This window comes from Coptis chinensis, chromosome 7, assembly GCF_015680905.1.
Source record: "Coptis chinensis isolate HL-2020 chromosome 7, ASM1568090v1, whole genome shotgun sequence".
Lineage (NCBI taxonomy): Eukaryota > Viridiplantae > Streptophyta > Magnoliopsida > Ranunculales > Ranunculaceae > Coptis > Coptis chinensis.
The window spans coordinates 73,734,006-73,872,549 of record NC_141462.1 but is presented as its reverse complement, the minus strand read 5'-3'; the positions used below and the strand labels follow the sequence as shown (position 1 = coordinate 73,872,549).

General features: G+C 35.9%; 11 protein-coding genes, 4 long non-coding RNA genes, 1 other non-coding gene and 3 pseudogenes across 53 annotated transcripts; 13 read left to right on the top strand and 6 right to left on the bottom strand.

Annotated features, from left to right (window-relative positions):
* Positions 1 to 9,688: 9,688 nt before the first annotated feature.
* On the bottom strand, positions 9,689 to 10,578 carry LOC147488815 (uncharacterized). Its single transcript, XR_015202177.1, has 2 exons — positions 10,463 to 10,578; positions 9,689 to 10,240 (listed from the first exon to the last, which is right to left on the bottom strand). It is a non-coding gene; the product is annotated as an uncharacterized LOC147488815 (long non-coding RNA).
* Positions 10,579 to 18,911: 8,333 nt separating this feature from the next.
* On the top strand, positions 18,912 to 30,166 carry LOC147488814 (uncharacterized). Of its 2 annotated transcripts, none has more exons than XM_086570817.1 (6): positions 18,912 to 19,399; positions 20,119 to 20,270; positions 21,209 to 21,304; positions 22,259 to 22,515; positions 28,929 to 29,149; positions 29,253 to 30,166. In XM_086570817.1, exons 1-6 carry the CDS (start codon positions 19,088 to 19,090, stop codon positions 29,622 to 29,624), a joined length of 1,410 nt encoding a protein of 469 aa, XP_086426943.1. In that variant the 5' UTR covers positions 18,912 to 19,087; the 3' UTR covers positions 29,625 to 30,166. The 2 variants fall into 2 exon arrangements, with proteins under 2 accessions (XP_086426943.1, XP_086426942.1); XM_086570816.1 differs by having other exon boundaries at positions 18,958 to 19,399; positions 20,119 to 20,279.
* Positions 30,167 to 38,657: 8,491 nt separating this feature from the next.
* LOC147488813 (uncharacterized) lies at positions 38,658 to 47,165 on the top strand. Its single transcript, XM_086572968.1, has 5 exons — positions 38,658 to 39,033; positions 41,674 to 41,890; positions 44,875 to 45,208; positions 45,319 to 46,440; positions 46,708 to 47,165. The coding sequence occupies exons 1-5, from the start codon at positions 38,939 to 38,941 to the stop codon at positions 46,830 to 46,832; spliced, it is 1,893 nt and encodes a 630-aa protein (XP_086429094.1). The 5' UTR covers positions 38,658 to 38,938; the 3' UTR covers positions 46,833 to 47,165.
* A 2,032-nt stretch (positions 47,166 to 49,197) lies between these two features.
* LOC147488812 (uncharacterized) lies at positions 49,198 to 53,360 on the top strand. Its single transcript, XM_086570090.1, has 3 exons — positions 49,198 to 49,855; positions 51,168 to 51,335; positions 51,517 to 53,360. Exons 1-3 carry the CDS (start codon positions 49,328 to 49,330, stop codon positions 53,248 to 53,250), a joined length of 2,430 nt encoding a protein of 809 aa, XP_086426216.1. The 5' UTR covers positions 49,198 to 49,327; the 3' UTR covers positions 53,251 to 53,360.
* Positions 53,361 to 53,493: 133 nt separating this feature from the next.
* Positions 53,494 to 53,739, bottom strand: LOC147488811 (dolichyl-diphosphooligosaccharide--protein glycosyltransferase subunit 4A pseudogene; annotated as a pseudogene).
* Positions 53,733 to 61,105, top strand: LOC147488810 (mediator-associated protein 2-like). The gene is made up of 4 exons (XM_086570097.1): positions 53,733 to 54,180; positions 54,248 to 54,326; positions 54,393 to 54,476; positions 60,359 to 61,105. Exons 1-4 carry the CDS (start codon positions 54,064 to 54,066, stop codon positions 60,739 to 60,741), a joined length of 663 nt encoding a protein of 220 aa, XP_086426223.1. The 5' UTR covers positions 53,733 to 54,063; the 3' UTR covers positions 60,742 to 61,105.
* Positions 61,106 to 61,794: 689 nt separating this feature from the next.
* LOC147488808 (uncharacterized) lies at positions 61,795 to 62,409 on the bottom strand. Its single transcript, XR_015200821.1, has 2 exons — positions 62,201 to 62,409; positions 61,795 to 62,091 (listed from the first exon to the last, which is right to left on the bottom strand). It is a non-coding gene; the product is annotated as an uncharacterized LOC147488808 (long non-coding RNA).
* Positions 61,939 to 62,011, bottom strand: TRNAR-CCG (transfer RNA arginine (anticodon CCG)). Its single transcript has one exon. It is a non-coding gene; the product is annotated as a tRNA-Arg (tRNA).
* Positions 62,410 to 62,566: 157 nt separating the features above from the next.
* LOC147488807 (uncharacterized) lies at positions 62,567 to 64,791 on the top strand. Of its 6 annotated transcripts, none has more exons than XM_086570096.1 (5): positions 62,567 to 63,045; positions 63,532 to 63,607; positions 63,776 to 63,996; positions 64,098 to 64,274; positions 64,381 to 64,791. In XM_086570096.1, the coding sequence occupies exons 1-5, from the start codon at positions 62,875 to 62,877 to the stop codon at positions 64,465 to 64,467; spliced, it is 732 nt and encodes a 243-aa protein (XP_086426222.1). In that variant the 5' UTR covers positions 62,567 to 62,874; the 3' UTR covers positions 64,468 to 64,791. The 6 variants fall into 6 exon arrangements, with proteins under 6 accessions (XP_086426222.1, XP_086426220.1, XP_086426219.1 ...); XM_086570094.1 differs by having other exon boundaries at positions 63,532 to 63,679; XM_086570093.1 differs by having other exon boundaries at positions 63,532 to 63,679; positions 64,095 to 64,274.
* Positions 64,792 to 74,036: 9,245 nt separating this feature from the next.
* LOC147488806 (uncharacterized) lies at positions 74,037 to 75,423 on the top strand. The gene is made up of 4 exons (XR_015202203.1): positions 74,037 to 74,188; positions 74,277 to 74,443; positions 74,538 to 74,958; positions 75,048 to 75,423. It is a non-coding gene; the product is annotated as an uncharacterized LOC147488806 (long non-coding RNA).
* An 8,218-nt stretch (positions 75,424 to 83,641) lies between these two features.
* On the top strand, positions 83,642 to 84,597 carry LOC147488805 (uncharacterized). Of its 2 annotated transcripts, none has more exons than XM_086575230.1 (3): positions 83,642 to 83,792; positions 83,891 to 84,064; positions 84,171 to 84,597. In XM_086575230.1, the coding sequence occupies exons 1-3, from the start codon at positions 83,709 to 83,711 to the stop codon at positions 84,255 to 84,257; spliced, it is 345 nt and encodes a 114-aa protein (XP_086431356.1). In that variant the 5' UTR covers positions 83,642 to 83,708; the 3' UTR covers positions 84,258 to 84,597. The 2 variants fall into 2 exon arrangements, with proteins under 2 accessions (XP_086431356.1, XP_086431357.1); XM_086575231.1 differs by having other exon boundaries at positions 83,657 to 83,792; positions 83,894 to 84,064.
* A 350-nt stretch (positions 84,598 to 84,947) lies between these two features.
* On the top strand, positions 84,948 to 88,032 carry LOC147488804 (FHA domain-containing protein PS1-like). 9 transcript variants are annotated; one of them, XR_015201930.1, is made up of 8 exons: positions 84,950 to 85,468; positions 85,554 to 85,689; positions 85,754 to 86,013; positions 86,109 to 86,348; positions 86,455 to 86,751; positions 86,923 to 87,066; positions 87,144 to 87,304; positions 87,495 to 88,032. XR_015201930.1 is itself a non-coding variant. In XM_086572371.1 (7 exons), the coding sequence occupies exons 1-3, from the start codon at positions 85,367 to 85,369 to the stop codon at positions 85,777 to 85,779; spliced, it is 264 nt and encodes an 87-aa protein (XP_086428497.1). In that variant the 5' UTR covers positions 84,960 to 85,366; the 3' UTR covers positions 85,780 to 86,348; positions 86,455 to 86,751; positions 86,923 to 87,066; positions 87,144 to 87,304; positions 87,495 to 88,032. The 9 variants fall into 9 exon arrangements, 2 of the variants coding, with proteins under 2 accessions (XP_086428496.1, XP_086428497.1); XR_015201932.1 differs by having other exon boundaries at positions 85,754 to 86,348; positions 86,455 to 86,551; positions 86,635 to 86,751; XR_015201934.1 differs by having other exon boundaries at positions 85,754 to 86,348; positions 86,455 to 86,610; positions 86,702 to 86,751.
* Positions 88,033 to 88,266: 234 nt separating this feature from the next.
* Positions 88,267 to 92,115, top strand: LOC147488803 (uncharacterized). 2 transcript variants are annotated; one of them, XR_015201937.1, is made up of 5 exons: positions 88,267 to 88,409; positions 88,586 to 88,695; positions 91,376 to 91,464; positions 91,574 to 91,657; positions 91,961 to 92,115. It is a non-coding gene; the product is annotated as an uncharacterized LOC147488803 (long non-coding RNA). The 2 variants fall into 2 exon arrangements; XR_015201936.1 differs by lacking the exons at positions 88,267 to 88,409; positions 88,586 to 88,695 and having other exon boundaries at positions 91,325 to 91,464.
* Positions 88,892 to 98,034, bottom strand: LOC147488801 (uncharacterized). Of its 6 annotated transcripts, XR_015201928.1 has the most exons (6): positions 97,219 to 98,034; positions 96,995 to 97,122; positions 93,109 to 93,253; positions 90,553 to 90,697; positions 90,284 to 90,442; positions 88,892 to 89,413 (listed from the first exon to the last, which is right to left on the bottom strand). XR_015201928.1 is itself a non-coding variant. In XM_086572367.1 (5 exons), the coding sequence occupies exons 4-5, from the start codon at positions 90,680 to 90,682 to the stop codon at positions 89,105 to 89,107; spliced, it is 708 nt and encodes a 235-aa protein (XP_086428493.1). In that variant the 5' UTR covers positions 90,683 to 90,697; positions 93,109 to 93,253; positions 96,995 to 97,122; positions 97,219 to 97,983; the 3' UTR covers positions 88,892 to 89,104. The 6 variants fall into 6 exon arrangements, 5 of the variants coding, with proteins under 5 accessions (XP_086428493.1, XP_086428494.1, XP_086428492.1 ...); XM_086572367.1 differs by having other exon boundaries at positions 90,284 to 90,697; positions 97,219 to 97,983; XM_086572368.1 differs by lacking the exon at positions 93,109 to 93,253 and having other exon boundaries at positions 90,284 to 90,697; positions 97,219 to 97,984.
* Positions 92,954 to 96,138, top strand: LOC147488802 (uncharacterized; annotated as a pseudogene).
* Positions 98,035 to 98,295: 261 nt separating the features above from the next.
* LOC147488800 (replication protein A 70 kDa DNA-binding subunit B-like) lies at positions 98,296 to 100,983 on the top strand. Of its 2 annotated transcripts, XM_086572433.1 has the most exons (12): positions 98,296 to 98,434; positions 98,606 to 98,761; positions 99,045 to 99,117; positions 99,192 to 99,291; positions 99,383 to 99,507; positions 99,582 to 99,660; positions 99,741 to 99,858; positions 99,946 to 100,106; positions 100,221 to 100,341; positions 100,422 to 100,571; positions 100,666 to 100,788; positions 100,886 to 100,983. In XM_086572433.1, the coding sequence occupies exons 2-12, from the start codon at positions 98,615 to 98,617 to the stop codon at positions 100,901 to 100,903; spliced, it is 1,215 nt and encodes a 404-aa protein (XP_086428559.1). In that variant the 5' UTR covers positions 98,296 to 98,434; positions 98,606 to 98,614; the 3' UTR covers positions 100,904 to 100,983. The 2 variants fall into 2 exon arrangements, with proteins under 2 accessions (XP_086428559.1, XP_086428560.1); XM_086572434.1 differs by lacking the exons at positions 98,296 to 98,434; positions 99,045 to 99,117 and having other exon boundaries at positions 98,621 to 98,761.
* Positions 100,984 to 104,855: 3,872 nt separating this feature from the next.
* LOC147488798 (subtilisin-like protease SBT4.8) lies at positions 104,856 to 123,178 on the top strand. Of its 14 annotated transcripts, none has more exons than XM_086575219.1 (23): positions 104,856 to 105,533; positions 105,624 to 105,659; positions 113,041 to 113,157; positions 113,239 to 113,653; positions 115,502 to 115,786; positions 115,879 to 116,073; positions 116,159 to 116,230; positions 116,316 to 116,529; positions 116,612 to 116,882; positions 117,481 to 117,626; positions 117,906 to 117,997; positions 118,092 to 118,326; positions 118,522 to 119,041; positions 119,154 to 119,203; positions 119,285 to 119,575; positions 120,619 to 120,726; positions 121,115 to 121,233; positions 121,346 to 121,462; positions 121,558 to 121,647; positions 121,782 to 121,848; positions 121,934 to 122,011; positions 122,546 to 122,689; positions 122,791 to 123,178. In XM_086575219.1, the coding sequence occupies exons 12-15, from the start codon at positions 118,271 to 118,273 to the stop codon at positions 119,484 to 119,486; spliced, it is 828 nt and encodes a 275-aa protein (XP_086431345.1). In that variant the 5' UTR covers positions 104,856 to 105,533; positions 105,624 to 105,659; positions 113,041 to 113,157; positions 113,239 to 113,653; positions 115,502 to 115,786; positions 115,879 to 116,073; positions 116,159 to 116,230; positions 116,316 to 116,529; positions 116,612 to 116,882; positions 117,481 to 117,626; positions 117,906 to 117,997; positions 118,092 to 118,270; the 3' UTR covers positions 119,487 to 119,575; positions 120,619 to 120,726; positions 121,115 to 121,233; positions 121,346 to 121,462; positions 121,558 to 121,647; positions 121,782 to 121,848; positions 121,934 to 122,011; positions 122,546 to 122,689; positions 122,791 to 123,178. The 14 variants fall into 14 exon arrangements, with proteins under 14 accessions (XP_086431345.1, XP_086431346.1, XP_086431344.1 ...); XM_086575220.1 differs by having other exon boundaries at positions 115,502 to 115,795; XM_086575218.1 differs by adding an exon at positions 120,059 to 120,180 and having other exon boundaries at positions 115,502 to 116,073.
* On the bottom strand, positions 105,826 to 113,029 carry LOC147488799 (uncharacterized; annotated as a pseudogene). Its single transcript, XR_015203274.1, has one exon. The product of XR_015203274.1 is annotated as an uncharacterized LOC147488799 (transcript).
* A 9,321-nt stretch (positions 123,179 to 132,499) lies between the features above and the next one.
* Positions 132,500 to 137,468, top strand: LOC147488797 (uncharacterized). 2 transcript variants are annotated; one of them, XM_086572347.1, is made up of 8 exons: positions 132,500 to 132,756; positions 132,826 to 132,914; positions 132,981 to 133,119; positions 133,200 to 133,589; positions 133,712 to 133,800; positions 134,585 to 134,729; positions 135,328 to 135,517; positions 137,236 to 137,468. In XM_086572347.1, exons 1-7 carry the CDS (start codon positions 132,718 to 132,720, stop codon positions 135,481 to 135,483), a joined length of 1,047 nt encoding a protein of 348 aa, XP_086428473.1. In that variant the 5' UTR covers positions 132,500 to 132,717; the 3' UTR covers positions 135,484 to 135,517; positions 137,236 to 137,468. The 2 variants fall into 2 exon arrangements, with proteins under 2 accessions (XP_086428473.1, XP_086428474.1); XM_086572348.1 differs by having other exon boundaries at positions 132,502 to 132,756; positions 133,236 to 133,589.
* Positions 137,469 to 138,544: the final 1,076 nt, after the last annotated feature.

Here is a 138,544-nt window from a genome sequence, read left to right as displayed (position 1 = left end):
TACTTTTTACAATTTAGAAACAGAAACTCTATACTCAAAATATGTTAATTAGATAAAATTAATAAAAAAAAATAGAAAAACATAAAAATGTAAATTAAAGTGGATTACAATGGTAAGCTAATGAAAAACTTGCAACCTTTTCCTTTCTATAACAGCTTCAGTGCGGCAGTTCTACACTCAGAGAAATTACCCTTGGCATGAAGGGATGGAAGATGTCTACCAGGTGAGAGACTCAAAGACCGCATGTCATGGGCATATCCTGAAGGAGTACAAGGGTCTACAACTACTCCATCTCCACCAGATATTGCAACTGCATAATTAAAATAGGTTCAGAATATTGGGATTAACCAACATGGTATAAAAGATTTCTGGAAGCATCATTTTTTTTTTGGTCGATAAAACAATATTGTATTAGAATATCAGTGTGAGAGGTTCAAAGTACCCTTATAATAGTTACATCAAAGTTGCACTATAGATTCTCTTGAAACAAGTAATTCGTGCAATGACTCATAAGCAACATTCTGCAAAAGATATAATAGTTAACCTTTATACATATACTTAAGTGCCACCATGATACACCCATCATAAATAAAATAAATAAATAAAACTAAGAAATCTAAGATTTTTATCCAGCTGAAAAAGTTTCGCCAAACGTCCTATAAAAAACACTACATATAGACGAGCTACAAAATGAACTTCAAAAGAACAGTAAGCCTGTAGAACTCTTAAAAGACACCCAGAGTACCACAAGTAAAAATAAAAACAACTTCCAAAAAAGTAGTAAAATGGACAAAGGATGAGCAGAAAACATGCTACATCCACCACAAGTGTATATCAGGACAAGACAGAAGATGACAATCTAAAAGCCCGGAGTTGATGGTTTGCATATATGACACCTCTCAAAAGTCAAAACCCCCCTAATCCTAGATTCCATCTCCAAAAAAATTTGTATCAAACTTTTACAATCAATGGATTCTTTCAATAGATACACCTCTCAAAACTACGCACAATCAGCACCCACGTTACCCAACAATTACGGACAAGAACCACTTTCTCCTCCAACCCACCAACCCTCTTCTTCTCCTTACAAGTCTCACATTGAGCACACAAACAGAATATATCAGGTCCACTGTTTGAGATTGAAAGTCTTCAACCTATGGATTATAAAGTATAAACCAGCACAAGTTTCTGGGTTTACTAATTAAAACCTATAAATAAATAAAACAATGCTTACAGTCCTCATGAAGATAAGCAATTCCACGAGCTGAACAAGCAGCAACTTTAGATGTGGTTCCCCATTCCATAATAGGCCTCCCATAGCCTGAAAAATTTGAATGACAAAATTAAGAGAAAAGCTAAAGATACAATTCTTGAGAACACATCCACATAATCAGATACATATCGAACCATGAAGATTTGAGCAATTTAGTGTGAAAGGAAGCTGCATGGGAAAAAGAGGTAGCAATTCAAATTTGAATTGGATTTGAGATACAATACCCGCAATTTGTTCGGCCCAGGCCCAACAGTAATAGTATACTTATGGGTTTCTAAACCCAATAGCTTATACCTAATTAAAAAAATATATATATATATATATATATATATATATATATATATATATATATATATATATATATATATATATATACGGGTTTTGGCTAGGATGACATTCTTATCGTTACATCCTTATCGTGACATCCCCTTTTCACATCCTTAAATCCACCCACGATCTCAACAAAACACAAAATAGAAATTACGAAGGGTTTCTTCTCTCTCCTCCTCCTATTTCTCTCTCCAAAGACGAAATCAAATTCTCCAAAATCGAATTCTCCATTGCAGCTCCTCCAAAATCGAAAAGCTATGTCTCGCTTATAGCTTCGTTGCCAAACCGTAATCCCCGAGACCTGGGGGCTCCTGAATTTTACCGTGTCAAGTGACAGCCATTTCTATTTACATGATAGTGTCGCTGAATGGGCATGTGAATTTATTGTGTGTTAAGTAGTCTAAATTACTATGTTGTTCAATAAAACTGTTAATACTTGCGCCATACAAGAAAAGAAAGAAAAAATTATACTCAATAAATTCTACAATATAATTGATATGGAAGAATTTAAGAATAACAGAGAAGAAGGGCGGGGCAGTGGTGGAATGGGCATCAAAGAATACTAATTTGAACTTCAGTGGTTTAGCCATTAGGCGATAGCGGAATGTGTTGATTATCAAGAAACAGCTTGTTGTTTCTCAATCGTGCATATAAAAATTATCAATTAGTAGTGAGCATTGTTTATTGTATCAAGCTTATTATTATAACAGTATGAAAAGTGTCAAAATGAGATTTTTCTGATTATTAGTAGTGGGCTACTATGACTTGATAGTTATGCTGCCATGAACTATCTTATATTTTTCTATACGGGCCGTTTTCTATATACAATATACTTTTCTATGTTATCCCATTGTTCTTTTTACCCTATAGCCTTGTCCACATCCTGTATATATACACTATTAACACTCATTTTGTTTGTTTGTCAAGATGGAAATGAAGCAAAGACTATAATGTCAATTTTGTCGTTTTCAGATTACGTGGTTTTTAACTTCAAGATTGCCGTGTCTAATATTTGAAGAAGCTATTTCGTGGTGATTCTGGTTCCTTTTTGTATAATGAGTTGTGATTAAAACTAAGTTACATTGACACGGATAGGTGCGTCCAGATTCAACACGGATATGAAGTGTCCGACATGGCTTAAATTCCAAAAATTGAGTTATATCACATACAATATGACATGTAAATACGATCCGCACGGATTATTTTTGAAATATGGTGTGTCCATGTTATATAGGATTAAAATAGTGAGTTACTTTCATACAGCCATTCAAATAACAAAATTTAGAAAAGATTAACAGTTTTATAGGAGACCACTGTGGCTCACCCGTTGTTTTTCTTATTTCGCTTATTTGGTACAAGTCTTTGATTTGTGAGAGCTTCCTTACTTCCTACTAATATATTTCTATATCTTATATTGCTTGTCTAAGTCAAACGTATGGAAAGAAAGAAGAAGGATACCATGTCCACATTGTGTGATCTCGTGGAGGTAGCGGAGAGTGGACTGCCGATCTTGTCCAAGGCAAAGGTTAACTCTATTTTTTTTTCCCCGCACAATCACAAGGCTCGCAGCCATTCAGCCAGATTCGGCGACTTTGAAGATTTTAGTTTTGAAGATTGCAATTCCGACTGATTGCAGCTTTGAAGATTGTAGTTTGAGACTTTGAGTTATTTGTTTCGGTGTTGATGTCACCTCAGTGCTGCAAGAGCTTTTGTACACTAAAATAGATGGTACTAGATTTTGAACCCGGGCATACGCCCGGGATCTATTAAATATTTTGTGTGCTGAAAAGGCTTTATAAAATGTCTCACACAAATTTTCAAATCAAAATATATTTTTATTGAAAATAAACTAAAATACATTAATGAGCAGCGATTATGGTGCATAAGTACTTGGGAACTAATAAGGGATCAAATTGATATAGCTTATTCACTTTGTGGTTTAAGATATTAATCCATAATTTTCAAATAGAATTATCTTAAAATCGATCTAGCTTGTATAATAGTTTTCTTAGATTTATGGTGATTTAGCTGCAAATTTTCGAATCAGAATATATTTTTATTGAAAATAAACCGAAATACATTAATGAGTAGCGATTATGGTGCATAAATACTTTGAAACTAAATAATCAAATTAAAATAGCCTATTCATTTTGTGGTTTAGGATATTAATTCGTAATTTTCAAATATAATTATCTTAAACTCAATCTAGCTTATATAATAGTTTTCTTATATTTATTGTGATTTAGCGACAAATTTTCAAATCAGAATATACTTTTATTGATTTTATTGAAAATAAACCGAAATACGTTAATGAGCAGCGATTATGGTGCATAAGTACTTGGAAACTAAGGGATCAAATTGAGACAGTCTCTTCATTTTGTGGTTTAGGATATTAATCCGTAATTTTCAAATAGAGTTATCTTAAACTCGATCTAGTTTGTATAATAGTTTTATTAGATTTATAGTGATTTAGCGGTAAATCATCACCGTTCGGCTTACGTACTAATGTGTACAAATCACTAAAACAGATTAATTGTTTCCATATCCTCAAAGAATACACTACTCCCACTTGAAAAGATTTATCACATGAACGTGTCCTACGAACGGGTACCGTTATATTAAATTATTCTAAAAAATATTAGCAACTATGCATAGCTATGAGATATGAAAATTATATTAATTATTCATTTAAATTTCTTGCACCACTCTCTATAAAAATGAAGCATCAAACCTTGATAAAACTCATCGACTTCTTTTTATTGTTAGGTTTAACAATAAAAGTTTGATTGGAGTTTTGTGAGAATACCCAATGTGGCGAAGATAATATTGAAATTACTTGAATAGCAAGACATTCTCAATCACAGTAAATGAATTATGACTAATACTACTTAAAATGCAAAACTATATTTGTTGAGATATTTATTCCCTCTACATATAATACAAATATATTTTAGGGTTATTAGTTCAATGCATTTACATCAAGTTTCTGATTTTCCATTAATTATTTTTTGAGGTTAGTTTAATATAGTACGTTGCATCCAGTTTCCAATTTCTCATTAATTATTCTTTGAGGTTAGTTCAATGCAGTTGCATCAAGTTTCCGATTTCATGTTAATTATTATTTGATGTTAGTTCAGTGCAATTACATCAACTTTATGATTTTCCGTTAGGTACTCATTAAGGTTAATTCAGTACAGTTGCATCCGGCTAGTTTTCGATGTTTCGTTAATTAATATTTGAGATTAGTTCATTGCATTTGCATCTAGGTTCCAATCTCCCGTTAATTACTCTTTGAGGTTAGTTCAATATATCTGTATCCAGTTTATGATTTCCCGTTAATTGTTTTTCTAGGTTAGTTCAATAGTTTACAATTTATATACAGTTTGCATACATGTAAGAGTTTGTTTTTATAAACTCACTTTCGTTTTGGGTTCCTAATTACTCGTAATTACTCATGTGAGAAGGCTAAAAAAGTGGACATTTATGCTTTGAGATCAGTGCGATGCAGTTACATCCGACTTCCAATTTCCAGTTAACTATTTTTTGAGGTTATTTCAATGTATTTGCATCCAATTTCTGATTTCCCGTTAGTTAATATCTGATTTTAGTTTAATGCAGTTGCATCCAGTTTTTGGTTTTCCGTTAATTATTCTTTGAGGTTAGTTCAATGCAGTTGCATCCAATTTCGGATTTTATATTAATTGTTCTTTGAGGTTAGTTCAATGCATTTGCATCAAGTTTTCGATTTCCCATTAATTATTTTTTTAGGTTAGTTCAATACAGTTACATCAAATTTATAATTTCCCGTTAATTATTCATTTAGGTTAGTTCAGTGCAGTTTCATCCATTTTTCAATGTTTCGTTAATTAGTCTTTGAGATTAGTTCATTGCATTTGGATCCAGTTTCTGATTTCCCGTGAATAACTCTTTAAGGTTAGTTCAATACATATGCATATAGTTTCTGATTATTTATGCTTTGAGGTTAGTTCGATGCAATTATATCTGGTTTCTGATTTCCCCTTTAACTATTCTTTGAGATTATTTCAATGCATTTGCATTTAGTTTCCGATTTCCCACCAATTATTCTATAAGGTTAGTTTAATGTAGTTGCATTTGGTTTTTGATTTTCTGTTAATTATTTTTTGAGTTTAGTTCAATGTATTTGCATCCAGTTTCTGGTTTCTCATTAATTATTATCTGAGGTTTGTTTGATGTATTTGCATACTGTTTCCGATTTCCCATTAGATATTTTTTAAGGATTTGCATCCAATTTCTAATTTCCCATTAGTTATTATCTGACGTTAGTTTAATGCAATCGCATCCAATTTCCAATTTCTAGTTAATTACCTTTTTAGTTTAGTTTATTACATTTACATAAAGTTTCTGATTTATCGTTAACTACTCTTTGAGCTCAGTTATATATTTAAATCCAGTTTCCGATTTCCTTTTAATTATCCAATGTGGTGTGTAATACTAACTTCTACTAATCCATTTGTAGTGTCCTTGCAAATATGACATAAAAAGTAAATTATGCTTGATTTACTATGTGGGATCATCGAAGATTATCCAGTTCTCGATTTTCCATTAATTATTCTTTAAATTATGCATGACTCACTATGTGAAATCTTCAAAGATTATCTACGAACGGGTGCTGTTATATTAATTATTCTATTTTTTTTTTACAAATATGCAGAACTATTATATATTAATATTATATTGATCATTCAACCAAATTTCTTATAACGTGAAAACCTCGCTTTCCATTAAAAAAAAAAGAACTCACATTTGATAAAACCCTTCAACTTCATTTTGTTGTTTAATAAAAGAAGTTTGATTGAAGTTTTGTGAGATTGCCTAATAAGGTGAAGTTCATATATATTGAAGCTATTTGAATAGCAAAGAGTTTCCAATCATACGGAAAGAGATAAGATAAACACCATTTTAAATACAAAACTATACTTATTGAGACATTCCCACAACATATAACCTAACTATGTTTTGAGATTAGTTCAATGCATTTGCATCCAGTTTATGATTTTCTGTTATATTTTGAGGTTAGTTCAATGTAGTTGCATCAGATTTCCTGTTCCCGTTATTTATTTTTTGAGATCAATTTAATGCAGTTGCATCCAGTTTCTGATTTCTCATTAGTTATTCTTTTCGGTTAGTTCAATACATTTGCATCCAATTTCCAATTTTCTATTAATTGTTCTTTGAGGTCAATTCAATGCATTTGCATCCAGTTTTTGATTTCCCGTTAATTATTTTGTGAGATTAGTTTAATGCATTTGCATCCAGTTTTCGATTTCTCGTTTATTATTTGATAAAGTGTTTTTTTTTTGCTAAAAGGTAATTGATTAAAAGAATAAATTGAAAAGATACAAAGAAAAGAATAAGAAGAGAAAAGTTGTCTAGTGAGAGTAACATCATATGTGTACCCACCTATTACAGCCCAAAATCAATAAGAGAAGCGAAAATAGGTAGTGAAATGGTTCTCCAAGTTTCTCATGAAAGGAGGCCTTGTGTCCCACCATTTACTTTCCCCTTTGTAGTGCAGCTCCATGTCTCGAACAACCTGTCCGGCTCCTAAGTTAGTTTTCGCCATGTTGCAGTTACATTTATCCATGTGGCTTTCTCTTTCAACTGCCTCCATTTAGTTCTAACTTTCCAATGTACTGTGTCCTCTTGAAAGGCTTTAACCACTGAGGAAGAATCTGATTCAACCCATATATGTTTCCAGTCCAAGTCCAAAGCTCTCTGAATTCCTTCAATAACAGCAACAGTTTTTGCCATATAGTTAGTAGCAATACCTAAACCCCCTGCTAATTATTGTTAGTAGCAATAACAGCAACTTTGATAAAGTTGCATTTGCATCTAGTTTCCGATTTCCAGTTAATTATTGTTTGAGGCTAGTTCAATGAATTTGTATCCATTTTTCGATTTCCCGTTAATTATTTATTGAGGTTAGTCCAATGCATTTGCATCCAGTTTATTTTTTGATATTAGTTCAGTGCAGTTGCATCTGGTTTCCGATTTCCCATTAATTATTTTTTAAGATTAGTTCCACGCATTTGCATCATGTTTCCAATTTATAATTAATTTTTCCTTTGAGGTTAGTTCAATGCAGTTGCATCTAGTTTCCGATTTTCCGTTAATTTAATATTTGAGGGTTAGCTCAATGCATTTGCATCCAGTTTCCGATTTTCCGACAATTATTTTTTTATGTTAGTTTGATGTATTTGCATCCAAGTTTTGATTTTTCGTTAATTATTCTTTGAGGCTAGTTTAATGCAGTTGTATCCATATTCTAATTTTTTATTAATTACTTTTTAAGATTAGTTTAATGCTTGCATTTGCATCCAGTTTTCGATTTCCAGTTAAATAATATTTGAAGTTAGTTCGATGCATTTGCATCAAGTTTTCGATTCCTCATTAATTGTTTTTTTATGTTAGTTTCATTCAGTATTATATATTTTTTTAAATATTTGTCATTATTGTTTTGCCGTTATTTTTTTTTTATTTTCTATTATATATTTTGTGATGTTATTTTTTGTATAATTGTTTTTAATTATGTTTGGAGGCCGTGTTAAGGATATCTTCGAAATAAGTCGGTGTTTTATCATATATACTAAAATTGTATGAGTTGTAATAGGGAATTAGTTTCTACAAATCTCCAATTTTTTAGCAATTTTTTTTATTTGGTCAAATATATAAAAATTGGAACACTAAAAGTGTTTGACTCGTAATAGGAAATTACCTTTTACAAATCACATATTTTTTAGTAATTTTTTTATTTGATCAAATATATAAGAATTGAAAATACACTCAAACTCTCCAAATATAAGAATTAGAAATACACTCAAACTCTCCAAAGAGGTTTCATGTATGTGGAATTGTAGCCTATTAGAAAATACTATATTTCATATTATAATGCCACATAGGTGAGAGAAAAAACTAACTCTCATATTAGAGTGCCACATAGGAGAGAGAAAATCCTCCATGAGAGGTCTCTGCTTTAGTATATAGATAGTAGATAATATCAGCTCTTCTCGAATGTTATAGAGGCTTTTCCTTTTTGCCTTTTTTTGTGACAATAATTATGTAACGAAACTCAATGACATGTTTCTCTTGTAGACTTAAACAACAATGAGCTGGTAGTGTATGAGATTTTGATCAATTTTGTGGTTAGGATGTTATTTTAAAGTTCTTTTTTTCAAGTTATTGAAAAAAACCATATCTACTTGGTAGAGGACGTTATGCAAATATTATTGTTGTGTATGTTGTCTTGGTATTTGATTTTGGTTTTGACCGTTGCGGAAATTTCTTGTGGTTTTGTGTCTTGTTTTTCTACCTAAGAGTCTATGGCTCTATCTTTTTTCCTTCTTTTTGTTAAATACTACTCTTGACTTATGATAGGGGAAGCAGGGGTTTTCGTTAAGTCGATCAGAAAGAGATATTGTGAAGAAGAGAACTTTTTTGGACACATTAAGAAAGAAAAAGGAAAAAGGCATTTTATGATAGGCGCTAAAAGCTTTAAGAGGAATGTGCGGATGGAGTGTTTCTGGAAAACATGGGGTTTGATGGTGCTAATTTGACAAAGCTTGAGTTGCTGGAATTTGCTGTGTTGGATGGTATTGGATGACGGAGGATTGCATATAATGAAAACTCTCGAGACTTTGTGTAAACATAGTTGACGAGGAGATTCAATAAAACTCTCGGTTAGGATCGAAGCTAAAAGTAACGCATGCTTGATGAGAGGGCTCCGGCCTCGGTGATCCACGTGCATGAACCATAAGATCAATAGAATGACATCATTTTGTCTCCTTTTCTTGATCTTCTGCAGCACTTTTCTGTTTTATCCTAGAATTACATTTTCTCCTATAAAATATAATTAAGTTTTACTTATTATTATGTATGCGTAGTGATGGCCAAGGATAATCTCGGACGCCACTTAAGAAGACTGACTTGTCAAAGAAATATATTCATTAAATCACGAAGTCCGGTTCATCCATCCCATTCTTCTTGACAAGTTCATTCAAAGTTGTTTTGGGTCATCACAAAATAATACATAAACTTTCAGAGACATGCTGAAATTGCAAAAACTATATTCCTTCAGTGATTACAGTCCAGTATCAAATATGCAGGCCTAGAGGTAACAAACTTTCCCCATAAATCTGAGTATATTACATTAGTCCAAAACCCTATTTGATAACTGGATTTCATCCAACTTTTTAAGCTACGAAGATGCAGACTTAATAGTATACCACACCTCCTAGAACTCAGGTTAGAACCCAACCATCGACCATATGTCTTCACCTGTGAGTCATAAATATGAAAACTATTGTGTGCTTCAGACTTGTGACGCCAAAATAGATCCCATGGTCACGAACACTAGACACAATCCCGAAGTGGAAGATGCTTTTGTTTCAGTCCAGTGAGATATGATATCAAACTAGACGAGCTCTTGACACAATCTGCAGACTTGATGATTCACTCAGATTGTCACAGGTTCCAAGTTTCACAATGATAGTAACTGTGCAACCTTTGTCGAGACCATCACTTTCAATCCAAATATGACTTTCAATCCAAAACAAGCTAGCAGAGTCTGTGCTATCGTTCATAGGACAGCTCAAGCGCCTACATTTCTCATTCCATTAGAATCTTGTAGTAAAAACATATGCCACCAGATCAGCCGGACATCGGTGGCTCGAATTAAACCGACAAGTGACCACAATGAAGTTTGACTGGAAATATGAAGTTATCAGTTTTCTTTGTTCCTACTCATGAGTCAGGACTATAATAACCAGATTGTTTATTTGTACCTCTTACAAAGAGCAAGTCCAAGTTATTTATTTGTACCTCTTACAAAGAGCAAGTCCAAGTCCTGCACCATCATTAATCCGATTTGGTCCACTACCAGATTGTGCAAATTTAGTAAAAAGATGTGGAATATCCCGTGGACTGATTCGCGAGCCGAGAATCTTTAACACGGAAATAAAAACATGTGACAATGTAAATTAACGCGTGCAACATAAAAAAAAACTAAACGCGTCCCAAAGCAATTGCCGTTTCACCATGTTTATGAACATTAACTCCTCTGAACATGTCTATCGAAACACTTCATAGTATATTTGAAGTTCAAATTAGTATTCTTTGATGCCCATTCCACCACTGCCCGCTTCTTCTTCTTCATACTCTTAAATTCTTCCATATCAATTATATTGTAGAATTTATTGAGTATAATTTTTTCTTTCTTTTCTTGTATGGCGCAAGTATTAACAGTTTTATTGAACAACATAGTAATTTAGACTACTTAACACACAATAAATTCACATGCGCCATTCACTGACCTGTATACGTAAATAGAAATGGCTGTCACTTGACACGGTAAAATTCAGGAGCCCCCCAGTCTCTCAGGGATTCTGGTTTGGCAACAGAAGCTATAACTGAGACATAGCCTTCGATTTTGGAGGAGCTGCAATGGAGAATTCGATTTTGGAGAATTTGATTTCGGTGCTGGAGAGAGAAATAGGAGAGGAGGAGAGAGAAGAAACCCTTCGTAATTTCTATTTTGTGTTTTGTTGAGATCGTGGGCCGGGTTTAAGGACGTGAACAGTAGGATGTCACGATAAGGATGTAACGATAAGAATGTCATCCTAGCCAAACCGATATATATATATATATATATATATATATATATATAATTTAAAATAAGGTGATTTAGCTTTAGGTCGTCCCAATAATATGGGTATTTGCATTGGACCCAAAGTTTTACGTTTCTTAGCTTTAGGTAACCCTATCGTTAGTTAACGATTTATTTACCAAGTTTGACCGTCTATTGTGGTGTGTGTGGTGTTATACCCTTTCAAAATGCAACAACTACCCCTTACACGTTTTGCACGTGCCCACACCATAAAACTCAAAAACCAAATTTCAAAATACCCGACATGTGTCATAATCCATGCTCCTAATAGAGTGGAGGCTGCAAAAAAGGAGAACCTCGCTGTTTCAAAATATCAAAATTTAAGAAATATACAAAACTAAAAACCTACGAAAAGTGAACTTCTAATCACTTAGTAAAACATAATCTATTAACTTAAAAAAAACAATTTAACTACACATATCGAAAAACCAGGTAGCCTATTTTCTTCCTCTTCTTTATTATTTACAATTATTTATTGACTTCATTTTATTATGTATATTGCAGATAATGGCGTATGAAAATTACAGCTTATGTAAAAAAAAATGCTAAAGGAAATTCTAGAAGCGGACTTAACATTCAACAAGATCCAGGTCTACAAACACGTAATTAGAGAGATGGGACGATTCAAAAGCACTATAACATTAAAGGTACCAAAAGACTTATTCTTTAACGGTGAAGACCTCATAGTTAAAGAAATTGATGGAAGCCCAAACATATTATGTTGCAAAAGCAGAGGATTCAATTTGACTTTTCACATAATCTGAGTTTATAAAGGATGAACGTGATATGGAAATTGAAGACTTCAATTTCAAAGAACTTATGAAGAAAAGAATAGAAGTTGAAGAGAAACATAATCAACTCGATATCCTCAAAAATATTATGCTAGATTGTTTGGTTGATAATAAACACAACAAAGAAAAAATATATTATCTCGAAGAAAAAATTAAAGGAATGAAGGGCATGTAAAGTTCCATAATAAAGAAAAGAAAACCATGAGGATTAGTACTTTAATACCAAAACTTTATTATGTTGGTCACATAGTATTTTTTTAATGGCCGAGGTTTAACGCTTCTTATTTATGAAAGTTTGTAACTATTGAGTCTGTTAATTTTTAGTTTAAATTTATAATATTAGCACACTCGCTTTTCAAATTCGACTACTTCAAGTTATATTGTGTTCGATATCGAAAAAAATATAAGTCATTTGTCACCTTTGGAGTAGGTATTCGTATCATAACATTGTTTCGTCTGACCTTCTAAAAGAAGTGAGTAATTGTAAATAAGTGGATGCCCTGAACATTTAACAATGTAAATACTGGACAGTGTCTTCCAAATATTAATGAGATAGTGAGTTCCTCCTTCAGTATTCTAATGTCAAATACCAGATGATCTTTAAAAAAAAACACACCATTGGTAGTGCGAAAGAATTAGGCAGTTAACAACATTCTTAGATGTCTAGATTTTTTTAGTATTATCGAGGCAGTTTTGCAACTCCATTATATAAACTCTCCTAAATCACCACAAATTACCACAAGAGCACAATCGATTATGAAAATGGTGAAACCTCATGTTATCCCTCAACAATCTCTCTCCTCATAACACATCACAGTGTGGAAATCCTCACACTCTGAGTTTCTTTACAATCCTAATGGGGATTCCAGCAGTCATAGTAAATAGTCAAAATGATGTCTGTAAAAGATCCTCCAGTGCTTCCTTGATCTCTTTTGACTTTGGGTGCGTAATGTCACAAGCAAATAACTCATGTATAATCCCATCATCTGCTTCCATCAAGCTGCAGCCGAGGTTCTTTCTAACTCCTTTTTCTCTAATCAAGATTTCCATGGATCCGACAAGCACCAAAGAGTGCTCCACACACGCCTCAATAGGCATTGTTGCTGCAAGGTTTAAGGCTTCTTCCAAGTGTCCAGCACGACCAAGAAGATCTACCATTACTACGTCAAAAAAAAACACCAAGAAAATTAATATCTAGATTTTGGGCATATTCAGATTTTGGGCACTGCCTAGCCACATGACTCATTCGGACAGTCACGACCCAAGTGGCCAGTCTTCCTGCAATTGTTGTATGCCTTATCATTTGTGCAGTAAACACATATATGGCCAGTCTTATAGCAGTTGTTGCAAACCCTGAGGTCACCAAGTGGTAGAGAAGGCGCTGCGAAATCTTTGGCAATGTGACCAACCTTACCGAAAGTATGGCATATCACCTCATTTTGGAAGTCACTGCCCATGTGTGGCCAGGCTCACGACAATTTCAGCACAATGACTTGGTGGAATACTCAGCTGCAATGTGCCTGATAACAATGCCAAGGAAAGATAACATATCCATATTAAATTTTTTGGATGTAGATGGAGGAGGAAAACACAGGGTAGGAAATCAAAATTATATTTTGTGGGATTAAGGTTTGTTCTGATATTTTACATGAGTACAGAATAACATGTAGCTTTAGATATATAATTTCAATATCAAAACAATGTTTATTTTCCGGATAAGCTAGAAAGCATCCTTATTACAATAGCTCTGACCAAAACTGAAAGATACTTAATAAACTTAGATCGGGGTTTTGACACACTTAAGTCAGGATGAGTCGCTGCGTTCAGTACTCTCGAGTAATCATCAAAAATGTCTACCTGCAGGCATTAGGGCTCATATTTGCTAATAACATGTGGCAGAGACAGTTTTGCTTTAGATCTGCATAATGATGTGGTGAATATCTTTAATCTGCCCTTTCAACATGATCGTTGGTTAAATAGCCATTCTTGCTCTTTATACTCCCTCTAGATTGCCCAAAATCCATTTCCACAACCTTGACATTGTCTTCAATGTGTCTGTCCATCTACATGCCGAAAAATCATATTGCAGATTAAAGGGTAAAGAATTTGTATTGCTTTCATTTATAAGAGAGATTCTCCCATCATAATAGTGGATATGCTCTTAAGTAGTGCAAACTATTTTCAGTAGGATGCATGTGGTAATTTTATTTATATAGAAATAATTTCATATCTGTGTTATAATTTCATATCTGAGAAACGGCAAAAATAAGTTCATATTTGTGTTATAATTACAAAGCAAATACAAGAGCTTCACATTCGTTTCCAGCAGCACAGTCCATATCCACATCTGTATTTAATTTAAGAGATTTAGACGTGAAATCAAGTGGTATGTTGAAATAACCAACCTCAAACATGAAAAAGAAAATAAAATCCTCAAGTCTATACGTGAAAAATATAATGGGCTTAAGCCCAAGTTAAAGACACCAAACTATATTTGCGACATTAGCCGACTAGTACAATTATAGATATACATGAAGTTAGAATAATAAACAAACTAAACTTCTTATCAAATAGGTAACCCTAATCAATTTAAACCTATAAATACACCACAACAATGCCTCAAGTAAAATAATTTTAAGAAAACTTATCATCATAAACAAGGATTCAGAGCTGCTACAAAAAAAAGGTACACATTCCAATATATATTTTTTTTCAATCTTATTAGATTTTTTAATAATATTAGTTAACATGTGTTATTTTAATCCATGAATTAAGCATAAATATTCGAACAGATAGTTGTATGAATAGGTTGAACCAATTGAACCATCGATATTATATTCTATCCGTAGGTAAAAACACAATGGCAGGAATACCAGTGACAGCGCAATAAGCAGAAAATAAAACAATCATACCCAAATTTCATTAATCCCACAATATTTAACCAATAAATCATTCATACCCAATGTTTCGTTGTCATACCTTTCAGCCCAAAACAAATTAGAATTAGCTTCAAAGGCACTAACAATATGGTCACCCATTCATTTTTACTACAAATGCCACATCCATAAGGCAGAGTAGTTTTACTAATACATGAATCAAATAAAGTTTTCCAATATTGTCTATCAAATTTTTATAATTCTGCCATATCATGTCTAATAAGTTGATATATTGTTCTAAATATGGATCTACAAGAAACATAAAAGGTACAATTTTTTAAAACAAGTATCTTTTTTTTTTTTTTTTTTTTGAATGTGTATTGCTACATTTAATTATTTCGATTAAAAAAATAATCTTCTACTTACTATAATGTGAACATAACATTTTTTTTTGGCTATCTTATACAAAAACACATAAAAGGATCACTATGGAGATGAGAACAGAGCAATATTCAGGAGGGATTGAAGTGTCATTCAAACCTATGCTGGAATAAATAATTAAAAAGCTAAATCTGGATCAACCTGTTTACGAAAGTTCAATACATAACAGAATGTACAATGCAAGCGTCAGGGTGAGAAATGATGTAGTTGGTGTGGAAGGTGCGTCTGAAATCATAAGTTTTAAAGGATAACCATCAAAATTCATTGAAGAGACTGAAAACAATGCAGCAAGACGGGCAATTGAATTTACACAAAAAGTTAATGAATTTGAAGTTGTTGACTACAACTTCAAGGAGTTGAAAATCAAGCGAAAATTCTTCAAAGAACAACAATAAAGAATATAATTCCTCGAGAAATCAATGAATATCAAACAACGAACAGAGTCAAGTTTTTTTTATTTAATATGATTTTTCATATGTTATATATCACTAACTTTTTAAAGTTTAGGTTGGAAGAATTGAAGCACCGCGTCGCTGAATATCAGTCTGAGATATTAGAAGTATTATTTTAGACAATACCAAACTCATAATCAAGGAGAATAAAGAACGGTACTCGAGTCTCAACAAATTCAATAAAAAGGTAAACATATTTAACATTCATATTTTTTTGGTTAATTGTAATTTTAAAGTGTTTTACTAACAATAAATTGATCTATAAATTTCAAATTTCAAAAACTTATCCCTCTAAAATTCAAAGATATGCTGATGCACTACACCAAAATATTAAAGACAGACGACCCAGAAGATTCAGAAAATTCAGCATCGAAGAAAGCAATTGATTTTCTGCGCAATGACATAGGTTTTGAAGTAATAGACTATAACTATGAAGAAATAGAAGAAATTTGCAACAAACTTGAGATTGCAGAAAAGAACGACATGCTTAGAAATCAGTGCATACAAATTCAGGAAGAAGAAATTCAGAGTTTGAAAAAAGATATTAATTATCTAAAGGCAATTATAAATAGGGAATGGTAGAGTTATGATTCTCTCTACGTAATTATCTGTTCAATTTTGGAGATGAGATGACTTATCAGACATTTTTACATATATGGAATCATATTTTTAGTAATAAATGTAATCATTTTTTAGCCAATGTTTTGTGTACAAATGGAGTTTAAGAACTATCCCCAATCATCAAACCACAAGGAAAGAATAACAGGTATCTTTAAATAGATAAATTGCTCTAATCATATATATTACAAAAATAAAATCAAAGATTAACTAATGGGTTTTATCAATGTATGTTGCTTCCATTTTAATTTGAATGAGTGATTAAAAAAAAATCAAATCTCATAGCTATGTATAGTTGCTAATATTTTTTAAAATAATTTAATATAACGGCACCCGTTCGTAAGACGGGTTCGAAAACTAGTAATAAATAAAAATAGAGGCCAAATTAAGTTTAAAAAAAAGTGGAGTCACCAAATTGAAAAAACCTGTAACGTACACGGACAAAATTGATAGTTAAACCTTAGGGGGTGTTTGGATCCTATTTATTTATTGCCAAAAAGTGTTTATTAGTGAAAAAACATTTTTTTGAAAAAATAAATGTGTTTGGTTTCTATTTTAAAAAAAATAGTTTTTCATCCAAAAAACACTTTTTGGTCCCAAAAACTTGTTTTATGATAATTAGGTAAAACTTGTTTTTTAAGTTAAAAAATTATTTTTTTTTTGAAGGAAACACTTTTGGTGCTAAAGGCAAATGAACTCCCCGGATGTTTTAGACTTTAGTGATTTATGCCACGATATGCCAAAATATATCGAGAAACATAGTGTGATTTTAAGAAAAGTCACAACCAAACATGTTTATTGAAAAACTGTTTTTAGAATAAATACTTTTTCATAAAAGTGTTTTTTAAGAAAAAATAATTTTTTGAAAAAATGAGAACCAAACACCCACTTAGATTAGAAATTTCGAGTTTAGAAACCGGAAACTTGATCAGAATCTGTTTCTCAGATTTGGGCTTATCATTTATGAGGTTTGCATTTGGGCTATCATGAAATCGCCCAAAATATTTCCTTTTAATATAAACCGTTGATTGTCTAGTAGTGATGTAATCTAGATTCTAGACAGCGTCAGCAATAGGCAATAAGTTAAACAAGAAATTGGGCTAGAGAGTCTCATTTAAAAAAAAAAACAACTCTAAAGCCCTATCCATAATTTTTTTGGGTTTTAATACCCCTACATTGTTTTTATTCGCCATAAGTGTTTTTTATAGAAAATCTTTAGAATCTAAGCTTTTGACTCGAGACTAGGTGCCACTGTTATTTTTTAATATAAATTATTCTCTTTTTTCACCCTTCCAAAATAACTACTTGTAGATAAGATAACTAGGAATAAAGATTGAATAAGATAACTACTTTTTAGATAAGATAACTACTAGAACAAAAAGAGTAGATTTTGGGTTTGAATAGAATTTAGCAAAAAATACGTGTATTGCTCCAAAAGTTAAATTTGACACTACCCTGTTTTCATCCGAATGTGGACGTTATAAACTTATACATTTTAAAATGCAGATGCACCATGTTATAAACTTATATATTTTAAAATGCAGATGCACCACGTTATAAACTTATATATTTTAAAATGCAGATGCACCACGTTATAAACCTATATATTTTAAAATGCATACACACCACGATTTTAAAATACGATACAAAATGCATTTGATTATTTATTTTGTGGGTTTGATTAACTACTATTAAATGAAACGGGTTGGTTTAGAGTTTATTGTTTATAAATTTAGAATATAGGGATTAGGGTTTAGTGTCTTAAGGTTTAGGGTTTAGGCTTAGGGTCTAGTTTATAGGGGTTAGGGTTTAGTGTCTTAGGGTTTAGGGTTTAGGCTTAGGGTCTAGTTTATAAAGATTTTGGGTTTAATGTCTAGTGGTTTGGAGTTTAGACTTAACGACTAGTGTCAAATGCCTCCACAAAATATTGGAGACATAATATTTTTAGTTTTTTCATTTGCAAAAAGCTAGTCAAGGGGTGTACTTTCAACATTATAGCATATGGGCCACTCATATAGGCACAAGTAATCTTGGTGTATTAGAAAGAAGTATTGTCCAAGGGCTCTCATTCTGCAAGACTCTCATACTCTCGATGCACTACTAGATGCCTCTTTTCATTATATGCATTTTTAAATGTGAAGGCGGAGTAGTTATAAGTGAATTTTTTGTGTGAAATTTAATTTTTTATTTTGTATCCCACTATATTACTCGGTAGATAGTCGGTTATGTTTGTTTCCAAGTGAGGATATTTTCGTCTATTCTTGGTAAAGTTGGATAACAGGTGGTTAGTTTCATATTCTGGTCAAATTGGGGTATTAAATTCTAAACAAATTTAAGAGGAGTCTTAGGACTACTAAATATTTATAACTAAGTCCTCTAGACTAATTTTCTGATAAGTTAAACCTCTGAGTGCAACGCGTGGCAGTTGAATCTAATAATAAGGCTTGTACGGTTCAAGTTTTTTTAACGATCACATCCAAGTCTTATAATAATAAAAACCCTACTTTCTCTCTTTGGCCTTTAAAAGATTTTCGGTAAAACAATTGATATATATGAATGGAAGATTAGATGTTAGATAATTTGAGAGTTTGAATCTGGAAGCAATGGGTGATTATTCGTTTTCAAGTAAAAAGCTGGAAATTCCGAGTAGGAAAAGATCGAAAATATCAGCAATTACTGCTATTCCAAAGACTATTAATAAGCGTATGGATTCTATGTATCAGAATAGGCCTGGACTTGAATGTATAGCAGTCTTTTTGTTCAAGGCTGCTGCTCTTGAGATGGTACGGAGAATCTCAAAGGCTAAATGCCCTGTTTTTTGGACTGCTCTTCAGGGACTGCAACTCCTATGCTACCCACCGTTCAAGTGGATACAGAGATGGGCACCCTTGAGGGTTCTGGTTATGGGCATCCAGGTTGTTATCCACACACTAAACAAATTTCAGTGCACGTCTGCCTGTAGTATAACATGTGTGTCCCTGCTCCACTTTTCAAGTATCTTTTTGTGACTTGGTTCTTGGGGAAAAAAAATTTAAGTATTATCTTTGTTTTCCTTGTCTAGATCAACATTTTTTGTATGTTTAAGTTAGCCAGCTGTGCAATATTCTTAGTTCTCATTTAGTTTGTATTGAAAACCTATCGGCTACTTTTTGGACAAGTATAAAAATATTATATTTTTTCATTTACTTTCTACATTCATTTATAATTAATAAAGAAAGATGCAGATGCTGTGGTGTACAAGGGTAAAACAGATCAAAGTGCATGTGCGCACATACTGATAACCATACTGAGTCGCCTATGTAGAGTAATATGGTGTGAACGTGCTGGTACAACCTTCCTTTGTGCACACGCTACACTAACTGAAAATCAAACTGAACCCGGTGGCTCTATTGGTGGTAGGCCTCGATGAATTTAGTAATCTTTATTTGCAAACAGAATCTGTCTTATCCAAAGGAAACTGCATTTCCTTGTGGTTGCTGTTTAATTTTTCTAATACAAGGTTGAAGGGTTTTGACTGTTAGTTGCACCTTTTTCCCCATGCATATAGATTTTAATTTGCATTGTTTTGATGTTAACTTCGACGTTTCCCTTAGTTTAATGTAAATTTGTTTTTATTCTTTTCTATATTTTATAGCATTTGTCAAGACCACTATTGTTCCTCTCGGTAGCAACAGCTTTTTCTGATCAATCAGAATCTGACAGAGAGAACTCGGATGCTAGCGGTGATTCTCAGCCAAATTCGGAACCATTCTCAGAGCCAGTCTTACAGCAAACTCAAGATATAAGGTCTGAAAGGTGAAGGCTTTTAAGCTATATTTGGTTTTCAATAATACTGAATGAAGAAGTCGGAACAGGGTGCTTCTATAGTAGGTAGTAGGCAAATATATTTAAAGATAACAGTTTCCCAAAGAAGTATTGTCCTGTTGAGTTGACATGTTCTTAACAATCTTAAATATATATATGTAGACATGTAGTGGAAGTTTGTAACATGGTACGTATGTATGTATCATAACGGGTTCTTTTCTTTTTGAATACAATCAATTCATAAAGCAGGTTATGAGAATTTCCCTTTTTTTTTGCTATGCCTTACTCTTCAGACATTGTCCCGTTGTCTAAGCCACATACAACATGGTTGGTAAGTATGGGGACACCATACACCTCTAAGTTTTACTCTGTTTGATGTTTAGAAGACGAGATAACAGATGAATCCAGCGTGGGTAGGCATATATTTTTTTTGCCAATGCTGACTAATCGTGCTTCTTTTTGGCCAATGTTGACTAATCCTCCCCACCTATGGAAGTAGTCACTTGTTCATTTAAACAAATGGTTAAAACTTAACATTATTACGATTGAGATGAATTCCAGCGATAGAGGATGGGCAATCCAGTGCTTGAGAACAAACAATGGCTACGATACAGACATTGAGAGCGAAAAAAGAGTAAGGAGAGGGGGGGTTGGCTGCATCTTTATTTTTGTACATGTTATTGGTTGTTCGGTTAACTGCAATCAGTTTTTCATTTATGATATATTTATATTTTGTTTAGTTACGGTTAAGGCTCTGTGGTTCAGGACCATCATTCCTTATTCTTTCTCTTTGAATGATGTATTGATTCTTCATTTTTAACCTTATGGTGAAAAGTGTAATTTTATCCATAAATCAAATTCAAATTCTAATTTCTTAACTCGAACTATTCTGATTAATTATATTCACTTATATTTGTCAGTGTTTGTGATGAATCACCTCAAAGTTTAGCACCTGAAAATTGGCTAATACAACTGTACAAGGAGCTGGAAAAGCAGAATCTAACTTTACCTGAAAGGTGACTTACTTATACAGTTCCTGCATGCCAAGAAATGTTTTTCTTTACATACTGAATAGTCTTATATTGTATACTACTGTCTAATGCTTAAGATGCTATTAGTCATCTATGCCTTTAGGCTTTGTGGGTTCTTAAGCTATTAAGAAGAGTGGAAGAAGAGTTATGGAAAAATGAATATACATTGTATTTGTCTGCATGTTAAATGTATGTAGAAGTTGGATACTGATGCAGATATGCAAGTTATATCCAGAGTAAGCCAAGTAATTGAACAAAGTGAACTACGAGTCGACATAGATAAGGTGGAGTGAAGGTTGATAATAGTCTGTGGAAAACAACAGTAGTTTGCGAAGTTTCACAAAGTGATACATTACAAGTAAAGTTTACATATATACTTTGCAAGGTTAAAGAGATGCAAGCATGCATGTCTCAGAATATAAACATGCTATGGATGCATAGATCTGTCTTTCTTGTTAAGCACTGAGTTTAACTCTTTGGGTCTTTTTGGTGCAACCTTCCAAGCGACACCCAGACCCAGATCCTGCGTATTTTGGCACTTTTTCACCATAAAGAACCCTTTACTTATGAGGAAGGTGTTCTGTCCTTTATGGTTTATTTGGTTCAACAATTGCAGTACCAGATTATGGTGGTCAAATATCTAGAACAGGTTAAAAGAAATCTCATAAGGCATCCTCCTGTGTTACCTGAATTGGTGAGATTCAAATTTAAGTTTACTCGATCCCCATGCGTAGTAATTAAATGACCCGAAAAAAGTCTAGCTGTCCAATTATGGTAATCTTATTAAGGACACGGCTCAAAAGGATAGTCAGTGCATATGGTATGTGCCTAAAACAACAGCACACACAGATACCGACAGTGAGAGATACCTGTACAGACCAAATTTGTTATAAAGACTGCTGTGTTAATTATATGTTTGACTTATTAAAAACCTTGCAGAATTAACGAGGATGAGCTTCGTAGATTCTTTGCTGCCGCAAATGGCGTCTATGCGTGCTTCTTTTCCTCAGTCAAGAAGACCATTCGATGGAGGGAGACTTATAATATACTTTCCGTACACGAGCTTCAGTCATGGTCGCATTTGGTGTTCTGGCATGGATATGATGTGAAGCTCAGACCTTGCCTTTTTGTCCGCTTGGGACTTGCTTGTACCAGCTTGCCATTTCATGAAAGGCCTCGGTTTACTCAAGCAATTGGTACGACCCTTTTATTTTATAGGGTTGCAAAATCCTATTTTTTTCCATTGATTAAGAGAACATAATCTGAATTTTTAAAATCTGATATACTCAACTTTCCAATACACATAAATTTGGGAGCATGAAGAAGAAAATTGTCGTTGTTGGCTTTTGTATAACTAAAAGAAGTGCTTTCTGTCCTATGTTTCTTGATTCCTTTTTACATTTTAGTCCTTCGGCTGTTGGACATGTCATTTACGTACGACGGTGTGAGTAAAATTTTATGATGAATTATACGATATTGTTACGTAAGTTGTTGTTCTCACGTTATAAATGGATATAAATGGAGACTTCCCCAGGTCGGAAAACAAAAAAAGGCTAGATAAACTAGAAACATATGTATTGGTTTGGAGGAAAAGATTTTGTTGGCATCCCCCCGCCAACACAGACAAACACCCCAAAAATAAAAGTTGAGAAAGTTTGGTGTTATTGTTAGATAGAAGGATGAGATCTCCAGTGGTGCTAGTATATGACATTTGAAAGTGAGGAATCAAAGTTGTGGCACTTGGAACTTCAACAATGAAAATTGTTTATTAGGTAGGGGGCATGTAACATGAGCAAAGGTTTGAATCTTTGTTCTTTTGTATTGCAAACCCTGGAAAGAGGGAGGAAATCTTGGTTTTATGGAGAAACTATCGACCATGGCTTATCCTTCCCAAAACGACATTTGGTCATACCAGATTCCACAAAATAAGCTTTTATGATGCATGGGCATGGAATACTTAGTACTTGGTTTATTTAGTTAGTTTCTATTTTTATTTATTATGTTAGTAGTAGTTTCCTATTAGGACTCTAAATAGAATTAGGAACAAGGTTTATTATATAAAGGTATCTAGGCCTTCATTGTTAGGTTGGTTGTTTTTGGATTGTTTAATCAAGAGATTGAATTAAGGAAATTCGTTTTCTCTTTGAAACCCTAGTTTTTGGGTGTTTATCAATTTTATTCATTGGTGTTATTGATTCGAAGTTGTTTCTGCCTTCGTATACATCAAATTGATATCAGATTTTTAGGTTTTTTCCTGGTTTGCTTGTCATGGACACTCAGCAAAGAGGACGCGGACGACCACCAGCAGTAAATACACGACTAAACTGTGTAGAAGAAGAACTACAAGGTAGCAAGATGGAATTGCAAGAGATTAAGGAGATGTTGTCGAAACTCGTACCTAATTATCGACGTACCGCAACTGTTGAAGAGCAACTCGTGCCAAGGGATGAAGACGATGCCCCTAGTGATCACAGTTTGCATAGTTCCAATTCCGATGTCGATGTACGCGACCTTCCAGCACCTCGCCAACGTAGCCACGTACCTTTTAGACCACATTCACCCACAGTTTCTAGCGATATGGAATATCGTATTGCTCAATGGGTGGCTGCTGCAGACCCCCACAATCGCAGCATATCAAACCCACCATCTCCAATTCGTGGAATTCAAACTCCCTACCACACCCACGGAGTTAGAGAGAGAAATCACAGCACTTACAGCAACAAAAATCTTGATTTTGAAGGAGAAGATCTAAGAACTCGCCACCGCCAAGTTCCGAATTTGGTTCCTCCAAATCAAGTTGGCAACAACCACCACCATCAATAATCAAGGAGGTCGCCAAGAAAAATCAGCAAGCTTACCTCCACGGATCAAGCTTTTGCTCCCCCTGGCAGATCATCTTCTCTGACCCGGTTCGTCGGGGAAGAAGACCTCTTCCTTCTATGTCTGTTCGTGAGATTGAAACCCCAAATTGGGCTTCTACTGACCAAGCCCAATATGCTACTAGCACTGGACCAGGTTCTAATTTTGCACCTAATTTCCAACTCTAGGCTTATCCAGACCAGGCCCAAGGCCGAGCACAACATGTTTTCAGGCCCAATCCTAATGGTCACGCCACCCAGAATTTTAGACGCCACCATGGTGCTACCATAGCCATGGTCGACGAGCTTCACCACCAAGTTCTCCACGACGAAATCGACGACAGCCCCACCGCATTGCTCCTGATTTTGATCCACTTGATCCTTTAGACTTCTCATCTAGTCCATCACCACCTCGTTGCAATGGGAGAAATCCAAGGCATCGAAATTTTCAGCACCCCCCAGGTAATTTTGATATTAATCGTTTATTGCGTATTTTAGAGAAGAATCAGATGGGTTATATTAAATTGGATGTGCCTGAATTTGATGGAAAATTACAGCTTGATACTTTTGTTGACTGGTTAAATAAGATTGAAAAGGTTTTTTATTATAAAAATTTGGAGGATCCTAAGTATGTTAAATTAGTTGCGACTAAATTAACGGGCTATGCACTTGTTTGGTGGGATGAACTTCAATTGACTCGTGCTAAATTGGGTTACAATAAAATTACCACTTGGGATAAGATGCGCCGAGAGCTGAAAAGAGAATTTATTCCTCATGATTATGAGAGGGATTTATTTATGCGCCTCCAAAATTTAAAACAAAAGCTTATGAGTGTGATTGAGTATACCGAGGTGTTTCTTTTATTGGCCACCAGGGCTGATTTATCTGAGACTATGGCACAGAAGGTAGGAAGATATTTGAATGGTTTGAACCAATCAATACAGAAAGATTTGGCATTTAAAGATATTTTTGATATGTCTGACGCTATCAAATATGCTCTTAAAGCTGAAGAATTGCATAAATCTTCTGTTTCTATTGCTACACCACATTCAGCTTCTGTTCCTAAAAGCACTTTTGAGGCTACATGTTTTGAGTGCGGCAAAATTGGACATAAGAAAAGTGATTGTCCACAGTTAAAGAGAGTGGCGTTAGTCCACGATGATCATAGTGAGATGAGTGCTACACAATTGCCACATAGTATGACTCAGTCTGTGGTTGTTACACCTCCTGATTCTGGTGTTCCTGCTTTGATGATCCGTCGATCCTTGGTTACATCTTCTACTGATAAACCTTCATGGCGTTGTTTTGCCATTTTTGAAACTCGTTGTATTGCTGGAAGCAAACTTTGCAATGTAATTATTGATAGTGGTTCTAGTGATAATCTTGTCTCACAAGAAATGGTTGATAAACTCCAATTGAAGACTGAACCGCTTCCAGAACCATACAAAATACAAGGTTTGAGCAAGGGTAGTGCAATTGAGGTTACTCGTCGTTGCTTGGTTCCTTTCTCCATTGGCTCCCTTTACAAAGATGAAGTTTAGTGCATTGTGATTCCTATGACTACTGTTTGCCATCTATTATTGGGGCGACCATGGCAATATGACAGAGATATAACTTATTATGGCGCTGCTAGCACCTATTCTTTCATTTTTCAGGGCCAACAGGTTGTATTGTCTCCACTTCCTCCTACATCTATTGTTCAAAGTCTGCCACAACGTTCTCTTTTTTCTTCTTCTTAAACTCGAGGACGAGTTTGCTTTTAAGCCGGGGAGTCTAATGCATGGGCATGGAATACTTAGTACTTAGTTTATTTAGTTAGTTTCTATTTTTATTTATTATGTTAGTAGTAGTTTCCTATTATGACTCTAAATAGAATTAGGAACAAGGTTTATTATATAAAGGCATCTAGGCCTTCATTGTTAGGTTGGTTGTTTTTGGATTGTTTAATCAAGAGATTGAATTAAGGAAATTTGTTTTCCCTTTGAAACTCTAGTTTTTGGGTGTTTATCAATTTTATTAATTGGTGTTATTGATTCGAAGTTGCTTCCGCCTTCGTATACATCATTTTATCATAGTGGTAAATAGGGCACATTATCAGCTTTAGTACTCTTTTTGTTTATCCCAGGTTTGTACTTGTCATTATACTTATATATTCCCCAAATTAGGAACAAGGTTTATTATATAAAGGCATCTAGGCCTTCATTGTTAGGTTGGTTGTTTTTGGATTGTTTAATCAAGAGATTGAATTAAGGAAATTTGTTTTCCCCTTGAAACTCTAGTTTTTGGGTGTTTATCAATTTTATTAATTGGTGTTATTGATTGAAGTTGCTTCCTACCGTCAGTATACATCATTTTATCATAGTGGTAAATAGGGCACATTATCGACTTTAGTACTCTTTTTGTTTATCGAGGTTTGTACTTGTCATTATACTTATATATTCCCCAAATTAGGAACAAGGTTTATTATATAAAGGCATCTAGGCCTTCATTGTTAGGTTGGTTGTTTTTGGATTGTTTAATCAAGAGATTGAATTAAGGAAATTTGTTTTCCCCTTGAAACTCTAGTTTTTGGGTGTTTATCAATTTTATTAATTGGTGTTATTGATTCGAAGTTGCTTCCGCCTTCGTATACATCATTTTATCATAGTGGTAAATAGGGCACATTATCAGCTTTAGTACTCTTTTTGTTTATCCCAGGTTTGTACTTGTCATTATACTTATATATTCCAAAAAAAAAAGACTCACAGCAAAATCAAGTCAACAAAGTGTGACCGTGATCTTGCTGTTTGAGTCATGTGAAATGTCCTAAATACCTTTTCGGACCTAAACTTACCTAAATACCCAATTGACTTCTCAAGACCAAAGGGGGACCTAGTGCCACGTGTCCTCATCCTATCAACTCATTCCAACGGCTTAAACAAAGGGGGTGTTAGTGACATGTGTCTTTATTCTATCAACTCAATACAATGTTAAACAAAGAGGGAGTTAGGACACTTGTCCCCATCCTATCAACTCAATCCAACGGCTTAAACCATATCCCCTTGAAGTTACCATCACCAATACTTGTGATTTTTTTTGAGTTGGGGGGTACTACTAATATGTTTAAATATAGTGGGGGTAGAATACTAATAAAATTTCTCCGTGTTTTATTGAAAGTTAACTACCCAAATGTTCCATACTCAATTTGTTTCGTTACATTTCCACACTAATACACTAATATAATTTCTTTTGTATTAAAATGTTATAGGACTTATATCTCCTTGTTATATCACCGATGATGGTATAGAATTTTTGATGGACTTTTTCTAATTTGTCATGTGAGGAGGAAGACAATGAGTTAGCCATAGGATCAATTTGAATGGACGGTCAAGATTAAAAACTAAGTAGTTGGTTTGATTAAATCACATTCTTTGGATTAACTTTGTTGACCATCAAGATGACGGCACGTGTACACTGTACACCACACTTTCATGGGGTGGACCATTTATTTAATGACAATTTTGTAAATCTAATGCTTGTCAAATATTCATAGCCATTCGATAATGTGTTGGTCTTCATAGAGTTGAGGGGTATTTTATTAATTTTACGTGGGGAAGGGTAAAGATGACATTGCACATGCACTAACTAGACGGAAGGCATGGCTGACTTGGTAATGCTGTGAGGGGGTGTTCTAAGATTCTGTTTCATTTTCTTCCATTGGTTCAAAGACTGTACTTATCCTTTTGTGGAGTATTTTCACATCAAATGTCATATTACGTAAAATAATTATTATCTACATAAGTTTTAATCAAGTATCATGTAATAACAGGAGTATTTGCTCTCGTAATAAGGGTAGTTTGGGAAGGAAAACAAATCTAGGACGCGTAGTTTAGGTCTTGTTATGAAATTAAACTCTACATAAAAAAAAAAAAAGAAAAAATCTCCTAGTTAATCGACTTGGTATTTTAAGCTAGGAAAACCGAAAACGTTAGGTGAGACACATGAAATGTCAGAACCAAAATCAGCTGCCTCATTTCAGCCTGAGTTTTGGCTAGTGATTTGAAATTTTCATGATCATCTCGGTGCACAGTTCCTCCGTTTTAGTCTTATTTCTTTCTAAAATCTTGAGTCAATGTAGTGGGTGCTGTTAATGCTGTCATAATGCAATGTAAGACAAACAACAGGCCTAGATACTAACAAGAACATTAACTTGGGGTTTTAGAAAAGTAGTGGAAGTACAACCGGTATTTTGATGTTTTCACTGAATTTATTCCCTGTCGTAAATTTACCCATGCCTACATGAGTCTTCATGAAATGATCCCAGCAAACTAACTACCTGAGAAATAAGAAGAGAAAAACTTACCGTTTTAAATTTTAACCTAGTTTTTGTATTACATTTGAGGATGAAAAAAATCCTTGAAGTACTACCCTACGTATAGTATTGGCTGTTAGAGCGTTCTATATTTGAATATCTGAGTTTTAGTTTTTGGAGTCGGGTTCGGTCATTTGCTACTACGGAGACATGGTCTGGAGTTTTTGTTGCTATGCCTAGGCTTGTGAAGAGAAGTTCGCCTGACCCACATTGCATTCTTGATTGCCTAGTATCAAGGAAAATAGTACTGGAGCGTTCGCTTAGAAACTTGGGATATGTAACTACAGAATTTACACTAGTAAAAGTTGGAGAATTTTACAAATTGATTTTACTCTTTCCCCTTGAATTTTTCAAAAGCCTTAGGAAAGAGTTGATGGTATGAATTTTTATTCTTTCGCAGTATCGCAGATTGAACAGGGAGTCTTGCACTTGGTCAATTCAGAAGTTCCTCAAGTTACAGTTTTAATGGATTGTGAAGGTTTGACACCCTTCAATTTTCCAATGCAAATACTGAGATCTTGCTCTTCCCTTGTTCAAGATCACTATCCAAATCGTCTTGGTTGTTTGTTTATCATACGGCTTGCTCCAGTTGTTAGAGTGGTTGCTCAGACCTTTATTCAAGTAAGCTCCATTATTGCATCATCATCTTTGAGCGCTTTTTATCTTTGGTTTCGTCATTTTCTGAAACATGTACTTATAGCTACATATCTGAGATTCTTATCAGGTTCTGAAACCCGTCACTCGACAAAAGTTGCGGATTGAAGGAGTAATGTACAAGAAGGTGCTCTCTGAGTATCTTCAGACCGTACCTTCATTTCTTGGGGGTGATTGTGTTTGTCCCAAGTGTTCAACTCCTCCCTTTGGTGATTCTGAGACTCGTTGGAGCAGTGAGAGCAGCATGACTCAACCTAGTGGAAAGTTCCCAGATGGCAAGGACTTGTCCTCCTCCGCAGATTCTTATATAGCCGACCTTCAACTCAGTAATGATTATGACAGGGTCTTGAAGACAGCCATACTGGGTATCATCATGCTGCTGATTTTTGTTGGCTTTATTGCAGGAATGTATGGTTCCGAAAGTCCTCTCTTGCCCTTGTGAAGAAGTGATAGTGACCCCTTAGTTTCCTTTGAATTCATTCCCTGTTTTAGGCATTAGGATCACATCTATCTGAGGTAAATAGCTAGTCAGCTACCATCAGTTACATATCATATCTGGTTGTTAGGACATCAACTGGAAGAGCACTTGTCAAATTTTTGTACAGCCGAAAGTTTTTCCTTTTGGTACTGATGTTCAGTTTCTCAATATGTGTGACGCTTAGTAAAGCCACAAATATATGTTTATTGCTTGCAGAGGTACATGGAAACTTGTGAATTAAAGAAACGCCCTATGGAACAAGTTGTCTAGTCAGCTTATGGAATAAATCATTTTTTGATCGGATAGGCAACATTGATGGCTTACAGGAAGCCATGGTGTATAATTTACCATACAGCTAAGAATCTTATTGATTGGAGATCGCTTGTATTTTCGGTGGTGGAGATGCACCTTTGGACGGATATTGGTTAAGTATGAGAGAATAATTTTTTAGTTGTTGAGAGAGTTGTTATGTCTGTTATCATTGTATGAAAGAACAGTCTCCTATTTATCTGCGACTGTGCAAGCAATTAGGTGTTTCCACTACTAAGGAAATACGTAAGGGATTGTGATGTTATATCAAAGTTGTATCATCACTATGTAGAAAAGGACTATAAACGCCTGGCCAATTATTTTCTGTCAAGCCATTGTACGTTATATGGCTCAAATGCACATTAACTAAGCACAGCAGTTGCATAAGAAAGTTAGGGAATAATAACCGAAACTGCAATCTTATATCTTACGCCCCTAGTTTGAGAGGGAATTAGAGACGGTTTGATGGTTGTCTAAGTATGTCTAAGCGAAACAAAATTTCTAGAGACTAAAAGTAAAATATGCAAAAATTACGTAGTAGTAAGTAGTATGGACTGCTGATACGGCGTCGTAGTAGTACGCATCCATCACAGTAGGACTTCGTGTAGCATGGATTTCTGATACGGGGTTGGTGCATAACTGTGAGTTGTATGCTTACGTAATTAGGTTGCCTACGGGCAAACAACATTTGGCTCTCTTCTGTAAGTCAACGCAATAGGTCGCATCCGCTCACGGATTAGGGTGTGCTTTCCATCTTACTATGCGTGCTTTCGTGCTCTGAAATCCCAACAAGTAAAACTACTGTAAAAGAACATGTCATATTAAATTGCCGTACATAGTAGATTAGTAGTGCCTCCTTTTGTCTGGTATTAAGAACGAGCGGTTTCTCACTTGTTATATTTTCTATCCTATGTGTTCGAAAAAACGAAAAACATTCGTACTATTTTCACTGAAGCATTGGTATATTGTTGTTAATTAAGATCACACGTGGGAGAAAAAAATTGTTACTTCTGTTTATCCAGTACGGTTATAGGAAATGCATGATGAGCATTATATGCCTTCATCCAATTATGTGATACTTAGGTACTTAGGGTAGTGACGGTGGTAGGTTTATTTTATAAGTTTAAGGGTTATGGCTGACCCTAACCTGCATTAAAATGAAACCTTTCATACACATAACCTAATCTATCCTGCTCCACTATAACAGATAGCCGAAGGCTTAGTGGAGGGTATTACAGCACATATATTCACTTTCTGCAGATCTTGATTTAGCTAGGTATTATGCAGCTTGATTACATTCTCTAAATACATGTCTAACCTCAACTTCCTCATACAACTTTAGGAAATGCCTAATAGAAGCAGTAGAGTTTAAACAGTACCAACTATTAGCTTGAGTGATATTCACTGCCCTCAGCAAATCAGATTCAACAAGGATCTTTTTCACCCCTGTAGTCCAATTTCAATTCCTTTCATTTCTTGTATTATAACAGATTGAGTTCCAGCATTCCCATTAAAGGTGGGAACCACCTGACTTAGGTGATCTCTAATTAAACCTCCTAGTACCTCCAGTTGACAATGAACCATCAGCATTTAGCTCCATGTATCCTATTGGTGGCTTGCTCCACCCATGAAATTCAGACACCCTCTGCTTGTAATTGGAAGAAATCCCCAACCTTTCTAGTAGAATTCGTGTTTTTGGAGAATCTCTCACTTCTTTTAAAATTTGTTGAAAATAAAGCTTCATTTTCTTCAATATATCATTTGCTACAATTAAAGCGGCATGATTTTAAAACTTCCTTAAATTTCTTGTGGTGTATGTTTTATACCTTCTTTGTCTTGTATGCTCCATATGAAGCTTTTATTCCTTTTTTCAGCATTACATCTATCCCCGAAGACATGCCAATTACAGTCTACCCTTTGCTTAAGATCCACTTCTTCCATTTCAATCAACTTGCTTAGTTTGACCCTAGATTCGTTTTCTTGAATTGAAAGTGAAACATCTAAATGATAGGATTGTAATTGTATTTGTATATATCCTTCAACTCTCCTCTTGCTGCTTCAATTCTGTGACTCAGCTCAGACAAGTACTTTATAGCCCATAACTTTAACTTGGATTTGAGGATCTTCAGTTTTTGGCATAAGATGTACATTGGAGTGCCATACAATTGTGTATCCCATACTTGTTTTACCTCTTGTTCATAATCATCATGCAAAGCCCATAAATTGCATAATCGAAAAGGGAGATGTCTTTTCTCAGTGTCAATCAAGTGTAAAAGTATCGAGGAGTGATCTGCAGATTTAAGATCAGAGAGTCCATAATTATTAAGGCAATCTAAGAACGGTAGTCTCCCTCGGGTGTACAACTTCTCCTCCAACTATTTCATGTGAGAACAAGACATTGTTAAAATCTCCTAACAAACACCATGGCCCTTCCACAGTGACTTGCAGACAAATGAAATCCCTCTATAGGCCTAACCTATCACTTCTATTGTTACTAGTGTACACTAAAGTGACTAAGAAAGCTTGAGAATTCTGATGACAAAAAAACTCATCAGTGTAAAAATTGAGCCGATTCTTGCAACTTTGTAATTCTCATCCCAAAGTAACCATAGATATCCTACCATTAGAATCACAACTATAGTTACTCATGAATTTCCAGCTAGGTGCACATAAACTGCTAATATAAGCACTCTTTACTTCTTGCACTTTCGTTAAAAGCAGACCCAAAACACAAATCTTATTTGAAAGCCGGCCTAAACTTATTCACTTCTTTTGCTTTCTTATGGTCATTATTAAGCCCCGTATGTTCCATACACAAAACTTTGTCATTTCCATAAAGATGATGATTGGGATTTGTTGTTCTTACTCGAGCCTTTTGGCCTACCCCTAGATCTCTTCTTTGGATGAGAGATGTCATTTCCTTATGCATGTAGTAGGGATAGCCTCATCCATAGCTCTCCTTTGAGCTCAATCTAGTCTTTGCTTTGAATACCGCCTCTCTGTTTTTTGGTGCCCCAGGTGCATCTTTTTCAATATGTTCATTAAAATATTCGCTAGTCTCCTCCTCTGATATGTCATCTTCCAATTCTTCTTCGCTGTCTGCGAGAACCTGAAAGGAAAGCCTTTCAAAGTTGAAAAAAGATGAGCTTTGTTGCTTTCCTTCCCCTACAGAACCTGATGATTGAAATCCCGAGACACTGTGCTCATTCCTATAGTCCCTCAACGATAAAGACCCAACTCTCTGAGAGCTTGTAGAGTCATCACTCTGTGTGATTTGCCTTCCATTCTCAGTTCTTTTGGAAGTAGAACCACTGTCTGAGACTTGCTGCTTATTTCTGTCATATGTACGTTCTCCCGAGCTTCCAGAAGCAAAACGTTTTTGTCCTGAACTCGTTCTCCCATTCATACTGGTTGGGCTAGTTTGAGAAGGGGGTCTAGCATTTACAGGGCCGGGTTTCTTTTACGAGACACTTTTTGCCGTTATTCTGTGTCTTGTGGCCTCCTTCCTATAGGAATATATAGAAGTTTCACCAATCCTATTAGCAATAGGAGTTGCTGTCGAAGGAACATATAGGGCTAAGTGGCTAACTGAAGTCCCATGGCAGGATCAGCACCATCATCATGATCACCCTCATTTAGTTCATCAACAAACATAGGCGGAATAATATTTTCTCTTGCTGGTTCATTAGTTTCCGTTGTTCCGAATTCCTAAGCACTGCACCATTGCTTTGACCCACCTCAACTGTTTTTTATTGCATGTTATCTAGTTACCCATGCTATGGTGCAATTGTTCATACATTTATTGGCCACATGCCCAAACCTCGAACATTTAGAACAAGCCAAAGGCTTCCATGTATATTCAACTCCACGTACATGAATCTCTCTCCTTTTCATTTTTATGTCGACAGAACTTGGATAGTCAAAAGTGAAAAGTGTTAGGGATTTCAATGCAAAGTCTTGCATATGACAACCTCTGTTTCTTTGTTGTAGCCTTATCCATACACATGCATAGGTCGTGCAAGAAGACTAGCTAAATAAGATAGACAATTAAGAGTCCATAATTCCTTTGAATTGGTCCATTTGACAACTTAACCCAAATAGGAACTCTAGAAATCTTATTTTTCTGAGCTTCAATCTCCTCAATCCATGGTCTGATTATAAAGATTCTGCCTGCTATGAATACATGTCCATCATCTAAAACCTTTTGTCTATCCTCAGCCATTGAGAAGGTTATGTAAAAAAGATTTTTGTCTGAGGTAATCTCCATACTACCTTTCAACTTCCAAGTTCTTTCTAGAACATTCTTGACAAAAGGAAAAGATAGTCTTTTGTCCAAGAAGAACCCAACAATAACATCTTTCCATGCTTCTACACCTTCTTGGCTGAGTTCAAGATGGATCTCAGCGAATCCAAGAGTATGCTCAAGCGTGACCACTTTTAGAGGTATTCTTTATAGCATTTGGATTGGAGAAGAGAGCACTCCAAGATATGGAAATTCCATCTCTTGGAACATGAGGAGATGAAGTAGACCCTTCCATCAACTCTAGAATAATAAAAAACAGAGATGGACGTACATACCTTTCTTTGTTGGTCTGTAACGAGATCAAGGGAGTAATCAAGTGAGCGGAGCAAACATCTACGCTGGGGAGGGTGTGGCCCAAAATTCTATTTGGTAGGTTTCTGTCTGTCCTCATTCTCTCTTCTCATCTTCTTCACAACTTCACTCTCTCTCTCTCCCCAGCAAACCCCTTTCCCACCACTACTCCCCCGTTCATACACACCCCTCTTCACTTGCTCTCTCTCTCTGACTCTCCTTGGCCCATAACCCTCCTCAACCAAACCCAACTCTTTCTCTTTCTCTTCCACAACTCTCCCTCTCTTTCTTCTCCACCCTCCGCTCACGCCCCATTGTATCGCAGTTATTCTAGTATATAGTTAGGTGATACCCAGTCCCCTTAAATCACCTCACTTGGACCTCCCATTGCTCTTTAAACTATATTTTATAATTTGATGCATTTGTTTCAACGGTGGTTAGTTGTGCCTTCATTGTTTTTCATATTGAAATTGTCTAGCTTGCCTATATAAGTTGAGTCAGGGCCGACACTCGGGCAAAAAAAATCTCCTTTCGGCTTCAATAAGGCTATCAATCTCCTGGACACTCCACTCACCTTTAATTGGGGGTGTGATCCAGCGCGTGGTGGATATTATTTTTCTATGGAATCAGTTGAACGTCACAATAACGTTACTTGAAACTCGACGAACTTCCTTTGAATCAATTGAAATTCACAAAGAACTTATTTAAAAATTGAAAAGCATCCAAGACTTGTTGATTCCACTAATAAAATACCAAGATATGGGAGATAAACAAGAGAAAACACTTCTCTAAATAATTCTCATTAATCAATAAGCTAATTTTCGTGTTACAACTCTAAGCCACATATATAGGCTTCAAAAATCTCCAAAACATAAATATAAACATCCAGAAAACCCCTAAATTGATACTAATACTACTACCTTAATGGACTTAAAACTACGTAAAACACTTCAAAAACAACTTTGAAAACTTCTAAAAACACCTTCGAATCCTAAATAACGAAAATACATAAAATAATTAATTTCTAAAATCACATATGGGCTAAAATTTTGAAATTCCATCAATCTTATAGATTTTGACTTGCATCATTCCCCCGACAGATATACTGTGGTCTTCCTCAAATTTTTCCATTATACTTTCTAACATCCATATATAGCTTGTCGAAAGTAACTATTTTCATAACTTGCACGATAAAAATTATCGCTAAAACAAAGCAATGATTCTTTGACATAATTGTGTCTTCAAAGCCCTCTAGGAATGGATCTTGAAATCGTCAAACAATACTCTTCTATCACATAAAAACAACTGCGCAAAACTTTCACAAGTAGATTTATCCTCCATAGACAAATTCAGATCCACAAAACTTAAAGCAAGAATTTCTTCATTATCAGGATATTTGTCATAAACTGTTGTGGTAAATCCTAATTGACAAAAACCTCTTCTTCTTCTCCAATAAAATAAATTGGATCTTTGTTACCCATTTTTTTTTTCTTAGAAAAATTTATAAACAAATAACTAGCAACACAAACTCACCAGAAAATGACCGCAAGCTCTTGATTAGGGCAGGGATCGGGTCAAATATGGTTATATTCGAATCTGAATAGTTTCATACTATCCGAACATGAATCCAAACCCGATTATATCCGAAATTTAATATCCAAATCCGACCGAACCAAACTAACCCGATCGGATAACACTAAAAATTCAAAAAAAAACCCAAAAAATATATCCGAACCCGAACCCGAATCCAACAGACCCGACCCAATTCCCTGCCCTACTCTTGATACCAACCGATGCAGCGCGTGGTGGATAAACTATTGTTTTTCTATCGAATCAGTTGAACATTACAATAACGTTACCTTAAACTCGACGAATTTCCTTCGAATCAATTGAAATTCACAAAGAACTTATTTGAAAATTGAAAGGCATCTAAAACTTGTTGATTCCACTAATAAAATACCAATATAGGAGATAAACAAAAGAAAACACTTATCTAAACAATTCTCATTAATCGATAAGCTAATTTTCGTGTATTTAAAACACTTTAAAACCAACTTTGGAAACTTCTAAAAACACCATAAAATCCTAAATAACAAAAATACATAAAATAAATAATTTCTAAAATCTCATATAGGCTAAAACTTTGGAATTCCATCACTATTATTGATTTTGACTTGCATCAGGGTGTCACACTGTCACCCATAAATTTCAATGGATAGTTTTTTATTCTTGGTAGATGCTTGGCATGCAGTTATGCACAACACCCAAACGTCTTGATCATTCCATGGATAGTATATAGGTTCAATCCTAAGCTAATAGGATGTTTTAGCTTGGGTGTGCGCATATGCAATATGCACGTAATAATTTATAATCCAATAAACTGCAGTTGACTAGAAAAAAAAAAAAAAAAAAAAAAAAAAAAAAATCTAATGTATTTCTTATAATTAACTAGCCACTATGCATGTGGCACGGCACGTTTTTTTCCAACAAAACCAATTAAGTGGGCTTGATAGAAAACGAAATAAAACAATTTTGGTGCGTCAGTAAGTGATTTCCCCTGTGACAGACGCTATTTAAAGAAGTGCCAGCGTGACAGAAACCGAATCACTATTGCAGAGGCCCCAGATTTTTTATACTGGTTAGATGAAGCATAGAATTAATCAACATCCAATCCACACAAAGAAAACTAGCTCCCGCTATATATATATAGTTCTGTGAAATTTAAAAGGCTTAACGATATATATCGCCGAAAAGGAAAAACAGCCAAAACAACTTTATAGTTCATGCCTTCAGCGAGCTAACAGTAGCAATGACACTTTCCATGCCATCCCCAGTTGTACTTGCAAACTCCACCTTTTGCACATCCACTCGTACAAAGGTTACTGCAACGTTGGGTATCGTGATGACTATTACAATGATCTAAATGTATGGTCTCGCAACACTTGTGAACTTCCTGTGATAAGACGACTTCCATCTCTGCAAGGAACAAAACCATATATATGCAACCATACACGTACATTAGTAAACCAAGTATGCATGCATATAAGATAGTACAAAAAAACATAAATCTTCCTTAATTAAGAGTTTCTTCATGCAACACTATTTGCTAGCTTATTATAAGTACCAGCAGCGAGCACCACAAGGAACAGGATACAAAAAGCAGCAACAGCAACAGCAACTCTAGCCATATCCCACGTACACAAGAAAATTGGGTAGAAAATTTTATTACTGAAACCTATATATGTGATTGATTGTGCTTTACTCATGCTATGCTTTCATTATATAGGCCTAGGGACAGTCCGTTGGTAAACATACCATTTCTACCATTTCTAATATTTCTATTTTCGTTTTGGGAAGATTACCCTTATTAGTTTTTTTTTTTTGTTTCTTTGTTTTGGTTGTTGTTTTTTTTTGGGTCACCACGACTTCATTCCATGAACAACTTGTACGTTGATAGCTTAGTCAAATTAACCCAAAAATATAGGAGAAAAAAGACCGTACCATTCATATTAAGATGCTGGATGTAGCCTAATTAAGCTAATTGCGATCTTATGTTAGGATTATTTGGAAACTTCGTGAGAAATGGAAATATTAGGATTTAGAAACAAAAAAATTTAGAAAGCAGAATAATGTTCATGGCAGGTTTGCGCCTAACACTGGCATGTACCGCCTAAATAAACGAAATGGGGGAACCTTCTTTTTGTTTTTGGTAACTGATATGGGAACCTTCTACTTAACTTGGGGACTTCTATTTTAATTATTACATGGACGACTTGATATATTCGCATGGTGATTTATCGAAAAAAAACTATATAAACATCTAACTTCTTCAAAGAAAACGAGGGCTTCAACAGTGAATTTCATCACGTCATTAATTTTTTTCCCAATTTTGTGAATATTACAACTCATGCCATTTTTTGTTTTATTTTTTATTTTGTCTTTTAGGTAAAATGGTTTTCATGTCCATAAATTAATGAAAAATATAATAAAATCAGAGATGGTTAACGTGGCGGAGACACGTACAAAGAGGCTAGTTATTTTAAAAACTATATGAAGTAGTGTGATCATACTTTAGGTGGTTTTTTTTTGAAGTCACCACGACCACACCACCAACAGATCAATGGGGTTGGGGTGTGTGTGTGAATTGTGATCAATCATCAATCTAATCAAACCTTCATGGACCCAAGCCCAGCAAATGAGCAAAGCCCATATAAGTATGATCCATCAATTTTCATGTTGGGCCTAGAAACATCAACGATGAATATTCTTTTCACGAATCTCGAGGCTGCTCACTGTACAGAAGTTACTTGACAGTGTCTCCATTATTTCAACTTGGGGTTTTGAGGGTGAGCTTGTTTTCTAACTTGGGGAAGCAATGAGCACAGTATCATCAGAAGCAGATGATGGTGTTGAACTTGAAGCCATGAGGAAAGAAGACTCTTCTTGGCACCCATGCCGAGTCTCTTTAAGGTGCTTTTTTTAACCAATGTTGCATTTCTTTGTTCAAATTATTGATGGCTTTTCAACTTTTCACTGAAATGCAAAATGCATATGTGGGTTGGTTGATTGCATGTCTTTGAGTAATGGTTTGTACAGAATATGTCTATGCATTATACTGACATTCATTCCATGTGCTACATAGCTAAAAAAACTGAGAATTTAGAAAATAATGTAGGAAGTATAAGAAGAAAAAAAAACTTATCGTGGTTTGCACAATGAGGTATTAGGGATTTAGGGCTCCCTTAAACGTCCTGAGCTATATATATTATATATTCCTGGACCCTGGTACAATGAGATATTCAAAAAGTATTGTGAAAAAGATGGTGCAATCATTTTCAAATATTTGAAGCACGTGGAAAAGTTGTTCAGACATTTCCTTTTGGGTAGCAAGGGTGACAAGTCAATGATTCACTTTGTCAAATCGGATAGGGTGTGCGTTCATAAAGAAAATGGTTGTTTTGGTTGTAAGCATGTGTTGCTCATGAATCTCACTTTGTTGGGAAGTGGCTTTGGAGGTATGCCAAAGAAGAAGAGCATTTATGTAGAAGGGCGGTGGAGGAGAAGTATGGGGAAAGAAAGATGAAGTAATTGATTAAGGAACCTTTTTTGGAGGATTTTTTTTGTGGGTGGGAGACTTTTGCTTAAGGAATTTATTTTCTTCTCAGTAACAGATAAACCATCTCCTTTAGGGAAGACAATTGGGCTGGGGGATACCTTGGTTACTGAACAATTTGGTGGAAATGTGGAATCTACTTACTTGCTTCTAACAGATACTCTCGTTTCGGATTATATGAAAAGGGGTGCTAATGGCGTAAAATGAAATGTGACACTTAGGAGGAGACTTATTGTTTGGGAGATTGGGAAATATGAGATCTCTTATATGCAATATATCAAGTGGATAGTAACTTTGAGAGGTGGATAAAAGAGTATAGGTGTAACTTTCAGAGGTGGATAAAAGAGTATAGGTGTGGGTTAGTATTCTCACGAAATTTTTATCAAGTTTATGGCCAAGGAATTTGCTTCGGTGTGCTAGAGGAAAATGAGAGGATCACTAATGATCCATATAAGCATTTTTGGAAGAATTCCATCTCGTTTAGAGTTGTTGTTGTCGTTTATTAATTTTTTTTTTTTTGGGACCCTATATTTGGATAGGAGGTAGGATCCAAACTATTGATAACTTGAATCGGAGGGGCATGAATTTTGATAATGTGTACTCATGTTACGAAGTGGTGGAAGAAAATGTGGATCACCTTCTTCCACTTGTCACATCGTTGGAATTTGGAAAACATTCTACACATCTTGCAATATTGCTTTGGTGTCACCATCACATATCAAGGATGCTTTAGGGAAGAATATCGTTTTGGGTCCAGTCTCTAACAATGGAAATTGGCTTGTGATCATCTCCTAAACGCTATTGTGTGGATACTATGGAAGGAAGAAAAGCTCGAGGGTCTTTGAACACAAATAAATGGACAAGCACAGTTGATAGGGGAGGTAATAGAGTGTCTCTTCAACTGGGCATGTGCTAGCCCTTTGTTTAGAGGTGCAAACGTTTTAAATTTTATGTGCCATCAGGATGGGCTTATAAGATGAGTGAACTATTGTAACTTGGGGTCTTGGGGAAACTTGACTGCTTGAGTGAGGTCAAGTAGCTTCTTGATACTTGAACGCTTGATGAATTGTTATTCTTGTAATCTTTATTATTTCATTAATAGAATTTTACCGAAAAAAAAAAAAAAAAAAAAAAAAGAAATTCTATACTGAATTGGAAAAGAGCTTTAGTTATCAAGTATCATATAGTGGGGAGCCTATTCTTCAAAGGTTAGCTGTTTCTGAGTATGGTACCCTTGGCTATCATGTGGGGTACTTGCCTGAAAGGAACTAGAGGCACTTTGTAGGAGCGCTTTGCTAATATTCACAAGATGATGTAATTATTACATCGGTTAAATTTTATGTGTGAAGGGAATGGTTTCTAACGATATCTGGGTACAAAAAGCTCTTGAAAGAGGCACAAAAAGTAGCATTACAATTTTGAAGAGGCAACTCATTCTGAACTAACAGAAATACTTCAGAAAGGTGGGCTGAGAAAACTCAGACTTTTTCCCTCTGAAATTAAGAGTTGATGTGTTATAGAAACTAGAATGGGCAAACTTATAAATAAAAGTAGAAATAGTTGAAAGTAGATTAATATTGGTTAAGGAGCGTCCTCGCAATGGGCAATGGAAAGTCTTTTTTCCCCTCGACATTAGTTGGCAGTCGGAACCAGAAACAGCCACTTAATTATGGCTTGTGATTTCTGTGATTTATGGTTCAGATAAAATCCGAACTACAATGTTTGTAAAATATATAACATAAATGAATTCGAGGCCGATTTGCTTCCATATACGCTCACGGATACCACTCCCCATGTATAGTAATTATAATATAGGAAATGACTAATAAAGCACCTGCACAGCTGCACTATAGTATTATAGTTTCGGCCATTGCTTCATAAGCTACTGTGAAGCCAACTGAAGTATTGCTAGTAAATTCTATCTGTTTGGATTGTTCATAGTTATAGCACTGTTGCTGGGCTCCAAATGAGTGATAACTTCTATTGTGTTTCCACAGTTCTGATACCTCTACCAACTTTGGTCTCCTTGTGGACTTCGGAGGCCAGGTCTGTGAAGAGGTTATTTTCACCGAGGAAGAAGCCCAGGGACGTATTCGTCTCCGCTCGACTCCTCTTCAGGGTGATGAGTGTCTGCATATAAAAGTAGGAGAGCATGTTCTTGCTAGTCAAGAAACACAGTTTGGAATCCTTTTCTATGATGCCAAGGTCGAGAAGGTACGTTTCTTAGATTGAACATTAAACAGGTATTGATTATTTTTAGTAACAGCTGAAACTTTACTTGCAACAAAAAAGAATCAAAGCATGAAAAAACAATATAAACAAAGATAACTCAAAATGTCTCCTCAGTAAATTAATGATGATTTCAGCAGGACTGTTTGTTGAACTATCATGACAGTTGTGGACGCATACATCAAAACAGTATTTGACGATGAATATCCACTGTTGTATTTTATTTTACTTTTGCTTCCTCTTCCTCTTACTCTTGTACTTGTAATGTAGGATATCGCTTCCTACCTATTTACTTTGTTCACTTTCTTTGATAATGTATAGAAATTATTTTACTAATCAAAAGAAAAGAGACTATCCATTAATCAATCTGATGACAGCTCAAGGTCTGGATGTTCTTAATGCATAAACCTTCTTCTGGAGTAGCCTTGGATTCTGTTGCTTTGAGAATATAGGGTTTGTTTTCAGGAGTAATTGATGAGTAGCTGATAACCCTCTCTGCTATATTTTTTCCCATGTTCTCCATAGACCTATTAGAGAATTTATGATCAATGGTAACATTATTTAGGTTGGATTTTGAATTTTTAATAACCAGAACTCATGAGATTGTTTATCTTGAATCCTTGTTTGTAAATATCAGAAGGAAATCATTACCCCTGCCTCCTAAATATTTCTTGCTTCTTTCTTTCTTCTTATAGCTTATCTTGGGTCACACCAAATAGGGAGAGACTCATTTCATAATCTTAGTACTTGAACACATTGTATTCTTCGGGCAATCAAATTCAGAGTTTTCCTCTTCGTAAGATTAACAATTTGCCATTTTATTCTCATATCATGCACGAATTTTACAAATCATTTCTGAAATGTATTTATAACTTAATGTTGACCCGCTACAAAAGAAAACTTTACTTAATAAAATGTCAATTACAATGTTGTTTTCCTCTTACAGATTCATCTCATTCGTATTAGCCGCATGTTAATGGTTGCAATGACCATTTTCTTGGGATAAAAAATTTATGCTCCTTTTTATAATATTTACTTTTCCTTATTTTTGTATGATTTATTTAGTGACATCTGAGCCATACTTGAATTTTCACTAGACCAAATTCATCTGTATATGAATTGCTATACATTACCATGTGGAGGTACTCTTTTGGGAGATGATGGGGATAAAACTTACTAGATATTATTTTCGTAGTCTTTTGTCTTTGCGATCTGCAGGTCTTGAGGAGCTTTCAAGTCTTTCTTTTCATTATTTGATGTTTTAAGTGGGTTCCTATGGGAATTGCAATTTTTTTTCTAGAGAATCAAGTGAGGTTCTTACAAATTTTTGTATCATTGCATATGTCATCTCAACTACACTTTTTCTTGATTGTTTTTTTTTTATGATTTTTACCTATAAAATAAAAAATCTTATGTAAGAAGGGCTGTGGTTTAGCACTTTAGCTCATTGAGTACACCCTGGAACTTCTCTCTGGTTGAGGATCACAAAGAAATCGCCTTTATAAGTGAGTCTCCTTTGACTTTGAAGGCTTACGCCTTGTATGAGGGACATGGGGAAAGGTCATGCCCTATGAAACCCGGATACCTTGCCTAGGCCATCGTACCCGTGTCAGATTCAATACGACAGCAATACCTGTCAGATAACAGTTGGTCACTTGTTCTTCAATCTACAGAAAAAAAAACAAAAGGAAATTAGAAAGATAGGAAGTAGAGAAAAAAATTTGGTGCTTTAAGGTCTGCCACGAAATAAATTAATCCTGCTCAATGTGAAAACTCTCATCGGGCAATCAGTAAAAAGATAAATATATACTTGTTTTATGGAAAAAAAAATTAGCAATATAGAGAAGATACCAGTACCCGTATCCCAAATATTTCTAAAAATTCCGTGTCATATTATGTACCCATGTCACCATGTCAGTATCCATGTCCTTATCTGCGTGACCACGCATTACTCATACCTTGCATGCTATATAAGTGTGTATTGGGCATAATATGGATTAACAGAATAAGTTTGTGGACAGGCAACTGTTTGCTGTCCACAAGACCTCAGCTTCTGGTTGGTGGAGTGGCTGCCCAAAAAAATTGTGTTACTGCCCAAAAAACTGTTAAACTGACTGAAAATTGGTTTAACCAATAGAAATGTGCTGTTTGTGGACAAGTCTGTCCACAAATTCGGACTCTATGGGTTAAATGTGCTCCAAATACACATCATTTTTTATGTACTTTTTAGCTTGTGAAAATTTTCGAGATAGATCCAAAATTCCAAATATAAAGTTGTGTCAGATATGGTCTCAAGGATATCTTAAATTGAAAAACTTGATCAGTGTGCATCCATCCTCCACGCAAAATCCAAATGAATCTGGAAATTCTGATCTCTAATAAATATGTGATTCTATGTAAAAGCTTAAAATATGTAATTCTATGTAAAAGCTTAAAATATGTAGGGCTTATAAGCGTGACGTTTTGGAGTTTGAAGGTATGGACGTGGTTCAGTTTCACATTTCTATTTTCGTGGATTTGGATGTTGATTTTGGAATGTAGAATAGTGAGTTGTCTTAGTCTCTTGTCCTTAAAAATATTTCTTTTCTCTTATCGAGAAGAATGTCTTGTGTGTTTTTTTCTGCGTGTTCATATAATGATATGAATGCTTCCTTTTGAGGCTTATGCTTCCACAAACTGTTACGTTGTTAGTGAGAAATAAAACAGTTTTTGTGTCGGTTTTTTCTGGGAGATTTGGTGTTCATAACTTCATAAAAGGGTTGTCACCATTTTCATTATTCAAGAATCTCAATTAACATTTCTGGATTATATGGAGGCCAAAGGTGTTGCTTATGATTTCTTTTGTCCTAGTTAGTACCCTAGTAGGCATCTACAGTTGTTGGTTCTTGATCAACTTCATTGTTTGTCTTTATCAAGCATCAGATTGTGTGTCATGCTAACAAAAGTAACAATCTTGATCCTGTTTGTAGGTGCATAGGGTAAGACACTCAAAAAGGAACCAGTGTAGATGTACTTTCGAGATTAAGTGGCTCTATCTTCACCTTAAAGAAGGGACTGCAACTGTCCCAGCTAGCTCAGTCATGAGGTTGGCTACTAATGCCGTTGACAGCCATCCAATAGTTAGTGAGTTTTTGAAGTCTGTGAAAACCGTTAACGCCTTAGGTGTATCAGCCTTTGTCTCCCTTCTCGAGGATACAGTTTCTAAAACTGACCCCCTGGAAAAGCAGATAGAGAAGATCACCAAATCAGCTGATATGTCCAGGATAGGATGCTCAGAAGCTTATCCACTTGAACTCAAAGAAGGTATACAATCCGATTCTTATGAACAACCTAAACGTGTTGGTGGAAGTTAGAATTTTAGTTATATTTAGTAACTATTCACAAGAAACTGAACCATTTTGTTTTAAACACAGTGGATCTTACAGGACAAGTTGGGCATAGAAAAATTGCAACAGAAATGAGCTTTCTACATGGTCAGGCGCCTCATGGCCAGAATAACTCCAGGAGGACCACCAGGAGTCAGAGGAAAGTACAACTAGAGACTAAAAACATTCCACCTCCTCAGTCTGTTAACGAGGAGCTCGGTAGGCCTCATCTGAGCCCTCTAGGTGCTCGTGCAGCCCTGGCTTCCTTACTTCAAAGAGAGGGTTTCACCAGTGCTTTTCAGAGCACCCCCGTGAAGCATGCTACTATTATGTCGTTGGATGTGACTAGCTTGTCTGGCCAGGAGAAGGCATCCATGAAGGATGGCCTTACCTTGAGTCTAGAAGCTTGTATGGCTCCAGTCATTTTGACAAATGCAGAAGTACTTACTTCCGATAGAAGGGATGCTTCAAACAACTGTTTGCAGAATGCAGTGATGCAGAACAGGTTAGAGGAACCAGCCTCGATTGCTAATCACACAGTGAAAAGAAGTTTAGCTTGTTCACTGTCAGAGATAGAATTGAAAACCCCTTTGAAGACTACCAGGTTGGCTCGTTCGGCAATTCAGAAAGGAATCGAACTTTCAAATGATAAAGTTGACCTGAAATCCTCCTCTACAGAAATGAAGTTATGTAGTCCTACCCATACACCCAGAGTAACACGTTCAACAATACAAAGAGAAACAAGAGAAGGGACAGTGGAAGTTAGCAACAGATTGCAAGAAAGTAAATCGGCTCAAGACCCAGGTTCAGATTCCAGCCTGAGTCGTAAAGAAATTGAACATTCAAAGGATAAGATTGAAAAGAAATCCTCCGCTGAAGTAATGAAGGTACAGGGTCCTGCCTACACATCAAGGTTAACTCGTTCGGCAACACAGAAAGAAGCAAGAAGTGTGATAATAGAAGTCAACAAGGGACTGGAAGAAAGAACATTAGCTGAAGACACAAGTACGGTTTCCACCAGAGAAAATCATGTCATGCTGCAGACTAAAGAACCAAGAAGGAAGAGACCACTCTCTTCAGCTTCAGATGATGACGTTAACATATCCTTAGCTCAAGAAAGCAAGAAAAAACAAAGAATGTCCAACGACACTAGGATCCCTAAAAGTGAAGGTGATTGCGAAATTTCTGAAATCTTGATATATAAAATTAATAATGACTACATACGATTCTATAAGTACCATCATTGATGATCCTTGGCTGTTGTGCATTTGCATGGGCCTTGTGATTCATAATCCTAGAACTTGGTTCTGGCCAGTCATAAGCACAACAGAGATTGGGATGCCTCTATTGAATTCCTTTAAACAATACTAGTCTTCGTGTAAAGAAGGTTTTAACAAAGCCTTTTATAAGAATTATAATTGGTTAATACTGTGGCAGGTGAGATGTCAGAGGCTGATGGATGTTCCCAAAGTGAGAAGAAATCTGTTTTGTCAAAGACAAAGCCCAAAATGCGATTCTCCCCCCGGCTTAGGTTTCTGCCTCGCACCCGTTCTCAGAAGTAAACATTTCTCCTAATGGGCAATGTGGTATGGATCTATACCGTTATGCACAAACATGTTGGATAGATAGAAGGACCATAACTGCAATCAGGTGCCTCCTAGGCTTGATAGAGTTCATTCATTGTGATATCCGTGCTTTTGAAATGTAAATCTCGGGTTCGAGGGGTCTGTAAGCAATATATCTCCATAGATAACTTGCATATGTTGTCATAATATTATAAGATCCCGAACTTGTTCTCAGATGCATTGTGTAAGTGCATCTTGATACTATTGTTGGACTGTGAAATTTTGTGGTATGCACCACTGGAAAGGCGATAGTTGGCCCAATTTTGTACATGCTTAAGCTGTCATTGGTCAGCTTTTGTTCGAGTCTGCTTCCACAATTAGAGCACGTACTGCTGCTCTTCACATTGTCATATATGCTTCTTCTTCTTCTTCTTTTAAGTACCAAGCAAAGTAATCATATTGTTGTTCCGTATAAACTATATTGTTACTTTGTTAGAGATCTCTTTCTGCAGCAGATCGAGTAGTTGGGTTTACCATTTTGTCAAGTTTCAAGTGCTCATCGACAGCTAAAAGTAGGGTCTTTGTAATTTATATAAATTGTTTCTTTGTTTGCCTACAGTTGGAACTTGGAAGTACAGGAGTCTTTGAAAGGTTGCGTTAGTTTGAATACAGTCAAAACACAGATCCTTTGGGCGGATTGTGTTAAAAAGAATTTCACGTTCTTTCACTTTTGGGTCTAAGGTGTTTTAAATTGAGCCCAGATCGAGGTGCTTACTGCTTAGGAGTTGGGACACTCTTTGTCAAAAAGGTTACCGATCTTCACTTATGCACCTTAAGTTTTCATATTATCTTCCAGTAGCAAATGTAGCATGCCTATGAATTACTATTTTACGTGGCCATCGTTACGTCCTAGTGTCGTACTGATGCTGACGCTTCTTACCTAATTATTCTCTTTAAATTTCTACTCAGAAGTTTGTCGACAAGAAAATTTGTCTCTACAAAATCTATGGTACTAAATCCTATGAATTGACCAATATGAGCATAACGACGTATTAGGACAATCTCCCTAATCCATTGCCTTTTGGTTACAGAAGCTATTGCTACCTTATATTTAATCAAATCTATCTTGCTAAAAGACATTCCCTGTCTCAGACCGCACCATACGTGGTGAATTTTATGTGGACTATATTGATGATGACTTAATTGGGAAGTTAAGACCTAATTTTCGAGTGTTTTTCAGCATCAATTAGCATTTTCCATAGTGGGGTGTGTGTGTTGAATCCATAAACACTTGGTCTCATGGGCCTGTATGGCCGTATGTGTATGTGGAGTTGTGGACGACTCCTCAAATTCAAAAAGTTCAGCACAGGATTCATATGGTGCTACTTGTCTTTACCTAACTTCTCTACTATTCAATTCGGCGGGGGTGCCGTTTTCTGTTGCTATTGACCCTTCTATCTGCTCAAGGATCACAATCATCGCATACAAAGTAACTCTGCAAAACTGTAGTGGAGATGCCACAAACTTAATAAAATTTTCTTAGTTACTTCTTTTTTATTAAGGTCTGCTGTCCATCAATTTGGAATTTTGGACCACTGTAAGGGTTTTTGACTTACTGTCCATATACGCATGGAAATTATAATGAAAATAGTGGTTTCAGGACATTTAATTTTCTCCATTTGATGGAATTGTAGAACAAGAAACTTTTCATGTTGAAAGGTACATGTTTTTCTGGAGAAAAATTAAAATCTGTTTATTTCAAGTATGGTTTTTTGGTTTGTACATTATATCAACTTTAACCATGTAACTTTCAAGTTAGACAGGTTGATATAAATTCTTTTGTGGATTAAAACCATCATTTGTGTTCCAAAAATTGTCATCGATTCAGGTTCCATATATCATACTTTTTTTTGTATTTTTTTTTTTGTATTTTTAATTTTAAATGATATCTACAATAATCCATGTTAGAATTTCCAAAAGACTATCAATTCCGGAATGATTATTTGATTTATAAATTATGGTGCAAGATGTCCAACAACTAATAACAAGCTATAAGTTCATATCCATAATTGAGCAACTGGAAAAATGTAATGTGTTTTTAATACAAGCAACAATTTGAGAATTGAATTTTTTTGAGTTTTATCATCTAGAGGCTAGGCCTTTCCATTCTTTCACAGTTTTTTTTGTTCTTTATGGTTTTTTGACAAAGTGCATGGCCTATATAGTATATACTTATATAGTTTTTATGTATATATTACATCATCTTCAATACAGCCACATTTATCTTTATAAAATCACAACCACAATCCCGCTAGAGAAATTATGATAATGATAATAATATTATGGATCCCACACCAAAGACCATAGAAAGGAAAGAAGTAGGACCACCCCTCCCCTCTTACAGTCTTACTACAAAGGCACAGACCCATGCTTCCATTACTGAAACTTCCTTCAGTAGAAGCCTCGAAACCAGTCTCAGGACTAGCCACACAATGCCAGCAATAACCATGAGTGATCGAACTCGATCCATACTGAGGTCACACCTTGGCTCGGCATTTCGAACTGGACTAGCGTGCACCGTAGTAGGCTGCATTACCCTATTTGGTCCACTCACTCTCCAGCACATGTTAGCATTCCCAGCTCTATCATATGTGACTGTAATCCTTATTGTATCCGAAGCAACTCTTGGTGACGCTTTGCGTGGTAGTTGGAATGCCGTCTACGGTACTGTCCAAGGGGTGCTTCCTGCTATGTTCAGTCTGTGGGTGCTTGGACCTGCAAGGTTCTCCGTTACTACTATTGTCATTGCAGTGACATTGAGCACGTTTGTTATCGTACTGCCTGAGTCCACACACGCTATAGCTAAGCGGATTGCACTGGCTCAGATAGTTATTCTATACGGTGTGACTTCTGCTGAAGGTGTACTTCATCCAGTACACGTAGCAGCCAGTACGGTCATTGGGGCCTTTGCTTCTGTGATGGCATTGCTGCTTCCCTTCCCTCGCCTCGCATGCTACGAGGTACTTATTAGTTCATTTCTACAACTTAATCTCCTGTGCTATTTCTAAGCCTCCGACACTTCTCGACTCTTTTTGAGTAGAGAGTAAATCTGTTGTGACTTTGGAAATAATTTGTTCTTTTTTTTTATTGGTAGATGACCATAATATTCATTGTCAATGCTATCCCACTAGAAGTCTAGAACTACGAATGCAAATTAGGACAGTTGCGCATATGAGAGTTAGGGATGGTAGCTGCTGACAAAATCATGTAACCATATCACATGGGATAGGGATCGGGAATCGGAAGTGTGCTCCAATGGTTGAAGCTTTAAATTAACGGAAATGTTATACTATAAAGAGAATGTCGCGCGGTATATTTTTATGTTGTGCTACACTGGTGACCACACGAATGTAGATTGTATAGCAAAACAGTATTTAGCATGACATTTCCAGTGCCTCGCTGCATTCTATTTACCGCCTGATGTGATAGTGATTTTACAGTCTTCTGGATACCTATCACCTTTATTACGAACAAAATACCTGATAGAGAACTTGCAGGGTAGGGAAATATAGAAAACCATTACTCCATTAGAGCACAGTTTTATCACCTGGCTAACTAAAGATTAGAAAGGGAGACAGAAGCTCATATGTGAAGAATGGTTGGAGATGCGTGGCTCAGCCAAAAGTTGGATTTGCGGTTAGTTAGCTATCTTCCATATCATTCCTTTGCTGACCTTTTTTCATTGTTCTCAGAATTTGTTCTTGTCTTAATTCTGTCAAGTTTCATCAAATCTTTGAGTGACAAATCCAATTTAATACTCAATGTGATCGAGTAACAACAACAATAATAATAAGCAGGAAAGGCACAATTGTGGGAAATGAGTAATCAAAGTATTAAATATGCATGCTAAATCAAATACAAGGAAAAAGGTTCTTTCCCCTCTGAAATGCAGATCCATCGTTCTACAACTGTTTTGAAAATATCAAAGTTGAAGAGGAAATTAACTTACTAATTTTGACGAGTTCAAATCATCAATCTGCTAGTGGAAATTTTAGCGGAAGTTGGATCCGAATTACCAATTTCTATAGAGGCCAGCTTGTAACTTTACAGGCTTTCTTTGAGAAACTAATGATGAATTCGGTAGACTGAATGAGTTCCTAGTGTTTTGAACCATCCTAGATCATGACTTCATACATCATGAAAACCAACTTGAGGACCTTTCCAAAATACACAATTATACAGACGTAGCAACTAAAGATCATATTACATATGTGAGTTACAGTATTCAATGACCATATAGCACTGTTAATGAAATTTCTAATGTCGTCGCAGGTAGAAGAGAACTGCAAGCTATTCAGTGAAAACGCTTCACAGAGGCTTAACCTTTATGTTAAGGCCTTTTGTGCTGAAAACAACGCAATGGCCTTTCTTTCTCTTACTCAGGCAAAGTCCTTGAGCCAAACAGGAAGCTCTCTTCTCCAAACCATCAAGCACGAGCACGTAAGCTACTTAATTATTTTCAGAGGTTTGACTCAGTTAGTAGCTTAGTGCTCAGTAGTTTGGTGCTAACAAGAGCATATGACTCACACTTGATCAGTCACAAACATCACTTCTTTAATCCCCGTAAAATTAAACTTTGCTTGTGCTGTCTGGTCATTTTATTGAATTCTTTTATGAATAGGCATGCGTGCAATGGGAGAGACCTCGATGGAGATTATTACGGTCCAATGGCAAGATCCAGATAAATAGACTACAAGCTATAGATACATTCTTAAGAGGAATGGAGATGGCTCTGACAACCACCCCTTCATTTCCTGTTAGAGTGGCAGATCATGAGCTCAGCAATATCCTCCTTAGCCTAAAAGAATACACAAGCGTAATATTAAAACACCCCAAGTGCTCTATGTACAGTGATTCATCAAAGGTCTTTGAAACCAAGAGTATAACTTATGACAAGTTAATTCTACCAATCTTCTCAACCCAAGATGATCTGCAATCTTTGTTCTTTCTGTTCAACTTGAAACTCATTCACAGTGAACTAAGAAAAGATCAGCCAATAAGGAATGGTGCTATAAACAAACAGGTAACCAACCTTGAGGAATCAGTGATCACACAAAAACAAGAAGCGTGCATCAGAAGCAAGTTCTTGAACTATTGGTGTGTGAGAGTGAGTAATGAAAAGCTCATGTCAGCACTCAAATGTTCAGTTTCTTTAGGCCTTGCGGTGTTATTCGGAATGATATTTAGCAAAGAGAATGGACACTGGTCAGGACTAACTGTGGCTGTTGGCATGGCGTTTGAGAGAGAAGCAACCTTCAAGGTTGCAAACCTTAAAGCACAGGGTACAGTTTTAGGGTCCATATATGGAGTCCTGAGCTGTTTTCTCTTCCAAAGATTCCTTGAAATCAAGTTTTTATCCCTTCTCCCTTGGATCATATTCACCAGTTTCCTAAGGAGTAGTAGGATGTATGGCCAGGTGGGTGCTACATCAGCAGTCATCGGGGCATTAATAATCTTAGGTAGGAAAAATTATGGTCCTCCAGCTGAGTTTGCCATTGTGAGAATCGCAGAGGCATTCATTGGGCTCACTTGTTCTGTCATGGTAGAGCTCCTCTTACAACCAACAAGAGCATCTGGTCTATCCAAAATTCAACTATCCCAAAGCTTTATGGCACTTAATGAGTGTGTTCAATCAATGTCATTTTGTGTCAACAGTACAAGCAGGCAGCAGACAAAGGAGAAACAAAAGATGCTGAAGATTCAAGTTAATGCACTTGGTAAGCTCAAGGGAGCAGCTGAGGTCGAACCTAACTTTTGGTTCATACCTTTTCATAGCTCTAGCTATGCAAAACTTCTCGAATCCTTATCAAAGATGTTAGAGCTCGTATTTTTTGCAACTCATGCAATGGAATTCCTTGTACAAGTACCAAACAATTTGGGTGTTGGTTGGAAGGAGCACCAAGAAAGCATGGATGGAGATTTAGACCTTTTCAGGAAGCTAATTGGCACTTCAATAAATAGTCTAAAGGAGATTACTTCCCTAAAGTCACTGGCAGCACTAGACAAAGAGATTAAAAGAAGGGATATCAATTGTGACCTCGAGTTAGGAAAATCGGCAAATACAAATGAGAACAGGGGTTTGCATGTACATGAAGATGAGATGGAGAGGATTACAATTTCTTTTCTTCAACATTCTAGAGAACTGATTGACAAAATTCAAGCTTCTGAACTGGAGGAAGACCTGAAAATCCAAATCGTTCTCAGTTCGAGTGGCCTAGGATTCTGCATGTGTGGTTTGATGAAAGAGACGAGGGAGATAGAGAAGAGTGTCAGAGACCTTATTCAATGGGAAAACCCTTCAATGCACGTAAACTTGTATGAAATTCGTGGCAAGATAAACACTTTACATACATAACAAAGTTACAGAGGTTTGTAAATATGAACAGAAACAGGATGAATCCAATAAGGAATTAGAGCATATTCTGTGAATGTCAAAACTATAATAGATTGAAAGGAACGATCAAATGTCCTGTATGCCATAACAGTTTAGGATGCACTAATATATATTTTGTATACAATAAAGTAACTTGATCTAATAAATAGTTTAGAACATCTATTAGTTTTAGAGAAGAAATAAAAACATAAAAGGGTAAAGATAGATAGAAGCACACACATTCAATATTATGCAATAATACTAGTGTTGAACCAAATGGACACAAAATATTAAGATTAGATCTCTTAAACTCAAGTGTAAATAATTTTACGAGTCATTTTGAGAGAAAACAATCGTCTAGCTGCCCTCATATTTTGGGTCAGCCACCACGTAATGGTAAGCAATTACCAGACCAAATATAACGATGCCAAGAAAATTGGCAAAGAATCCCAGGTCTCGGTCATCAATCATCTGCAGAAACAAGAAACCACTGAGAACACTGACACAAGTCAAACCCAATTAACATTATTATCATATAAATGGTTGATCTAGAAACCCTAGATTCAAAAGTGGTTATTTAAACAAAATTTATTAGATTGAAAAAATAACTTACATTGACACGCGAACAAATTCAATCAATCTTTTCTCTTGTCGTAAATCACGCTCAAAATTCTCACGCAGGGTCACTTATATATGCTTGCTGGACCGGACCCTTTCGTGGGCTATATCAAACCGGCCTTCCATCTTTGAAACCATTCTTTCAAAATTCAAACATCTGTTCAATACTTGAATCAAATGGCAAAAAAACCGGATGCACCCAAATTTGAAGTGAATCATAAGGAGCCACTCTTAGATATATCTTCAATGGGTTCTAATAAGGACCTTTGGCTTATTCAATGGCCAGTTAATCAAGTAATTTCCTCTTCCCACTTATTAATTCTCCCTTTTCTTTTCTAACTAATTCGTATGCTTTTTTCAGACTCCTGATTTTGACGGGCAAGAGATAACACTTAAGTTGCAAAGGAATGGAAGTTTTGCTAGCTTTGAGAGTTTATCGGGTAAGATTATATTATATTTTTTGCTTGAATTTGAATTTGTGGGTTTTAATTTGAGAATAATGGCAGGGAAGTCTTACGAGTTGGTCAGCTTTGCTTCTCAAGTACCGGATGCTACGGTGTTTCAATCTTCAGCGTCGGACACAAAAGTTGGTATGCTACTGTTTTCCCCCTCTGCATCTACACCTCATATGGTAATATATAATATGAAACATCTGCATCTAGCATCTAGCAATGGAACTAAAACTCGCAAAACATCATTACAATGCATCTGAGGGGTGCAGAAATTTAGTGGCAAGTGGATTAATAGAAACACGTAAGACTTCTGGATAGAAACAGATCCACATAGAGTTAAAACAAAGGCACCATTGATTAATTAAATAGATGGACATGAGATTCTGCATTAATATTGCAACTGTAATAAAAGTATGTAAAAGGACAACTATAATAAAGTTAAAGGACAACATGCAAATCGAAGCTAGTATAGTGGATATGGCTACAAGATTTTACCTAATACTTGATTGTGAACTGCTATTATCATAGATGTGTTTGATTGTGAGAAGATTGAATTCTTCAATTCCTTTGGATAATGTATTGGATTAGGTAACGTACGTAGTGTTTAAAACCCATTGAACACTAATTGATCACCATTATGTTGTTATTTACCTAATACTTGACCGTGAATTGAATTCCATTAACTAACGAAAGAGAGTAAAAAATCATTATTCTTCTGTCTATCTAGTCTCCTAAATTCGAAAATATTGCTAAAAATTTGGCTAAGAATTTATGTTTTATAAGAAAGTCACAGATCTCAAGAAAATCGAGACCAACATTTAAGCCTTGTCAACTTACAATAAAAAACTGAGCTATTTTGTATAATAGAAGATGGGTGTTTGTCTATCTGCAGTCAAAGGCAGCGCCAAGGCCAAAATGTGGTAATATTTAGTGAAAGTAGTTCTAGGCTGTTGTATAATGTGCGTGCCTAAGGTATCGTTGTATAATACCTCTTCTCTTTTTGAGGTATCGTTTCAGACAATAAATAAGCAATACTTTAGAGTAAACATAATGTCATGTATCATCATTCTTATAGGAAATTCGAAAAAATTGAGTGCCTCGACCATAATCACCAATCCAACCACATGACAGGCCCTTCTTCTGAGGTCAATTATTTTTATAGACCTTTTATAACCCTTCTTGCTTTGTTATTTTTTCATGATTCATGACAAAGACAATGTTATAGATTTTTTATATTATTTTTTTTTATCAAGTAAAACACAGTGTTACAGTTATTGGTATGCATCAATGCATATGTAGAACTCTACAGTAGGACATGTGTTAGAACGTAGTTTGACCTCTTAATTTAGGACTGTTCATTGAATTGGCAAGACAAAGTTTAGTACCTTTATGAAATTTAAGGATACGCTACCTGCATGGAACTGCACAGTTTTTTTTTTTTTTTTTTTATTGGTAAGCCTGTTTTAAATGAGATCAGTAACTCTTTGATGCTGGCGGGGTTCGAGCCCCAGACCTCTAGTATCATCACCTAAAGGTTTTACCGACTTTGCTAGTCGGCACCTGCACCTGCAACTGCACAGTTATATCATCAGAAGTCGCTTGTTATTGGCTATTGGGCCCTAACGCGGTGGTAGAAAGAGAAACGAGCCTCGCACTTAAAGCATAATTTCAAGGAAAACCGTACTGAGGTTACTGGTTGAGAATTGAAAATCCATACGGAGGTTTGGTTATTGTATTCTTTCGGATCTTGGTGAAGAGGAATTCTTGGTTATATTTATATGTGCAGTTTAGATGGATAGGTTCTCTATATATATGTGTGCAGTTTAGATGGATAGTTTTAGATAGTTGCTAGTGAAGTTTCAGAAGAGAAGGAATCATTGTGACTTCAGGGGGCTTTACTTTTCAGAATAGTGTTGATTGATTCTCTTCTGCCTTTTTGAAAGTATTCTTCTCTTGATTTCTCAACTGCAATCGTTGTGGATTCAGTGAGTTTTCTCGAGAATTACTCATTTCCATCCGGTAGAGTGCTCTCTCAGAAGTTTCTCACGCCAAGGAATAGAAGTCCATAGGCTATTGTCATATAAAGAGGATGATGATCTTTATTGAGTGGAAGAGATTTGAGGTAGGGTGGACTGGTATAAGTGGAAGAAGCTCGATTGGAATTACTGAGAGGAGAGCATGTTACAGGACCAAAGGGATTCTAACAAAGGAGACAGCTTTGTGGGTTGCTAACAGCTTTCAGTCCTCTGCTGCAAATGAGAATACAAATGATGTTTGCACTAACAGGAAAAGGGATGGTCAATTTGTAGAGAACGTGGGAATAAGAACCAACAATAATGGTAGGTATGTGCAGATTTCTATCAGCCCATGTTCCAACAACGGTCATACCATCTTTCTCTGTGTGCCGGAAGGAAATAATGGTGAAAGATGGAAAAAAATTGCAACATTCCTTTGAAGAATTTGCTGAAGGTTCTACAGTGGCCTTACATCACAGTCAAGGGTCTGAAAATGTGAATCCAGCAAGGAAAGAAGGTCTAAAGCTGTGAAACAATGGAGAACAGGAAATACCAAGGAGGACTGGTTCATAGCTTCACACTTTGCTCGACGGGGTGGTGGTGAATAAGTTCTTGAGAGAGAGAATAGTAGATTGGAGGGTGAGGGTGAGGTGGGAGAAGATTAGACAAAGGGAGGAGTAAGAGAAACAACCAGAAGGGTGGGGAAGATGAAGAACCGATCATAGCTGAAGTGCAAGTGAGGGTGGTTAGCGACTATCTAGGTTGGGAGAGTGTGATAGAGAAAATCAAATTCTGCAAGGAGATGATGTTGAAAGAGAAAGGAAGAGGGTCTGATTGGGGAAAAAAGGTGATGTTCGATGAATATAGGGTTTGGGTGTCGACAAGATAGAGGAAATATTGCGTTGTTGGTCTTGATGGTCAGTCAGTGGATACGGAAAACATACCAGAAGCTATAATAGTTAGGGAAGAAGTAAGACAACATAATCTGATGAAAGAGGGGAGGTTGGTGGTGATGACAGGGCTTTAGAATCTTCTTCCAGCAGTAGTAGAAGTCCAGTGGGTACTGCTGCAGTGGCGGCCGGAGAGTTTTATTTGGCAGAGGAGACTCAATCACGTGTAGACACTTAAATTTGAATTTACCAACAGCTGTAAGTCCAGCACGTGAAGCATTCACGGGAATACTTAATATCTGTGAAGGTAGGCCTGATATGCAAGATGGACCAAATCGCTTGGTGGATCATATATGTGCTAGAACATAGTTTGACCTCTTAATTTAGGGCTGTTCATTGAATTTGCGAGACAAAGTTCAGTACCTTTAAGAAATTTAAGGCTACGCTACCCCGCATGGAACTGCACAGTTATATCATCAGACGAAGTGATGTGAAGCTGTGAAGAGAGAGGAATAGATTTTGACTACTTTTCCTTCAATTTAGGCTTTTTTAGTGCGAGACTCGTTCTTCTATTTCTTCCGCCACGCCACGACCCAATATCCAATAACAAGTAACTGCAGATGGTACTACTGTGTTGGGCCATGTTGTGTAGATACACCCTAAATTTGAATGATAATCTCTCCCCTCCCCCCTTTCCGCCACGTAACGACCTAATATCCAATGACAAGCAACTGCGGATGGTACTACTGTGTTGGGCCATGCGGTGTAGATACACCCTAAATTTGAATGAAATTAGACTATTAATCTCCTAGACTAGACTGTGTTAGGTACTACTATGTTTTGGCAGCATATGTCTGTATAATATTATAATGGATATTGACAAAATGCTTTTTTTTTTTGCAAGGTAAGCTAAAAATGTATTAGAAATTGGGAAAAAATGTACAGGGTACAATGAGCCACTAGGAAAGCTGCCTATGAGCTTCCCTTACAAAAACGTGGCTATGCTTCAAATCTAAAATAGGTCACCATAGGATCCTCCCATTTATATATGAATGGGGGTTTTCCTTCATACAACCATACCTCAGTTATTCACTAAAGTAACCCCATACTTGGCCATGGCGCCGGCTGCAAAATTAGTTTCCCACCAAGTAGTGGTCATCTAGGAAGCACGGATACCAATACGCGACACGGATACGACACGACATGGATACGCGGACACGGCATTTTTCAAAAATATAGGACACGGATACGTCATGGACACGTTTGAATAATATATATATAAATATTATATAATTGAGTATTTTTCACCAAATTCAAATTAAAATAGCAATTCTACTTCATAAAATGACCAATTCAAACACATTAAGCAGCAACTTACATGTATAACTTGGATTCACTTCATCTTTCTTCTCTTGCATCTCTTAACTTGTATTTTATTTCACTTGTTTTTTTTTTGTTGAAGTTCCAAATTTTTTTTTGTATGTATAAGATTACTGTCCTCCGCGTATCCCCCTGCGTGTCGGAAATTAAAAAATTAATTATAAAATCGGATACTCCAAATTGTGTATCCGACACGTATCGTGTCGGACTCGTATTGGGGCGTATCCGTGTCGGACACGGATACTTCACCCTTAGGGACGTATCGGTGCTTCATAGGTGGTCATGGCTATGTTACCTATCTTTTCCTTGCAGAAGTTACATATTGACTGAAGCTGCCACGGTAAGGAATTAGCTTTGAAAGCACAAATAGCAGAGGTTGAGTCTGACTCAATCCACAGTTGATTCCAGCTCCTTTCCACTGCTATTTCCACACCCTCCACAATTGCCTTGCATTCAGCCATATAGCTTGTTTCTACTCCAATGTTTCTGCTAAACACCAACACTACTTTGTTTGCTGAATTTCTGAAAACACCTCCAATGGCCTGGTCCTGGGTTTCCGAGAGAAGAGCCGTCCGTGTTCAGCTTGAGAATGCTTGGGGGGGGGGGACCCCTTCTTAGTCTTGTAGCAACCTGCCAAGTTGTTAAGATGTCACTCTCCTGTGCATTAGAGTATATGTATCCCTTTGAAAGTACTGAAGTGTGATGCACCTCTGCTCTTGCAATCTGTTTGCAGAAAACAATTGAAGATATGACATCCTCAAACAGCACCTTGTTTCAATTTTACCATAATGCCATCATGCCACCTATTAAAGCAGTTATCCATAAGTTTCTGATCAAAGGGCTGCAACCCTTCATCATTTCAGCATCGTCTGAGAGATAGTTGAAATTTCTGCTGCAGAAAAAACGCCCTCGAATCCACTTCCATAGTTCCTGCACCAGTGGGCAATCCCATAGCAGATGGTTCAAGTCTTCAGTTGTGTTGTGGCATATGTAACATCTTGAAACTAATTTGACTCCTTTCTTTTGTACCACATCATCAGTTGCAGCACACTTATGAAGAAGTTTCCACACATTTCCAGCAACTCTAGGGTGGATATAGGAATTCCATAGGTATCGGTACCAGCCAACCTTCTGTGTCTTCAGTCTAATCACCTCATGAGCAGACTTGACCTTAAAGTTACCTTCAAGATTGGGCATCCACACTCTCCTATGATAAGAAGTGATCTACTATAATTCTCCTTGACGCCTTGATTTTATACCTTGTTTCTTTTCTGATTTAGTTTATCAATCTCAATTTTTCTCTCTTGGCCTTTATACGAAGATGAAAATTTTCTGCAACCTTGCTTGTAATATTTAGAATATTGCCCTTTCCTCCTTGATAAGATTTTTATTCAGACGAAGTATTTCATATTTTCATTTACTAGTGAGTAGTGGCAAATTCCCTCATTTGCAACCCAAGAGACCTGAAAGTTTTTGCCCCTGATTGTTAATATTGTATAAAGATTCAAGCAAGGAAAATATCAGAAATGCCTGAAGAGTAAAGAAGTTTAATCACACTTGAATGTATAAAATTGTAAGAGAATTGTCCTTCAAAATGGAAAGTTTTACCATGGAAATATTATGCTCTTTGCCATCGTCAACAGTATTGTGTATATGGTCAAAATAGTTCTTTCATATGATTATATTCCTTCATACTGATAAAAGAAAAAAATGATTATATTCTTTCTTCGTGCAGTTGGAAAAATTTCACGCCGGGTCAGTTTGGTCCATTATGCGGAACCTAGTGAGCTGGACAAAACTAGTACCAACCATTCTGGTCGATTTTATCAAAGATCTATGGGGAGTTCTTCCATGGACATTTCCCGCCGATCTGGGTCTTTGACACAAGGTAGCAGGCAAAGAAATTCAAGTGGATTATCCCAGTTTACAGCGAGTCCTTCACGTAGTAGCAAGCAAAGGAGTACATTGCTTGAAACTTGGGAATCATCCAGGCATATCAAGAAAAAGCATGGAAGACAACTGATAGGGTCCATGAATGGTACTCAGGATTCAGTAGAACAACTTCGAAGTAATGTGCCTTCTGCAGGATCTTCTGGGAATATTAAGGATGAGGAGTAAGGTATTTTGTGTTTTAAATGTGAGGCTCAATCACCAAACAGGATCCTGTTTATCCCTTTTTCCAACCCTCTTCCGGTAACACAAAGAGGGGTTTTGGAAGCTGATAGAAGCATTACAGCAAGAATCTCTTTCATTTTTCTTGTTCAAATTTATGTTTCCTGGTCCTTAATTGGTTAGTCCTTTTAATGCGAAGTCGAGTTAGTTAAGAACTAAAACTGAAAAGGATGTGGAAGGATTTTCCCACTACTTTCATATTCCTGAACTTTGTTTGGTTTGCTATCAGAAAACTGTATTACTAGGTATCCTATTTAACTTGTGGACAGGATGCATTGTAAAAATGGAATACAACAACATGATTTGTGTAGCTGGGAAACATATTTTAAGGCCTGGATTAAGTGCTGAAACTTTCTCTACTCAAGTTGGTGTTTAGTTCATTGTGATGATTTAATTACGGCGTCTGTATGGATTCAAGCGGTCAAGCCTTCGTTAATATTCTTGTTGGAGCATGACATATGCAAAATACTGTGAACCATTACAATGTCCAGGTTTTAGAAAAGCAAAATGGATGGCTTCCATCATACTTTGCTACTGGGGAACCATGTAGCTAGCTTGGTCAACATTACCATCTTGACATATTGGATCCATGGTTTTCAGAAGTTTGTTGTAATTTAGACATCTGCAAGCAGACAGTGAACTATGTGCATGGTGATTAGTGAGGCTCTTACAGAAACAGGCAAAGGAATGTGTAACTTGTATCTTCTATGCCCAACCATTTATTCTTTTTATATACTTTAGTGAGTCTCAAAAATTTGGGATCTCTCTGCTACTCAGGAAAATTAATGGCGAGGAAAACAATGTCTGGTATTAAAAATATCATGCCCATTGACGGGTACAATGAAACAAGGGGCCCCTCTTATCTGTACTCTTTTGCAGGCATAGAGATGGCATGACTATTTAACGAAAGTTGTGTGCAATTCTTCACTCCAATAACGCGTTTATATTTTGCTTCCGAAGTTATTGTACTGGGGGACTGCATTTGATGCAGGCATTTAGTTTCTCTTAAAATTTGGCGGGAACATCCCTCACCCTTTTTTTAAATAGAAAAATGTAATGAATAACAGTATGAGTTATTGCTACATGGTGATGATATCTAACTGAGCACCATGGAACTGGACCGGACCTAAAAAACCAAGAAGATGATCGCAGTGGGAATCGAACCCACGACCTTTAGATTCGGAGTCTAACGCGATATCCACTCCGCTATGCGACCTTTTTCTATGAATCTTGCAATCACAGTATGTGTTTCAAACTTCATTTTGTTCGTCGTTTTCTTTGGTTTGTCTTCTTCACCTGATATATTAGATCAAACGGCAGAAAGTTTCTTTTCAAATCCAACGCATTAAAAAGCCCAAACCGAAAAAAAGAGAGGATCGAACGAGAGAAGAAAGATTTAACGTACCAGTTAGCGGAAGTTGTGGAATTAGAATTGAAAATGCAATGAAGGGATTGTAATATGCAAGGATCCGATCACGGTGAGGACTTGGGAGAAACTTGAGCAGCTATACAACTTGGATCAATTTTTCTCTCTCGGCTTGCTTTGATACAACGACTTTTGGGCATGGTTCGATGACTGGGAATGATTGTTTTTTAATCTTTACCATGTTTGGCATTTGGCATTATGTTAATATTGCAATTGTATCAAAAACTCAGTGTGTGAATGTGTTCCATATGGATTTTTATGCCAATTTCGTGTATTCCGGAATATCCAAGGACTAGAAATTGGAAACGGTCCTTATCAGAAAGAAAAAATAAAATTACCAAGGTTGGGTTTGGTAATGATGTCTTTGAGGTAGGACAGTAAAAGTGGAGAAACATACTGTTTGCTTTTGTTAGAAATTGATTGGGAAAAAAACCTCTTTCCCGCACACTACTCTCATCTAGTCCGTTTATCTAAAACCTCTTTCCAAATCTACGTTCCATAATCACCAAGTACCAAAACAACAAAACCAAAAACCTCTCTTCATTCTTCTCCATGTGGAAAAAAACAATTAAAAAAAAATTTAATATCAAGACTCAAATATAATAATAATAATTTCTTCATCGTTAATTCGTAGAGATTAATATTCGGTGGCGATGTCTGCCGGAGTTTGCGGTAAGCGTGTGGGATTCGAATCATCACCAACATCAGGATCAGCTAATAAGAGATTCAGACGTTCGATTAGATCTTCTGAATTTGGATTTTGGGGATCTGAAGATAATAAACTCTCTCATTTAATGAACATGTTTCCTTCCATGAATCGAGAGGTACTCCATTTTTACTATTTTGATCCCAAACATTTTAATAATAAATGTGAAAACTAGAAATCCTTTTTTTGTACGGTTATTCATTTATAACTTGATAGATAACTTGAGGTTTATTCCGCATTTCCGCTGTTACAATTTTAGCCTCACTTGTATTGTTATTTGGGTCTATCTTAGGAGAATGTGTGAAAAATTTGATGCTGATATGTTTTGGTATGGCATGGGGTCGTAGGTGGAGGGCGTGTAAGGCCTAGTTAACTCGAGATGTTGGATATTTGGGTCTCTCTTGGGAGATCATTCTTAGTGTTCGAATCTGAAAATTGATAGCATTATGGATGGGCAGTTAGTGCTTGTCATGGTTTCTATTTTCTGAAATCATTTGTCAGTTATCGTTTCTATTGGTAGTTATGAACTTGTGATTTTTAGTTGTATAGTTATGCTTGATTCTTTCTATAACATTCCGATTGATTTATTTGCCTCTACTTGTAGTTGGTGGAATCTGTGCTTAATAACCACAATCAGAAGGTTGAGGATGCAGTTGAAAGTCTGCAGAAACTTTTACTTGGTGAGGCTCGTATGCCGAATGAATCATCAAATTCTGATTCTATGGTGTCGGCAAACAACTCTGATGTTCAAGGTCCAAGCATAACGGGTTTAATGTTTAACTCATTTATGGGAATGTGAAAAACTTATCTAGGATATTTCCTTGTTCTAATTTTGTGCTAATATCCAGGTGCTGAGAGTAGTCAATTGCCTGACCAGAAGGTTGAAGAGCTACAGGAAAATGATAAAACCTCTGAACGGATAGACACTGCAAATTGGTCCTCATGGGTAGATATGTTTGTGCAAGAAATGATGACTGCATCAGATATGGACGATGCACGACTTCGTGCTACAAGGATGTTAGAGGCCTTTGAAAGAAGCATTGTTGCGCATTTAACAGATTCAGATCGGGTAATAAGACACATCTACTCATTCCTCTGTGGTTAAGACATGTCTTCGCCTGATATTATAACTCACTGTCGCTTTCACCGTCTTTTTTTGTTCTGTAGCAGCTGGAGCTTGCGTCTCTGAAGGAGCATCTACAGGGTTTATTAAAAGACAATCAAATTCTAAAAAGAGCCGTTGCTATCCAGCATGTACGCAATTCAGAGCAAGAGGAGAAATTGAAAGAAGTGGAACACTTGAAGCATGTGATAAACCAATACCAAGATCAACTTCGGACATTGGAGGTACTAGTTCTCCTCATCGTGGGAACACTAGTTCTTTATTGTTTCCCATGTACTTGAATTAAACTAAAGGGGAAGTTTGACATGGCCCTAAACTGTTTATATGCAGATCAACAATTACACGTTAAAGCTTCATCTGCAGAGGGCCCAAGAGAGTAGCCCCATTCCTGGGAATTTTCACCCTGATATATTCTAAGTCTTATCCTTTATATGTTTCTTTTTTTGTTGTTGTTGATTACTTTTTGCGCATCTGTTAATAATAAAAAGAAGGTATGAACCACCATGAAGTTCAAGGTTCATGCTCAGCTTAATCAGTCTTAATATACGTCTTAGAGATAGGTGGAATGGATTTGCAATCAAGTTGTTGATTGTTTGGTAAACTAACATAAGGATCATGATGTCGAAATAGTCTCTTATTCGAGGTTTTGTTTGAAGTGATCGCTTGAGTTAGAATAACAGCTCGTTTGACATACTATTGATGTAAAATTATGGTTGCTCAGAGGAACATGATTGACCTATACGAGTCTGTGCGTTTGTCCTTCTATAACATGAAACTTAGAAATATGTTAGCTGTTTCATGCCTTGTACAGTTGTACTCGAACTGCTTCATTTTGTATTTTGAGAGAGGTTATGCAGGAGTGCTGTGTTTTTGGCTAAACATTCTTCTTTCTTTCATTTAATACCAATAATAGGCCCATGACATGAACTGAGGCAAACTGGTAAAAGCTCCCCCAACTGATGTGAAGCCCAGTGGGCTAGTTGGTTAGATAGACATACTAAAATGAAATTCCTAAAACTGGAGAGGTTGCAGCTGTAGTCCGAGTCCTGGTTCTGCTAAGGCATTCATAACAGTCTCCCGATGAGTTAAGATGCAGGAGTCTTGTTGGCCTTTACTAAAGATGTTTGCTATAATCTTATCTAACTACAGTTTAGTCAATTTGGAAAAGAATGTGGACAGGTGTGGAATTCTATTGTAAAATAGAACGGTAAAAATTAGCAGAGGCCTTTCTATGAGAATCTACAATCTAATGCCTCTCTTGGTAAGGTATATTATCACTTGGGGAAGCAACAAAAGTCAGTCACATAACTTAAGATAAGGCCGAAAATCTTGCCGATATGTATTGAAAAATGAAAATAAAATTATTTTACCAAAATTTACAGTTGATTGATTGGGTGAATAGAGAGGACATGGAGACAGAGAGGGAGTCGTTAATATATATATATCCGATATCTCTGACAGTTTGACTTTTTGACCGATATTTTGAATAGTGCAAGTAAAATATTTTTTTGAGTGGGAAATGTGCACGTGACTTTTATCTGTTTGCTAAGAAAGTGGTGCACGTGTGATAGAAAAGATGTGAGGTGACGGCCTGACTGGTGAGTTGCAGACTTAAATCTAAACCACACAAAAGTTACTAAATATTCCATTCATGTCAATCAATCCGACTAGAGGACAACCCCATTGCACTCTTATGTTAAAGCTACTAGTGAGTTGTGAGGTACTAATAAGATTTGGAATTGTTAGGGGCTCTTATACGTACCAGATGGGATAGGATCTCTCTGCATCTTCAAACCGAGTGTTAGCGATCCCGCACAAGTGAGCTTTCACACTCAAAACACAAGCTCACATGGTAGTAAGGGTTTTGATTGGGGTTCGAGATCTCTGTAACCGGTTACAGAGATCATCTCTGTAACCGTGTTATCTCACCGTTCATTTGAAGTCGAGATGTGTGTGTGTGCCTCGATAGGGGTGTGTGTGTACCAGATGGGATGTGTGTGGATCGTCGAGATACGAGACGTGTGTGTGTGTGGTACAGAGATCAATCTCTGTACCCGGTTATAGGGGAACCGGACTCTTTTGATTGGATCAAAATTTTGTGAAGGGAATTGTTCCCATCTATCTAATAAGATAGGGTTTTTTTTTAACACTAAAAGACAAAATTATAATAAAGGATGGTCGGGATCATTTTGAGCAAGATCTAACGGCATGGGTTCGAACCCAAAAACATTAGTTTCGGTTTTTTTACCAAAAAAACATCTTCTCACCTCATCATTGCTAGGGTTTATACCATTTCTCTCGCTTGGGTTTTATTTCATTTCTCTCCTCATCGTTGGGCACTCGAACTCCCTTTATTCTAAAATCCCCAAATCCCAAAAAGTGAATCATCATGTCTTCTTGATTGAGTAGCCATTGAAAAGGGAACAGCAGCTACAACTGAAGAAGCAGATCGAGGTTGTTCTCATTTCTCTTCCGACTTGAACAATATCGACTTCCAAGTCCTGAACTCAAGTGAAGGTGACCTGCTTAACTTAGTGTATGTGAAAATAACTTAGTGTATGTGATACTTGAGAGTCCGATGGTTGAGGGAGTATATTAGGATATTAGTCATTCTATTGGAGTAAGTAGGCATAATAGAGTAGGCAATTTGACCTATGTTTTTCTTCCCCTTAATGTCATGTGGGGAATTAGGAATCCGTTTGTTCCAAATGAGTTGCGTCTGTTAGTTAACATATTATTTCGTATCTTACAGTGTATCTTATGCACTGATGCATGTTTCTTTTCACACTTTAGGTTTATCACTTTTTTTAATTTTGTGCATCTTATGCACTGATGCAGGTTTTCTCAATTTTTATTTGTTTTTGCGTTAGTATCTTTTTATGTTTAATGTTTTCTACATCCACCGGTCGATCTATTTCATCATAGTTTAAGACACGGGGCATATCATGTGGTGAGGATGATGATACGATTGATAATGTAGACTTGAGTTAAGTGAATGGTGGGAAGTTATGTATGTGATTCCTATAGAATGAATAGCCCTAATATAAAATAAACAACCCTAATAATAAGCTTGCGCTATACTGCCAAGTGTCAACTATCTCAATTTTTTTTCATTCATGTCCTTAGCAACAACAAAAAAATCCTTCCTCAACTTGCTTGCAAGACTTGCAAGCACAAGTTCCATTCAGTGGTTCTCAACTTCTCACAAATCAACGTGTCCCCTGTGCCAAAGTCCATTTTAGTAGAACCACGGTACAAGTTCCATTCAAACTTGCCTCATAGTGGATTTCAACTTTTCACAAACAGCGTGCCCCCTATGTTAGAGGCCTTTTTTATCATTTAGTAGCAGTGAATCCCATATCGGGGTTGAAGTATCTTTCTCCCAATTACATTGGGTGCAAATTCTAAAAATGTTGTATCATGTAACTTTGAATATAAATGTATCATAAAATTGATTCCGCCGTGAAAAATCGGTTCATTGTTAAAATGTTGTTTGAATGGTATTTTATGATACAAGCATTCATTGTTAAAATCTACATTAGTTAAAGCAACAACGAAACAATATTGTTAGAGTTTCGTGTTGTATCATGGGCTATGAATGAACATGGGTCATGGGGAGCAATTTGGACTGCTTTCGAGTTTTTATGTCTTTCTTAACTTCTTCATACCATTCTATTTACGTCGAATTTAATCTTTCGAATAATTTGTATTTAATTATATAACTGTATCTCGATGCTTTTTAATTAGGTATCCAACAATTTACTATTTTGACTCTTCGTCGTGCTCTTTGATTAGATCTCCGTTTTGATTATTTAACTTTGCATGTTTCCAAATATTTGCGAATTGATACTTCCTAGGCAATCATGGTTAAAGAGCGTATGGAAGAGAGAGAAAGAGATTCGTTAGTTCACCCAGTCAATTCCATAGCACGTCATCTTATTGAACCTCCCAATCTGGTATATGTGCCTCCACATCGAAGAAATGTTGTGCCTCCTAATTTATATGTGCATCCTAATCGAAGATTAACTGCGACTCTCAATATTTTATTTGTTGTGCCTCCTAATTGAATATCTAATGCGGCTCCTAATAGGTTATCTATTGAATATCTAATGCGGCTCATTATGATATGTATTGAATTAATAAATGTGTAAGGGTATGTGTAATGAGTTGGTTTGTGAGAAATAAAATGCATAGAATTGCAATAATTAAGCTCACTTGAGTATGAGAATGAAATAATTATAAAGTATAAAACTGTTGAAAATTGTTATATCATCGATTCTATGCTACCATAGAGATAGTCCCTTGGGGTGTTGTTCAAAAGCAATGCGTCTAGAGTGCCGACTGGCACGGGCATTCACTAGTATCAGATACGTCAAGCTGCTTCTTCAGGTTTTGTACATCTTCTCAGTAGGATTACCTATTTTATGGTGATTCAATATGTATGTTATTAATTATTGAACCGTTATTTTTTATTGTAGGAACAGTCCAGTTATAATGATCTCTCCTCTCAGCCGGTAATTGTTGATCTTTAACTCTTTTTAAAGTTTTATCTAGAAGCTTTAATTTAAATAATTTTGTTTTTGTTAAATATCATAGTAACACGCATAACGTTTAACCTAGTGGAAATACTAAAAAAGAATGCAATCCATGTAATATACAACTCGTGTAGTCACGAAAGACTTGATTATCTCATAAAAAGTCCATGAATAACTGATCTATAATTGTGTACCATAACCCATACCATCATTAATAAATATGTACTCCGCCGTGTCATGCAGTTGCGGGCTTGGATGGTTTTTAGACTTAATTTCTTAAGGGGTCCTGTATTGGGCGCCACTGCAATTAGATTGGGCAGCCTCCAGCCCAAACCCAAACAACAAAGCCCAAACAAAAGCCCAGTACACTCCTCTACTAAATTGCGAAACCAGGAAAACCTATTCTAACCGGTCATTTCTCTCGTGCAAATCCTTCGAAATCCTAACGAAAAAACCCCAAATTCGAGTTTCAATTCGAGTGCAAACCTTCGAGTGCCGATTGAATTATCACAAATCTCCAACAATTCGAGTTTCTCACCGTTAAAAAACCCCAAATTTGAGTGCAAACCTTCGAGTGCCCGATTGAATTACCACAAATCAAAAATCTAATTAAAACCATTCGAGTTTGTCCAACAATTCGAGTTTCTCACCGTTTTAATTCCTGTTTGGACAAACCAATCACTACATTCGAACTTTAAGCAAAATTGAAAGTTGGGATAGCGGTGAAAGCTTGAAATTTCGCCATTGAAGTAAAAAATACAATTCAATATCTTGCATTCATTTCCAATTTGAAGGTAAGAATTTTTGCTTGCTTTGTCCTTTTTGATTTTTGTATCTATTTATTTGTTGAATTTCATTGAGCTTGGTGTTTATTTGTTGCATTTCGTTGCTATTCAATTTGTTATTGTTAAATTTCGTTGTTCAAAAGAGTTAGGGAGGAGTTTTTTAGTGGAGGTGGGGAGATGGAGTTTGTTTGTTTAGGTGGGTTTAGGAATGTTAGAGGTGTGTATGACTGGAATGGGTTGAAGTTGGAGTTGGACGAGATGCAATATGATTGCAGTATTAGTTATGAGATTAAATGTGAGAGTGATGATCCAGAAAATGTTAAGATGGTACTTGAGAAGTTTTTGAATGAAAATGGCGTGGAGTATTCGTATTCTAAGGTTTCGAAGTTTGCTGTTTGTCGATCCTAAGCACCTTGCTGTGGTTTTAATGCAAAAATACCTAGTACAATGTTCAGAAAGAGATTGCACACTCTTTTGTGGATTTTGTATACTTGATTATCGTTAAAGATTAGGCTTCATGGACACATTAGAAAGCATCATCGCCTGTTTAGTTGTTTGTGAATTAATAAAGTATAGTTCACCATGATATTACTTGAAGGAAACAAGGGAACACAATTTAGTATTAACAGCAGGGAGCATGTCCTAAACTCCTAGGTGTTAGCCTAGGCTCTAAGCTCAAACCTGGCCCTTATCCGTCGCATAGGCTTATGACTGTAAGGTTTCCACCGGCTCCCATACTCATATCGAGATCGCCACAAGCCCACAACCAATTCCCTAACTGACTTTAACAAATCAAACTCGTCTGTTTCACCTAGAGTGGAAATCATATTGTATTTATTTATTTATTTTGGCAAGCCTGTTTTTAACGATGATTCATTCCTTAACTATTCTTGATTCCGATTAGTGAAAAAAATATTTTCTAATAACAAGGACACAACATTTGCAAATATCTTATACTAACTTACATATAGATATATATGGCCTATGAAGAAACAATAAAAATGGAATGATACAATCTTACCCGACTTGCCCTATAAACACTCTTAAGTTAGGAGCTTGTGTTGATGTTCTTGGAGGATTGATTCACATTGGTTTAGGGGATCCAATTGAGAACGTTTGCCATCCAATTCTTGGAGGATTGTTAGAACTTGAAGCAGCTGTCTGTCTTTGCACCACACTAAGGCTTAAGCTTTTCAACCTTAATATCATTCCCTTTGCTCTTCAAGCTCTTATTACTTGTGGGAAGACCCCTCCACCTGGTTTCATTTGTCCTCCTCTTACATGATTGTTTAAAGAACAACAAAAGAGCTTGTTTGTTAGTCTTTTTATTCATGTGTGTTGGTAACTAGCAGTACGTAGTTTTCCTTTTCTTTTGTAAGTGTTAGTTTTTGAAGTGTATCATGACTATTGTGTCCTTAATACTGTGTTATGTGACATGTGAAGTTGAGTATAATTTGAAAAAAGAAACTTGGTCGGGTTGTTGTTATCACATATTGTTAAGTAGACTTTTCAAGTACCCCTATGTTTCCAATTCTCTTTTCATGTAAATAAGTTCTAAATAAAATGTCTGCACTCTGCACCCCTTGATTGAGCTAAATGCTTTACTAAGAAATCGAATCCACAATCTCAGTTTACATACACTGTCAGTTTACTTGTAAAGTCCTGAATTTTTATTAAGGGTAAATTAGTAAATGACCCGTGAAACCTAGAGACAATTACGTACGTGGCCAGTCGGAAAACCTAGGGTAAATTAATATGATTGCTAGAAATGGCATGTAGCATCCTAGCACTTTAGAGTGGCCTGTAGCAGCTGGTAACAGTAGTTATATGAAAAGTTACCGAAGCCATAGAAACCTTGGGAATTCATTACACATGCTGTAGCAATCGAAAACACAAATTCTTAGCATCGAGATTTCTTCTCGGCTTATATTAGAAAAGAATTATATTAGTTTTTTTTTTAAAGAATTACTTGTATATATATATATATATTTTATATATAATATATATATATATATATATATATATATATATATATGATGTTTATAGGAGTTGATTCGGTTAATTGGGACTTAAGGAAAAACGGAGCGTGCTAAGGTAAGAACTTACATACCAATATATAGCATGCTTATTTTCATGCATGATTTGATTAGTTTAAATTGGTAAAAGATAGTTTGCTTATCAACTATGCATGTATATGTGATATTCATATTTTGCATTTGTATTTTTTCTCGATATAAACTAAATATATTGATAGCTTTTGTGTGAAAATGAGTTTTGTGAAATCTGGTTTAAATAGGTAGACTATTTATTGGTTATGTGCGATTCTACTGGGCATAGTTGTTTTGCTCATCCTACATTAACATTTTTCAGACGAACCAATATTGGTGGAGACCATCACGACCACTAGTGATGATGGTTATGGGGATTTGGATGGTTTCCCCTATGCTTGACGAGGGACAGAGTCAAGTTCATTTTGTTGTAGAGAGAGTCCAGTTATTTTGTTGTAATATTTGATGTACATAAATGACGGTTCATACAGTAACAATCTTGTATATATATACATTTTCACTGTCGTGTAAAAGTTAGGTTATATATACATATGGTTGTTGGAACATTTTCACTGTCGTGTAAAAGTTAGGTTATATGTACATATGGTTGTTGGAAGGATGTCCTTATTGATTTTCAGGTTATGACAGGTTTAAGTATGTGAAACGTTAACCAAACAAAAGAAACTCTGTCTAAAATTCAATAGAATTTGGATAGCGTAACGCCTCGAGATTCGTGTTCACGTCATCGGGATGTGTGTTGGGTCCTAGGGCTTTACAAGTATAATGTTGCTTTCGGTTTAGTATATGTTTTATGGAGGAAAATCTTACAATAAAAGAGCTCGTTTGTTAGTCTTTTTATTCATGTGTGTTGGTAACTAGCAGTACGTAGTTTTCCTTTTCTTTTGTAAGTGTTAGTTTTCTGAAGTGTATCATGACTGTTGTGTTCTCAATAATAAGTGTCGTTGTGACGTGAAGTTAAGTATAATTTGAAAAAAGAAAATTGGTCGGGTTGTTGTTGTCACATATTGTTAAGTAGACTTTTCAAGTACCCCTATGTTTCCAATTATCTTTTCATGTAAATAAGTTCTAAATAGATTGTCTGCACTCTGCAGCCCTTGATTGACCTAAATGCTTTACTAAGAAATTGAATCCACAATCTCAGTTTACATACACTGTCAGTTTACTTTAAGTTGAGTTATTCATTGTCTTTCTATGTCTAAATTTATATGTGGAGTTGAGATTGCTATGCTGCTATATCTAAGTAGTGTTTCTAATCAATGGTACATTCATATATACTTGGAGTTATCATAGCAAGTTTATAAGTATATTAGTTTTATGACTGAGATGATCTCCCTTTTCTAGTATTTTTCTTTGTATATTATTTCTTTAAATATGGTTTACTAATACTTGTTTTATTTTTCTTTGTAGCGATGGGTCTTCGATTAAAGAATATGAAGAATGTAGCGAAAACTACATTCAAGGGTGTGAAAAAATTGTCTGGTGGCGGTTCCTTTAGTGGTGACGCAGTTGGAAGAAAGAGACAAAGGGCAGAGGGCTTAACGGCATCCGCGGGTAGTAGCGCGTAGAAGGGACCATTTGGAAAAAGAGGTTCTTGAGGTTCCTGAGGTTGATTCATCGAGTGAAGATAATGTAGATAGTGATACCAATGTAGGTTTAGATGTAAATATGGACAAGGGAAAGAGTATAGTAGAATAGGAGAGTGATGAAGAAGGTGAGGAGGAGGATGAGCAGGATGATGATGTGGAAGAATGTGGTAGAAGACGTACCACCAGTGGAAGAAGCACCTCCGGTATTAGATTTCGTAAGAAAATCCAATAATGATTTAGAGTTTCAAAGAGGTGTGTATGGGGGAGGCCCGTATGAGTCAGAGTTGTTGTATGACTATGCGGTGCATGTCGCTCACGATATTTGGGAGAGAAGGGTAATATTTTGTTTTTCTTGGGTACTTTGATTTTCTTTTACAAAATCTTTTGTTTCTGTTCATATATATCTAATGCGTGCTCGGTTGTTTCAGGAGGATCGCGGAGCGTTGAAGTGTGTTTCACACTTAGCGAAGTTATTCCAATGGGATTTCAAGAATGAATGTGAAAAGTCTCCGAGATTTGCCCAACAGTTGAGAATGATTGGGTTGTTTGATCTCGTGGAAGGTTATCACGAGCATATGGATCCACCATTGATCTCTGCGTTTGTGGAGAGATGGCATTCGGAGACTAACACCTTCCATATGCCAGTTGGGGAGATGAGTGTGACTTTGGACGATGTTGTCCAAATCTGTGGAGTCACAGTTAGAGGAAGAGCGGTGCAAGGGGACATTGAGTTGAACTTACAACAATCGGTAAATCTCCTGCATATTGCTATGGGGCTCCCTATTGATTTGATTAGGGTGGAGATGGAATCTAGCAGGTTCGCTTCAAAAGTAAGGCTAGAATTCATCTGGAAGCATTTTGCGAACAAGGTTCATGATAGCCCCATATGTGACGCTGCTGGGAAGGTGGTGGAGAAGGCCTCGAGTTTCCAGAAGTCCAACAGTCATCGAGCTTTTATCCTATTTTTCTTTGGATGTGCGTTTTTTTTATCGACAAGTCCGGGACCTGAAGTGCCTATATGTTATCTGAGGCCGTTGTTGAAATTCAGTGAGATAGAAGAATATGCATGGGGTGCAGCAATTTTGGCATTTTTGTATAGAGATCTTGGGGCTGCCATATGTGCGAAGGTGAAAGAGATTACAGGCTATATGACTTTTCTGCAGGTAAAATTTGAGTATTCTAGGGTTTATTTTTTTTAATGTTAATTTAATTACTCTATTTATAATATGTTAACTATTTGTGTATATCTAGGTGTGGATCTATGAGTATTTTCCGTTACTCAAAGCAATCCCAAACTTCAACTATACCTCGTCTCAACCGCGTGCTCATAGACACACCCCTATCGCTCCACACTATTACGATACAACACATGCATTATAGTATTATCGGCGATAATTGATGATTTGAATTATTTCAATGTAAGTATTTAAGTTTAAGTATTCAAGTTTGTTTATATTTTTTTTTAGTAATTGATAATTAGAGTTGTTAATGACACATTTGATTTTGTTTCAGGTTGATTGACATCCCTACAAAAATGGTCAGGGATACAAACCCGATTGATGACATTGTATTTTTTGAGGGATTGTTATGTTTTTTCAATATTGTCGAGCTTTACGCTGTCGCAAGGGTGCTGGGTCAGTTGGGTCACGTGCAGCATGTACCTATAGATCATCTAATACCAAATTGGAGAACAAGAACTATGGCAGGACGCGGGTATGAGGTGAACTGGACCAATATTGGGCCACTTTACTGGGAGTCATGGAAGAATCACGTGATATAATCCTGCAATCGAGGACCTATCTCGTCTTATCCATGGGAGTGTCATCAAAACTACATGACTTGGTATGCGAGGAATTCTCATGTAGTTTTGGTGAACCCTGAGCGTCTTTTTATTCATCCATCCCTGGAGACACTGTCTAACTGTTCACCGATTGTAAGTATTGTGATTTTTAATTCAGTTTCTATAACTGTGATTTTTTGCATTCGATTGGTAACTTATCTTGATTTTCTTTTTTTCAATAGAATGACGTTATCGATGAAACTAGTCATTTGCTAGAGAGAGGTCTGCAATTGGCTGGGAATTATATGTCAGAGGAAGCAAGGTCCTTCTTCGAACGGGCGTACAACTTGACTAGGTGGAAATACATTGGTGGGCGTTATAGTTCGTGATTTGTTTCAGTTTAGGGTTTGTAACTTTGTAATTTGTTTGATGGATGGATTATTTGAAACTTTGTTAACTTTGTTTTAGTTTTAGTTTGATGGATGTAATTTGTTTCAGTTTAGGGTTTGTAACTTTGTTAATTTCGAATAGATCGATTATTTGATTTGGAACGAATGTTTGAATGGATGTTTGATGTTTAAATGGATATTTGAATGGATGAATGAGTGTTTGAATGGATGTTTGATGTTTGAATGGATGAATATGATGTTTGAATGATGATTAAGTGGAATTTGATGAATATGAAAGTATTGTAAAAACAAAATGAATTTTCAAATTTTTTTTGTCCAAACGACCCAGCCGCATCATTTGGTATAAAGACCAAACGACCTCGTCAGATCGTTTGGCCTTTATACCAAACGACTTTCGGCAGATCGTTTGACTTTAATCCCAAACGACCTAGCCACATCGTTTGGTATAAAGGCCAAACAACTTTGGCAGATCGTTTGCCTTTAAGCCCAAACGACCCAACCACATCGTTTGGTATAAAAGCCAAACGATTTGGCCATGTTGTTTCGGTCATTATTGACAATATACGAACATTATTTCAAATCACTCGATTGTCGTCCGAATCAACTAGTCGATCACTCGATTGCCATCCGAATCAACTTAGTCGATCTCTCGATTTCCAAATCACTCGATTGCCGTCCGAATAAACTTAGTCGATCGCTCGATTTCCAAATCACTCGATTGCCATCCGAATCAACTTAGTCGATCACTCGATTTCCAAATCAAATCAAATAAAAGTCCTAACATTATTTCCAAATAACATAAAAATCAAATCAAATTACATTTGTTCTAAATTACATCAAAATATCACTTAGTCGATCGCTCGATTTCCAAATCACTCGATTGCCGTCCAAATCAACTTAGTCGATCACTCGATTTTCAAATCAAATCAAATAAAAGCCCTAACATTATTTCCAAATAACATAAAAATCAAATCAAATTACACTTGTTCCAAATTACATCAAAATATCATATCGACAACATACAAACAACTTAGTCGCTAACATGTACTGTTGGGTCTTCAACGGGCTTGTTTTCCCATATTAAATTGGGAATGTTCAGTGCCATAAATTACAATTGCCTTACTATCAAGGCCAAATTACAACTTTTAACAATATCATATGTAGCTCTAAGCCATTGGCGCATTACTGGAGGAACCGGACAATCTTCAACAAGTTCAACATTGACAAAATGATTTCCACCAACATGTGCGCTACCCAACACTTGGGTCACTCTTTCAGGATTTGGTTGGGTTCTCAGCGGCATGATAAGGAAGCACTGACGAGCTCCTAAATGCAGGAGGACAACATTAAATCTTGAAGCAAATAGATATCCAGCAAAGGGCATGCTCATCCACTTATTTAAGGGTGCGTAACCTTCTTCATGTAAGATTTCCTTCATCGCATAAACAACCTCACTTTGATTGTACAAAGTACAATAAAAGGGGAGGTTGTCAATAAGCTCTTGGTACAAGTCCTTTCTCATCTGCGGCCAATCTTCTTGACTTCTTCCAAATGCAATGCAGAAAGCTCTATAACCGCAGTTGCCATCGCCAACAGGGTCATGGACTCTAACAATATATTTATGCATTTCTTTAGGAATATCCAACCCGTAATCCTTAGGACCCCTCGTCTTTCCAAAGTCTAACCCATCTCTCACATTTCATGGTGTGGCTGTTTTTGGAGAATGCTTATTTTGTGGTGTGGTTGTTTTTGGTGTTTTTGGAGAAAGCTTATTTCTTGGTGTAGTTGTTCTTGGAGAAAGCTTATTTCTTGGTGTGGTGTGGGTATTTTGGGTTGGTATTTTTGGAGAAAGCTTCTTTCTTGGTGTGGTGTGGGTGTTTTGGGTTGGCGTAGTATTTAGTTGTGACAAGACCCACTCCTCATGATCACGTTGAGAATGTTCAAAATGAGATGGATCTCGCTTTGAAAATTTCTCATCCTCAGTTGGAAGCTTTCTGCTGTAGTTACCTTTCGGCCAACCTTTGGTTTTTGCTTTCTCACGAGGCGGTACTAGCCATGTACTTTCTGGTACGACAATCTCCATAAGCTTCCTAATCATAACCGTTTGCTCTTCTTCAGAAACCATTGCAAACCTATTCATGAATAAGTCCATCGAAGGTGTAACATCGGGACCAACACCCACTGACACATTGGGAGAAGCAGACAATGTTTTCCAAAATGGGTCGATACCAGTCAAAGGGATGGACCGCTCTTGCTCTTCAAACTCAATTAATTCATGAGCACATGGCAGTCCATGGCTCGTGCGTAAATAACACCAACACCTGATCTCTCCATCTTTAGCACGTTTTACGCGGGTATCTATTTCTTCAAATAGCAAGTCCAAACACTTGTGTGAGACAAGGCCTCTGAGTTCACGAAACAAAGGAATCCGGTGGTGGTGCTGAGTTACAATCATACTTTTCTCGAAGGTAGCTCTAATCTCGAACATTTGGATCTCTAGAATCGGGTGGATTAAGCTAAACATACTCAAAAAATCGTGACAGTTTGCATTTCCTAGTACACTCTTCACCTGAGCATGAGACCCTTCAACTCTATTGGTCATTGTCCTCCCAAAGTGAATGTGTTGGTCAGTCCAACAACATACGAATCGATCCCTATAATGAAACCAAGTCTCTCGCAAATAACTAACAAAATTGGAGTACTCAACCCTGTAATATTTTTTGCAAAGCATCCCATCTACGCTGGAAAATAACCTCTGTCTTTGATTTGACTACAGTGTTCCACGAGAATTGGGCCTTCTCTACAAGTTCTGTAGTTGGAAAAATATCGTAACATTTTGAAAGGACGCACGTAGCGATATACCATCTACATAGATGCTTGTGTGCGTTAGAGAAAACTTTGTCAGTGGCACTCATCAGGGCCAAGTCCCTGTCAGACACGATCACGGATGGGCTTATGTCACCAAGCAAGCCACTAAAATGATGTAGGGCCCACTCATAGTCGATTGTTATTTCAAACTGAAGCAGCACCTGACACACGGTAAAAGACTTCCACGTTAAACTCACCCCCAACAAACTATATGAAAGGCCATTGATACCTGTTAGTTTTGTAGGTAGCGTCTAACATGAAAACTGTTGGAAAAGTCCGAGCCAACTTAACACCTTCTGGATGGGCCTATAACAACCCCGTTATCTCCTTGGTATTCTCATCCTATCTCAACTCCTCAAAATAATGTTCTTTTGCTAACAACTCACGTAATCTCTGCAATTGTGTGAGACCGTTCATATCCAATTTCCTCACCTTCTACCTTGCAGTGTAGACTTGGGATATATTAGATATGTTATCATGATACATATTCTTGATGGAATCCAAAATTTTTAGGCTTTATTCCACACTTACTCATCTCTGACAAGTACTCGAACTTTAGAACGGTCAGATGAGTAGCAAATACATGTCCTTCAAGGGTCTTCGCCAATACATGGTTGTGAATACCATTTCTAACTTCTATTTTCCAACTATTGACAGTGCCGTGTTGGAAAACACCTTTTAACTTAAATGGACATCCCGATTTCTTGGTTCCCGACCTTCTCTTATTAGCCCTCCCTTCGCCTTCCTTCTTGTGTGACCCGATACACACCGAAAGCACTCATGAAACCAAATTCAATCTTGCTACTCAGTTTCCCTTGGCACACTCCGACTTTTCAATGACCACAACAACATTAACTTGTCTTCCTCTAGCGGTGGCCCAACCGATTGCGACGCTACGTGTATGAAAAACCTAAACACATAAAAAATAACAACTATTATTATTAATACACTAATAAAATTACATTTAGAAAATTTTAAAAAAAAAATGAAATCAATGCCTACTCAATCATACCTCTTCCGTAGTAAAAATTTCTATTGTATCACTTAAAATCGGTTGACAATCCACATCATTTGAGTTTGCAGAGGATCGGTTCCCGGATAGCGGCAAAGAATTCTACATATAGAATAATAAAACAAGAGTCTCAAATAATTTGCATTTAGTTTCAAAGTCATAAAAAAAATGAACTTTTAACTAAATTTAGTCCAAACGACCCAACCATGTAGTTTCATAGAGGGTCCAAATGACCAAGCCATGTAGTTCTATAGTGTCTCAAAACGACCGGCCATGTAGTTCTATAGTGTCTCCAAACGACTCGGCCATGTAGTTCTGTAGAATGTCCTCAAACGACGCGGCCATGTAGTTCTATAGTGTCCCTAAACGACCCAGCCATGTCGTTCTATAGTGTTCCCAAACGACCCAGCCATGTCGTTTGGGCTCGGGTTTGCATTCATTCAAGTGTTTTGCATCCATTCATTCATTCAATCAATCAAGTGTTTTGTATTCATTTTAATCAAGAGTTGTTACCTCATTATTTAGGTTTGCACTTTGTCGTCGACGATTTCTTGGTATCTCATTTGCTCAACTAGTCGCATCTTCAAATTCTTCACCTTGACCTTCAACATTTTGTTCCACTTCTTCACTTTCAACATATCTTCGATTTTCTCCTTCTCTAATTTGTTGTTACACCTCAAACATTACCTCAAATGCTTCTTTTTCATCTTCATATTCCATTTAGAGAAACTTGAGTATTCTAATATGTAGAGAAACTTGAGTATTATATGTAAAGAGTAAAAATTTTGATGAAAAAATGAGCAAAGAGGAGTAATGAGTATTCTATATATATTTGAAATTTTGATATATTTCGAATAATTGAGTGAAATATGTTTGTAAACCCTAAACTCTAAACCACCCCCTCCAAACTAGTTTATTATTCACAATTGAATAAAAAAAAAATGGAAAATAACAAGTTTAGATATAAAACAAATTATTATTGTAGATTTTGATAATTGAGTGAAATATGTTTGAAATTAAAAATTTGTTATGTCGGTACGAAATTTGTAAACCTTGAACCCTAAACCCTAAACCCAAACCCCAAACCCCCAAACTAGTTTATGATTCAAAATTTGAAAAATAAAATAAAAAATAATAAGTTTAGATATAAAACAAATTATTATTTCAAATAATTAAGTGAAATATGTTGGTACGAAATTTCTAAACCCTGAACCCTGAACTCCAAACCCCAAACTAGTTTATGATTCACAATTGAAAAAAATAATAAATAACAAGTTTAGATATAAAATAAATTATTATTTTAGATTTTAGCATGTTTGATTACATGTTTTAACTTGGTTATAAAGATAGGTGACTATATCATAACAGATAAAGAGTGTAGAGTGCATGTTATGTTGGTGCAATTGTGTTGTTTCTAATCCAATTTTTTAAATCGGATTTCAATTTTCCTAATTCAATTGGAATGTGTTGATAATTGATCATTACTAATTCAATTTTGCACATAATTGTTTAAATAAATTATTATACACTTATGATCGATTAATTATTTGAATTATAAGAAAAATGTTAGTGTTTATGTATAAGAAAAGTGTAATTGGTGTTTATGTCCAAACGACTTCACCATATCGCCCCATATAAGTCCTAAACGACCCACTTGCATGTGATACCAAATGATTAGCCAAATCTAAAATGCACACACAAACGATATGGCAACGTCGTTTGAGTGTATACTCAAACGATATGGCCAAGTCGTTTGAGTGTATACCAAAACGACGCGTGGCCATATCGTTTGAGTGTTACACAAACTAACACTCAAACGACTTGGCCATATCATTTGAGTATCGTTTGAGTATACACTCAAACGATTTGGCTACGTCGTTTTGGTATACACTCAAACGACTTGGCCATATCGTTTGAGTCCATATATCGTTTGAGTATACACTCAAACGATATGGTTACGTAGTTTGAGTGTTAGTGTGAGTAACACTCAAACGACTTGTTCATATCGTTTGAGTATACACTTAAACGACTTGCCCATGTAGTTTGAGTGTTACTCAAACTAACACTCAAACGACGTGACCATATCTTTGAGTGTATACTCAAACAACTTGGCCAAGTCGTTTGAGTGAACTTGGCCAAGTCGTTTGAGTGACCATATCATTTGAGTGTATACTCAAACGATATGGTCACGTTGTTTGAGTATACACTCAAACGATATGGTTACGTCGTTTGAGTGTAAACAGAAATGGCCCGGAGGGTTCATTTTGGCGATACCGGTTGAATTGGTTGCTGAGCTTGGGCTTTGATGGCAAACTTGTAATATGACAAACTTGTAAAATTTCTTTTTTTTAGGGCTGAGTGCCCAATCCAATTTGATGAGTGCCCGATGGAATCACCTTTCTTAAGTGTTAGGACATTGTGAAAGAGAATAATGTCCGTGAGTTTTGAGATCTGTGTGGAGACTGGACTGCTGGAGAACAATGGTTTGGTCCTAGGCGGTGCCAACCTATTTGGGACTTGGGATGCCATAGGACCATATTGATGCTATCCTTTGACCTCTAATTTACACTTATTATACTAATAATAAGTTTTATCAATCATAACCAATAAAAAAACGGAAAATTAAATAACTGGACGTTGACTATTTATTATTGCCAAAACCACCAGTTGACCAGGGTCAGAAGATTTTAATCACTTTTAGGACGTGTACAATGTCAAAGTGGTTTTCGCTGACTTTTACTATTCCAGTGCAAATACTAAACTGTCTTTTCTCTCAGTTTATATCTATTGAATGCACTAAAATAGGAATAAATTTGGTCCTGGATGATGAAGAAAATGTGGTGATTTTATGTGTTATTGAATGTATGCTATTATTTGCACTACAAAAATGTAAGATGAATTAAATTTTTCCTTGGATTCAGCCCTTGCAGGAATTAGTGGAACATCGTGCGAAAAGAAGAAAATGTTATGTAGAAGATCGACAACCATTGGTAATTAATTATGCACTCTTGTACTCCAACCCATTTCTTAAATGTTTTTTTGGAAGCTGATATAGTTTCTTGGTAAATTTATATTTACTTTCATATTTGTAGTTAATTAAAAAAAGCGGGCCTTGTGCTAAAAGAAGAGGTGATGATGAGAAGAGTAGTGATAATGATTTTGTTGAGCCTCCAAAGAGGAAGGCAATAGCACTATGTGAAAATAAATCAACTAAAAGCGGAAAACAGACAATACCACCAACCAAAAACCACAACAAACCTTCAACTAAGAACAGTCCCAAAGAAAAGTCTATTCCAAAAAGCAAGTTGCGGGAGAGCCAATATTGTAGCAAGCGGATTGGGGGAATAGTCGTGAACCGCTAGGGCTTTCTTACTTGTTGGAAAAGACTCCTGAAAAATCTGACGCGATAGTGGCAGAGGCATAATTCACGGTTATGCAAACAGTGAATGAAATTAATAGTACATCCGATCCTCTGCTATAGCATTTTGATGATCTATCTCAACAAAATGTGGAGGAAAATGCTTGTGTAAATGCAGTTGAAGTTGTAAATGTATGTGACTCTTTTAGTCGAAGTTTAGATAGATGCAACCTTTTATTTAGCATTCACAATATGAAGGATATATTATTAACAATTTATGTATCATTTATGTATTGCAACAGGATGAAAGGAGTAAAGTGGATATCGTTTTAGAACCGAATGACCCTTCAAGGGAGTCAAATAAGGTGTTTACCATGTTTGTGATTATGGTTATGTACAACATACGATTTACGTGACTCACACTTATTATTAGTTTATAATCTTAGGTTGTTGTTCAGATGGATATGGGGGACTTTGTTCACCGACCAATTGCACTAGGATTGGCGGTTTAGAATTGGGTACCAAAGGAATCCAAATAAATATTAGAATTGTCAATTTCAGGAACTAAGGCCATAATAGACAACCCGGATGGCGGTTCTCAACAGGAGGGTCTTGTAAGTGGTTATCTGTCTATTTCGCAACGAGAACGTTGCCATTTGGGCCACTTGCAGCCTAAGATGTACCCTGAATTACTGGACTCTTTGACAAATGAAAATTTTCAGAAAGAATTACGCACTCATTACGATCAGCGGGTGTTTGCAAATGATGGGATAGCCAACACTCCCGCACTTGCTGAGTACCATGTGGAACTTCAAGATGTAGTTGACAATACAGTGGAACATGACATCAGGATGTGGTTGACAATACAGTGGAACATGACATCATGACATTGGCAGATGGCGTGACTATGCTATTACAATATCCGGACGATATTGTACACCCACCAGAAGATACACCAAGTTTTGACCCTGAACTATTGGATTCTTTGAGAAATGAAAATTTTGAGAAAAGTTATGTAGTCATTATGATCAGCGGGTGTTTGCAAATGATAGGACAGCTAACACTCCTGTACTTGATGAGTACTATGGGGAATTTTAAGATGTGGTTCATGACATTGGCAGATGGCGTGAATATACTATTACAGAATCTGTACGATATTGTACACCCACCCGACCACCCGAGATACAGCAAGTTTTGACAAAAGTCCTCAACAATTTGTAGGGACCACCAGTGTTGACTGCATTAGATATTAGATATGGACGATGCACGACTACGTGCTACAAGGATGTTAGAGGCCTTTGAAAGAAGCATTGTTGCGCATTTTACAGAGTCAGATCGGGTAATAAGACACATCTAGTCATTCCTCTGTGGTTAAGACATGTCTTCGCCTGATATTATAAGTCGTTGTCGCTTTCACTGTCTTTTTTTGTTCTGTAGCAGCTGGAGCTTGCGTCTCTAAAGGAGCATGGTTTATTAAAAGACAATCAAATTCTAAAAAGAGCTGTTGCTATCCAGCATGTACGCAATTCAGAGCAAGAGGAGAAATTGAAAGAAGTGGAACACTTGAAGCATGTGATAAACCAATACCAAGATCAACTTCGGAAATTGGAGGTACTAGTTCTCCTCTTCTTGGGAATACTAGTTCTTTATTGTTTCCCATGTACTTGCATTAAACTAAATGGAAAGTTTGACATGGCCCTAAACTGTTTATATGCAGATCAACAATTACACGTTAAAGCTTCATTTGCAGAGGGCCCAAGAGAGTAGCTCCATTCCTGGGAATTTTCACCCTGATATATTTTAAGTCTTACCCTTTATATTTTTCTTTTTTTGTTGTTGTTGATTACTTTTTGCGCATCTGTTGGCAAGAAGGTATGAACGACCATGAAGTTCAAGGTTCATGCTCAGCTTAATCAGTCTTAATATACGTCTTAGAGATAGGTGGAATGGATTTGCAATCAAGTTGTTGATTGCTTGGTAAACTAACATAAGGATCATGATGTCGAAATAGTCTCTTATTCGAGGTTTTGTTTGAAGTGATCGCTTGAGTTAGAATAACAGCTCGTTTGACGTACTATTGATGTAAAATTATGGTTGTTCAGAGGAACTTGATTGACTTATACGAGTCTCTGCATTTGTCCTTCTATTTCATGAAACTTGGAAATACGTTAGCTGTTTCATGCCTTGTACAGTTGTACTTGTACTGCTTCATTTTGTATCTAAAACCATTATTGTACAGTGGGCGAAAATGCTCATCTGCGATTTCAGGAGGCCACGTCAGCACAATTTTTAAGTAGGTACTCAAAATTAATTAAAATTCAAGGCAGCATTTTGATTTTTTGTGAGTCAGTCCCTACTAAAAAGTACACCAGACGTTAGATTTGCTCAAGATTGGTTATATATTTTCGAGATCCATAAAATAATAAGAAAACAATTACACGCCAATCAAAATTATGATTCGTGATATATCTACGGACCATTAAAAGTTTAAAACACAAAGAATGATTCGAAAAACAAGAAACCCCTCGCCTCAAACTACGAATCCTCAAAAAACACACAAAGAGAATTTCACTTCAATGAAGAGGGAGAAGAGAGAAGATACTGAGCTTCAGAAGTCTTATGGATCATTATCTTCTAATGGAGATTTCACCCCATATAAGGAGAATTTCACACCTAAATGAGGACTTGGATCGAAATTAGTGAAGAAGGGGAGGAGAGTAGGCATTGAGGTTCAGAAATCATGTGGATCATTATCTTCAAATGGAAATCAAGAAGAGAACGGCATGTCTAGTCCTGAGTGATTCTAGATTGAAGAAACCACTATCTGGAAGTCGATTATGACAGGAAACAGATGTAATTTTGAGCAAAAGAAGAGCAAGAAGGGTACCATTTCAACCTCTGTTTGTCAACACCATGAGCAGTAGCATATCAGAAGCTTCAGGTCTTAAGGCTACTAGAAGCAGCATCTCAGTCAGTAATGACCAAACAGTTGAGATCACTGCTCCATATACTGCTGTAAGTCAATTTCCATACATGAGTTGGTATGTCTTTATGTTTATTATGCTATATACAGCTTGAATTGTTTGCTTACGTTATGCAGAACCAGTCATTTAGAGAGAGAAATAGGATGTGGTACATGGTGGTGGACACAAATTGTCTTTTGAACAAAGAGTCCAGAAGGTCTCTGCGGCTACTACAAGGCCTAAAGGGCACCCAGCTTATTGTTCCTAGGATGGGTAAGTGAATGAGTTATTTATTATCTGTTATATGATGCATTTAATGCATTGGCCTATTGAGTAGCTGTAACACGTGTTGTCGCTCTATAATATTGTTGGCAGTAATAAGGGAGTTGGATTGTCTCAAAAGGCATGATAGCTTATTTAGAAGGACGACAGAGGTTTCTTTGGTGTTAAGCTGGATAGAGAAGTGCATGGTGGAAGACAAGTAGTGGTGGATTCATGTTCAGAACTCAATAGAAGGGAGTACGCCAATAGCCCCAACACCTCCTGCTTCTCCACGGTCGTCATCATGGTTAAGTGAAGTTGGCAACAGCCTTTGTGGTAAGAAACAATGGATTTTCAATATGATTCTTCTCCAACTTCATCTTCTTCATCTACAACCGAACAATATGTCTCACAAACGATTCACGTTCCAGCAATTCAAAGTCACAAGAAAAGAGCAGGGCGAAAGAAGTTTAAAGAAACACGACACCCTATTTACAGAGGAGTGAGGCAGAGAAATGGATCTAAATGGGTGTGTGAAGTTCGCGAGCCGAATAAGAAGTCTAGAATTTGGCTTGGGACATTTATTACACCTGAAGAGAAAAAAGAAAGACGATGGATAGTTTGTTCTTCTCAGTAATGATATTGCCCTGAAGATTAAAACCATGGCAGAAGTAATATTCCACTTAAGTTTTACTTCGCTTTTAGCTACTTTAGTAGTAGATATAAAAAATTTAAAGAATAGTAACTCATACCAATCTTTGTTTTGGCTTCCTGCAGGGGTTATTATGTGAGACTGCTGATAGAAAACCGTTCGTCGAAACCCCAAAACTTTTTCTTATAATTCTTAAGTTTTGTTCCCAATCGCGTCAAAATGGTTGAGACTTTGAAATCCGCTGGTATTCTTTAGTTGTATGTGTACTTGAGACTGGAAAGGTAAATATTCGTCTTATATGGCAGATGGATGAGGTCTCACTTCTTGCAAACGCTGTTTCTCAACTTGATAATCCATTTTTGCTGGTTATAGTGGTAATTGTTTGTTGAACTTCAGCAAACTCCAGTCCACAGTACACATTGGTATTAGCTTGAAATCTCCAATAGTTACCTTTGTAAATTACCGTTACATTGATTGCTAGAAGTCATTTATTTCCATGTACTCCTTTTTTTCTTTCTTTCTAACTTTCTTTCGTGATTTTCTTATAATCATTTGATTGGTTTGATTAATTTTGTTTGTTTGTTGGGTTGCAGATTTGAGGAGTAATCATCATGTCGAGAAAGATAACTCGGTGGCTGCTGATGCAGAAGAACGTATATGATTATGATTTGTTTGTTATTGGTGCTGGTAGTGGTGGTGTTCGTGCTTCTAGAACTTCTACTGCACTTGGAGCTAAGGTAATCTTTATTAAGGCTGTTAGTTGTGTTGTTTGATTGTGTTGTTGTTTTAAATCAACCCTTATATGTGTTGCAAGGGCAAGTTGGATGGAGAACGAGAGATAGTTGTAAAGAGGCTCTCAAGGAATTCTATACAAGGTGTCAGCGAGTTTAAGAACGAGGTGTTATTAATGGCTGCTCTATAGGAATTATCTCGGCTGCGCAAACCTGTCCAGAGAACACTAAGAAGAAACCACAGGTATGAGTTTTTGTGGTCTGATGGCAACAATAGAGTTTTTGTGCAGGTTTTTCTATATTGGTGTAAGTTTGGTGGCGATTTCTCTTTAATTTGATGATACTACTTCATTGTTTTGAGTTTTAAGATACCCATATTTGAATTGGCTTCAACAATTGTTTGCAAGAAACTCAATTGTCACAGGGGTCTGCAGGCCGGGTGATTGAGATGGAGAACATGAGATATACCTAAAGAGGCAGAATAGTTTCGGTTATGAGAATAAGTCCAGACGAGGTCCGAAAGGGAGTGATGAAGTAGGTGATTCAGCTCATCATACTGTAGGAGGAAGACCACTGAATGAGTGGTCTACACGCATTCAAGATAGCGGACCGGATGATCGGTATAAGCATAAACCCTGCTGGAGCTGAGAGAGGAACATCTGCATTTCCCTTTGAGAGGAATGGAGTTTTTCATCACAGTGGACAGTTTAGATGTGTGGCCGGTGGTTTGCACAATGTTAAACAATATCACAGTAGTAAAGACTCTTTCTTGAATCTACATCCCGAAGTCTCGATGCTTAGAGGAAGCGAGGTGAATGACAGTATTACTGGTAACAGAAGAAGGGTGTCACTTTGTTTCTTCTGGTTTTCAGATAGCGATGGCTGATTCTATGTATGTGTACACTCAAGGACTCAACTGTATACTATCATTTTGAATCCATAGTATAATATCATTAATATTTTTAGGTCCCATTTTATGTTTGGCATTGTCAGTTAAAGTGTTGAAGTGTTGTTATTTTAGGTCCCAAACTTTGAAGTCAACTTGACCAAAGCATCAATTTTCGTTGGAATCAAATTCATATTAATCAGATTGGAATCATTATCCATCACTCATGGATACATTATCCATCACTCAAAAATCACTATCAATAGCACACGCCATATTAATCAGATTGGAATCATTATCAATAAAGAACCACACTAAAACAAAAACTTTACACCGTATAAAACACTCAAAGTAGTAGGATTCTAAATAAACAAAAGAGTTTAACTTATAAATACTAGACAATCAATCAATAACACGTTCAAACAACCTGCAGAGACTTCCATCTCCCATCTTCAACACCTAGGTAAACTACTACACTTTCAAAATTACATAAAAATTTATTGTTCTATGAATTCTTGATTATTGCTCTGTTATAAATTTATTGTTATATTTAGTACATAATATGTCATGACCAATTTTTTTGATGAATCTATTTAGGTTTGTCTATAATTAAATTGTTTTTTTTTTTATATTTGTCAGCTTAGATTTGGAACGGTGGATTTAATGGAGCAGACTTGAAGAAGATTATGGCAAATGATAAGCTACTTGAGAGTTGAGATTGCACTAGCTGACCCAAAACGCTCCTAAAGGTGAGTATATTTTTTTTAACTTTTATGTTCTTAGAGTAGTTTTTGCTACTATTGTAAGAATTACATTCATTCCGTGATATCCTTAGTTGGAAAAAATCCATATATTGAACCTGAAAACTTGGAGTTTTGGGAAGTCCTACTGATAAAATAAAGTACTCTAAACTACTTAATTTTGTAACTCCAGTGATTACCAAACTCCAGTGAAAAACAATACCTCCATAAAAGTGTCATTAAACTCTACATGCTACTAAAGAAGATCTATTACGTACGGTACTATATGAAAAAGAAGAAATGCCCGTTAACCATATATATGATTCAACTTCATTTAGATAACAAATTCAACAGTAGTAAGACCAACGAAGAGACGGCATTATTTATGTAGCTTCAGCAACTGTTACATGCACCTCAGCTAACGATGTCCTGAGGAAGCTACTACCAAACTTGGTCTGATTATAATCACCATAAAGCAATCTTGCGGAGCTTGGATACGACAATACCGCTTGCTGCTGTTGCTCCCTTGTGAAGATTTCCCTTTGTGTCTGTGTTTGCTATCTTTTTTGTTTCTGGAGCGTTGTGAGCTGTGGCTCTTCACCATGTGGGAGATAGAGTTACAAGGTGGATCATACACATCTGGCGCCCAGGTCACACTTAACTTCTTTAGCGGTATCCCCACCTTCTCACGGCTTCCTTTCATGGCGGATACAGGTTTTGTGAAAGTCTGACAGATGACATGGCAAAACAAGGAAAAAGATAATTTATCAGTGCAAGGTTGAGCATCATATGTAGTTAATCATGAGTTTGGCCATATTAACTTTCAAACACAGCCTTAAAACATCCAATTGAAGGAATCTAAGTTTGGGACAAGTGAAGAGCACCAGAACACTCTTCTGTTCTATCTAGGGCCCCTCGATAGACCACCTCATTAGCTCTAAGCCTCTAAGAATCCAGCTACCCAACAACTCAACAACCAACAAAACATAAGTTTCAAAAAAATTCATGAGACAACACAAATACACTCATATATACAACAATGTCTTTGGTAAGAAGTAAAAACTGATGGAAAGATTTTCTAGGAAACAGCCTGACATCTCCAAGACTCATCAAAACAAAAATCCATTTATTTACTTAAATATAAGTGAGCCCATCAGTCCACTCTTCCATTTAAAGAAAACTCTATAACAATGTTTGATATTACTTTTTCCACCAGTCTTTTGCATAACATGATTACATGAAACTTGAAGACATGAGTTGTTCCAACACCTAATATAGGAGTTTCAAAGAAGTGCCCCAAAAAGAAGTCATGTGACATGCTGATTATTGCTAAAACTTCAATGGTATCGTCAATAAGAATCCATCAAAGCGTCAGACATTATTATAACAAAAAAAAACCAAAAAAACATCTTTATGTTGTTTGTTTCACTTAAACATATATCCGGAATAAACATAAGAGATGTTGACAGGGAGGGTGTCATGTGTAAAAAGAAGGGAATAACTGTAGAAGCAGGTACAAATTGTTATGATAACTCATGCACACTTAAATAGTACATACTAGAGCGTTATGGGAAATACTAAAGAACAGATAACTTACAGGAAGAGATATTGGACATTCCGCGCTTAGGTTTTCAGATTCCGTATGGCTTTTCATGTGCAATGAAATGTCAGGAACCTCATCTTTTTCATCCAAAGAGACAAGATTAGAGACCTTCTCCTCAGAGCAGGATGATGGCCCATAATAGTTGGATTTTTCCTGAGTTGTTGTTACATTCAAACGTTTAGAATGTTGTATATTGAAACCTTCAGATGATGTAGCCAGTAAGTGGACATCTTGAACACGTAGGATTCCACTAAGCGCATTACCAAGTTTGAACATCACACTGTCATCAACGGTAGCATTAGCATCCAATCGATTACAGCCTAGCTTCCGACTTTCACAAGAATGCTTCAGGTCATAAGGGGTATCAAAGGAAATAGGAATTCGGACATCCATTAATGCAAGCAGTTCCTGAATAAAAGCACTCATTTTAGGAACTCACATGGAAACGAAAGCCAAAATCTATAATGCAAAAGATCTTACATTGACGCTGCTAACTAGATAATGCACGCATGTAATATGAAAGAAACCAATTACCATCATTCATTCACTCATTATTCAATAACAAAATCATACCTTACTCGATGCAGCAGATAACGACCAACCGGGTTTTTTCAAGTGACAATAATAATAATAATAAAGAGAGAAAGAGAGAGAAATATTGAGCTGCTCAATACAGAGTAAGAAAGGGCTACTCAATAATTCAGGCCCCTAGCCAGCCATCAGTACCTGTCAGCACTTACATTTATGAGCTGTTCAATGATGACAGTCGGCCAGGCCCCGTATCCAAGAAGAACTGGGACATGTTGTATACGAATGGAACTGCAGTGTACCCTTTTCATTTGAATTATTCAGATATAATTTCTGGGAACTCATCAAAGGGTGTGTTCTGCACTGCGAAAGAAGAGGCCTGGGAAAGCTAATTGTGATGCCATCCAAGAGGGGCGTCCTTTCTATGAGCATGACAATTCCTAATCATGCTTCTTTTGCTTACAATGATTATTACCATAAAATGCAAACAATGTAAATACTTTTTTATTATCTTGAAACCTATTTCTCACCAACATATACTATTTTTTGTGATGGTAGCACAATGTATGGTCAGCGAGGGACTGATACAACCGACAGACATAGCGATGACATTCTACAAAAGCTAATAAAAAATATTTATTGTGGAGGTAAGATCAAATTTTAACTTTCTATGGTTTTTTCTTTCAACATTTTTTGTTCCACATATCTAACGACAATTTATTTTTTCACATATCTGACGTATTTTTTTCTATACAGTCCCTGGAGAGAATAATAAGATAGAAAATGCTAGGATTGCTCGCTATAACAGATGGAGAATTTTGGCACGAAAAAGAAATAACGGTAGATTTTTTTTACGTAACCATTATTGTTAAATTATTATGTGTTTCCAATAAAAACTAATCCAAATCATTTTCTATTAGTTGATTTAATGCGTCATAAAAGGATCTCTACATCTAAAAGTAGAACGCCACGGCGTAGACAAAGAAGATACGAAAAGCATAGAAACATTGATAAAGAGCTAAATGCACATATCGATAGTAGAGATAACAATATTATAAGCTAATTGTGAAACCTTTTCTATATTGGTATATATCTGTTAAACTTTTAATACTAAATATTTTAAAGTTTGCTATTTGTTTTTAGGTATGCATAACTTTGGACCACCTACTAGAGAGTGTTCTTACTGTGGAGCAATTCTGTGGGAGGGTGAAAGAAACAATAAGGGAAAATCAGCTTTTCCAACATTTTCCATTTGTTGTCGGAATGGAAAAGTTCAGCCTACCACTTTTGGAGACGATGCCTACATTTTTTAAAGCCTTTTATGGACTTACAAGGAGGAAGAAGATCTTCACATTTTCGAAGGTGTATCTGAACATACAACTGCATGTTCCAATTTATTCGCAGGGTGGAGAAATAGATAAAACATTAAACAATGGTGGGGGGCCTTATGCCTTCAGAATTAGCGGCCAGAATCATCATAAAATTGGTTCACTTCTACCAATTGAAAACCACCCACCTAAGTTTGCTCAATTATATATCTATGACACTGAGAATGAAAGATGCAATAGAATGAAAGCTATACCTCCAGACGAAGAAAGTGCAGATCCAACAATTGTTGACGGGTTGATACAAATGTTTGATAAATACAATAAAGTTGTACAGTCATTTAGAATGGCAAGAGACAGATTTAAAGAGGATGATATGGTACCAGTTCGTCTAAGACTTATTAATAATCGACAAAGTGATGGCAGGCAATATAATTTGCCTACTTCAATTGAAGTAGCGGCTTTGATTATGGGAGATGGATTTGATGTTACTGATTATAGAGATATAATTGTTGAAACACAAGGTGGTGAACTTGAAAGAATAAATGAGTTACATCCCAAATTTATGGTCTTGCAGTATCATATATTATTCCCACGTGGTGAAGATGGTTATAGACCTGGGATCCTATATAGGAGTAAAAGTCAGAGTGAAACTGAAAGGAATACAAGGAATACGGATACGAAAACAAGGAATATGGTTACCATGAGGGAATATTATGCATTCAGACTGCAAAAAAGAATTAAAGAAGGTCCTACATTGTGGATTGGTGGGCGTCTTCGTCTATCTTTCATCGTAGACGGTTATACAAGTATGGAAGATCAGCGTCTACATTGGTACCGTATAAACCAAGCAACAATCAGATCTGAATTGTCTGAAGAATTTGATGGATGCGAATGAAGGCCAGGTATTATAGTAAGAACAAATAAATAGCATTTACCTTAATTTAAAACATTATAAAATTTTACCTAACTTCACTTTGAATTGCAGGTGATACGTCGGCAGCATCAATTGGGAAGCGTTTGATCCTTCCATCATCGTTTATAGGAGGTCCCAGATACATGGTGCAGACATATCAGGATGCCATTGCCATTTGTAGATGGGCTGGGCCACCTGATCTTTTTATAACAGTCACTTGCAATCCAAATTGGGATGAAATTAAAAAGCTTTCTAGAACTAAACCCCGCCTAAACCGCATGACGTTCGCACGTTGGTTGTAGAGCATTCAAGTTAAAATTGGAGTGTATAATGAAAAAATTGCAAGCAAAGGAGAACATTTTTGGCAAGAGTAATTGCGGGTATGTAATCAAACAATGTAAACATAGTAATGTCTAAGAAAGTGTACTGTTTAGATCATTTCATATTACTTGGATAGATTTCAGATAACTTATTTTGAAAGTCGGTGTAGTCCCGAACAAAAAAGTAATCATGAATGATATGTTTATAAAAAAAATTCTATGTTTATTACTATAGAACTTATAAATATTGCATAACAAATTCCATGTTTTTGTTTTTGCTACATAACCATTGTTTACTAACAAATTCTATGTTTTATTCTTTTGTTAGTATTGTATGTCATAGAATTTCAAAAAGAGAGGATTGCCACATGCCCACATTTTGCTTTTTTCTACATCCGGGGATGACAAGCCAAAAACGGAATGGATATAGACAAACTAATATCGTTGAGAATTGCGGACAAAGCGGACCCACTTGCTATATGAAACTATAGTCCGCACAATGATTCATGGACCGTGTGGAAACAAGAAAAAGGGTTCTTCGTGCATGAATGATAAGAAAAAATGTTCAAGACATTATCCAAAGGGGTTTTGCGTTGAAACAACATTTGATGAAAAAGGTTTTCTTTGTGTATCAAAGGAGAAACAACAAAGCTTAACCGCCATGGTAGGTGATAAAACCCGGTTGAAATCGACAATGGATGGGTTGTTCCTTACAACCCAACCTTAGCAAAGAATTTGATTGCCACATCAACGTTGAATATTGCAACCGCGCAGACACCTAATGGTTAAATATCCATTTTAAGTATATAGCAAAAGGACAAGATAGAATTTCTGAGGCATCATTGAAGAAAATTTGAAATATGATGAGGATAAAAGAAAAACTATCCATGAAGTTGATGAAATCAAGCACTATCTAGATCACGCGTTATGTGTCCGGGTTCGGAAGAATTTTGGAGAATCTTCGAATTTGACATTCAATTCCGATATCCATCTGTTGAAAGGATGAGTTTCCATCTTGAGAATGATCAAAATATTATATTTCATGATAATGAAGATACCTTTGAAATTATTGAAAAAGACAAATCAAAGAGGACTATGTTCACAGAGTGGATGCGCACTAATCAAGTTATTGAGAAAGGAAGACATTTGACGTATGTTGACTTTACATTATTATTTGTGTAGCACAAAGATGATAAGGTTTGTACAAAACTGTTTTTTAGCTTCTAAAATAGTTTTTTTATATTTGAACTATATTTTAAGCCTGATTTATTACAACTGCATTTACTTTCTACAGTGCCGACATAAAGAGAAGAGGAAGGGGACTAAAGATTGGTAGAATATACTATGCACATCCAACACAAGGTGAAAGATTTTACATCGTATGCTTCTAAATATAGTCAAAGGTGCCAAAAGTTTTGAAGACATTAGAAGCGATTGAATGGCACAACTCATCCAGACAAATCAGCATGTAGTGCACTAGGCCTACTACAAGATGGCGATGAATGGCATAAAGCAATTCAAGATGCGGAAAAGTGGTCTAATAGTAACTCATTTGCGACAATTGTTTGTCACGCTTCTATTATTCCTGTGAGGTATCGATTGGTTGAATTGTGGAATAAAAAATTGGGAGCTACTTTCGAGGGCGATATACTTGGATTACAGCAAGTAAAGCAAGGTAATGATAACCTAACCTTATCTCAAGAAGAGCTGAAATTTTTTACACTTCGTGAAGTTGAGATTCTAATGAATGAAAACGGTCGAACTCTAAAAGAATTTAGTTTTGATATTCCAAAACCAAATGCACTTGATAACAGACTGATACAAGAGGAGTTAAATTATGATTGTGCTACTCTCTCCACACAATTTGAGCAGCTTCATCTTGGATTGAATGTTGAACAGAGAGAAGTTTTTAATGTTGTCATGAATGCAGTTCAGGAAAATACTGGAGGTCTTTACTTCGTATATGGAAGTGGTGGTACAGGAAAGACTTATCTATAGAATACACTAATTGCAAGGCTGCGGTCACAGAGGAAGATAGTACTTGCTGTGGCTTTATCAGGTGTAGCAGCACTTCTTTTACCAGGTGGACGGACTGCTCACTCAAGGTTTAAAATTCCAATTGAACAAGATCACTTTAGCACTTGCAATATTAGTAGAAACACCCACTTGGCATATTTGATTCACAAAACTGATCTAATCATATGGGATGAAGCACCAATGAGTAAAAAAAATGACTTTGAAGCTGTTGATGCCACTTTCAGAGACATAATGTCAGAGACTGATTTAAGATTAAAGGACAAACCATTTGGAGGGAAAACAATGGTTTTTGGAGGTGACTTCAGACAAACATTGCCTGTTGTAGAGAAAGGATCAAGAGAAACAATTGTGTCTACTTCAATTAACAGGTCGTATTTATGGCGCCACTTCACGATTTTTCGACTTACCATAAATATGCGTTTGCGTAACAAAGACTCTAGCAAATCAGATGCTGAATTCAACAAATGGATACTAGATATTGGTGATGGGAAACTTCCAAGTCGATCATTGTGTGAAGGAGAAGAACCTAGCTGGGTGAAAATCCCAAAAGACCTTATAATTCATTCAACAGGAGACGGTATAAATGAAATTGTGGAAACTATCTACACAGATTTTTCCAAAAAATATTCTGAAGCTTGGTACTTGAGAGATAGGTGCATTCTAACTCCTACAAATGAATCAGCTGACGAAATAAATTCATATGTTCTCTCTCGCGTTCGGTGAAAACACATGAGTTCTTAAGTCGCAACCGTTATGTGTAGCGATCTTTGGGATTGGAAATCAACACATTTTGTATCCGACTGAATTCCTAAACACTTTACAGCTGGCAGGTATGGCCAATCATTCTTTACAACTAAAAGAAGGTGCTCCTATAATGCTTCTCAGAAACATAAACCAAAGCAAGGGACTATGCAACGGAACAAGACTTATTATCACTACATTGTCAGATATTGTGCTTGAAGCTATGATCATTACTGGAACTAACATAGGAGATCGACACACCATCCCTCGAATTGTGATGAAGTCTGATAAAAAAAAATGGCCCTTTGTATTGCGACGTGTACAGTACCCAATAAAGCTTTGTTATTGCATGACAATTAACAAAAGCCAGGGACAGACGCTGACAAGTGTTGGAGTTTACCTAAAAAATCAGGTATTCTCACACGGACAACTATATGTGGCTGTTTCGCGTGTAACTTCACGTGAAGGACTGAAGATATTATTGGACAATAGAGACGGTGATTTGTACGAACATACAAAAAACATAGTCTATCCAGAAGTATTCAACAATCTCCCATAACAAAGAGAAACAGGTAAACAGTACAAACATAAAAGTTTTTTACAGTATATTTACAACTACGTACATGGATATAAATGACAAAAAATTTCTACATGCAGGTGCCTTCATGGATTTCAGGACGAAGATGTTACCTATAGCATGCGGTCGTCAAGAATATATGAAGCACAGTTCTTATTTTATTTGTTTTTAAATTAAACACAAGCATATCACCTATATTTTTCTTTTCTATATTCTTTCATTCTTTTTGCAATGTATATTTGACATGTATATAAAACTTACATTTACTATAGGAAAGAAAATAGTCCTGCTGCTCCCAAGTGCGAAATTATGCCCTGTTGGCAAATGACAATGAGTGATGCGAACTTCTTTGCTCACAACTAATTGTTAACCGCAACAGCCATACCAGACTGTACACAAGAATTAATCTTCTTAAGCACATAAGCAAGCAGAGAGATAGGTTACCTATACAATGATGAAATTCATTAGCTACAAGACTTAATTACCATAATCAAGAAAGCAAGGCCTTGAAGTTCAAGAGTAGCCATGGATGCACCAGCAAACTCTGAATCTCCAATATGTCCAACAAAAACTAAGCATCATATTCAGTATAGAGAAAATGATATAAGCTCTACAAACTCAATTCCCAACCAACAAGTAGTGCCCACCATTCACAAGGTATATTCTCTTGATCAAGAAACTCCTCCGATGCCCATGCTGATTTTGTTAGAACCATAGTAGTGATGCTTACTTAGCTCAGGGAAACTCGATCAGCTCTCTCTATATTTTCAGTCAGCAATCAGCAGTTTGAAGAATTCCACAACAACATCCAAATTCTTCTTACAACCATCTAAATGAAGTTTTAATTCATCCTATATCTTACTAATTGGAAATCAAAAAGCAAATGAATCCATTTAATTGTATTAAAACTTCTTTCTCTTCACTGCATGCCTTTGTAATGTAGTTAAATGCTTGGAAGATGTTGACGAGTGGTTTGATCCGCCCTCTCTTCCTTTCTTAATGAACTCTGAGAAGGATGGGATTGGAGTAAGCACTATGTCCTGGAAAGTAGATTCTGTTCCTTGGTCAATTTGACGAGCCTCTGAGCAAACAATGCTATGGGTATCTTCTATGTGACCTTGATCTTTATCAACGAGGTCTGAGTGTCTGACGAAGATAAATAAGACTTCATTGGAAGAGAACGGACCGATTCATACCTCACTAAATAGGTGAGAAGAAGAAAAAAAGGAAAGAAAAGTAACCAAAGCTTCTTGACTGAAAATGTAGTCAACAACGTTCTCTATCCTTTGGACGAAGGCCTAAAGCCCAAATTCATAAAGGACCTTAACTCTAATATAATTCATTTACCAAACTCATCCTCATGGATAAACAATCCCAGCTATGGGCCTGGCTAATTAATCAAAGAGTTTACCTAAGACTATACACCGTATAAAACACTAAAGAGTCCCAGCCACCTAAATTTATTATTATTTGGATAAACTAAAAAAAAGATCAACATCAATAATCCACGCCAAAAAATTAATAAACACAGACTTATGATTAGGATCCAATCTTATAACCAATAAAGAATCACACTAAAACAATAACTTTACACCGTATAAAACACTCAAAATAGTAGTTATAAATATATCTATCAATCTTCATAATCAAGCAAAGAAAACAAAAATCTCAACTCAATACAACATCTCGGCCTCCATCAAGGTAATATTCAATTCATATATATTATATATTTTTTAGACAAAAAAATTTATTGATTCAACTACATATGCAATGGTTATGTAAATGTGTATAGAATAATTTATTTATACCTTCACTATAACTGTTTACGTGTTTCCAATATTCTAATCTTCTATATATACAATTTGTGACAAGGTTACAAACATGGCAATTCAGTACCATATGTTGAACACCATCAACCGTTCAAAAACTGATTGGAAATTAAAAGTTAGGGTCGTGCGAAAGTGGGATGATCTTTATTCTAAAAACCTATCTATCAAACACAGAGAAGTCCTTCTTATTGACGAACAGGTTTGTGCTTAATTAGTACTAGATTTACTGTTTATTGTTTAATTGTTGTTTATAAAAAAAAAATTATATTGTATGTATTATACAGGGCAACCAAATTCAAGCTAAATATGGGGTGAAATTAACAAAGAAGTTTGAAAAGCATATACAACCAGATGCACTATTACTTATTGAAAATTTTGACATTGGTGACAATTAACCTAAATACCGTGTTGCACCGCATGATTACAAACTCGAGTTGAATGACATTACTATAATCAAAGTTGTCACCAATCACGATGTGCAGATTCCTCAAAACCTATTTTCATTCACTTCTTTAAATGATATTGACTCAAACAAGGACAACATAGTCCTTACAGGTAATACGTTACATTAATCCTATATTTTTTTTTTAACCAAAACAACTACGACAATAACTTTGTATACAATGCAGATGTCGTAGGACTACTACTGAAGGTTAAGGCAGTTGAAACATCAACCATAAGAGGAGGCAGTACAAGGAAAAGACGAGATATAATCATGGCAGACACAACGTATAACAAATATATTATATATATTATGTTTCACAAGTTCAATTTTATTTTTATTTACACAGATGCTTACTTTTCATACTATTTAATGCAGAAACACTGTACTTAGAATCACATTGTGGGGTAGTGCAATGGATCAGATTCCAACTGACTTCATTCATTCACCGGACAAAAATTATGTGTTAATAGTAACATCAACTTCAGTACAGAATTGGAAAGGTAATCATCTTCTTCTTTGTTTTCAAAATACTATTTCTTTGCATTCATCATAGTTAACTTTACCAAAATCACAGGATATTTTCTCCAATCAACATTTGGAACAAAAATATATACAAACTTGCAAATACCTGAAGTTGAATCAATCATGGAAAGGTAACAAAATTTCATATTAATTGTATTCAATTTATTTGATTTTCTTTTTCTAAAAGTAATAACAATTTCCAAACATGCAGAGCGCAGCAAATAAAAGAAGAAGCACAGGAAGAAGAAAAAAACGATTTAGAACAAATAAAAACAGGGGACAAGATACAGAGCTTAACTGACATCATAAATCAAGATAACCCTGTAAAGGTAACAACAACTACTTATCATCCTTCGTTAAACAATTTATATCATATAATATTGTTAATGTAATTTATTTTGATTTTTCATAAACAGGAAAAGTCGTTCCTGTGCAGAGCAAAGATTTCTAAGATTTTAAATGACGACATATTACCATGGTATTATAAAGCTTGCGAAAATTGCGTCACTAAGCTTGAAGAAATCAACTCCAAGCTTTGGTGTAATAGATGTGAAAAATATCCAAAACATTCCAGAAGGTATGACTATGTAGGAAAACTATAAAACATGTCTATTCTAATCAATTAGGTGCTATTTATTATTATTATTATTATTATTATTATTTTTTCTGATTTTTCACTTTTGAAAAATAGGTACAAATTAAAACTCGAGATCACAGATGATGAAAGTTACACAACCACAATTGCATTTGGAAATATAGGAAAAGTCATGATCAAACATTCAGAGGATGAACTCTATAAAATTGAAAAACAGGTAAAAACATCTTTAATTAAAACAATATATTACAATTCTTGAAACAAACCACTCATAATTTATTTTTTGAATTATTTTAGAAAGATGGAAAAGAAATGGCTGAGAAGATATTGAAAAGCATTGTTGGAAAAAAATTCGATTTTCGCATGAAAGAATCCAATAACAGCAACAATTATAACACGAAATCGTTTGTTCTTTTGTACGCATGTCCTGTGAGCAATGATGAAGAGGTATGTATATACATTAAATGTCGTTTCAGAATTTATACATATGATTATTACATATGATTATATACACAGTTGGAACATTTCTCTATTAATACAGGAAACAAACTCAGAGATAGCTGCTGTTGAAAAATCATCAATGGAAAACCGAAAAAAATCTATGACAGAACCTCCAGAAGAAACCCCCTTATCCAAAAAAGTCTGCAAGACTTTAGATCTCAAGGTAACCATTTATATATATTAAATGTCTTAGTAAATTTAATATTTCAAAATAAAACAAATGGAAATCTAATTACTTTTTATGTATTATTTTTCAACAGGACAATCACTTGGAATGAAGATAGTTTCTACTCAAAGGAGTATAATTCAATAGCTGAGTGGACATTAAGAATTAGTTATCATTGGATCATGAATTAGTTACTACAATTTATTATTGTGTTTGTGTAAGAATTCATTTTGAATGGATAATAAGTTTTTAGTAGCTCATATCTTAACATTATGTCATTATACAGTTTACTAAGAGTGATAACAAAAAGTGTTATTGCTTTCTTAGTGTCCCTTCTTTTGTGCATATACATGCTAGTACTTACAGAAACTTAATTTAAATTAGGTTGATAATAATTACAACTCTTATTGTTTTTGAGTGTGTAAATCCTCTCGGCAGTAGAGACGGGACGCAGAAAGATAACTATGGCTGTGATGTTATCTTTTTTTGCCCACGCTCAAAGAACTTCGTAACCATCCTCTTGGAGCATATTCGGGTTCTTTACTTGTTGTCTCGATAATGGATACAACGTCTTCATTGCTAACCACATCCCAAAGTCCATCACTAGCCATTACCCTGTTATTTATCACAAGCACGAAAACAATTAGTTATGTATTTCTTGATTTACAATCGCTAGCGGATAGTATACTAGGCTCAATACTTCACGGCTTAACTAAAAAGATGAAAAAATAAATTTAAACAACATTTGAGCTTGAACATTCCTAGGGAGTTGGATAAATGAAGCTCCCCAAGTGTTTTGAAGTAAACAATCTCAAGGAGACATTAAAACCGTCTGAGGAAGATAGTAGATTTATAGGCTGTGCTAGCTGCCACATACTACTCTGTCGGGGCTTCGAACATGCATCCGTCTTGACATTTCCAAGGATTAAAATTATCATTCCAAATTAGTTTGATGGGCAGATAGAGTGCTTACCAAAAATTCATCTTCATAAGTTAAAGTTGTCTCGAGTTACTTCAGGCTCATTTGTGAGTGTCAGATTGTTGTTGCCGATTTCCTATACCTTTATTGAAAAGTTTATAGTTATACAATAAGTGATTAACATAGACTCCAAAGAGCCGCAAAACATCATCGATGCTTTTAAACCACATTTTAACATGAAAACAGAGTTACAAATAGCACGGATTCTTGATTCCAAAGATTGGACACTCAACATGAATACGTCCAAGTTCTTCAAATTATTACGGAGACTTGGAAGTCGGCTCGACGCCGGGGATTACTAGATTAGAGTTACTATGATGCTTTACATACATGAACTATTGAAAGCCTCATGAAATTCCAAAACTTCACGTAACAACAACACAAAATGCAATATTTACGTCTCTTTACCTTCCCTCAACATCTTCTATATAAAGCAAAAGCTTCCCCACTCATTTCACTCACATAAATCTAATTAAACAAGTCAATGGCATTCTCTTCCAAGCAAGTGAATTTCTTCTTTGCAGCAATGTTACTAACATGGCTCTTGTAGTGTCCATGATTGTGCAAGCACGACCATTGGCCTCCGGTTCAACTCTACCTTTCGACTAGAACTCGAGGAACAAAACCAGTGTTGGAAATCTTTAATGGAGCTTTCGAGCCTTTGGTGAGAGGTAGTTACATCTAGCTCCTCTCCAAGCCAATCTAATTAAACAAGTCAATGGCATTCTCTTCCAAGCAAGTGAATTTCTTCTTTTGTGATGCTACTAACATGGACTATTGTAGTGTCCATGATATTGCAAGCACGACCATTGGCCTCGGTTCAACTCTAGTCTGCTTGACTAGAACTCGAGGAACAAAACCCGGTGTTGGAAATCTTTAATGTGAGGTAGTTCGATTTCTTTCGAATGGTTAAACATACTTAGGACCAAGTTCTTTGTCGAGCCATTCTCGTCATTGAGCACAAATCTTTGGGTTCACGAGACAAGGAAAGTTACTGTACTCCAAGACTATTATGACTCCATATGGATAAACCAAAAAAAAAAAAAAAAAATCACCGTCAATAACCCACTCCCAAAAGTTCAAGCCACCTAAATTTATTATTTGGATAAACCATAACCAATAAAGAATCACACTAAAACAATAACTTTACACCGTATAAAACACTCAAAGTAATATTATTCTAAATAAACAAAAGAGTTTAACTTATAAATACTAGAGAATCAATCAATAACACATTCAAACAACCTGCAGACTTCCATCTCCCATCTTCAATACCTAGGTAAACTACTAAACTTTCAAATTTACATATAAATTTATTTTTCTATGAATTCTTGATTACTGCTCTGTTATAAATTTATTGTTATATTTAGTACATATATCACTTATCTGAATTGAACTACACCACTATCACATAGATTGGTATCAATTATCATATGTGAGCATGATTTAACATCTTAACACATTAGCTACATTGAAATTTGTAACTTATTCATAAGATAACATACTAATTTTTTTAAAATTTATATGCAGCAATATGGATCATAATACAATCTTTTCTATTTCAAGGAAAGCAATATTGAATCAAATCCTAATGGAAATCAATATTTATAAACCACCGGTTTACACAACAAAAGTGAAGGGTGACAAATTTGGATCAACCGTAACAATAGATGTTCCTATTCTGAAAGGAATATTTAAAGAAAGATCAGAATCTAATGAATATGATGAAGATGAAGATTCAACCCTGCAAACATCCTATGGAACTCTTGAAGAAACACAGAATAAAACCGAGAATGAAGCTGCACAAGCCGCTCTCACATCACTATGTCAATGGTACAAATTCGAAGTCAAAGATTTCAACTTCACAGAACTTAAAGAAGCAAGGCGAAATCAATCATCTACGTCAAATTCATGAAGAAGCTACAAAGGAAATCAAACATCTTCAAGAAGCCAATGAACAATTTCATGAAATAAATCAAGGCCTACATGTTGATATCATGCACATTGGACAAGAAAATAGAGAATTGCGAACAACACTTGCTAATGTTGAAACAGAAAACAGAGAATTGCCTTGATCAACATTAGTGATGCTGAATAGAATAGAGTTACATGGAATTATCAATTATATTATGCCAAGTTTTATTAGGAATGTTCATGCATTTTAATTTGTTTAGAAGTTTTAGAACCTTCGATTTTGCCTTGATTTTGAATGATAACTACAGTTTATTTTACTACCTTTGTCACATTAAAAAAAAAAGCTCATTATTACCTTTCTAAGGAAGTGCATCAGCAAGTATTACCTCCACTATCCAATTAACAGCGGGATATCCAGTGAGACACATCAAAACGGCATACAAAGCTAAAATTGAAGGCATGGTTCTCCTCGCTTCGCCAAATATATGTACCAACGCTTCTTCCGATGTCTTTGCACTAGGATCCGAAACAAGAGAAGGAAGTCCAAGAGAATGAACAGGAAACTTCTCCAATTCATGTAAAACTGCAGGCCCAACATGGTCCTGATAAACTAAATCAGTAAGTAAACTTAGTTTTGTTTACTCAATAACACGAAGATCTCTAATTATCAAAAGGAAGATAATTACCAGGCTAACGCTATCATCACCACAAATCAGAAGTCGATGCCTATATACAAGAGGAACTGCATAACCATAGGATAACATGGAAAACTTGCTCACATCTGAAGACTCTGCAAGGATAGGAAAAACTTCAGATATGTCAACCATGACTGCCCGGAGATGTCTTTGCAGAAATGGTGCAACAACTGAAACTAGTGGCCTCGATTGCACAACTGAGCCTCTATCAGCAGCTCACTAGAGTAAACTTGAGGATATCTCTCACGGAAAGCACGAATGGCAGCTTCAGTGTGTTTCTATTCTATTCTATTTCAGATAATCTTTTTGGACACGTTAGATAATCATAACACTTGGTAATATAACCCTCCAAGGCCTAAAGTCCAAATTCATAAAAGACCACAACATGGACCTTAACTCTAATACAATTCATTTAGCAAGCCCATCCTATTGGCTGAAACAATCCCGGCTATGGCCGGGCGAAATGCTAGTTTTCAGAGAGGTTATGCAGGAGTGTTGTGTTTTCGGCTAAACATCCTTCTTTCTTTCATTTAATACCAATAATAGGTCCATTAGATGAACTGAGACAAACTGGCAAAGGCTCCCCCAACTGATGTGAAGCCCAGTGGGCTAGTTGGTGAGCTACAGAGTTTTGGGATCACTCGAGAGGTTTGCTATAATCTTATCTAACTACAGTTTAGTCAATTTGGAAAAGAATGTGGACAGGTGTGGAATTCTATTGTAAAATAGAACGGTAAAAATTAGCAGAGGCCTTTCCATGAGAATCTACAATCCAGTGCATCTCTTGGGTAGGGTATAATATCACTTGGGGAAGCCCCAACAAAAGTCATTCACATAACTAATAGCTACATACTTGAGATCAAGGCCGAAAATGTTGCCGATATATATTGGAAAAATGAAAATAAAATTATTTTGCCAAAAATTGCAGTTGCTTGGTTTAGGTTGAAATCCAGAAAAAAAATTGGTGAATAGAGAGAGGGAGGGAGATAAGATTGAGTGTTTAAGGGAAAGGGGAGAGATCGAGTGAGATTTCGAGAGCGAGATATAATGGAAGTAGAGATCGAGAGCTGGAACAAACCTTTCAAACTTTCAGATTCGTCAGATTCTGTGAAGGGAATTGTTCCCATATCAGATACGTCAAGCTGCTTCTTCAGGTTTGTACATCTTATTATGATTAACTATTTTATAATGATTCAATATGTATGTTATTAATTATTGAACTTTTTTTTTTTTTTTTTTTTTAGGAACAGCCCCGTTATGATGATCTCTCCTCTCAACCGGTAATTTTTGCTCTTTATTTATTTTTAAAGTTTTATCTCTAACCTTTAATTTAAATAATTTTGTTTTTGTTAAATTTCATAGTGAACATGCATAACGTTTAACCTAGTGGAAATACCAGTGTAGTCAAGGCTTGACTTTAAGGCGCAACACCTTCTTCGTGACTTAGTCGCAAGGGGTAGGGCACCGCGCGCCTGATTGAAGTGAGGCGCACAATAAAAAAAAAAAATAGAAAAACACTAAAAAAAGGGTCGCGGTATTGACACCCCCATAAATGGAATTAGCACCCTTTTAACCAATTCATGGTACTAGCACCCCTCTATTAAACACACAAAAAATATTAACGGCAAGCAACTACCGCGGGATCGCACAATCTGCGGCATTGGGTTGCCGTGAGATCCCATATCCCACGGAAAGTGGTTGCCGTGGGTCATTTTTTCTTTTAAATTTTTTTTAAAAGCCACCGTAAAAAAATTTAGTTGCCGCAAAATGATTTTGTTTATTAAAATGGAGTCTTTGTTTGTGTTAATTATCAAAACTCCTCTTCATTAATTTGATCACAAAATTTTCTTATAACATATGAAAATATTTACCACGAGATAGCAAGATTATAGATTGATCATACATTTTTTTTGTTATGGTTTTGGTGTTGTTCTTGGAGTGTATAAAGAAATTTTTTTAAAAAAAAATGAAATATCCCATATGTGTGTGTGTGTTTGAAATAAAAAAAATTTTGAAAAAAAAACAAAAACACAAAAATATGGGATCTCGCAGGAACCCAATGTCGTGGATTGTGAGATCCGTGGATTGTGCGATCTCGTGGCAACTGCCTGCCGTAGAACTATAAACATGTGGGATGTAAAAGAACATATAAATAATAACCATTATTGTTTTACTTTTTGTCAAAGGGGTGCTAGTCCCATTTATGGGGTGCCAATACCGCGCCCCTAAAAAAAAGCTCTTGGCCTGTATCATTATCAGATTTTCTATTGTTAAATAAGGAAATCAAACTATAAATAACATCAACTAATAGGGTTCATAAAATATTCTATCCAAAGCAACTTTCAACACTAGCATGAGAAGTTACAACACTTGTTCAAAGTTACAAAAATCCAAAATCTGATTATCATACTAGTTACAGGCTTACAGCACCTGTTCAAAGTTCCAAAATCTCAAACACTAAACAAACAAAAGAGTTTCAAGTGCCATGGTCTTAAATTTCAACCGATAGCCTAACTAAAAAACATAACTAATATTCATCATCAAATTGAATATCATCTTCCAGCACATTCATCTCCCCGTCTTCTTGGTCCGATTCTTTATCACTTTCAATTAAGTCAACTTCTTCCGTCGTTGCTTCTTCTTCTTCTTCGTCTTCTTCATCTCTAAGAGTGAACGCAAAAGAATTTGGTGCAGACCTTGTGGTACATTTGGCTCTGCCTTCACTAGTTGATGCCAATGCTTGTGGTACATTTGGCGTAGAATTAGATGCCTCAAATAGGCCACTAGCCACTTCCACATCTCCCGGCAGTGAGTCAGCACCATCATGCACTTTATCTTTGGGATCAACATATAGTTCTCCAGTGATCTACTCATTAGACTCTTCAATCAACTCTGTAAGTGAAATAGGATCAACGATATCCCTAATATTGTAACGGTCCACCAAGCTTTGGTTGTACTTAACATACACCAAATCATTCAACTTTGCTTGTTCCAACTTATTCCTTTTCTTGGAGTGAATCTATTAATTCCCAAAAGAAATACAAGTCAATACGCCACACCATAAATTTGATGTATTCATTTAAAAACCAATTTAATTAATTAAAAAGCCATGAACCGTGACACTTAACCACTTTGATTTGATAGTGATAAACAAACTATATGTCATATGATAGGAATAACATTGAAACAACAAACATTTGATTGATCACATTAGTAATAACTAATATTAGTATGCTACTTACATGTTTAAATATGCTCCTAGTGTTCTAAAAAATGCTAGGTGGTAGTCGGGTGGTCGGAGAGCGCCTAGCACTTAAGCCTTCTAGGCAGTGCCTAGACGGGCTAGGCGCTAGGCGGTTTTTTTTCCTAATATATATAGTAATACACACCTATATTACAAGAAATAAAGAAAATCATTTACCATAACTCAAAAAATAAACACAAATAAATATACTTATTACAAAAATGTTTAATAGTTGAAGAATATCGACTTCATATAAAAACATACTTTTTGTTATAATGACATATAATTTACATTAGACTTTAGTTTTTTAAACTCATTCAAATCTTAAGCCTACACGGGCTTTTAATTTTCGACATTTAATCATTAAAAAAAAAAAAAAAAAAAAAAAGGACCGCCTAGAAGCCGCCTAGTCGGTCCACCGATTTTTTAAACCACTTGGGCCTAGGTGAGTCGGTTGGGCACCGCCTAGCGCTTAGAGACCGCCTAGGCGGCTACCTAGACCGATTTTTAGAACAGTGTATGCTCCAATTACGTTCGCAACCGCAAGCACTAGTTGTTAAGCTAAGTATGCGTATTGTAAGTCTTCGCAGTTCTTTAGTACTTTGCCCGTATGCTCTCTACCATTCAGCTATATTTAAAAGTGAAATAAAATAAAATAAAATAAAGGGTATAAAACAATTTAGTAATTATATGTAAGTCATTTGATTCTTTAAGCTTGTACAATAACATGATCTAACTTATTGAACTCATTATAACATACAAAATATTAAGAAATAGCATACTTGGTGCTACTTTCGTTTGATTTATAACTGCTAAGTTACTCCCAAATAAGCCTGCAGCTCTCTTGTACATTGGTAATTGACCGTTCGTAATCAAAACCTGCTCACTTATGGAAGACACTAGCTTTTCAATGCAAGTAAGAATGCCTTTAGCGATTACTGCATCTTCCTCAATTTTATCGGGATTTTTGTAAAAGAACTCCGGGTTTAGCAAGTGGGCAGCAGCATGCAATGGCTTATATAGTTGGCAATTCCATCTCTTATCTATGATTTCAAAAACAACATCATACTTGTCATTATCGTTATTGAATGATACCTTGATTACATCCTTAGCCATTTCCATCGCCCTATACATGTACCCCATGGAGGGTTTCTTCTCGCTGTCTGCCATTCAGAGGACTTTAACTAGTGGAGAAGTTGACTTGAGAGCATAAACAATGTCATTCCAATAGTACTCTGACAAAACAATCTGTTCCACTTTTTTTTACTTTTTTTTTTCATTTTTGTTCAATGCCGCCATATATAAATCCCATTTTTTTGAAGTGTTCCTTAAATTCGCCTTTTGCTTGTGTATGCTTCCGAGGGTCAAAAATGAAGTTGCAAATCTTGTTTTGGCAGGCCCAAGCAGCTCCCTTTCTTGTGTAAAGAACCTCATCATGTCTAGTGCTTTGAGGTGGTTGTAGAAGTACCCACTCAACTTAATTGACTTCTTTATGATGTTCAACACATCTGGCATTTTTCCAATATCTTCCCAAGTAAAATCAAGGCAATGTGCTGCACACGGAGTCCAAAACAAATGAGGGAAATGGGCTTCCAAATGTTTTCCTACCATAATTTACAAATAAGTAAAAAAAGAAATACAAACATGCATGTAGAAATAGTATATTTAAAAGCAAAATGTCAATAATATGTATTAAATAACTAAACTAGTTAACATACTAGCTAATACATAGCTTGAGGCGTTGTCAGTCACGGTTTGTATCACATTCTTTGGTCCAATCCTCTTAGTCACACTGCTCACCATCTCAAACACTTTAAAGCCAGTCTTTGAAAATGAAGAAGTATCAATTGACTTTAAGAACACCGTTCCCTTAGGGCTATTCACCAAGAAATTGACCAATGATCTATTCCTTCGATCAGTCCATCCATCACACATAAGTGAACAACTTGTCGTTTCCCACTCCTTTTTATGTGCTTCCAACAGTTTACCCGTGTTCTCCACCTCTTTTCATCAAAGGAACTCTCAAGTCATGGTAACTTGGAGGTTTCATTCCAGGGCATTGCCCAGCAGCGTCAATCATGACTTTGAAGCTCTCAAACCTGGCGGCATTAAAGGCGATACCCATTTGGTAAACCACCTAGCTATGCATTGAATATCATATTCAACCTTTCCCGGATCCAGTGCCTCATCAATAGTAGTCTGTCTTACTTTCGCTTTCTTTCGATTACTATCCACTTTTCGAATAACAAAAGCATCCATTGTACCTTTTCTTTTTTTTGAACTACTGCCAGAAACACCATCCCCCAAATTAACCACTTCATATGCTCCATCTAAATCGATATCGTCCCTTAACACATCACGATCAAAAGAATCAAACGCACTTGAAGGAGACGAGTATGATTTAACCGTTTTCTTTTTATCCATAAATTCCTAAATTTCTTTCCTCACGGCTGCTGGCACTTCTTTACATCCAGTCACTTGGCGTGCACCTCCTCCAACAAGATGTAGTTTGTGATGGTGAATTCCACCCTTACTAGTTTTGTTGCCGAATACGCATGCCACATTGTTCGAATTGTTCTTATCTTTTAAAAAGCCATACTTCCATCCCATATCAGTTTTTTTACTGTTATTCTCCCCTCCATTACCACTACCATCCCCCACATTACTAGCATTGTGGCCATTTCCATCGGCACTCATGTTTAGTTAATCACCTGAAAAAAATATCAGTTGGTACTTGATGTCGGATGGTGAGATGGGGATGCATGAAAAGTTAGTCTCAAATGGTTTATCTTTGATACGCAACTTTAAGTTTAGTGTGGATCGCGTATTAAAACAGTTTTCAGTTCTGCAGTGATATTTGAAACTTCATATCAAAGTGGAGTCTTGGTCTTTCTGATTGAATCAAATTCTGGATGATAGTTTAGTGAGTCGTCTATCCAATGCAGCAAGACTCGTTCAATTTGGATGTGGGTGGAAAAAGATATGCACTCCAAAATACTGCGCATTGAAAATTTTGCTAGTCAGAAAAACTGTTTCTACACAATATTAGACCTCAGTTTTGATATGGCTAGAAGTAGAGATAGGGTTTTGATAAAACATGAAAAAGTAAGACCCGTGAGTCTACTTTCTAACCCAATTGGCCTCAATGCGTTCGAGGTCCGTGGAGATAAATCATTCTCATTAATGGTTCACCAGTTGGCTTTTTTAAGAGTTCTAGAAGGATTAGGCAAGGCTATCCCCTCTCCTTTTTCTCATGCTTGTATAGGTTTTTGGTAAGATGATTGAGAGAACTAATCGGTTTGGGGCATTACATGGTTTCAAAGTAGGTCAAAACTAGGTTTTGATATCCCACCTTCAATTTGTTGATGATACAGTAGTTTTTGTGGGGTATGATGTAGAGCAATTAAGATATCTTAGAGGTATTATTTGTTGTTTCAAGGCGATGTCGGGTCTTAAAGGTAATATGGGTAAGAGCACCATCTTCGAGGTGAGTGCTGAGGAGGATCTTGATAGTTTGGCCTCCTCAGTTGGGTGTGCTTCTGGCAATCTCCCGTCGAGATACCTTGGTCTCCCTTTGGGGGCGTCTCATCAATCGATATCCATTTGGGATCCCGTTGTTGAGTGTTTTAGCCATAGATTGGCTGGGTGGAAGGGTTGGTTCTTCTCCATGGGTGATAGAGTTATTCTTATTAAATCCATTTTTTCTAGCCTTCCTATCTACTACATGTCCCCATTTCTATATGCCCATTAGTGTCGCTGATAGATTGGAATCGATTATTTAGGATTTTCTTTGGGACGATAGGGAAGATAGACATAGGTTTCATCTAGTTGGGAGAGGGTGTGTGTGTCGTGGCGTGAGGGTGGTTTGGGTATTAGGACCTTGCACGAGTTTAATCTTGCGTTGTTTGGTAAATAGCTTTGGAGGTTTGGGGAGAAAAATGATAGCCTTTTGGAGGAAGGTTATAGTGCCTAGGTTTGGCGAGCGGGGTTTGGGTTGGGAGAGCGATCCGTTACCATTCCTTATGGGTGTGGTGTTTGGAAAGGCATTCAAAAACCAGAAGAGTTGTTTCACAAGAATATTGGATATGTTTTAGGCAATGGCGATAGTATTAGTTTTTGGGAGGATGTTTGGTTGGATGAGAGGCCCTTGTTACAGGCGTTCCCTAGATTATTTGCCTTATCTAACTTAAAAATAAGCCTGTTTGTTGGTTCATGAGGGAAGATAATGGTTATATTGCTTGGGACTTGGGGATTTATAATCTTCTCTCTGACAGGGATATAGTGATTGTGGCTGCACTCACAATGAAGCTAGATTCTATTCCTTCTATGAGGCCGGACAAAGATAAGAGATTTTGGTTAATTGACAAAAAAAGGATGTTTTCTACTAGGTCTTTTTACTTTAAGCTCCACTCTCTTATTCCTCGTCATGGTCTTAAAGTCCTTCATAATTTTCCGAGTTAGACTATTTGGTGTTCCAAAGTTCCTTTGAAAGTTGTTTTCTTTGTTTGGTGTGCCTCCTTAGGCAAAATCTTGACAATAGATAATCTTGGAAAAAGATGTATCAAAGAGATGATCGTCAACTTTAGTCTTTTGTGCTTAAGGGATGGGGAATCGGTGAATCGTCTTTTGTTGTTGTGCCCTTTTTCTTGGAGCTTATTTCTAGAATCTGGGGTTTCTTGGGTTTGTCCTAGGTCAATGAAGAAACTTTTAGCCTTATGGAACTTGAATATCCATTCTCCGAAGGGACATTGTCTTTGAAGTATGTTCTCTTTTGCGATTTTGTGGGGTATATGGTTAAGAGACGAATAACAGACATTTTGAAGACACGCCTTTGTCTATGGAGAAAGTGATTTGGCCATCAAAGGGCCTGTGTTTGTTTGGTCAAAAGTACATGATCAGTTTCATCACATTCATTTTGAGACTTTTGTTTACAGATGGGAGACTATAATGAGCTGATGGGAGATATATTGTTTTGTCTTATGTCTTGTGTTTTTTATTTCCTTTGTAACTTGTACTATAGGATATCTCATCCTATTTCTTTATGTTTTGGATATATATATATAAAACCATACTTTACCGATAAAAAAAATAAAAAAAATGGGAAAAGGACTTTAGGGTTGGACTTTAGCTTCTCTTATTTATTATTAGTTTCCTATATCAAGAGTGGGGTTACACGTGGGGCTTTGTAGATCTATTTGAAATTTTGAACCAACTGAAATTACGTACATGTGTATACTATTATTCTATAATACACTACATAGTGGGTCGGGTCGGACTCCGATTTGGATTGTAAATGGATAACCGACCCATATGAAATGCGATTCGGTTAGGGTGCACACCCCTACTAGAAATATATAAATAGGCGTCATTCATCTGGAAATACATAAATGTTCATCTAAGTTATGTTTTGTATGTAGGTGTATTCAAGTCCGTACGAGACGGTGTACGATTTCCACTCATTTAAAAAAGTTTTGGCATACCAACTGGTATGTGCTTCTATAGGTACAACTCATGGATTTTATAGACATTTAAAAGTAAGTGACTAATTCAACATCTTTCAGTTTCATTATATATTGTAACCATGAGGAGAGTCCTGATTTTTTTTTTCATTGTAGGGTGAAAAAATTGAAAATCCATATAAATCAGAATACTTGTTTAGAGGTTCTAAGAAGTACAATCCAGATCATGGTATAAATCTAGTTGGCTTTGGGAGAACTTCTGAAAAGATTGAATATTGGAAATGTTTAAACAGTTGGGGTTCTAAGTGGGGTGCCAATGGCACATTCATTGTCCCCCACAATGTCAATGGGATTGAGATGAATTTTGTTTATCCTGTAATTGATTTGGGAATCCCAGATCTGACTGACCTACAAGACCCTGAGGGCCTTGTATGGTTTTAATTTGGAAGGTGTACAAAACTTTGTTGATAAGGATGGTGATCCACATTCTAGAAGATTCCTTCATTCTTGTTATGCTTTAATAATTTATGTGGAGCGAGAAGGATGCTCTATGGAAGAGTTGGTGAGAGGGGTAAGATATTTGCTCTGCATGCGAGTTATGATTTTAGTTTTGTTTATTACCATTTGTTTTGTGAACTTATGATTTTTTGTTGAATTTTGAGGTATCCCGATTTTTTTCCTTCTTGGTTTTGATGCTTGATACAATTTCTACATTAACTTTTTGTTCTTCAATGTGTTTGCTAATTGCATTTTTTATATAGACATTTTTCATTATTTCACAAATTTCAATTGAACGTGAAAAGAATTGTCGTACTCCTAGTCTGGATCAAGTTCCAAATTTTAGGTGAGCAGTAGTAGTGAACACTTCGCTTGTGTTTTTCCAAAATCCATTTTTAACCTCAGAAACCCATATTTTACTTCAAGTTGTATTGCTTTGTTCTTGTTCCAGTATTTCTTGACATTAAATTCTTCGGATTCCTTATTTTCTCATGTTGGACGAGGATGAGCTACAACCACTTTATCTCTATTACGTTTCCAAATTCTTCTCCCCTCTATATTAGAGTCTTTACTAATTCTAACGAGGTTTCTATGCGTAAGTGTAAATCTTCAAATTGTAAGAGCAATATGTCGTGTCTATATTTATTATTATTATTATTTTATTGTTTACTCAACTATATTTACTTTCCATTAGTGTTTGCTAGACTTGATTTCTAATGTTAAAAGAACCCTAAACCATATGATGTGAGGACCCATGATTAGCATGTGCCACGCACATGCTTCTATATTTTTATTATTTAGACTAGTTTCTTTTTAGATTGGTTTCTATTTCGATTATTAGTAGCATCTAATTAGGATTTAGGAATAGAGTTTGGTTTCTATTTAGGTTTCATTGATTGTTTATAAATACCATTGTAAACAAGAGATGATCATACTTGATTTTATTATTAGATTGAATTTATGAAATTCGTTTTTATTCATTAAACCCTAGTTTTGGGTATTTTTATACATTGTGTATCTATTGTTCTTGCTTCCGCGACAAAAATACATCAAATTGGTATCAGATTTCAGCAAATTTCTTGGTTATTTTGCTATGGCAAATCAAGAACGAGGTCGTGGTAGACCTCTCGGAATTAATACAAGGTTGAATCGAGTAGAAGACGCACATAAAGAAGAAAGTTTTGTGTGTTAGCATTTTAACACAAAAAGCCTAGATGCTTTTGGATATCTGTGGAAAGAGTTGTGCTATCTTAAAGATAGCCCGTCAGAATTTTCGTTTGCTGGAAATTTGGATTGTTACCAAGTTCACGCTATAATTACTTCTAGTTAGGCTGAGATTGGGACATTGGGTTGTATATGAAAAAGTAAGTGTATATATCTTAGTTTTCAAATAATCAAGTGAGGTATCATTTGGATGACTGTAGGAAAAGTTATTGTATTGGTAACTCAGTTAGAAAATCTACCGTGTTCTTTTTTTATGTGCATGAATCTAATTTGAGAGATATTTCTAGAAATGAACTAAGAGTTTCTTCAATCATTCTTGGAAGTTTTGTAAGTTGTTTGTAACCTACTTTTAGGTAGTGGTTTTCATTTGGAACGACATGGTTCATAAGATAGTTTTTGGTGACCCGAAAATAGAGTAGAATTCGTTTTTGAGCAATTTTGACTTATAGGTTCATTGTGTATCATTAGGGTTGGAACTTCATTTATTTTATAGTGGCACTATTTGGAGCTTATCTTTATTCGTTTTGAGATGATCTAAGTTGTTGGTTTTTTTAAGTGTAAATATTATTCAACTGTTTTGGCATTCATCGAGATGGTTATGTACTTGATCCATGTATTTTTAAATAGGAATTGTCAAATTTAATTATTTTTTTTATGTATATATTAAATTATTCTCATTTGTGTTAAACGAGGTTAGAAATGTCAAAAGGATTCGATATCAGGTGGGGCCACGCTATCCGTATCCATAGAAATAAAAATGGGACACAGTGTAGATACTGTGATAAGATTTTAGTTGGAGGTGGCATTACAAGGCTTAAAGTACATCTTGGCGGAGGGAGCAAAAATGTTGAGAGATGCTCGAAATGTGGAAAGGAAATTCGAAACATGTTCCGACAAATAATTGAGTTTGGGATTGAGAAAAGAAATGAAAAAATACCAACACTACCAATTTGTGGATAATTGCAATACAGAGAAATTCAAGGTTAATGAGGTTACTATTTTATTTCATGGTGATTAGGTGTATGTGTTTTGATATAAATTAAAGTGCACTATTACTAACTTTAACATGTGCAGGCTTCTAGTTTGAGGAACACAGAAAATCGTAAGCAACAAAAAAATTCTTCGTGTCTTGGGAGGAAATCTGCAGCTGTAACTAAAGTTGAAATGGCAAAGGAGAAAGGGGTTCCTGTGTCATCTATCACTAGATTGGACCAATATATGCACAATCATAAAAGAAAGAATGGGGAACACCAAGACCCGGAGCTAGCTGTTAGTGTACTGACTTAATAAGACTTGGGATACATAATTATTTTTAAGATAGTAATTTGAGATTTTTTTTTATCCGATTTACTAGGAAAAGCTTAATGGTTACATTGCTTTGCACCTGGAGTCATGAGAGACGTCAGTGAATGATGCTCTCACAAAGGTCTCATATTTAATCATAGTTATTGTAATTAATTGTTGTTTGACATGATTTTAAGGGTACTAAATCGATTGTCCATTAAGTACAGGTTCTTGGGCCAGATAGTAGGGGTCGTTTTCGAGGTTTGGGTGAAGGGGTATGCAAAACATCGGTGAAGAAGATGAAAGTTGTGGCACAATATAATTTGGCTTTGAAAGAGATGAACATGAACCTTGAGAATAGGGTAGATATGTTTCAGAATGCAGTGTTGGAGAATGCCTATGGCAGATGTTGAATCGCCACGTTCTAGCCACGCTTCCCTGGTAATTATTCGAGTTATTTTTTGAAAAACATATATGATCCACTCTTATAAGAAAAGACTGATAACACAATTTAATTTTGTAGGTTGTCAATGAATATATTGGTAAAGAATGTGATCTGCGTGGTGGTTGGCCACTTAGAGTCATGGCGAGAGGTATCGTGCAAGATATTGATCCTAATACTGAGTTTGGTAACAGGAGATTGGAAGAGGGGAATTTCAAAATTCATGTGAACGTGATTTATGATGGAGGTGTTGTATTACCATTGCCTCATGATGATTGGAGATCAAAGCTTGGCGAGGTCGCTCAAGGGAGTGTTATCTGGCCCAAAGAACTGCTAATGTTGTAATCATTGGGTCACCTCAATGGATTTATTTATTAATTAATTTTTATGTAACTCTTGGTCTCTTAAGCCATTTTGTTTGGACAGAATTGCTCATACCCAATTGATTAAATTCAAAACACCTAATCAAAATGTTAAAGTCAATTTGAAATAATAATAAATACAATTATGTCATTTAGACTCGACACACTTTTTCCATGCGGAATAGGGTCGGGTAGAGATTCTAATATATATTGGGTTGGGTCACTTTTTTCAATCTGTTTATGTATTCGGTCCGGATTCGGATATGTCGGGTTCAGGATATAATTTTTTGGTTTTTTTAGTTTTAGTGTTATCGATCGGGTTAGTCGGGTTCGGATATTCAATTCGGTTTTAAAATATTGCGAAAACTATTTGGATTAGGATGTAGTCATATTTTATTGGCCCTAATAACCACTACCGAGCATATGCATCATGCTACTACTTAAAATTTTTTATTGGCTTTTTTGGGTAACTAAGTAAATTATTGGCTTTTTACTATTTCCTTTTGGGTTTCGTGGTTGTGATGTATATTTTTTATTACTATGTAATATGGTTCTTAAGAAAGCAATAATTGAGTTGTGTTCTACCAGCCCCCTTTGTAACTCGGCCTGTGCAAACTTATGATAAGTTTGTATTGCTAGTCTCAAGCCCAAATAAAAGGAGGGAGAAGGATGGCAAATGTTTTGATTTGCTGGATTCACCTATGTTAATTGAAGCTGCTGGTGCTATTATAGATGTAAGTAATTCTTTTTCTTACTTCTACGATTTTTGTTTGTTTCTTCGATTTACAACATGTGCATATATTTCCTATATTCTCCTTGTCTTTCTTGGTCATTTTATTTAAGGATATTTAACAACAATATATTTCCTATATTATATTGGTTAATCAATTATATCCAACTCAATAGACTTGGCTTTATTTGCATTTAGTTTTAAGATGAAGGATGAGAACACACATTAAAGATGTGTTGTCTATAATTTCTAACTTTTCTCTTTTGTTGAATCATCGGAGTAGCTCTCCAGTAGAATCCTTAATTTACACCTACAAAAAGAGTTTCAATGGATTTGCAGCCTGGCTCACAGAACAAGAGAGTAAGAAGCTACTTGGTATGTATTCTTTTGGAAAACACGGGTTTTGATTCATACTCTCTTTAGTATTTGTTATAGTATGTTAGCCTGTATTTAACAACATGAATTATAGGCACACAAGGTGTAATCTCAGTTTTCCCAAGCAAAACACTTAAAACTCAAACTACTAGATCTTGGGATTTTTGGGTCCGCGAAAGTCGCGTGAAGAGAATACCCGAGGGTCGAGGCGGCGTAATTATCGGTTTAATTGACACCGAATCTGGCGAGTCCGAGAGCTTCAATGATATTGGTATGGGGGTTCCTCCAAAAAAATGGAAGGGCATTTGCCAAAATATCACATGCAATAAGTACTTCTTCTATCTACTCATTAGAACTTGTTAAATCTTGTGATCGATTTAGAACTATCTAACTCATATGACTGTCATTGTAGGTGATGTTATATTTAGCTTTTCAAGCAACAAATAGTAAATAGGATATGTGATGAGTTAATTAGTTGTTATGCTTACGTTCCTCACTTCCTTTGTCTCGTATATAAACTGCAGCAAAATTATTGGGGCAAGGTTTTACAAAGGTGACCAAGATTTCCACTTGGAGGAAGAAAGATCCCCACGTGATTTTCAAGGACATGGCACACACACTGCATCCACGGCAGCTAGACGTGAAGTTAAAAACGTCAGCTACTATGGTTTTGTTGAAGGAACTGCACGAGGAGCTGTTCCATCTGCCAAGATTGTTGTGTACAAAGTGAGCTGGAAAACTGCTTGCATGGAGCATGACATCCTCACCGCTTTTGATGACGCAATTGCTGATGGAGTTGATATATTATCTGTCTCAATTGGGAGGGAAGATATTTACTCGGCTGATTATTCTCAAATTGCAATTGCTGTTGGGGCATTTCATGCCATGCAACATGGAATTCTCACATCAGCTTCTGGTGGAGATAGAGGATTCTTATCGGTTACTGTACAAAGTGGTGCACCATGGATGCTGATAGTAGCAGCAAGTACCACGGATCGTAAGTTCATAATGAATATAACACTCGGGAACAATAAAACCCTTACGGTAAGAGTTTCTTTAGTTTCCTATCAATGTTGGCATGACTTATAATATGTTATTGAGGATGTCTTTTACCTATGTCAACTGTCTAACTTTGAACTTTTTGTGTATCGATTAGGGGCCTGCAATTAATGTTTTTCCTACAAGTGAAAAGTTCTACCCATACGGGTAATTAGCTATAACTTTCTCATTACCAACTTTTGTTTTCTCGAATGGTTTTTGACAATTTTCCTTTAATGTATTTGATAGATTTTGTCTTCCTGGCGAAATGAATCCAAACTTAACAAAAGGAAATATAGTCTTTTGCAATCCAACCGATTTGGGAATTGACGGGAGCGGCCCTTTGGTGTATGGTGCTTATAGAACAATAATGATAGCCCGTAATGAAGAACAAGACGTTCCATATTCATATCATCTACCGATTCACTGGCTGTTAATTATCTTGGTTTAATATATTGCATCGTAAAGCGTTGCGTAGATTACGGGCGGATGGCACTGGCAATGGGTAAATTGACAACTCTTGAGTGCTTCCTTCACCAGGTAACACAATCATAAATCCTTGTGTAAATTAGTACATGCATTGTCTTCTCCTTGTACCCATTAATATTCAATGATCATGTAATGGCATGCACATGGATCAGAAGTAAGTTTTACTACAATAAATGGTAATTAGTTCTCCATAAGTATAAATATCATGAGTCTAATGGTAATTAGTTCTCCATAAATATAATGACTCAATCGGTGTGAATCTATGCTGATAGTTTAAAATAAACATAAATGGTGCTAGAAAGGGCAATAGAAAAATCTATACAAGAATAGTAATGGCTAGATAAATATCAAAAAAGGAATGTAAGATTTGTACTTTAGCATATTTATAGAGGAATAGTCATGGGCCAATATTGGGAGATGAAGTGAATAAATCTTCTGTGCGCAAGGATAGAAATTGTTTGTGCAAAAGTCATTATTGCATTGGATCTACTGTCTCTTGTTGAACCTCCATAATTTGCATTTTCATGTTTTCAGATCTCTATCTTCAAACAGTTCCCTTGTTGGCACACTCATAGTGCTTCTATGAATGCCATTGGAGTCTTACAGTGTTTTCTTCTATTGAGGTCTATGAAGCTCCATACCGCAATGTTGCAGAGGTCACTTTTAGACACCTCAGGCTTTTTCTTTATTCTTTGAAGTGCAATTTTACAAGCAACTTTATTACCTTGAGATATATATTATTATTCTTATATCTTTAAAATTACATAGGCATCAACTAATCACACGCCAATAATGATAAGACAATGAGTAACACGGGCACAACTAAATGAAAACTCAAAAGACATTGACACTCCTACAAGAATCGATATGTCAGACTGTCAGTATCTTGTGAGTTGTGAAATGTTGGTATTGTCCATGCTTCTGTGAAGAGATTTGTAGAAAGATTATGTTTCCGAACTTGTCACCTTTGTGTAAACATCAGTTTAGCAGATATTCGTGTAGGACTTGCAGATAAAAGGAATTCATATTGTTAATGTGTATGGTGTGTTGTTTCCTTTGAAATATATTGATGAACAAGCATTTGTTTCCTTCAGAGAATCACAATAGCATATCTGTTGGCCGCATTATGTGAGATTTGGCTCAAAGCGTGGTGATGTCGTTAAATCAGAAATGTCATTGCTGAAGAAGTACCAATTTCAGTGGTAAGTTTCACATGTATTGCTTTAACAGTATTGTTCTCTTTGGTTATGATTGTGCTTTTTATCACGAGAAGACTCTCTGCTTATTTCACTTTGTCGCCCTTTTTCTTCTTTGCTACTTGACAACTATTAAAGTTTGCTATGATATTTTTAGGAAAATAATTAACCATGAAAACATTATTTTTACATTTTAAGATCAGAATTTGAATTTCATAGATTCTTGTCTTGGATACTAGAGTTGTGTATGACAGAATCTTGTAGTCCTCTTCTTCTGTTTTCTTATTATTGCAGCAATGTGTAGAAAACCGTTCATTATTGTTACTTTGAATGGTTCAGCCTGTGGTCCTGATCGCTTAGCATTTTGTTCCTTCTCATCTCTTTTCTTTCTCAGGTTGGTGGTCCTTGTGCTTACTTGTTGTGCACATGGCTCTATTGTATGGTTTGTTTGTCCCTGATTGGGAATACCAACTTCCAAGTGAAGGCACTTCTGTTGCAACAAGGACCTTCACTGTAGGTTCAACACTCTTTGTATTAATATTAAACTTGATTTCGAACTTGAGTTCCTTACGTTTTTTTGAAATCTGTAGCTAATGAGTTGTATATATTTTTATTTCCATCGAAGGTGAAATGTGGAGTAAGGGGAGACCTTGGACTTGCTTGCAATTTGTTGGAATGATAGATCATTACATTATTGGGAGTTCAACATCTATATAAAAATGCTATATATTCTAGGACAAAGGTTAGGATTGCAAGATAATGGAAGAATTTGATTACTCGTGCTTTTTTTTCCTTGGTCGGATGTTATACCTCCATTTTTTTTTTTTCCTTTTTCAGCAATGTAGCATCAAGTCACCGATTATGGTCCACTTCCACAAGGTGCTCCTTCTTGGTGTCGATCGCTTTTGAACACGAAGGAATTTTAAGGTTTGTTACGGTTTTCTTGCATTTTCAGGATTAATTTCATTTTCATGCCAACACAGGTTTACATAAAAAGTAAATGTGATGAATCCTTCTCACTAGTTGTATGTGTAGTAAATTTGATTTACCATGTTGTGCAGCTCAGTGATGGCAGTTGTTACCTACATGATTGGGTTATATTATGGCCATGTTATTGTACATTTCAAGGTAATTCATCTTAGTGCAACTAAATATTTTTTCATTGACAAAGAATTGTAGTTTGATGTCTTATCTAAATCTGAACTGCATGCAGGAACACAAAGACAGAATATTGCATTGGATGATCCCCCCTCCTGTCTTGTAGTCATGGGATTTATTTTAGACTTTTCTGGTAAGCTAGTAAAATTTCTTAACTCAAGCCGTTATGTTTTCATTTCTATTTTATTTGAATTTTCTGAGGTTAGTGTCAACTAATGCCTATCCACTGTGAACTATTATATTGGTTCCAAAAAGAATCTTCAAACCGAATGGAGGTTGTGGACTGGTGGAGAAGTGCTGCATGCAGTAAATAAAAACTTCGAATTTGTTGGATCGACAAGAACAACTATAAATCTAGTCTTCAACTAACCAATCTGCTTAATGTGACAGAATGCATGTAAACAAGGCCCTTTTACAGTTCAAGTTACACGTGTTACTACCGGTGCGGCTGAAATTTTTTTTCTTGGAATCTATGTCTTTGGTTAGATATTTGAATTCCATGTTGCAAACTTGTGTGTCTTAGTTATGCATTGCATAAATCCTGTTTGGCATTTTGTTTCATAGTTTGATATACTTACAGACGCATAATAACTAGTTGACGGTTTGTATCGTATATTGAAACTGTAACACTCTAGAGCTAAAATCTTGTTTTGTGTTCTTCTTATAGGTTGATGTGTGGGGATATAGACAGCCAACTATTGTTCTAGAGTTGATGGGAAAGCATGCATTGATGATTTATATCTTTGCCGCCTGCAATCTACTGCCTCTCTTTTTACATGGATTCTACTGGAAGAGACCTGAAAACAATATTGTGAGTTGTTCATTCTCAAATGAAGTTTTCTCCTGATGTTCATGTTCTCCTTTGACATATTTAGCCTAATTTGTTTATTTATGTTTTTGTGTTCTTAACAGTTGACTTTAATTGGAGTTGGGTTGTGATCATTGGTGGGAAAATCTTTTGGTTAGGCTGCTCATCGTCCTTAAAATACACAGTTGTTCATTGTTTCTACACTTGACAGTTGACATTAGACGCTTCTATATTTTTTGGTGTAAATGGAAATGAGGAAAGGCTTGGTTTAGGTTGTTTGTTCAGTCTTACATTTCTTGTTCGGTCTTAAATTTAAATTTTGCCCCGATATTGCTCCTATCTTAGCTTGGAGTCCTGTTTCTCCTTTGAACAATCATGTTAGGCAAGATTATTGTAGTCATGCAAGTCACAAACTAGTCAATGTTTTTACTTTTAATTTTAGCATTTTGTTGTTCTAATTGTTTCTTTATGAATATATTGGCGTTTGTAGCATTTGAGTGGGAACATGCAAGAATGTAATTGGAGGGGAAAGAATGTAATGTTGGGATTGAGATACCTGAAAGAATTATTATAACCAATATTTTTTTTTAAGCGAAAAAACTAATACCCGACAGATACCAACTGTCTAGTAACTACCCCGACGGACAATAGCAAGCGCCAACTGTTGGAATACCCGACGGCCTATAACACTTGTATCCGACGGCTAGTAACATCAAGTATGGCCAACAGTTAACAACAGCAGTCAATATCCGACGGTTTGTAACAGCAGTCAATATCTTACGGTTTGTAACAGCAAGAATACCCGATGGGCCAAAGCAGTGGGAATAACCGTTGGCATAGATCATCAACCTCGACTGCTTGTTCTGACCGTTAATAACTATCGGAAGCCTATGCCGACCAAGCGTTTTCTGATGATCGTGCGGTGGTTTTTGGCTGTCGGATAATACCTTTGGTGACAGTTATTGTTTGTTGGGTAAAGTCGTTTCTTTTGTAGTGAAAGCTCAAAAACATTATAGAGTTGTCATGCATTCACACCCTCATGGAGAAGACTCAGATGAGGATGACTACGAGTTCGAGATGGCTCGACAACAATCTAGCAGAGGTTCTGCAAGGAGGGCTCGTGGGATATTTTATTGTATCTCATGTACTGTAATTTCATTTTGCGTAAAATCAAATATTTTATTTCATGTAGTGTAATTTTCTTTTCTTTTATTTTATGTATTTTGTTGTGGAAATAGATATGTAATGTTATTTATGTGTTTGTTGAATATATTGGAAGTGGATATATAACTTGTATATATACATATCTTGGAAATGTTGATCAATGAGAATTGTATTGTTTTGATTTTCAGGTTACGAAAGGATTTACATGTTTTAAATATCGAAAATACAGAGGAGATTCTGCCGAATTTTATAAAAAATAAAATAAGGATTTATCGTTGATTTTAATTAATTAAAATCGAACGTAATCCTATTAACGCCCTGTAATCTTTCTTGAATCTTTTAATCCTGAGGCGTTACTATCTGTGTAGTAATTTGTGTGATTTTTTAAATATTTGAATTTGTATTTGAAACATAGAATATGATTTTATAACGATATATAACCATTCTAAATATGTGCAAATAAGTTAGTATTGTTGAACATTAAAGAGTGTTCATATTAAAAGTAATTACCACATTCAAAGAAAATATAGATGATTTCTAGATATTTGTGCGATATATGTAGATATTTGTTGATATATTGTAATATATCTACGATATTTGCAGTCATAAATACCCACACATAGTCAGTCGATATATCCACGATATTTTCGTAATGTAATATATCTCCACAATAGAAAGAAATATATCTTCGATACGTATCCATAAATTAGGGATCAATATTTTGCCATATCTTGATGTTTTGTACTATTGTCACTAAAGACTTAATGTCTCATAAAATATCCATAAATAACTGATCTATAATTGTGTACCATACTACCATAAGTCCATAACCCGTACCATCATTAATAAATATATACTCCGCCGTGCGATACAGTTGCTGGGCCTAGATGGTTTTTACACTTAATTTCTTAAGTGTTGGGATATTGTGAAAGAGAACGTCCGTGAGTTTTGAGATCTGTGTGGAGACTGGAGAGAAATGGTTTGGTCATAGGCGGGGCCAACCTAGTTGGGACTTGGGATGTCACAGGACCATATTGATGCTATCCTACGACCTCTACTTTACACTTACTATATACCAATAATAAGTTTTATCGATCATAACCAAAAAAAAAAAAAAAATTATTGATCATAAGAAAATTTTGGGCTTAATTAGGTCTAGTTCCGATGAGGTTTAACCTGTGGCTACGCACTCGGTTTATTATGGGTTCCTTTATTCTGACATCTCCAGCACAAATTTTTTTACTTACTGTGAGCTATATACTCAATCTTAAATTAATAGGGAAAAGCTAGTATGCACAGGGTGCGCTAGGTTGTGAACCACTCATTTTAAATTTCTTTGCCGGGTCAGCAAGTTTGAGTAAAAGTAACAGTAAAAGGTAAAAACGAAGTTTTCACATAAAAGGGTAGAAAACGTAAAAACCAATATGCAGAATACTCTTTCGCTACTCTCACCAAGATCGCTCGATTATGCTCAACGATCTAGTCAAACCGTCCACGGAACCATCCCACGACCCAACCATGACGTCCGAAGTATTTGGTACAACGACCTTATCGGATCGCTCGAGTATACTCTCAACGAGTTCACTAGACCATCCAACTTTACATTAAACGACTCCACCATGCCGTTGGGTCCAAAACAAATAGGAATTGTTTTAGTTTCTTCCTATCCAAATTCCAAACATACGTACATCCAAACCAAACAAATTTTACCAATGCATACATCAGATTCAAGAAAAATTGAATTAAAAACCAAATTAGCATAACCACATCGAATTTGGTCAGCTCCAAACAACCAATCCACATCAAATTTGAGAACAATTTGGACTTAGTCGATAACATGTACTATTGGTATTTCAAACCCATCATTAGTGTGCTTGTTTGCCAATACTAGACTGGGAATATTCAATGTTGTAAATTGCTTTTGTCTTGCTTGTAATGCAGTATCTCAACTATTTACAATTAAGTGTCGAGATGTACACCATCTACGCATCGGTTTTGGAACCGGATGGATTGACCAAATGAAAATTCTAACCACATGAACATTAATTAAATGGACTTGGTCAATAATATGTACTATTGGTATTTCAGACCCACCATTAGTGTGCTCTCGTATGCCAATACTAGACTGTGAATGTTCAATGCTGTAAATTGCGCTTGTCTTGCTTGTAATGTAGTATCCCAACTATCTGCAATTAAGTGTCGAGCTGTACGCCATCTGTGCATCGGTTTTGGAACCAGATGGATTGCATTCCGTTTGGCATACATTCCAACTGTTGGAATGAGACCCACTGTTCATAGGTCAATGGTAAACTAGTAAATATGTCATTTGTTGTTGGATACTAAATTATATGTTACATATAGTGGTTTAATAATAGTATGATATATCTAGTGGGTACAACACTCCAGAAAAAATCAATGTTGACAAGTTTTCTAGTGAGGATGGGCGGGTGTTTTTTCGTATGACAGATATTTGATGTAAGGGAAAGAGATGTGCAACTGAACAATGTAGAGTATTTGTGTTGTTTGAATCAATTGTGGCTAAGCTTCTTAGAAGATTTAGCGATTGTTGTAATAGTTAGAGCAATTGTTATAACGGTCTTTATTTTAGCTTCATGAATCGGATAGATATTATGATTTTGTTTATTACAATTCATGAAGAAGTTCACTGATGTTGGAACTTGTCAGTGCATGAGTCTTTTGAAATGATAAAAGTTTTGCATATGACACTTTATGTAGTATAATTTGGAATATGATATTCTATATGGCAATGTGTTAACTATAATGAAAGCGGTTCTCAGTATGATACTTTATGTGGTATATCTCAGTGTGTTAAAATAGAGTTTGGGCCTAAAGCCCACATTTCGAATGTTAAACCCCATTTAGTCCTTTTCTTGTTCTTTCTTCTCTATCAACAGTAAATAGAGTAAACTCCAAACTTCCGACAACAGTTAAAATGAGAACCAACTACAAACTTCCAACAACCTAAAATTACACAACTTGCAAATCCACTACAGAAGATGAAGAAGAAAACAACCAACAGTAAAAAAAACTAGCAAGGACGAAAGCAACACCTATGAAAGCAATGGATAGAGCGAAGAAGAGAAAAAACGAAAGTCAATGGGGATGGGGGAAAAAAACAATGCCCGGGAGACAAGGTCAAAGACAATTTTTAAACTTGTTGTTAATTTATGGATTTTTAAGCTTGGGCATTTGAGTTTTTTTGAGTATTTATGGATTTTGATGAATGCCGAACTTTTGCTCTTAAATTAATGAAGAAAAATTATGTCACGTGATATGTGTGTTTACATACGACTTTTATGTAGTATGTAATTTTTCTTTGTCACGGTTTACTTAGAGGTTGGATTATTTAGAGGAATGTAATGCTATTAAATAATCGAATCTGAATAAATTGGTTTCTTATACTTATTTCCATGCATAATATACATGAAATACAGTTAGCAGCTAAGAAGAGGGAAGGGAAGGAAGTGGTACTTCAGATAGTGGATGAAGATAACAAGAAAAAGAAGGAAGAGAAGGTAGTGGATGAAGATAAGAAAGAAACAAAATCTTATCCTTTTTGCTCAAGCTTGTTACCAATTTTTCATCTTGCCAATAAACTCCGTGAGTCAAAAGTTGGTGTTGATTTCAATGATCTAATGAGTAGAACACCATTTGGTCACATTTTTAGAGTGTTTTTTGATAATTTGTTAGACAAACAAATGTTTTGAAAAAAAAAAACAAGCAGGATATTATTAAAACTTATGATGAAAGGGAAGAAGCATTCAAGTTAGGAGAGGTGTTTGTCAAATTAACAACTTAAGATGTTTCTAGAGTGTTTGGTATGCCAATGAATGGGAGTTATATGACTACAAATGTAGATGCGGATGAGTTGTGTAAAATGGGGTTTCTGACTCGTCACTTTGGCGGGGAAAAGAACTTGTCCAGGGAATTGATTGTAAATGTTGTTTATAAAGTGGTGAATTCATGGAATGGCAAGCAGGATGAAGATGACTTCATCAAACTTGTTTCATTATACATTATCAGTACTGTTCTCTTTCCAAGACCATCAAGAACACAGTGGTGGTTTTTGAAGTACTTAGAGAGCATAAAAATAATGAATGAAGTATTCTGGCCAAAAGTGATGCATCAAAACTTTATGTGCCGAATGAAGATGTACTACCGTGAACCTACAAAAGTGAAATCTTGCCCAGTTCTTATTTTGGTAAGTTACAATATGAATTGTGTAGCCTTGTTTTTTTGTCATTTTATTATTAATTTCATTTTTTACATGTTTACTAACATTTTTTTGGTTACTCTTGATATTAGTACTGGTTGTGTGATTATATAAATTTGGTTGATGCAATGCCAAATAGACCCGGTGCTTATGTACCTTCGTTCGCAAGATGGGATAACACTCGACAAAATGCTTCGTACCCAGGCCTTGTCTAATTTAAGCGTGGACAAGGTGAGCGAATGTATTAGAATCTGAAGTTATTTCCTTTCCCCCTATATGATGTTTTCTTCAAAATTTCGATATTGTCAAAATTTCATTCCAATTATGGAAGTAGTTTTCACTGTCCGAAAATCTGTTGCAATATCAAGTTCATTTGATATTGATTTGATTTTTTATCACTTGTGAAGTTCAACTTCTTTCCCATGTCAAATGAACTTGACATTGATCATTTCCAATGTCAAATGCATTCGACAATAGTTTTTCAATGTAATTTTGTCCGGACAAATCCCCTTATTTTCAATGCCAAATGAACACTTTACATTGCATTTTCTTGGGTGAAGTTATTAGTGTTAACTAGTATTTACAACCCCACACACACACACACACACTAGATGGGAACCCCTTGTCTAATTTAAGCGTGGACAAGGTGAGCGAATGTATTAGAATCTGAAGTTATTTCCTTTCCCCCTATATGATGTTTTCTTCAAAATTTCGATATTGTCAAAATTTCATTCCAATTATGGAAGTAGTTTTCACTGTCCGAAAATCTGTTGCAATATCAAGTTCATTTGATATTGATTTGATTTTTTATCACTTGTGAAGTTCAACTTCTTTCCCATGTCAAATGAACTTGACATTGATCATTTCCAATGTCAAATGCATTCGACAATAGTTTTTTCCAATGTAATTTTTGTCCAGACAAATCCCTTATTTTCAATGCCAAATGAACACTTTACATTGCATTTTTACTGGGTGAAGTTATTAGTGTTAACTAGTATTTACAACCCCACACACACACTAGATGGGACCCCCCCCCCCCTCCAAATACACACACACAAAAAGTCAACTATTTTTTAGGGGGGACCCTAATTTCCCATCTAGTGTGTGTGTGTGTGTGTGGGGGGGGGGGAGACACCCTAATTTCCTATCTAGTGTGTGTAGAGGTGGGTAATACTTGTTAACTGAAGTTATTATCGGTGTTATCAGGTGATCGCCGAAATCAAATTTAAGGAAGTGGAGCTTGTTACGTTGACACGTGATCCGTTTCCACCAGAAGAAGACTTAAGGGGAAGGTGTATTAAGTTGGAAGAAGAAAATTCAAGCCTGCGGGCAGAGAATGAAGCCTTGAAGGTTAAATTAAAAGAAAAATAAGAAGAAATTGAAAGTTGTTAGTGTAGAAGCTTTTAATTTATAAGTACCAAGAAGGACAAGGGGGAGGCTAAGAAGGAGAGCGAGGAGGACGCTAAAGAGGAGTTCACGAAGGAGTCTGGGGTGGAGGCTAAAAAGGAGATGTCACCTTTTAGAGATAATGATATGCAAGCACTGCCATTGACACCGTCTATTCCAGTGGATGTGATGCTAACAAATGAAGCCAACCAAGAGGAGCTACAACCAGAGTTGTGATCAATCGTTGTAAATCAAAAGAAAATAACGAAAAAGCCTACACAAAAAGTGAAGAAAAGGAATGAGAGAGAGGGAAAACAAAAACTGGTTACGGTAATATGTGTTAACGATTGTCCGACTACAACAAATCTTGGTGAAAAGCTACTTTCAGTACAATCTTCAGCAGCGTTTCGATGTCTTGATTCTCAAAAGCAGCTAGTGGTTGGGAGGTTTTTCAAGTCTACACATGTAAAGTATGTAAAATCTAAATCAATTTGAAAACCTTTTATGATGCCAAGTTCATTTGAATGTAAATAATGTGTAGTCGTATGTATTTGCAATGACAATTGAATTTGTCATCACCGAGATGTATATGTTATTGTATTAAATGGTGTACCTAATGTATGTTTTCATTGCAACATTGTTGCTTGGAATGGAGACACAATTCAAGTACATGGTAAACAGTTGGAAGAATTGATGCTTAACAGATTTGTTAATGGCAAGGTAAGCCAAACACACATTTTGTTCTCAACTTCTCATATATCATTGATGAAAATTGACTTACTTCTGGGATGCACTATGCAGGTATTAAATTGATATCCTCGAGAGATAGAATAAAATTTATTCCTGGTTGTAACCCTTAGAACAGAGCCCTTAGCCATTATTTTGACACTATGACTTTAGTATGTTTGAAACCTAAGGTTATATAATCCACAGTGTTGCATACTATTGGTATATTGATTAAATATTCTTATGGCTAGGTTATTATTAATATTTTTTGACAGACTGCTATGATTTGTGCAAAATACCTTGAGAAGGTTTTATTGATTGATCCACTTTATCAACTTCACGAAGATGTTCAGAATCTATTATTTCCTATAAATAGTAGCAAACAAGTCAAAGAAAATAGGGGATACCTGATAAGCACCCAAAAGTGTATTTTAAACCCCTTAATAATACTACATTTAGGCCAATTATGTTTATAATAAATAAAAATTATTAATGTTTACATGTTTTCATGTATTTAAGGACTTGAAGCTGATTAGGTGACTAAAGACACCGTTTTAGCATGGAAAATGAGTCAAGATGATTACCAAGGAAGTTCTACATTTAAAACCCAAGAATCATGGAGAAAAACCTTTTTCAAGCCCAGTCAAAGCTGGAAAGTCAAAGTCAATCCGGGTAGAAAAGGAGTAAAAAAGTCAATGAACTTCAAAAAGCCATATCTTTGGACTCGGGCCTCGGAATTGGGCTTACTTTATGTCAAAAAGACCGGCTCAGAACCAGATTTCTAATGGACCTGGCCTTGCCCCAATCAGAGTTATAAAAGTGGATGAAACGATCACGAAAATCATTTCTAGCAGCTGTGGTCTCTTTAGGTTTAACCTAATGGACTTTGGGCTCATGTTAGAGGCCCAAAGTCTCCCTTCTCAGCCCATGCACGAAAATATAACTCTAACCCTCTCCTATATATAAAGGGTTAAGGCTAAACAAGAGGAGTTCCAAGTTTCCATTAGTTTTAGTTAGTCTCTTTCTCTCTAGTTAGGTTTAATTAAATTAGTTTGTAGCCTCCATAATTCCTAATCAATAAAAAGCCTTTAAGTTAGTTTTGAATTCTTTTCTTTATTTCATGTATCTTTCTTATTATTCCATTAGTTAAAATCCAATAAAACAAGGTTAAACCTCCCTTAGAGGGGATTTAAAAAGCCAAGTGAGGATGAGTAGTTGTTAGTATTTATCGTTTTGCTATAAGCGTGTCAAGTCCATTGGTTGTGAGTTTCTAGAGATAGAACTCATAACCAAGGAGCTAGAGTCTAGAAACCCCACCAAAGAGATTTGTGGGGGTACTAGGCTCTCAAACTAGTGAATCCTTACTCCGAGAGGACTTGGTATTCACTAGGGATCAAAATAGGCGATTCGATAGCTAACTAATAGCTAATCGAATCGCATGGTGGATTAACCCCTCTCAAATCCTTTAAATATCAATTATATATAATGTTTAGAACATCTCTATCTACCATTTTTTCGCACCTAGTACTCTCATCTTAAGAATAGTCTTTGAATTAAAACATGCATCCAAGTAATGACGTACAACTAGAGTGGTACGAACACGACACTCCCCTTGATCTACCGATTTAGAGAGTATTACATACTGTTTCTTCATCATATCATATCTACTGTTTCTTCATCTCATCTACTGTCTAATCAATGAAAGCAATTTAGCATATTATCAATGACGCCGCTTGCCATCTAATTCGTTTCAATTATGCACGTTTTAGTTCAAAACACTGTTTTTACTGTTCACTACAAAAACATTGAAATCATTATTCGCAATTTCTTCAATTTTTTCTGCTGCTGTAGGAGAGCATACGAGTTGTGCAACCAACTCCCTACCCTCCCGAGACCATACCCTAAAATTTTCAACCTGCTATCTCTAAATCTGGTGGCATCATCGCCCTGCTCCTGAGTTATTGGGTGAGCACGCCACGTGCTCAAATTGCTCTTACCAAAAGCGCGCACGCGCCCTTAATTAATTAGTATTATTTCAGTTTTTTATATTAATTAAAATATTATCTTAAGAGTACAGTATTCGTATGCTACAAACTATAAATTATTGAAAAATTAAATATTCATTCTATACGGTGTCTAAGGAAATTAAAAGACTCGGGATTTTCTAATTAAGGAACGTGCATGCACGAACAACCTCCCTCGTATTGCGCAATAAAATGGTAAATAACATGCATTTGTGCGTAATACACTATTACCAACCTAATGCAATCACAAATAGCTTGCAATAGTAATTGAGTTCATTTGTATTGACAATATTTCATTTGTTGTTGGATACTAAATTATATGCTATTTATAGTCGTTTAGTGTTAGTATGCTATATCTAAGTATCTAGTGGTTTAATATGTAGCTCAATGTGGAGTTGAGTATATGCGATGGAAACTTGTTGTTCAGCAGGTTATTCCGGTTTTGACCTTGACAGAAGAAGTTATTATAGAAGATAGATAGAAATTATTTTTTGGCCATGGCTACACCAAAAAAACAGTCCTCGTTTAAGAAAGCGGTATTACTTGAACCACAAGCTTATTTTTGTTATTTTATTGTTAAATAAATTTGTGTTGTTTGTTTTTAGGTTGTACTGAAAGAGTGGTGGTTGGTGAAGTCTGGAAATGAGTTAAACGGACAAAGATTAGCCATCGGAGGGATCGAATCAGTAGGAGGGTATGTTAAATTTCTTCTTCTACTATTTCATTTGCACTCTTTCACTTATTTTTATCATATCCATAGGGCAACTCGAAGCTTTCGTTCGGCACCTATTGTTAAGAGATATAGTATGTACGAGGTTGAATCGGCCGATGGTATACCCGTGTTTATTAATGGTTACATTAATAGGCCACGTACCGAGGAAAATGGAGTTTCTTTAGAGGTATCTACTCAAACAAGACTATTTTACTCTTTTTTAACCTTGTTTAAACATGGTATTAATGTTCATATAATTTTGACCAGCTCTGTGATCATTTCCTGATTGGATTTCCTCCTCAGTGGAAGGACTATAGTTATCATTGTGGAGAAGGTCTGTGGAATAAAGGGGTTAACCATAAGGATGGTAATTATAAAGGAAACTCCTTTGAGGAGAAACTGCATGACATATCAAAAGATTCTTTCTCGCCAATGAGGGAAACCACAAATTTTGGTAATTCAGAGACTCGAGAGAAAACTAGTTTGACATCGAGTCCGTGTATGAGTTCAGCAAAAGAGCTGGAGCATTTATCAAAGACATTTAACGCCATCTTTAGTTCAAAGAGGAAACGCACAGAAAAAAGTTCTTTTCCACAATCATCTCTCATGGCGACGACTTCAACTTCTCGCATGGGTTATAAGAACTCGGAGAAAAATGTATGTCCTATTTTTCCATATTTTTGGCAACAGAATCATTTGTCCCTTGGTTCCACGATTATCTTATTTTTCTTGTTTCCATTACTATCTTATTTTACATGTTGTTCCTTTTGGCTATACAGGTTTATTTGCTAGAGTGGTGGTTACTTAAAGCTGAAACGGACTTTAATGGAAAGATATTAGCTGTTGGAGGGTTTACTTACTGTGGAGAGTGAGCTATCTTCCATTTATTCTCTCGGTTATTTTCTCTTGCATATGACCGTGTTGTGAATTTCTACCATTTAGAGTTTCTTCTGATAGGCATCAGGTTCTTTTTTGTTTTCTGAAAATGACTGTTTTTTGTGTGTCGAAAAATATTTCTGCAAAAGATTTTTGTTTTTGCAGTGCAAGGTTACAACTTTACAGTATGTAAGCACAACTAGTTATGTAGGTTTGTACACTGTAATTGCCCCCCCCCAGTTCTATTACCGCAGTGTATGATCCGCTTAGTGATTATAGACCTGCGTGTAGATTTGATCTTGTTAAGTACTTTTCTAGTTGTTTACCATTTCGTGTTACCCTACCCCATCACTCTTTCCTTGATCACATCATTTGTTTTTGTGTTAGATGGACAGCCAAAGTGTATGAGTAGTACAAATGTTATTTAAGCAATCAATTAAGTTGACTATTACCTGCAATGTGTGTGGATATCACGTGTGACCTATGAAATGAGTTGGGAATTACCTGCAAATCTAAAATGTGGATGAGTATCATGAGCGAATGTGACTACAGAATAAGAAGAAAGGGTTGCCATCTTTTAGCATTCATATCATGAGTGAAAGTGACAGATAGAATAAGAGGAAAGGATACTCTTTTAGCATTCCTTACTCTTTTCTTTCCTTTCCTTTTTCTTTCAGGTAACTGCTTGCTTTTCTTTAGGTTATGGTTGTTGAAGAATTAGACACAAATACAATGATTAGTACTATATATTTTGATTTCCAAATATTGTCCTGCAGGAATGAGGGAACGCAAATTTTTTCTTCTAAACCCATTGTCAAGAGAACAGATACGTGGACTCTTCAGGCTGCTGATGATATGACAATTTATATTACAGGATCCATTAACAAAACCCGCTCCTCTGAAAATGGATTTTCCTTCGAGGTATGTGCAACTATTTTTTGTGTTTCTATTGTCTACCATTCTTTATTTTATTTATAGGATTTGATTGTTCTACTTGCAATTTTGAATTCCATTCTTTTTATAAAGAGAGGTATGTTTGTCTAACCTGAACACGAATGCATATTTTGTATGGAAAGAAGTGTGAGGATATATGCAGTAGTCATATCATGTAGTTTTTAGAAAACAGTGGACAATGTTATGACGTTGGAAGTTGGAAAGTAATGGGAAAATCATTCTTACATACTATACCTTTATTAAGTACAGGCCATGGGAATCCCAAAGACAGCTACCGCCTTAGCAAGTCGCTAAGGAAGGCAAGGGACACAGTTACAAGGAGCTAACCACCTAAGTTACAGATAACAGAGTACATACTACAAAGAAATCCATGCTGGAATAAAATGTAAAGACGCCATTGTTTCTCTAGTTCTCTTTAACAATGAAAAAAAAAAGGAAACAGAATGTAAAATCAGACTCTGTGATTGCTTAAAGCAGTAATAGTGTGTTAGTCTTTGATTGTTACCAATGCAATGAATGCACTTATTATTCGAGGTTATGGTGGTATTCATATAGTTCTGAACAGGTTTGCAATCGTTTCGACATTGGATTTCCTTATGACTGGCAAAACTTTAGTAACTCTGAAAAAGAGTCCAGTGATCGAGGTAACGGCGAGATTGGTGGTGCAGAAAGCAGTGCACCTATTTCTGTAAAAATAAGAGGCAGATCAAGGAAAATCTAAGTCACTTGTGATGGTGGAGATACCACAACTCAAGGTCAGGATTTTATCTGTACTTGAAATTTAGAATTTAATTTGCTTGATTTTAATTCTTCAAGAAACCATTCTATATCATCGACAGAAAAACCACATTTTCATGAATATCAAACATCATCCAAAAAACTTGGTTAGCTACTGCTCAATAGTGATGGAATGCATTAGTTTTTCATATTAAATTTGGTCTATCATTATCAATTTGTTGAATTTAGTTAATCTGTGTCGAAAAGTTGGTCTCTCATCTACTTAATTGACAAGTCTTTGGTCCATGATAATAAACATGTAAAAGTGGCGATGAACACAAAGGGTGACTCTAGAGCAGTGGCAACGAATACCAAGGATGATAAGTCGATTTTATGTCTAACAGGCATTAACCACTAACATTGAGGACCCAAAAGTTAAGTAAATGCGACCAATTAGATTTTATTCAATTGCGTTGAAGGACAATTGAAATAAAACCTACTGAATACTTTTCTTACCCATAATATGTATATCAGATTGTTTTAATATGTAAGAAATCAGTCCTTTTACATTGTGGCAATATATATCTTAAGCCATGGATGTGTTTAAGAAAACAACTTTATATTTGGAATATGGTTTACATGGTTCAGTACATTGCCACCATCTTCTTGGATTAAAACATTGCAGAAATCTTACCATTGACAAGTTGAGGCTTGGTAAAGGAACACATTCAAGTTTTACTTTGTCCATGATTGGCATGATTGGGAGTTACTGAATGAACTGGTCTCTGGTAGCAGGGATCTCTATGATCCATAGACCATACTCCTCCTGAAAGACCAGTCATGGAATCATTGGAAAAGAAAAATGTCAGGCTGATGACCATTTGTCAAAATATAAACTTCAGACAGATTTATGTGTCCATCTTCCTAATTTAGGACCAGAGTCCTAGTCATTCAGCAACTTAGATTCTCATGTGATGAGTCGTGAGCTAGGAAACTAATTTGGAACATCTTAAACCCCACTGTAAATGCACCGAAACTCAATTTAGGTTTGGGAGCCAACTATTGGCAAGTTTCAAGTGATTTTGGTGGCTTGGCTCAAGGAAAAAGGATAGCGTAAGAAGTGATTAAGTTTGGGCGGTTCAACTCAGCCAATCCATTAGGGCCAAAGTTCAATAAGCAGAACTATAGGAATCTGTAATATAGGGTGTGTTTTATTTGTGGGAAGTTTTCTCATGTGAAACTTCTTTTTTAACTGGTAATTTTTTATCACACCCTCTTGATTTTGTGGGAACTCTTAAGTGGTTGTAACTGTGTGGGAAAGCTTTTATAAATAGGGGCGTAGGTGAAGTGGAAAATTTTGGCTGAAATTAAATAATGATTGGAGGCCCTCGGGTGTGAATAATTCCCACAAAATCAACTAATCAATAGGATTTCAGCCTATATCTAAAATGAGTGTGGGTTTGATCCCTGCAAATTAAGCACCTATAATCAGTTAGTTGTTGATCCCATACGCCCATACACTCATGTGTAAATAGTTCAAGGGACCAGTTTCACAATTAATTGGCAATCACTAGGTTTGAACAATATGAAGTCTGACGTCGGTTAGTCCTAACTAATCCTAGCACAAAGGAGTTGGTGAAATTGCATCTGCATTTTACTTGATCTTTTTAAAATTTCCATTCATTTGTTGTTCGGTATTTATACTGATGGGTGTGTTGCTTTTTTACCTCTACTAACAATAGCACTTTCACTGCAGGTAAATGATGGTGTCATGTGAATCAGCTATCTTCACTCTTCAAAATGTGCCTTTGTATACATATTATACACTCCTGTAGTCTTGTTTTCTTCTTTTGTAACCTGTATCATGTATGTATTGCATTTCCAGGGCCTAGAACATCAACGAGTTCATGCTTTGTTCACTGTAACAAAAGCAGCAACTTGTCTGGTATTAGTAATTTGAACAAAGTAGGAATTTTGCTATTTTCGTAATCGTACATAGTTTTTTTTTCCTGCCTTAGCATTATTTGAAAGTGATGTGTCAATGGGAGGAAAAAAAGTCACTCACCTAGAGCTGAAAGCATATTTGCCGCTCTTTTACTCTCTATAGACATGACTGAAGCTCACATGTTCAAAGGAATTTGACAAACTCCTTGTAGCAACGACTGTAAATATTCCAACATGGTGCCTTCTCTTCACCTTTGATTGCTTTAACAGCATTTAACTGAGGTTCATACTTATAAGGGAGAGGTAGTTACTGACCAGCAAGAAATCTAAAACCATGTGGTGCGGTTCTTTGCTCAGAAATTTGAATATCTGTCGGTACAAATAGCCATTGCCTTTTTTATGTTGTTGCTTTCTTGGAAGGAATTTGAGTTGTATAATTTATGGACAACCGATATTTTTTAATTGATATATACATTGATGGTGTTGGCAAGTTAAATGATATTGGAAAAGAATTACAATAAACACGAACAGTTTCTACGTAGCATTGAGCATTTATGCCTTGCTAAGCGCCAGCGCTGAAAGTTCAAGCTTCAGCTCAAATATATATTGCCTGTGACTCAAAAGATTACAGAAAGGTTGAATTAAGGAACAGAGTTAAGAACTAGTCTTTGTTGGCACTTGGGTGATACTTTATAGCATGTGTAAAGAAGCTGATCGTGAAATGGAGCCCTACTGAACCATAAGATCAACAAAACATATGGGGATGAAGAAAATCTCCATTGTCGATTTGATAAAGTTGGATGTCGTGGTAATTGAAATTATGATAGATGCAGAAACTACTCTTCCAAAATATTATTGCAATCCGACCGACTTGCCATTTTAACCTGAGCACAAGGGTTGCTTTCTAACTGACAATTCCCCTGATAGTTTTGAACTAACACAGATTTCGTAAAAGCTTTGCTGCTGTGCTAAAACCTGCAACATTTTTACATGTATCGGTATCTTTTTAACAAGGGATATGGAGGCAGAAACGCAATGTCAACTAGATGATGGACACTTTACTAGCTTACTTAAATTTGATTTCTTTTTATCCACCTTTTGCACTTTCCTCTAAGAAGATG

Coding starts and splice junctions, on each gene's coding strand:
- LOC147488797 (XM_086572347.1), top strand. CDS start 132,718: ATGGCTACACCAAAAAAACAGTCCTCGTTTAAGAAAGCG. Junction 132,915..132,980: donor GGGATCGAATCAGTAGGAGG/GTATGTTAAATT, acceptor TCATATCCATAG/GGCAACTCGAAGCTTTCGTT. Junction 133,590..133,711: donor ATAAGAACTCGGAGAAAAAT/GTATGTCCTATT, acceptor TTGGCTATACAG/GTTTATTTGCTAGAGTGGTG.
- LOC147488807 (XM_086570091.1), top strand. CDS start 62,875: ATGTCTGCCGGAGTTTGCGGTAAGCGTGTGGGATTCGAATCATCACCA. Junction 63,046..63,531: donor TTCCTTCCATGAATCGAGAG/GTACTCCATTTT, acceptor CTCTACTTGTAG/TTGGTGGAATCTGTGCTTAA. Junction 64,275..64,380: donor ATCAACTTCGGACATTGGAG/GTACTAGTTCTC, acceptor GTTTATATGCAG/ATCAACAATTACACGTTAAA.
- LOC147488810 (XM_086570097.1), top strand. CDS start 54,064: ATGGCAAAAAAACCGGATGCACCCAAATTTGAAGTGAATCATAAGGAG. Junction 54,181..54,247: donor TTCAATGGCCAGTTAATCAA/GTAATTTCCTCT, acceptor TGCTTTTTTCAG/ACTCCTGATTTTGACGGGCA. Junction 54,477..60,358: donor AGCGTCGGACACAAAAGTTG/GTATGCTACTGT, acceptor TTCTTCGTGCAG/TTGGAAAAATTTCACGCCGG.
- LOC147488804 (XM_086572370.1), top strand. CDS start 85,367: ATGAGCAGTAGCATATCAGAAGCTTCAGGTCTTAAGGCTACTAGAAGC. Junction 85,469..85,553: donor TCACTGCTCCATATACTGCT/GTAAGTCAATTT, acceptor TACGTTATGCAG/AACCAGTCATTTAGAGAGAG. Junction 85,690..86,922: donor GCTTATTGTTCCTAGGATGG/GTAAGTGAATGA, acceptor GTTGGGTTGCAG/ATTTGAGGAGTAATCATCAT.
- LOC147488814 (XM_086570816.1), top strand. CDS start 19,088: ATGGGTGATTATTCGTTTTCAAGTAAAAAGCTGGAAATTCCGAGTAGG. Junction 20,280..21,208: donor CAAGATATAAGGTCTGAAAG/GTGAAGGCTTTT, acceptor TATATTTGTCAG/TGTTTGTGATGAATCACCTC. Junction 21,305..22,258: donor AATCTAACTTTACCTGAAAG/GTGACTTACTTA, acceptor AAAACCTTGCAG/AATTAACGAGGATGAGCTTC.
- LOC147488801 (XM_086572364.1), bottom strand. CDS start 91,128: ATGAAAAGGGTACACTGCAGTTCCATTCGTATACAACATGTCCCAGTT. Junction 90,698..91,029: donor TCATTGAACAGCTCATAAAT/GTAAGTGCTGAC, acceptor GCTTTTATTCAG/GAACTGCTTGCATTAATGGA. Junction 89,414..90,283: donor AATGTCCAATATCTCTTCCT/GTAAGTTATCTG, acceptor GTCATCTGTCAG/ACTTTCACAAAACCTGTATC.
- LOC147488813 (XM_086572968.1), top strand. CDS start 38,939: ATGAGCACAGTATCATCAGAAGCAGATGATGGTGTTGAACTTGAAGCC. Junction 39,034..41,673: donor CCATGCCGAGTCTCTTTAAG/GTGCTTTTTTTA, acceptor GTGTTTCCACAG/TTCTGATACCTCTACCAACT. Junction 45,209..45,318: donor TCCACTTGAACTCAAAGAAG/GTATACAATCCG, acceptor TTTTAAACACAG/TGGATCTTACAGGACAAGTT.
- LOC147488798 (XM_086575229.1), top strand. CDS start 118,271: ATGGGGGTTCCTCCAAAAAAATGGAAGGGCATTTGCCAAAATATCACA. Junction 119,042..119,153: donor GGAACAATAAAACCCTTACG/GTAAGAGTTTCT, acceptor TGTATCGATTAG/GGGCCTGCAATTAATGTTTT. Junction 119,204..119,284: donor GAAAAGTTCTACCCATACGG/GTAATTAGCTAT, acceptor TGTATTTGATAG/ATTTTGTCTTCCTGGCGAAA.
- LOC147488812 (XM_086570090.1), top strand. CDS start 49,328: ATGCCAGCAATAACCATGAGTGATCGAACTCGATCCATACTGAGGTCA. Junction 49,856..51,167: donor CTCGCCTCGCATGCTACGAG/GTACTTATTAGT, acceptor ATGTCGTCGCAG/GTAGAAGAGAACTGCAAGCT. Junction 51,336..51,516: donor AAACCATCAAGCACGAGCAC/GTAAGCTACTTA, acceptor TTTTATGAATAG/GCATGCGTGCAATGGGAGAG.
- LOC147488805 (XM_086575230.1), top strand. CDS start 83,709: ATGGACGATGCACGACTACGTGCTACAAGGATGTTAGAGGCCTTTGAA. Junction 83,793..83,890: donor ATTTTACAGAGTCAGATCGG/GTAATAAGACAC, acceptor TTTGTTCTGTAG/CAGCTGGAGCTTGCGTCTCT. Junction 84,065..84,170: donor ATCAACTTCGGAAATTGGAG/GTACTAGTTCTC, acceptor GTTTATATGCAG/ATCAACAATTACACGTTAAA.
- LOC147488800 (XM_086572433.1), top strand. CDS start 98,615: ATGGCAATTCAGTACCATATGTTGAACACCATCAACCGTTCAAAAACT. Junction 99,292..99,382: donor ATAATCATGGCAGACACAAC/GTATAACAAATA, acceptor TATTTAATGCAG/AAACACTGTACTTAGAATCA. Junction 99,508..99,581: donor TTCAGTACAGAATTGGAAAG/GTAATCATCTTC, acceptor CCAAAATCACAG/GATATTTTCTCCAATCAACA.